This window comes from Homo sapiens, chromosome 10, assembly GCF_000001405.40.
Source record: "Homo sapiens chromosome 10, GRCh38.p14 Primary Assembly".
NCBI classification, from domain to species: domain Eukaryota; kingdom Metazoa; phylum Chordata; class Mammalia; order Primates; family Hominidae; genus Homo; species Homo sapiens.
In genome coordinates, this window is record NC_000010.11 from 78,627,450 (window position 1) to 78,771,628 (window position 144,179).

The 144,179-nt window shown below is 46.3% G+C and overlaps 1 long non-coding RNA gene across 1 annotated transcript, besides 7 other annotated features; it reads right to left on the reverse strand.

Annotated features, from left to right (window-relative positions):
- Positions 1–5,070: 5,070 nt before the first annotated feature.
- LOC105378379 (uncharacterized) lies at positions 5,071–117,094 on the reverse strand. Its single transcript, XR_946100.2, has 5 exons — positions 116,649–117,094; positions 38,326–38,503; positions 32,499–32,583; positions 17,730–18,041; positions 5,071–5,677 (listed from the first exon to the last, which is right to left on the reverse strand). It is a non-coding gene; the product is annotated as an uncharacterized LOC105378379 (long non-coding RNA).
- Positions 104,613–105,114: an enhancer, noted in NCBI's record as "H3K4me1 hESC enhancer chr10:80491819-80492320 (GRCh37/hg19 assembly coordinates)". NCBI's record gives its function as "activates a minimal SCP1, AML or CMV promoter by ChIP-STARR-seq in primed H9 embryonic stem cells {active_cell/tissue: H9 hESC(primed)}" and the evidence as "EXISTENCE:reporter gene assay evidence [ECO:0000049][PMID:30033119]".
- Positions 105,115–105,614: an enhancer, noted in NCBI's record as "H3K4me1 hESC enhancer chr10:80492321-80492820 (GRCh37/hg19 assembly coordinates)". NCBI's record gives its function as "activates a minimal SCP1, AML or CMV promoter by ChIP-STARR-seq in primed H9 embryonic stem cells {active_cell/tissue: H9 hESC(primed)}" and the evidence as "EXISTENCE:reporter gene assay evidence [ECO:0000049][PMID:30033119]".
- Positions 128,868–129,506: an enhancer, noted in NCBI's record as "H3K4me1 hESC enhancer chr10:80516074-80516712 (GRCh37/hg19 assembly coordinates)". NCBI's record gives its function as "activates a minimal SCP1, AML or CMV promoter by ChIP-STARR-seq in primed H9 embryonic stem cells {active_cell/tissue: H9 hESC(primed)}" and the evidence as "EXISTENCE:reporter gene assay evidence [ECO:0000049][PMID:30033119]".
- Positions 130,146–130,784: an enhancer, noted in NCBI's record as "H3K4me1 hESC enhancer chr10:80517352-80517990 (GRCh37/hg19 assembly coordinates)". NCBI's record gives its function as "activates a minimal SCP1, AML or CMV promoter by ChIP-STARR-seq in naive H9 embryonic stem cells {active_cell/tissue: H9 hESC(naive)}" and the evidence as "EXISTENCE:reporter gene assay evidence [ECO:0000049][PMID:30033119]".
- Positions 130,785–131,422: an enhancer, noted in NCBI's record as "H3K4me1 hESC enhancer chr10:80517991-80518628 (GRCh37/hg19 assembly coordinates)". NCBI's record gives its function as "activates a minimal SCP1, AML or CMV promoter by ChIP-STARR-seq in naive H9 embryonic stem cells {active_cell/tissue: H9 hESC(naive)}" and the evidence as "EXISTENCE:reporter gene assay evidence [ECO:0000049][PMID:30033119]".
- Positions 136,509–136,588: an enhancer, noted in NCBI's record as "active region_3618". NCBI's record gives its function as "activates an Ori minimal core promoter by ATAC-STARR-seq in GM12878 lymphoblastoid cells {active_cell/tissue: GM12878}" and the evidence as "EXISTENCE:reporter gene assay evidence [ECO:0000049][PMID:35858748]".
- Positions 140,676–141,275: an enhancer, noted in NCBI's record as "H3K4me1 hESC enhancer chr10:80527882-80528481 (GRCh37/hg19 assembly coordinates)". NCBI's record gives its function as "activates a minimal SCP1, AML or CMV promoter by ChIP-STARR-seq in primed H9 embryonic stem cells {active_cell/tissue: H9 hESC(primed)}" and the evidence as "EXISTENCE:reporter gene assay evidence [ECO:0000049][PMID:30033119]".

A 144,179-nucleotide genomic window follows, 5' to 3' on the forward strand; every position in this document is an offset into this window, starting at 1 on the left:
ATGTGAGATAACACAAATGAATAAGAGGCAAAGGTGGATCAGTGGATGGAGGCTGCAATAAAGCAAATTTTTGCTTGGTGGAAGAAGCTGGGGTTTTGCCCAGCACTGCATAAACTGCCTTCCATGGGGTCGAGCTCTCAGGAACTTGAGGCATCCATGCGGAGGAAAACCATCTGTCAAAGAGAGGCCCGAAAAGACAGAATTGGCTGGGGATTGAAGTTGCAGGGCTGGGGGCTCTAGCCTCAGCCCTATCACTGACTCACTATGTGAATTCAGGTAGACCTTAGCAAGAGCATATCCTCTCTTTGAGCCTCAGCTTCCCTGTCTGTAAAATGAAGACATTGGACTATAAGTGGTAGAAGAAAATGGGATACTTCTTCTTGAATGTTGGTGACCTTCAAACAACCTCTTCAACAGCGCACCATAAATAAGGTTCTATATGTCATGTTAGACACAGAGAAAAATTTTAACAGGTATGAGATGATGGAAGAAAAGTTAAGTGCAAGATTTTATAACAGGAGTCTGATAAATGCCAGAGACACTTGTGTGAACTAGTGTAGCCTGGGGAGGTTTCTTGGAGGAGGTACAGCATGATCGATCTAAAGGGTAAATAGGACATAATTATTTGAAAAAAGGAGACATGCATTTCAGGTTGAAGGGAGAGGAAGACAACATCTTAACCAACAAGACAATGTCCCCAGTGCCCCTGTGACACATCCACATGCCATGCCCTCATTGCTAACCTGGGACATTGCTGAGGAGGGGACCCTGTTAGAAGGCTGAGCTTCTTGCGCCAAAGGAGCAGATGTGGGCTCTTCTTTGCAATGGGTTTGTTGTTTCCTGCTTTCAGCAGGCCTGCGTCCTCCAGCCCCATTAGGATGTGGGCTGGCTCCACCTCTGTAGGCTGGATGTGGGATGGGAGGCTGACCTGGCCCTCATGGAGGACCCTGGCTCCAATCCTCATGGCTCTGCAGGCTGTGAGCTCCTCTGCTGAGGAGATGGGGGTGTTGAATTCCCTAATGGTTCCCTAGAAAGGGACTGTTGCATACAGGTGAGCCAAGAACAGGCAGAGGACCCCTTTCCCCAAGTGATCAGCCAGGCTTGAGGTCTCTCAGTGGAAGCCTGGAGCTGGGGCTGCTGGGAATGGCCGTCTTTTCTTGAGTTGCTCACCTGTGAGGGCCGTCTGTCTGCCAGACTGCTCCTCATACTTCTGTCTGACCACTCATCTCTGGCATTCCCAGCTCTGTGAACTCAGGGCTCTGTTGGAACACTGGGTGATGGGACCCACGCAGGGGCCTTCCCTGTTGGCTGCCAAACTCACACTGAGGTCAGAGAAGGAGGCTCTGTGTGGCCATGCGAGTCTCCCCACTTCCCTCTCTTAACTCGCTTTCCCACTCTGACTTCCTTCCTTTCCAGAACTACAGTCTGAGGCAGCAAGAAGGACCCCTAAAGGTCACTAAGAGTACATAGAGATGGAGAAACTGAGGCTGAGAGAAGCGAGGAGACTCTCCCAAGACTCCAGGATGCATCAGCCAAGGAGCAGAGACCAGTGCCCTGATGTCCGACCTGTTTTCTGTCCACTACGGCATGGGGTCCTGGCCTCACTATCTGTCCATGGGCTCTTTCTCTCCATTAGAGGTGAAGCCCTGGGGACAGGATCTGCACTTTCTACAGAACCCACAGAAGCCATGCAGAAGCCAGGCCTTTCTCCCCCGCTTCCCCTTCCTCTGCCTCCGCCTCTGCTCTCCCTGGCTCTGAGTGCCGCGGACCCTCCTGCCCCTCCTGCCTTCTGCTTGCTGGCCTGGCCTGGCTCTGCCAGGCCCTCTTTCAGCACCTGCACCCCTGCAGCTTTCAACTGTTGGCCAAGTGTTGTGCTGTCACCAAGTTCGAAACGTGGCTACACTATTTTCTCTGGTTCTTTCTCTTTGGGCTGAGCCAAAAATAAAAAGCAGTCACACCCAAGGTTCAAGTTAAACGCATGTACTTACTTCCCAGTTTCCTTCTCCTTGACATACATGGTATGAGGAAGAGGGCCAGAGTGCACCCCAATCTCACCCACCCTGCAGGAGACCACACAAGCCAACTGAGGGGGCCTGCCACCCAGGTAGAATTGCAGGACAGCTTCTTCTGGCCCAGGGAGAGCCACCTGCTCTGTCATCGGGCCCAGGAGCAGGAGTAGTACAGCTGACTGACTTCCCACATGTCCAGGATAGGAGACATGCACTCCCTTTTCTTATGAGCTAACCAGACTCAGTGTAGCTGCAGTTTCTGTTGGTGCCACCAGATATACTCGGCTACTTTTTCTCCACTTCTTCCCAAGAAATCACACTTACTCAAGTTTTAGCCAAGAGAGCCATTATCATAACACAAATATTTTAGAATGATAAGCCTAGAAAGTTCTACTAAAAGTTTTGACGATGGGTGCCCATCTGAAAGGATTGTCATTATGTGACACATTGAGTCTGGAATCCCTGGCCCAATAAGGTGAGACCTGGGCCGTTCCCCAGCTGACCACTATCCAAAGTCCAACTTCCACAGCTTGGCGTGGCTCCGATGGACAGTAGCGTGAAGAGGGTGGATTGAAAATTTCGTGCGGAGCAACTGACTGGAAAACGTACTTAGTGTCTCTTTTTTCGTGGTGATGGCTACAGATGTGCCGGAAAGTGCTGGAAACATTCTTCCCTTTCTCTGCCTTCACCAAGGAGGAAACGGTGCAGTGTTTCTTAAAACTGAAGAACTTCTCCCCAGGGGATTTAATTTTTTTTTTTTTTTATGTTTCTGAGAAAGATAGTATAATTTTCTAGCCCCTAAAGAAGGCTTTTTAGTTTACAGGAGGAGGACTATCAGGAAGGTGAGTGCAGGTGATGTGGGGGAACATGCAGGTGGAGACTTTGAGGCAGAAGAGAGGAGGAGCAGGGACCCTAGGCTGAGCTGGGCAAATGCCACCAGCACTAGAGGCTGGGGTGGGGTGAACGGCTCCCCGGTATCTGAGGCTGTCGACAAGCCTTGCATTCTAAAGACGTTAGCAACAGGGCATGCCCCACCAGCAAGGAGCATCTTCCCTGTATCTGAGGCTGTCGACACACCTTGCACCCCAAAGAGGTTAGCGATGGGGAAATGCCAGCGGCAAAGATGTCTCTCCAGTATCTGAGGCTGTTGGCACATCTTGCACCCCAAACACATTAGCAGAGTGGGCTACATGCACATGGGCCTTGTGAGAGGGGGTGTTTGTTTAAAGGCCAAGGAAAGACCAGTGTTTGGAAACTAGAAGTACACAGATGGAAAAAGAGTAGTAGCCGTAGGCTGGGTGGATGGATGGTGGGGGAACTGAACCACTTTCACAGAAGCCAAAGACCAAGCCCACAGGGACCCTGTGAGCCTTCCCAGGCTTCTAGTTGCCCCAGTGATGCTAGCACAAAGCCAGCTGGGCTATACTGGGAGTGCCCGACATTCTATTCCAGTATTTCAGTTGGGACTCTTTCTCTTTTATTTTAAAAAAATTACCTATTTTTAAAAAAATCAACAATTACTGAATTCACTCAGTTTTAGGCCACATGTTTAACACCCAGAGTAGGGAAATGAATCAGACACAGGCCCGTGGGCCCTAGTGGGGTTTGAGCTCTATCAGGGGCGGTAGTTCAGAAAGAAAAGCTGGCAGCAGACTGTGACACAGATGGCAGGAGTGAGGGAGGACGTGGGGAGCACAAACAGGGGCGGCCCATTCTTGGTGGGGTGGAGTCAGGCATGGGTTTGGGAAAAGGTGTCTCCCAGACCAAGGGCCTCTCTGACTAGAGGCTGGGGTGGGGTGAGCGGCTTCAACACACCCCGCATTCTCAGCATTTGGCTTTTTAAAGAGACTTTCTCATCTATTTCCCCAAGTGATTCTCACAATAACTGTGGTTTCTGATCTTATTCGCCAACACTCTCATCCTCCCCAGCTGTATAAACATTTGGGCGAAGTGACTGGGTATAAGCAATTATTCTGGAAGCCCAGTGCATGGCCCGCAGAGGGGCAAGTGTGTGCATTTGAATGATGTGTGCCCCCTCATGTGAGAGTTGGGCCCCGAGCAAGCAGCTCAGGGAAGCACCCAGGCTCCTGGAGGACCCATTGCTCAGTAACAGTATCAGCCTCACAAACAAACAACATCACCCTAAGTGATCCCTCCAGATGTGCTCAAAGCAATCTCCCAGTAAATAACTGTGTCCAGCCCAACAGGGTGGGGACGGATTTAGCAGGAAAAGGCTGCTCAGAAGAGAGAGGTTTCCTCCCTTTGAGAAGTTTCTCTCATCTCCTGCTAGCTAACCCTTTGGCATGAGATGGAAGGTGGGCCGGCTAGGCCTGGAACAGTAGGCTAGGGGATACTGAGGATGGTGCAGGGCTCTGTGAGCCTGGGTCCCGCTCAGGAATCCAGGTGTGGGGCTGGGGCTATCAGGAACCTCTTGTTACTAATCAGTGCGGATAAAGACTTCAAGAAAAGGGAAACCAACATTCTTTGAGCATTTTCATTAGGCTCTTTGGCACCTGTGCACTGAGTGTGACGTGGGTGTTATGATTCCTCACTTACCTGAGAGAAAACTGAGGCTCAGAGAAGACTGAGGCTTACAGCACCACACAGCTGTGAGGAATCAGAGTTGATAATTGAACCTGGATGTGTTTGAGCCCTAGGCCAGCCCCTTCTGCACTTGATCATACTTCCTGTCATGAGTGGGTTCTGTCCAAGGACTTGGATGGTGCAAGGGAGGTCCCATCTGAGGGTGCAAACATTAAATCAACATTCACTCTGGGGGTCATGCAAGTGCAGGACCTGCGTCTCAGGGAGGGGGCCTTCTTCCATGAAGTCCCTGGGCCTCTTCTTGCCTCAGCTTGGGAGGCAGCTCTGGGCCTCCCTCTGCCCAGGCTTCACCTCCATGGGTTCTCCTTCTATCCTTTGGCTGTTGCAGCCTCTTTTCCAGAGACCATGAAAAGGGATTGTGAAAGCGACCATGACACTGAGAACACAAGATGATTCATCTGTATCTTTTTCTACATCAGATGAAGTCCAGTTGACATCCCTGCCCACCTGGACTCATGAGAAGTTAGTGTCTGTCCCCTTGGAGCTCCCCCTGCAATTCTCTGATTCATCTGATTCATGGGAGACCCCCATGCTTATGCAATGAAATAAATTAAATGCGGTCCCATTTCCTCCTCTTTATTAATTTATTATTGCATCTGCTAGGACTCTTTCCCATGCCTGCACAGTTCTTTCAGAAAAGGCCAAATCTGCTGGTACCCGCCACCTCACTTCCACTCGTATGTCTCCTGACTCCCTGGATGAAGCGAATATTGAAGGGCCTCTCTTCAGCTCCATTTATATGTTTCTATACCAAACTGAGCTTGTTTGAGAAGAAGTGATGGAGCTGTGGTCTTCACGCAGGTGTCCATGACTCCCTCCTCAAGTCACTAAAGACTTCAGCTCCCTGATGGTGGCCAGGGATAACAACTTCCACCTGCTGAGTGCACACCATGTCTGGGCCTGGCGCAGACACTGTTCCAGCCTGAAGAGGCTGCACAAAAGCTCAGGCATGGCCAGACAGTGCTTGGTTGGAGGGCCTTCTCCTTCCTGGAAACCACCCTGTGTGTAATGTTTGCGTGACATTTCTTGGTTCTTCATAGCTTCACAGGACAGGGTGTAGCATCCTGGTGAATGAAAAAAGCAAGTTGCAGAATGATACATAAAATAAAATGCAATCGTGTTAAGCACACTTGCAATAGGTCTGTATTTTTTTTTCTGGATACATATTTATATATGTAAATACTAGGAAAATGTCTAGAAGGACACACCCCAATCAATACTTCTAGTTGTCTCCCAGGTGACCATTGGATGGGAGGAGCAGTGGTCAAATAATACTTTAGTCTTATCTATAATATTTTGTAAGGAGCAGTTATCTTGATTTTATTTATGCAATTAAAATTAATTTTACAATGAAAGGAAATGGCAAAAAATGGCATACATGCTGTGACAATCTTAGTGACTGCAAGTCTGAGAGTAAAGCCTCTTTCTACCATTTTGTGAGCTAGCTTTGTTACAAAGAAAGTGCTGGGGGAATTAAATGCTAGTTGTGATAGGTAATTTCTCTGGAAGCCTAAGGTCCCACAGCACGGAGGCTAGAGGAATTTTTTTTAAACATATATTTGTTTTATACTGGCAAAAGTGACATATATTCACAGTAGATGATTTTCAAGCTATTGAAAAGTTTTTTTTTTTTTTTTTGAGACTAAGTCTTGCTCTGTCACCCAGGCTGGAGTTGCAATGGTGTGATCTCTGCTCACCGCAACCTCTGCCTCCTAGGTTCAAGCGATTCGCCTGCCTCAGCCTCTCAAGTAGCTGGGATTACAGGTGCGCACCACCATGCCCGGATAATTTTTTCTATTTTTAGTAGAGACGGGGTTTCACCACGTTGGCCAGGCTGGCCTGGAACTCCTGACCGCATGATCTGCCTGCCTCGGCCTCCCAAAGAGCTGGGATTACAGGCGTGAGCCACCGCGCCTGGCTGAAAAGTTTTAAATGGAAAATGGAAACCTCTTGTAATCCACCCATAGAGTCGTAATCATGGTTAACATTTCAGCACAGGGGCTACCGTGGATTTGGACACACCTGGAGTCACACCCCACCTCTGCCATTCACCTGTACCATATAAAACTTAGTCCTGGAGCTGTGAATAGGGAAGATAATACTCAGTCATAGGGCGAGAACTAATTAACTGAGGGTGCTCTGCAGTGAGCGCCAGGAGTGTTCAGTAAATACAAGTACTCACTGTGCACTGGTTGGCAGCGTCACGCCTTCATGTATGTTTTTCCACCAAATTGGGATCATGCAATATACGTTGTATTTATCCCTTTTATCTGATATTTTAACATGCACACTTTTAATGTGGGCACTCTTGAGTCCTTGGGGACACAAGTTGAGCTGTGCCAGGCCAACTTGCAGAGCTGGTGGTGAGAGCTGTGTCCTGCACCTGCTCTGAAGCCATTCATGGCTCCCTGCTGCTGCCAGAGTAAATCTAATTTACTTGGAGTCTGTCTGGGTTCTTCAGACTCTGGCCCTATGCTGGCTGCCCTGCCTTTTCCCCATCTGCTTAGCCTGCTCCCTTTGCATCCAGATTCCCCTGAGTGAGTCATCCTGACACCTCCCAGCCTCCAGCCCCATGCCCGGAACTCTACCTTTCTCCTTGTGTCCATTCAAACCCAGTCTCTCCACTGGGGCTCTTGTCTTCACTGTTCAGGTACAATAATCCCCTCTATTTCTCAGTTCCACATTTTCCAGAGCACTGGTGTGACCCAAACACTTTCGACCTCAATCAGTCAATTTCATTCACTGTTTGGTATTCATTTTTCTCTCCTCAGCTACATTGCATGTCCCTAAAGACTGGGGTGTTGCAATTTGCCACTTTTCTTTTTTTAATTCTAAAAGTTACCTAGGACTGTGCTGAACACATAGGAAACACCCAGATACATGTTGGCTGGTGTTTTTGCACCAGATAATGAGTGACTGGGTGTTTTTTGTTTGTTGCTTTTCCTAGCCTCAGGAATGTCTCCTGGCTGGGTCAGCTGTCAGCTAAGAAACACAGACCTTGTCTCGTGGCATGGATATCTGCAGTTGTTATCTTTCCAGCAGCCATGCCCTTGTTTTTTCATAACCCTTTTCCCATTCTCTGTCCACGTGTTTAGCAATGAAATGGGTCAACCCTGGCTTAGGGATTGAGTCTCATTCCTGGTCACAGTGATTGGTTTAGGATGGACAGAGGACCTACACAATCCAACAAAATACCACCCTGGAACTTTTACTACACAAAAAGGGAGAAATATAAAGGTCTCTCCCTCCTGGTCTTTGTTTTAGAAGATAAGGAGTTCTGGACCTGCCAGCAGCCACCATATGGAGGAATTTTACCTGAGAGCAGAGCCACTACTTGGGAAAACAGTCAAGATATGAAGGGAGTGTTGGATGTGTTACTATTAAGTGGTGGTGTCTGAACCCTGGATCCAGCCAAACCTGCAGCCAAATCCTATCCTTGTTATTTTTAGCTATATGAACCAAAATGTTTTTGGTTTTATTAAATCAGTTTGGCTTAGCTTTTCTGTCACTCATAACTCAAAGACTCTAGGCTTGCCTCAGCCCCTAATTCTAAGACTTCTACTATCTGAACTTCTTTTCCACAGAAACTGAACATTTTGGAGCAGCCATAACAGACCCCAGAGCCCATGTCCATCCTCCTGGCTCTTACCTCCCAAGACCACACAAGGAGCTGCAGATCTGGAGCTGGGACTGAGTGTCTCCAGGACAGGGCTGTGCTGCTCTCCTGAGCCTTTGAGAGGACTGTGGGTGCTCACACAACCCATCACAGCTGTAGGTCTCAGGGAAACAGAGTGGTAATCATATTACAAGGGCTTCCATGGGAAGCTGCAAGGGACTTGAAGTGAGCAATGCACACAGCCTGCTTCCCAGGTACCTTCTGAGAAGTCCAAGGAAACCACATTTTTCTTGCTTTCGTGATTACTGTAAGATAGCAGAGAATCTGCTCCTGGGTGTCAGGTGTGCTGAAACTGGGCAGAAAGCTCTCAGTGCCAGGAACAGCCAAGGGTATCTGCCTCAGCTACACAGGGATAGCTGTTAAACAGGCAACCCACAAGCATGACAGTCACATACACTGCACGCACCTGTCCCGGTGGACAGCAGTTACCTCAGGGGGCCAAATCACAGGGCCCCCACTCCCTAACCCCTGGGGCCATCAACCACGCCACTCGTTCTTGCCAAGCTTGGACACAGACTTGGTCTCTTTCTCAAGGCAGCTCTGGATGACCACAACCAATGTTTGAGAGTTTGAAAGTGAGGTTAAACATTTTTATCAGCTATAGGAAAGGAATTCTGATGTGAAACACTGTAATACCTAATATAGTCACTCAATAAACTCGAGCTTCTAATATCTGAACTGGGGAGGCAGTTAAACCAGGAGGCATTTAGTGTGACTGCCATGTTTCATAGGTTATGGAACGGAGGCCCAGAGAGGGAAAGTTATCAGCCAAAGGTCACTTAGAGTATTCATGGCAGGTCTGAGTCTGCAACTTGGGTCTCCTGATTCCCAGTACAGTGTTCTTTCTACTCCCCTTCGGCTTCTCAAACCTCACCCCTAACTCTGGTCCACAGCTGAATGGATTCTTCCCATGGATCCAGGAGTTCTTGAGTCATCACAGACCACCATCACTATGGGAGAATGCACCATGTTGGTGGAGGCAGCCACACTCTCTTAATACAAAGGACAGGATGCATTAGTCAGTAATGGCCACAACAGTGCTATGTAACAAACCACCCTGGAACTCAGGGGCTTACAATAGCAAGGATATAACCTCATGTTCATGGGTCTGCAGATTAACAGAGAATTGGGTGACCCAGGCTGGACTTGGCTGGACAGGCCTCCTTTGGAATGCTGGTTGGCTGAGGTTGGCTCCAGGATGAGGATTGGAATGCAAGTGGCTTAACATGTGTTCAATCTGTAACTCAAGCTAGAGCCTAGAAGTCTCTTATTGCAAATCAAGGAAGCACACAATAATGAGTGGAAATTTGAAGCCTTTTGAAGCCTTGGCTCAGAACTAGCATGTTATCACTTCTACCTACACTCTGTTGGTCAAATAAAGTCATCCCAATGATATGGATCAGAGGAATAGACTCCATCTCTAGTAGGAACTGCAGAAGTCTCATGACAAAGAGCATGGATATGTGTTCTTATACACAGAAGCGAGGAAGACTTGAGAGCAAACATCTAATCTACCATGTGAAGTTTCAATCTCCCCACATTGTCCCATCTCCATTCTTGAGTCAATGTGCTGCCATCATCCTACATCTTTGCCTCCACCTCCCTTCATTAGAGATGCACAAAGTTGCTTCTTGTGAGTGAGTCTCAGTTAAACTCCTGCATGTGCCATTTAATGCTCCTTCTAGAACACAGCCAATGAAAGGGCTCCTCCCTGCTTTCAGTTTTTCTCAGCTCCAGCCCATCATGGCTAAAGAGCCAGATGAATCTTTCTGAGGTCTAGATTTTTATCAGTCCATACCAGTGTGAAAGGCTTTAATGGCTTCCACCACCCACGACATTGAGCTTTAACCCCCCAGCCTGGCATTCTAATCCTAAAGCATTACACTGCTCTGTCCAACTATTACCTACTGTTAGGTACTGACTGTCCTGGCCTAACTGGACAGAGTGTCCTTCATTTGTCTGCATTTTTTGGTCTCTGTGACCCACTCCATAATATCTCATGCCTTTCTCCCCAGCACCTTACACTGGCTGAGCTCCATGTATTCTGTATCAGTAGGGTTCAACCAGAGAAAGAAAATCAGTAGGAGAGACATATTAAAACATTTATTGCAAAGAAATGGCTAATCCAATTCTGGAGGTTGGCTAGACAACTCTAAAATCTGTAGGACAGGCTATCCAGGAATTCTGTCTCTGGACTACAGATTTTAGAGTTGTCTAGCCAACCTCCAGAATTGGATTAGCCAGAGACATAATTTCTTCTTCTTCTGGGAAGACTTAGCTCTCTTCTTAAGGTCTTTAAACTGATTGAACCAGGCCCACCCAGACTGCCTAGCATAATCTCCCTTACTTAAAGTCAACTGACTATGGACTTTAATCACATCTACGAAGGCTTTCATAGCAGCACCTAGATTAGTATTTGATTGAATAACTGAGGACAGTAACCTAGCCAAGCTGGCACACAAAACTGACCATCACATAAAACAATATACTCCTTGTCAACTTGGAATCTAAACGCATATCCTGAACCCAGGCTTAATCTCCCAGTAAAGATAATAACAAAGTCATACTCCCATCCAACATAACACAACTGTCCTGCATACAACTGAAAACGTGCTAACCCTTCTGCAGAAGAGAATGTGATGTACTTGGGTGATGCCCACTCTTCTCTCGTGATATCCTGTAACTTAAATACTATGACATAAACCTAACTACTATTAATATATACGTGTAATGATAAGAGGATAAGAGAGAAGAAAACAAAATCATTTAATTAATACATGTATATAAACACACAAAGATATATTTATGACAAAATAAGGAAGAATACTCATAATTATAGTCCCCACTTCTGCAACCGGTTACATGATCTTAGCTGCTCTTTATAACTTCTTCCATCACCCATTTCCTTTGTCCTCAGCAAGCACCCCAGCTAGTCATGGTTCTTTGCCTGGTGAAGTGACCCAAATATTTATTCCTGAAGGATCTGGGCTGTTAGCAGTCCTGTCTGAATTGAGTGTCGTAGTTTTCCATTGACTTTGATTCCAGGACATGGTAATACTAAGAGACGTCCCAAGGGATCTCCTGTGTTCCAGACATACTCTTCCTAACCCCTACTGTGTGGTAGCAACCCAGTTGCCCCTTGGCAGTCAGGGCCCATCACCCAGCCAGCCCTGTAACTCCCCTTCTGCCTGTTGATTCAGAGGCATGAGGAGCCCAAGGTAGCTGAGAGACCATCTTAACTTCCAGTTCAATGGGATCATTGTTATGACTCCTGATGGAAGCATTTCTCCCTCTGGAACTAAGACTTCTAGGTCAACAGAGTATAAAGGGGCAGAGATAGAAAGCAAAGACTATGCTAGAGAATCACTAAGGATCAAGGAGAATCTCTTAGAGGATCTGGAGATCAAGGAGTTGGGGTAGCACCCCTTACTCCCATTATAGTCCCATTTCCTAGTACTCCCATTTCTACTCCTTGATCCCTGGACCCATGAATCTCGGCAATGGAAGAAACAGCACCATGTATTGGATGCTGATTTAGAGTAATTTTGCCATTACTTTTAATGGCAAAAACCTCAATTACTTTTTGGCAATAACCGCAATTACTTTTGCACCAACCTAATATCAAGCCAGCTGCTTCAAAATGGCAGAAACATGGCAAGACCAGTGAATTCTGCAAGTGAGTGCTCATGTCTGTACTTCACTCGCTGTGAGATGAGTTCCTTGACCAGAAGCAACTGTGTGGAATACCACGATAAAGAATAAGGTTGTCTCTAAGTCCATGCATGGTAGTTTTGGCAGAAGCACTGAGTGCAGGGAAAGCATGTATATATCCAAAGTAATTGACCATTGAGGAGTTCAGTCTCATCCATTACAGCCCGGGTCACGTTTCGTCTCCTCCATAAAGACTTTAGTAACCTCTCAGACCAATCCAATGCCCATTCATTTGACCAACATTTATAGAGAGCTTTTGTGTGCTGGACACCCTGCTAGGTGCTGGGGAAAAAAACATGATCTCTGCTTTGAAAGAACTTAGGAAATTGTGAAATTGAACAAACAAATTGCTTTTCTGTGTCCTTGCAACCCAGGAGCCATGGGTTTGACCTCAGGACTGGGCAGTTTTCTGTGCCCTGGCAGACTGTGGGTGTCCTGAGGGCACGCTCCACAGTCTCACCCCAACTTGCATAACACTCAGGACATGAGATGTGCTGGAGAATCACTGGCAAGGCCTAGAAAACATGTAACTAATAGTTTCACAGAAGCCACTTCTTGGGATGTGGCCGGTGGGGATTCTGCCCTCTCTAGGGAGGTAGCAAATGTGAGTGGTGCTGTGGGCAAGGCCCTTCCTACCGCCTGCTTGTTGGGTCAGGCTGCACTGGCACTCAGCTCATCAGTCCTTCCACTCAGACAAAATCTACCTCATCTTGTTTAGGACCACATTGTTTCCAGCCAATGCACACAATCAGAGCCAGTCTCAAAGAGGGCAGAGAAAGCCACGTGACCCCACAGGCCACCTACAAACCATACCCTCCTGTCCTGGCTCCTGGAGAAAGTCTTCCCAAAGCCAGTGTTAGTTCCTGCTCCCCCTACCATGCCACCTTTCCTGCCTCTGACCAGCCACTGTACTTTATTGATTAATATTGGCACTATCCATCGGGCATTGCATAGCTACTATATGCCAGGTATTACAAATTTGTCATCTTCTCAAATTCTCATAACAACCAAATATGTAGTCATCCTAAGCTTCATTTACATTTGATTTCCATTCACCTTTAGTTCCTGTACTTTGTCTCAGAGGTGTAGCAAGCCCAGCTGACCTCTGGCACTGCAGGGGAAGAGAAGGAACATTGAGTTGAGAGCTGGATCTAGGCAGGGTAAGCTTGGGCAAGCCATTTCTCCTTTCTGGGCCCTGGATTTTCAGACTGTGAAATAAGACAATATTTGGGCTGAATGATGCCTCAGTCATTTCCCAGGTAAGTTATAAATTTTTAGGTACAGCATAAAAGCCAAAGTGCTGATGCTGTGCCCAGCAAAGATTAACACAACCAAAACTTATGCATTCTACAGAGAGCACTGGTTTCTTTATGAGCCTGCTTTTGAAACAATGTTGTTTGCTTGGAAGCTTCCCACTTACTCCTGTCTTTGCAAACCTATTTTGTGGATGTGTGTGCAACAAAACTGACATAATAGCCATGTGGTAGACCACAGTATTGGACCTAATTTTTTTGCCCTTCCCTGTGTCCATGAGTGGGTCAGGCTTCCTTGTCTCTTTGCGTTCAGCCATGGGACTTGCTTTGGGCAGTGGGCAGAGGCGATGGTGTCACCAGAGGCCGTGCACTCTTCTGCTTGCATTCTTGCTCCTCTGCCATCACAATGAGACAAATAAACCCAGGCTTATTGACTGGTCCCAGGAGGAGGATGAGGATCATATGATACAGAGCTACTCTTAGCCAATCCAGCCTGGACCAGCTGCCCCAGCCAACCTGCAGACACATGAACCAAATCAGTTCTTTGTCATACATGGCTGAGAATATCTGATGGTTTGTTACTCAGCCTTTTTGTGGCAGTAGCTCACTGAAATGGACACCTAGAAAGGTATTTATAATCCAGCCCCTCACATCCAGATGAGCTTTAGTGTTGATCTTGGCAATACCTCCCCCACATCACCAATCTAACATGTAATTCTGTCTGTTGGCCACACTTCGCATGCCTGCAAGTGTGAGGAGCTCACTGTTTCCTGAGGCAGCTGCACATTTGGAAATATAACTGCTGAACTTCTTCATAAGAAGTCAACTCACTCTCTCTTAACTTCTGCTTTTTGGCCCCCAGGGCCACACAGAATTGAATACTCCTCTTTTCTTCCTGACAGCTGTTCAGAGGTGTGAAAAGTGCTCTCACATTCTCCCATATATTTACTGTTAGTGCTAAACATCCCCTTGTCGCTGGCCATCTCTCACCCCTGTTACAAAGCTCAGCCCTGGGCCATTCCTGCAGCTCCACCAAACTGGGTCGGCTCCATCTTTCTCCTGCTTCACAAGCCCGGAGAAAAACAAAATAGCACAGGTGCATCCATCAGAGCAGAACAGCAAAGGGCTGTCCCTGCCCTCTCCCTGGACACTGCTGATGTCCCGTGCAGTGAGAGCTCTTTGGACTGCCACAGAACATCAATCACATCGATCCTGAGCTGGCCCCAGACAACAAACCGAAGGCATTCTCACACATGCTGTCACTACACCAGTCCTCTGCCCTCCTGAAATTTCAGATTCCCAGGTGTCCAAGGCATTTGGAAGAAAGAAAAGTCTACACTTTCTAACCACTCTTATCTACCAGTGTTCCTAGGAGTGGGAAACAGTTGGAAATCATCTCCAAAGCAGGCAGCAGGGATTGAGCCATTTATGTAGGAGCCCTCCAGTCCCTGGGAAGTGGGAGCCAGGCTGGGCCCTCTCAGGTCAATTGTATACCTTGTCTCAGAGCCTCTCGCCCCTGAACTGATGGAGAAGGATCCTCTTAGGACCTGCTGGCGCTTGAGAGTTAAGCTGCAATGAGCTCAAACCAGTTTCAGGGAGAAGTTTTCTCAGTTTAATTCCTGACATTCAGGGCCTTGTCATCAATTACTTGGCCACTTGGCTGGAGCATGGCAGCACTGTAAATGTGTGCATACTCTGGGTGCCTGGAGGCCCACGGATCATAAGGCACAGGCCATTTGGCCCACAAGCCAAGCGGAGCCTTGTTTACAGAAGCACCTGTGGGCAAGTGGGCATCCCGTGTCCCAGTGGCCTAGAACCAGGAACCCGGTGACTGCCTGGCCCAAGATGGCCCTCTTGCCTTAGCAACAGCTTGGGTAATTGCATTCCTTTCCATAGTGGCTGTTTAATTATTCATTATCCAACTTGGTCAGGGAGGGGTAGCTTCTTCTGTACCCAGGCTATATCTGTGAAGTCACAGAATCCAGGGCTGGAAAGGAAGTGAAAGATAATCTTGTCTAATTCAGGCTGGATTTTTTTTCTGCAAACTGTCTCTCTTACATTCCTCCTATCAAAGGAAGCTCATGACCTGCCCAAAACAGCTTATCATGATGTGAAATCTCCTTCCTATGGCTTCTACCCACTGCGCCCATATCTGCCTCCTGCAACCCATAAACCAAATCCCAATCCTGTAAAGAGCCTATTGGTGAAAACATTACCCACTGTTCTATACCTGTCTTCTTTAAGCCAAATAGCTCCAGTCCCTTCAACTATCTGCACTGTCCTCTGTGGCAAGGTTTCTGGCCCACCATACCCAGGACTCCCCTCTGTGGATGTTTCAGGAGACAATAGCATCACCCAAATGCATCATGGTGGCTGGTGTGGCATGTAGATCATCAGACAGGGAGCAGGACAAGGCAGCTTTGTTGCCCACAATCTTTCTTATGCCATTTGTTTCTTAAGCCTGTCCCTCCACCTGGAAAATGAATGGTCCACTCACTGTCAGTGACATAATTTAAGTGAGATGACCAGCGTGGGGGTAAGTCTCAGCACACACCAGTGACTTTGTTGACACCAGGATCCCATGACTACCGTTGAGCAAGAAAACCATCCTTTTGTGAACAGTGCCATGAATATGGGGCTGGCCAGCCTTGCAGACCTGCTCTTCCTAAGAGCCACAGCCCAATAAAGGGAGCCAAGACAAAGAGGAGGGGTCTTTACCCAGTGCATTAGTCAGAGCACTTCAGAAAAAGAGAAGCAATAGCACGTGTGGGTATATAGAACCAGATTTATTTTAGGGAATTGGCTAATGTGATTCTGAGTCCAAAATCTGATCGGGGAGGTCAGTAGGCAGGAGACTCAGGAAAGGTTGACAGTTTGAGTCCACAGGCAGTCTGCTGGGGAGGAAGGAAGAGGCAATGTTGTAGAGGAAGAACCAAGGCCTCTGCTGGTATAGTTCTCCCTGGAGATCAGTCTTCCATTCTACCCAGGCCTTCAACTGATTGGATAAGGCCCACCCACATTATGGAGGGTGGTCTGTTTTACTCAAAATCCACCAGTTTAAATGTAAATATGATCCGAAACACCCTCACAGGAACATCCAGAATAATATGTGACCACATATCTCGATCCAACTAAGTTGACACATAAAATTAACCATCACACCCAGGAAGACTCTTATCCAGTGACAGGGCACACAGAATGCAGGACGGACTTGGGATGTTCTTGCCAAGAACAACAATAAAAATGCCACCAAAAGCCTTTCTCAAATGGCAGTCTGTCTGTCAAGTTTACATTATCTAAAGACAACACCTGATGTTCACCACACCATTGACTACAATAAAAATGGTTACAAAGTATAGCACTGCCATTCAGCCATCAAAACTGATGTGGTGTTGTATATGAATACTTAGGTGGGAAGATGTTTATATATGTATATATACATATATGTATATATTGAAGCATCACAAGATATATGTGTAATTGATAGCCATGTATAATAAAGGTATTGATTTTATTCATCAAGATGGTAGCAGCATTTCTCTCCAGATATGTAAATGATGGGTTTCTTCCTTTTTTTCTCTTGCATGTATTATGCAGCATCCCCATTAATATCCTGCATTACTTGCCAGAGAACACAATAAATACAAGTTTTTGAAGTAAACAAAATGATTTTATGCAGTCATTTCTGTCACCTAACAATGCAGAAAACTGCAATATATTTATATAACATTTGTCTGAGTTATTTTCCAGCAAAATTTAACTAAACTTTTACATGCCACAGCCTGTGGGTTTTGTTGTTGATGTTGCTATTTTGGTTAAAAAGTGTTTTCAATGTTTTTGATCAGATGTAACAAAGCACTCCATAAAAGCTATTAAGTACTGTGCACATATCAGTTATTTCTAGAAGACATTCTGTTCTTAAACAGTGGCTGTCTTGTTCCACTCCTGCTGCTATAACAAAACACCTTAGACTGAGTAATTTACAAAGAACGGAAGTGTATTGCTCACAGTTCTAGAGGCTGGGAAGTCCAAAATCAAGGCACTAGCAGATTCAGTGTCTGGCGAAGGCTGCTCTCTGCTTCCAAGAGGGTGTCTTATGGCTGCACCCTCTGAAGAGGATGCAGCTGTGTTCTCACATGGCAGAAGGGATGGAAGGACAAAGGGACAGATAGCTCCCTAGACCTCTTTTATGAGGTCATTAATCCCATTCATGAAGGATCTGCCCTCATGACTTAATCATTTCCTAAAGGCCCTACCTCTTAATACCATCACACTGGTGATCAAGTTTCAACATATGAATTTAAGGGTAACACATTCAGACCACAGCACTGGCCATAGTTAACTCCTTCGCAGTCGTATTAACAAATAATCATCCCACATTTTCTGCTCTTAGCTGTCATTTCTGGTGAATCTTCAGGGCTCTTATCTGTAATATTTTTCACAACAACTGTGTGTCCATGGGAAGAAACATCTCACCTCTTATCTGGAGTCACATGCATGGTCTTTATAACTGCTGTTTCTCAACTTCTGGTCAATAAGGCCTTACTGTGTATGGGTTTCTCAACCTTGGCACTGTTGACATATTGGGTTGAAAAATTCTTGTGAGGGCCGTCCTGTGCACTGTAGGATCTTCAACAGCATCTCTGGCCTCTACGCACTAGACTCCAGTAGCAAACTTCAAGTTGTGACATCTAAAAATGTCTCTAGACATTGATAAATATCCCCTGGGGGAGCAAAATCACCCCTGGTTGAGAATTGCTGCTGTATTTTGTTAATGATCCACATACCCTAGAGCAACAGAGGAGGAAAGAATGATCAGATAAGCGTCCGGAAGGACATAGAAATTCCTTTGCCCATGTAGCACCCCCACTCCTCCCTATGCCCGTCTGATTGGATCTGACTGACCTGTGCTCTCTGGAGTCCAGCTCAAAGCTCTTTTAGAGAGACCCACACTGCTGTAACCAGGGCCACCTAGGCCATCTACCTGCTAGCAGCATTGGTCTGAGGCCATATCAACACAGAAGCCAGTGGAGAGAGGGTGCTGGGAAGAAGAAACCATGAGTGCATGGGGAAGTGGGAAGATGCAGACACATTTACAAGGCATTCAAACAGCCAAAGGAAGCTCAAAGTAGACAAGAAGGCCATGGGGATGGGGATGTCTCTCTTGCTGGGCCTGGATCTCAGAGGGTCTGGTCCCCTAAGTTAGCCAGATCACAGGTCCTCCTTCCCCCTGTTCCCTAAGAGCTGGGCCTGCAGGCGGGGATGCCATTTTAACCATACAGGGATTGGGGGAAAAGGAAAGGAAAATGCCATTCCAGATCTCCTTCACGCCTGCCTCTGTAACTTTTGTGCTATTTTCAGTTTTGGCATGAAAAAAAAAAACACACCCTGATCAGAGCCTAGGGAGCAGATGAAGGGGATCATGCTTGACATGTAATCAGTACGGCTTCATGGCTCTGAGAGGTACCCTTGATCTGGCCTCCAGCTTTTCTTGGCTCATTCAGAGCCTGGGAGCAGTCCATTCCACATACAATCTCAGAACACAACTCCCTCAGCTTGGAGCTCAAACACCTTCAATGGCTCCCTGCTTTCTGCAAGATAAATCTCAACTGCACGGCATGGTCTTCGTGTGAGATTCCTGCAGCTGCTGTAATGAATGACCAACAGCAGTGTGGCTTAAAACAACAGAAGTGTATTCTCGTACACTTCTGGGGGCCATAAGTCTAAAATCAAGGTGTTAGCAGGGCTGGCTCCTTCAGGAGGCTCTGTGAGAGAAGGCTCCAGGCCTCTCTCCTGGCTTCTGAGGTTGCTGGCCATCCTTGGCATCCTTAGCTTGCAGCTGCATCACCTGACCTCTGCCTCCATCCTCACATGACCTTCTCTCCATTGTTTTGTCTTCTCTCCTCTTTTTCTTAAGAGAACATTGGATTGTCATTGCATTTGGAGCCCACCTGGATAATCCAGGATGATCTCATCCTTACCTTAGTTATATCTACAAAAACCTTTATTCCAAATAAGGTTACATTCACACAGTCTAGCTGGGCATTGTTTTTGTGGGGGGGGCATTATTCAACTCAGTAAAGTCTTCAAGGGCCTCCAAAGGAGGCTTCATTCATTTGTTCACTCACTGATCCATTGATTCAGTTGATGACCCATGCTTGGCACATACCCTTCTGGGCCAACCTCCTGCCTGCTTTTCATGGATCCTGTTCCATTTCCCTTTTCCCCTATTCTCCACCCCTTCTCAGGGCCCAGCTATATTCCCATCCCCTCCAGGAAGTCTTCCTTGACTTTTAGCCCACACTGATGTGCCCTTTAGCAACATAACTCCATTCAGATCCCTGTCTGGCTTACTGCAATCTGATGACTGGCTGGGGCTGTCTTTGCAAGGCCTCCTGCAAGTCACTCACCAGACATGTATCGACCTCAGCTTAGGTAGAATCAGAAATAATCCACTCTGAAGTACAAACTGTGCCTGCCCAGGTGTGTTCAGGGGTAAGGGACAGAGTGGGGAGGAAAGTCCCTACCACCAGTAACTTACAAATTATAGCCACTGTGAGTCTCTCTTTTCTCCTCACTACCCTACAATTCCCACTTCACCTATGAGAAGGCAGGATCTGCAGTTCCTTGGCTTATTCAAATTCATGAAACGAGTCAGCAGCAGCCCTAGGACTGGAGACATGTTTACATGTAATCCCATCACCAGACCTCAGAGAGGATGGCTGGGACAGAAGTCCCTGCAAACAGACTTCAGTTATTGGCACTTGTCACACTGTTTCATTTACAAACACTCCTCCTTCCACATAGATTTCCTTCCATCTTCTGAGTCTGCTGTCACTGTTTGTTGGCAAAGGCCCCCCCGGTCAAATGCCAGTGACTAGAGAAGCAGCCTCCAGGTAGCCTTGAGTGGTCCTCGCAGTGTGGTTCATGGGCAGGGCTTCACATGGGACAGGCTCCTCCCACTTACCAGCGGAGGGACCTCCCACCCCCAGAGGCTGCACAGAGGCATAGGAAGACCTTCCCACTCCTGAACCCCTTCCCTCTCCAGCCACCTTGCCTTGCTCGCCAGGGTTCATCATTGCACCGTTCATTGCTGCCATGCTATTCCTTCTGCCCAGAAAGCAACCCCTCCCTATCAACCCTACTCACTGTCAACACTCATAGCAGATGCCATCTTCACTGCCATCCCTGCCTGTCCCAGGTTCCCTCCACTCTGTGTTCATGCTCCCACTGTAAGCACTCAGCCCGTTGTGTTACAAAAGGAGAGTCCCTTCTCGATCTCCTTCACACGTGCCTCTGCAATTCTGTGTTAGAGCTGACCCCTCGGCCACACCCAGCACCCAGAGAGTTGGATGATGGTCATTCATCTTTGTTACCTGGCCCCAAGATGGGGCCAAGAAGTCATAGAGGTGGCTCTCCTTGTTTTCAGCAATTTACTTGTTCTAGGCTATGACTTCATAGCGATCTCTGTTTATCAGAATCATTCGTGCATTTATTACAAGCACCTAGGCTCTCAAAATAAGCCTTGGGGCTCCCTCCCTTCCACCTTCCTGTTCCTAACTGTGGCTAAAACAGGACAGTTGAGGAAAACATGAGGGATACATGTCCACAATAATACGTCTTCCCAGACACATTCTTTAATAGCAAAGTCAAGAAACCCTTCCACTAGTTTCACAAAAGACTGAATCTGCCCCTTGACTCTAGCTCTGTGAGTAGTACCTTTATTTTATGGATAAAAATGTGGATAGACTAGAGAAGATTCCAAGAAAAACAAATGAAATTTCAAGAATGCATGACAGTAACCAAAAGCATTTACTTATTTACTTACCTTTTTTTTTATTTAAACAGTTTTTTTGGGGGTAAAATTGCCACACAGTAAGCTACACAGATTTAGAGTAAATAATTTGATAAATTTTGACAAACGTACACACTGTAAAGCCATCAAGATAGTGAATATTTCCACTGCTCTCCCGCCAAAGTTTCCTCTGGCTCTTCCATAGCCCTCCTAACCCCGCCCCCTCAACCACTGAAGCACTGTGACTACAGATTAGTTTGCATATCCTAGAATTGTATACAAATGGATCATTGAGTGAATATACACTTTTGTCTAGCTTATTTTAATCCTCATAATTATTTTAAGATTCATCCAGGTCATGGTGTGTATCAATTATTCATTCCTTTTTATTACTGAGTAGTATGCCATTATGAAGATATATCATTGTAAAGATATACCATTCATCTGTTGATTGACATTTGGATTTTTCCCAGTTTGGGGCTATAGTTAATAAAGCTGCTATGAACATTAGTTTACAAGTTTTGTAAAAACATGTGTTTTAATTTCTCTTGGGTGAATACCGAAGACTGAATGGCTGGGTCATATGGTGTGTGTATGATTGGCTTTCCAAGAAATTTACAAACTGTTTTCCAATGTGATTGTGCCATTTTATATACCCACCACTGTGTGTGAGGGCTCTGGTTCTTTCCCATAGTCACCGACAGTGTTTTAGTTTTACCCACTCTAATAAACAGTAGTATCTTATTATGGTTTTAATTTGCATTTCCCTAGTTACTAATGATGATGAGCATCTTTTCATGTATTTGTTTTCCGTCCATACATCTTCTTTGGTAAAGCCTCTATTCAAATAGTTTGCTCAGTTTTTTTTATTGGGTTGTTTTCTTATTATTGATTTTTGGAAGTTCTTCAAATATTTGGACACAAGTTCTATATTTCCTCCAAGTGAGTGCCTTGTTTTCCTTTTTTTCATTTTCTTAAGAAAAAGAGCAGAAGTTTTTAATTTTGCTGAAGTTCCATTTATCAGCTTATTACTTCGTAACTGTAAGATTATTGATTTAAAACAAAGAAAGCTGAGTGGCTTACAGTATCTAATAATTCAAAGTTTATGCCAAGCCTACTATGTGCCAGGAACTGTTTGGCCCCAAGGAGAAAAAAGTACAAGACATGATGCCTGTTTACACAGAGCTCAATGCACAGTAGGGGAGGTGAAGGGAGAACCTGATTAAATTCGATCCACATTATTGGCACCAGGAGAGAGGGACAAAGAGGGTCATGGAGTTCATGGGAGGCAATGGAAGGAAAAAGGTATGAGAAAGTAAGGTGGGCATTTTCAGCTGGGTCTCACCCTGAGCTCAGGCTTTAGGAAGAAAATTTTCCTTGGCTTTTGGTTTGTTTCTGGGAAGGCCATCCTGATCATTTGCTTTGTTCATTTCCAAGGAGGATGAAATGTTGAGCAACGGACCTCAATGAAAGCAAGAGAGGTTTGGATCAAATATGGAGCAGAGCTTGATAAAGAGGATGTCAAGACAAGGGGAAAAAAAAGACCAAGAAAGAAGGGGGAAGGAAGATTAGTGGCAAAGAAATATCAAGGGAAGTCTCGACTCATAAAATAGAAATTAATGGATTACAGAGCAAGGACATTAAGAAAGATCTTTAAGAGGTTGCAGGAAATGGGGGAATTAGGGCAAAGCTGAGCTGTCATGTGGAACATTTTACATAACAAACTACTGGTTAAAGCTAATATAAGCTTTATATTATAAAGGGTAAGAGACAGCATGTGCCCAAGAGAGGAGAAATGAGAGACAGGATAATAGTCAGGATCCAAGCCCTGACTCAGAGGCAGCTCACTTGGCTGTGTACTCAATACTCCTAGAGGCCAGGCTATTGTCATCTGGAACTTGGGTCACTTACATGGGCTTGGAACAGAATCCACCAGTCCAGGATGATTTGGTGGATGGAGGGCAGATTTTTTTTTTACTGCAGCATCTTCAGAAGGCCTTTTCAGGTAGTATTTACCTTGGAAGTTGCTTCTTTCCCAAGGGGAAACATTAAAAAATCAGGAGCTACAAACATCTTATCTTCTGCTGTAATGTAGCTTGGAAGTGCAGCAGAGTGCCAGTGGAGAATGGAGAGGGGCTCAGCCAGAGAAATTGCTCCTCGCATATACACTCAGTGAACTGTGTCGCAAAGGGTAAGTCTTCTCAGTTCCAGCATCTGATGGTCATGACGCATGCTGACTGGTAGGAATGGGGATAGCCAGGGTTAGAGACAAGGAGTTGGTGGAGAATTTCCACCTAACATGTAAACTGTGTGATAACAGCTGAAGACGCCATCTGCAGTTGGAATAAAAACCCAGACATGGCCATTCCAACACAAGGCATTGGGGAACATGGGACAGCGAGGGGTACAGGGCATGAGAAGATGACACCAAACCAAAGATGGGAAGCAGACAATCTCATGGCTATCCCGAGGTCTTTTGTTTTTCTGTCTCTACAACTTTAACCCCGGAGCTGTCAATGCCTCTGTTTCCTCTGTGCAATTGAACACAAGGGAACACATACTCCATCTCACGCAGCATCCTCCATCATTCTCAACTATTTTAGTGGAGATTAAAACTGCAGCTAACTGGAAGGTAAAATAAGACTGTGGCTTAAATAAGAGAAAAGCTTGTGTATTTTTTATATAAAAGTCTGGGCAGGCAAATCAAGGGCCAATATTGGGTCCCATTGGGTCAGGGACCCAGGAACTTTCTAGATCTCTATCTCGCCATCTCTGCAGTGTGGCCCTTGCTCTCATAGTCCAAGGCATTTATGTTCCAGGAGAGAGAAAATGGTGAAGAAAGAGGTAAAGGGTGCACTCCAGGTCTCTCAAGGAAAGGACGTGGAAGTTATCACAGGACAGGCACTTCTGCTAACCTCCCACTGACCGGGACTTAGTCACATGGCCATGCAATGTGACTGGGAAGCACAGTCCTGATTCAGAGCAGCCACGCACCCTAATAAACATTCTAATCCAGTGGGAGAAGGGGAAATGGATCTTGGACAACTAGTAGTCTGACATGTTGACTAATCAGTCACAAAGTCCTAAATAAGGGAAAACACAAAGACATCATCATGTATTGACCTGCACGCTACTTGGCAATTGCCATGAAGTTTCTGGCACCCAGAGTGGGCACACCAAATAAATAATTCCCCATTAGAGGAGTCTGGGAGGGCAAAGCAGAAGCTAGGACTTGAAAGGGAGTTTATAGGACAGAGTTAAAAAGGAAAGGGGCAAAGCGAGGGTGGAATCATGCTCTGGGGGCTATGTTCTCCAGTGTAGCTGAGAAGCTGGGGAACCTGGGGGAATAATGAGGAGAAAAGCAGCAATTTGAGTGTGCACATTGGGAGAAAAGTCGAGAGAGAGAAAGAACAGAAATGGAGTATGGCACATGAGCCGAGTGATGGGTTGGGGTTTTTGTCTTTTGATGGTAGGGAAAGAACTTCACATTGAATAAGTTCTTCTTAAACACTTGCTCTATGCACGGTCTCATATTGGGACCATGAAATAAAGGAGGAGAAACAAGACAGAGTCCCTGCCCTCAGGGAACTTCCAGTCTCAGCATGTAAACTTGTATACCTTACAATGCTATATAGTACTTTTGAACCGACCTCTTCAAAAATTTCATCTTAGTTTATAAACATGGTAGCTGAAATATTTACCAAACAGATATTCAATAGATCAAGATCTGACATCAGACACTGGCTTTTAACTCATCCTCTGTCACCTACATGGTGACTTTTTAGCACCAAAAGTTCCATATCCTGGACAAACTGAGATGGTTGGTCACCCTTGCTATGTATAAGCTTCATGTTCTTGGGCAAGTTACTTGACCTCTTCCGATCTCAGTTTCTTCAACTGGAAAATGGGAATAATAATCATTTTGGCCTTTCATGATAGTCATGGACATTAAATGGGAATATGTTAATCGGGCTTAGCAGAGTGCCTAGCACAAGTGTTAATATTATCCTTTATGGTTACTCTTAATAGAACTGTTATGGAGCTGATGGAGTCACATATATTTTACCCACAATCTTCTGGATGAAAACTACATGCTGCACTGGAATAAGTGAACTTGAGTATTTATGATGGTTTTGTAACATATTTCTCAGGAATGGCAAGGAGCTACTGTTACTGGAAAATTTTCTTTTCAAATTCAATATACATCTCCAATTTCCCTTCTTTCATCTTCTCTGTATACTAATCATTTTTCCCATTGTCATGGGATCTGAAATAAGAATATCTTGTGAACATCCATGTAAAGTAATTGTCTGAAATGTTATAATAAATTTGCTTTTAAAAGGCAATTTCAAGTAGGTTATAGGAATGATAGGAAAATCTTTTTTAAACTTCCTGTTTTTATTCACTCCTTCTTTCAATGAGTATTTAATTGTGCTATTATTCGCTGTCAAGCAACATGCCAGGCGCTGGGTACACAAGAATAAAAAGCCCCAATCTCTGCTCTTAAGGAACTCCCCTGAAGAGATGGATCATATATTGCATATGAGCAATAAATACAGAGATGCAGGTGCTCACCAGGCTGATGAGAATCCCTCAATGTACTTGACAGAATCAGATAGAGTTTCTAAAAGAAGTATTGGATGAGCTAACTCCTGCATTCCAGGTGAACAGAGAAGGTGCATAATGGGAAAGGCACTGAAGTAAAAAGCCCCAGCGCCGTTCAGGTGACTATTGGGGTTCAGATGATGCAGAAGAGGGTGGTGGAGACTTTGTTGGCAAATTCATCCAACAAATATTTGCTGAGTACCTATTATATGAATGGTATCATTGAATATACAAGACACAGATGCTGTCCTTGGAAAGCTTAGGACTTAGAAGGGGAAATAAGATGCACACACAAACAACTAATGCAAGATACCTGTTATGGATTGAATGTTTATGCTTCCCTCAAATTCATATGTTGAAGCCCTAACCCCCAGTGTGGCTGTATTTGGAGACGGAGGCTCTAAGGAAGTAAATAAAATTAATTGAGGCCATAAAGTTGGGGCTCTGATCCCATAGGATTAGTGTCCTTGTAAGAAGAGGCACCAGAGAGTGCTCCCTACCCCACACCCCAAACTGAGCATGCACTGAGGAAAGTGAGAAGGTGACTCTCTGCAAGTCAGGAAGAGAGCCTCACCAGACACCGAACTGGCTGGAACCTTGTTCTTGGACTACCAGCTTCCAGATGTGAGAAAATTAACCCCCGTTGTTTAACTCATCCAGTCTGTGGTATTTTGTTATAGCAGCCTGAGCTGACTAATACCAATAGCCATGATGTGACACAGGGGGAAGGAACAAAGTAGCACTGAACTCAGAGGAGTGGAGATATCTGCTGCCTCAGGGAGCCAGAACCAACTTGCAGGTGTTTAGGTGAACTTGATAGTAGGAGAACATTCCAGCTATTGGAAGTGTCCTGGGCTAGCTGGTAGCATGAAAACTCACAGCTTTCACTTGTCTGGAGGATCTGGCATGTGTGATGCAGAAGCATGCAGGACACACTGAGGTCATGTTGTGAAGGGCTTTGAAAGTCAAGATGAAGACTCTGGGCTTCCTTGAGGAGGCATGAGGGCACATTGGTGGTTTTAAACAAGCAGAGTTTCATTTAGCACTATTCCTTGGGCTGAGTAACCTGGAGGTCCCTGGAAAGGCTCAACCCTAGAAGTGATTGCAGCAACGCAGGTGAGGATGCAGTGTAGGGCAACAGAGGTGGCATGTGGCAAGAGAGATCCAGGAGGTCAGATCAACTACATTTGGCAACTTTTGGATTTGGACCAGAGAAAGGTGGAAAATAAATGTTAATAATAAGAGAGTTGAAAACAAGGTAAGCTCATAAAATCAACTTGCTGACTTGTCAATTTGTAGATCACTTACTCCTAGAGTAGTCCACGTGAAACTTAGGCTGAATGGTCGGCACCAGGCAAAGACTTCACTTCCTTCTGTTATGCCTGGCTGTTGTCCAGTCTGGAACCTGAGTGATGAGGCTACTAAAAGTGAGCATGCAACCAGGAGTAGAATGAGCTCTAGGGCAAGGGTGATGTTTTCCTTCTTGATTATTTCAGCCTGAAGTGGGACCAAGCAGTTGAAAAGTACCACTGCCTCTCAGAGAGATGGAAGCCAAGAGAGTGGATCTGGAAGTCCAAGTGCTTAGAGGAACACTCTTGTGATGGAGACAGAAAAAGACAGCAGAAGATCTGGGAACAGCCTGCATTTAGAATGTTAGAGAAGGAAGGAGAAACATAAGAGGAGACTAAAGTCTTTAGAATAATTGGGCTACAAACCAGGATAATGTTCAGGGACCATTGGAGGAAGGACCCAATGGAGGAGGGAATTTCAGGAAAGAATCATGGTCAGTTGTGCCAATGACTGCAAATTATAGGAAATGAGGAAAGGAAAAATATTACATTTATGATGAGACTCAGCAGCCCCATTCCTGGAGAAGAGAATAAACAGCTCTCTGTACTGGACAGCTGAATTCTCCCCTTGCTGAGGAAGAGGTTCGAACAGACAAGCCCCCAGGGCCCCTTGGCTGAGCCCACACACTTTGGTCTCTCATACTCTGATGGGACTTTTTTCTTACCTGGATTGCAATGAAAGGTGTGCACAGGAGGTACAGTGAGCAAATCCGTACTCAGAGAAAATGCTAGAGTTGTCGCAGCCCATTTCAAAGACCTTGAGTGTTCACTGCATTGCCTCCCAAACTTTAACATGCATAGGGAGAATCCAGTTTATGATTTAGGGGATCTGGGGCAAGGTCTGAGAATCCTCATGCCTCGCAAGCTTCCAGCAGCTGCTGCTATACCTGCTCACTCAACTGCACTTGAAATCACAAAAGTCTAGAGCACAGCAACTAACTGGTGGTCCTGGCACCACTTGCTTCATCCAAATGTGTTTCTTTGACCAGCATAATCTTCTAAAAAATTAGATTTACTTGAAAACATCTAAAAATGTGCAGATTTCACGTTTTAATAATTCCAAATTCTGTCTTCTCTTGAAACCCTCAGGAGATGTGGCCATCCTGCCCTTACATGCTGGAACACAGCAAGTGCTGGAGCTGACCTGTGGCTGCCCATTTTAGACAGTTTCAATGCCCTCCAGCCTGCCCAAGTCCTCATGCCCAGGCCCACTGCACACCCCCATTGACACTGTCTCCTGGCCCATGCAACCCCAGAGTTTTCCACTTCTCATCTAGAGCCAGCCCCTCACTCAACAGAGGAGAAATGAACCCTAGAGAGGGCATGGGATGAGCGGGTGCTGCCACTGTTAAAAGCAGCACTGTGTTTCTGCACCCCAGGGTTTGTGCTCAGTAACTGTTTACTGAATGACCAAATACCCTTTTCCATTATTGTGCTAGGGTCAACAGCTGATGCTGGTGTCCACCCACGGTGCCCCCCTACCCTGGCCACAGCACACCCCCCTTTATCGATCTCCTTGATTAATAAACAGTCCATGTCAGAGAACAGGAGCCTAAATCACACATCTCTTTGTGCCTTTCTCCAGATTTCTTCTTTTGTTTCTTGGGGAGAGGCTGAGGCAAGTCAACTCACAAAAATGTGCTTCCACTGAATGGGATCCTGGAGTTTATCTAATAGGCAGGTTGGGAAAAATGAAAACGCTAATTACTTCAGGGAAAGATGGAAAATGAGTCAGCTGATTGGGCCACCAGGCAGCCAGTAGGAGCTGATTTTTTTTTTTTTTAAAGAGGATAATGACTTATTCTAGGGGATTTCAGTTGTGCACACACAACAAAAATAATTCCAAGTGTCTGCTAGCAAAATCCCACGCTGCCGAACATCGCGTTTGAAAATTAATGTGACAAGCTGGAGGCCTATTTGCCCCAAGATCAGAAGACAATGAAAGCTTCCTCCCCAGGAAGTTTCTCAGGGTAGAACCAGAAATCCGGAACTGGAGAACCCAGAGGGCAACGCCCCACCGGAGCCAGTGGACGGGAATCAGCTGGGACGCCATGCTGCCCTCCTTTGTCTGGGTGATCAGGCCCAGCCTCCCGAGTTACTGATGATCCATATGGAAGCTGGTGGGGCTGCACATTAATTGCCTTGTTCAACCCATCATTAAAATGATACGTCTCGCCTTCGGGAGCTGTGCTGGCTGGCGGCGAGTTGGGCACACCTCCTGGGTAGAGAGGTCTCCCAACAGGGCCCTACACACGCTTCTTTCTGAAGAGTTGCACGGTGATTTGGGGTTCATGCTGGTGCCATTGGACTCTAGGAACCAAGGACCCCAGGGCCCTTGCTCCCACTCTCCTTTCTAGCGGGCAATGGAATTAATGAACCCCGGGCAGCCCTGGATGCAGGGCACACTCGGTCCTTTACAGCTCTTTGTCTGCAGCCAGGCTCTTGTCTTTCAGAGCTGGCTGCCGCCCCGTCTCTGGAGCTGATGCAGCAGCCAGATAATGAACAGTATATCAGCGGAGGCGGCGGAGGGGGGCGACGGGGAGAGAGGCGAGCGCCCGAGCGAGTTGGACTGACTTATTATTCCTTCACTCTCAAACAAAACAAAATCATTGGCCTGCCAGGGTCATTAAGGACCCCGGGGTTGTCATAGAAACGACCTTTGGGGCCTGGTGGTTGTTAATGCATGAGTGACTGCCTGCATTGTGTGTGTGGGGAGAGGTCAGAGTTTTGTTGGTGGCTTAAGAAAGAAAGAAAGAGAGTGAGGAAGAAAGAGAGCCAGCACAAAGCCCAGGATTGGGCGGCTGACATTCAGAAGGAAGGTTGTCCGCCGTGGCATTGATTAGCTGTCTGGGATGGTGAAAGTCCTGTGCCCGGCACATAGTAGGTGCTCAGTAAATGTCTGCAAAGGTGAATGGACACGTTTCTCTGGTTAAAAATGCCCTCCTATGCCCACTCTGAATTCCACCTCCCCGTAACCCGGAAGCCACTCTGCCAATGCTCTCCCTGAGAGTGCTTAGACAGGTAATGCTCCATCATTGTTCCAGCCGAGAGTAACAAACTCACAAGTTTCAGGAGGCACTTCTATGCCTTCAACTTGGACAGGACAATTTTCATGGTTCCCAGGGACCCAGGAGGAACTCGTTGGGGTGGGTGGGCAGGGGCTTTTACAGAGGAGAAATATAGGACAACAGGGCCTCCTCTGTCAGCCTTGGATTTACAGATGCGCCTTCAACCCACTTTCTAACCAGGGCACTCTGTCCCCTGCCAGGAGACACTGAGCACCACCCGTGAGACGGAGCTCCCCCTACTGGCTGGTGTTCAGAGAGCTCAATCTCCAGGGGTTGACTCTCTCCAGCTTGTCGGGTTTCAGAACCAGCCCTGCTACTAACTCTCTGTGTGTCCTCTTGCAAGTCCTCCTTCCTCAGTTTCCTCACCTGGAACATTAGACATGGTCCAGATGACATCTACAGCCCATCCCAAGCCTTCTGTTCTGATGCCTCTGGGTGGGGGTGGGGGGTGGGGGGGGTGTCTTTTCTGAATTTAGGATTTTACTTTCCAGGTTGGAAGAAAACATTCTAGCCACCTTTTGGGGGTGATTATAGAACCATTTGATCTCTGAGATGTCTAAACCTGGTTGCCTTCTCTGGTGTCACCATAGAAGTGAGGAGGCCCGGGCCTTTCAAGATCCTCTAACACTGTACTGCTTATGTTAACTGTAACACCATGTCCCCTGATAGCCTCTTGAAGTCTCCTTGTCACATTTGGAGGCCAATCCCAGGACCTGCCCACTGGAGACACACTCACTTAGCATTTACTACTAGAGTAGCTTCTTCTTAAAAATAGTTTCAGGAATCTGTCTGAAACCTTACCTGGCAGATTCTCAGATCTTTGCTCAAGCAAACCAGACTATCACTCACAGAATCCCTTCTTCAGCTCATGGACCCCAGAACACAATGGCTGCAAAACCCAGGTCTCTGATGTGGGCCCAGAACGAACAAACACCTCATCTCAGTGAATCGCAAATGCCTGCATTGCACATCTGTGCTCTTTTGCAAGGACTTTGCTGGGATTCGTGATGAGCACACCTATTACAGAATCTGGAGTGAGAGTGCCCAGTACAGCGGGGGTGGGGGGGTCCCTTGTGGGCAAAGGACCATCACATTCATCTACAGCACTGAGCCTGGTTCCTGCCCTGGAGTAGCAATAAGATATTGGAGTGAATGTTTGGTTCCAGTCTTTCATTTAATTCTTATAAAAAGGCAAGCAGCTACATCCCCCACAGAGCAGATGAGGTATCAGACAGGAGGAAGTGTGACTTGTCCAAGGTCACAGGAGGAGCAACTTTAGAAGCCGGACCCACAAGCTCCAGTCTGTTATGGCTCCGCCCACAGTGCTGCCGAAGCTGTCACCTGCGTGAGTACCAGAGAGTAAGAAGCGAAGAATCTTGTTATTTATGCTCATGTTGCATAAAATGTTATGCTCAGATAGAGTCAGTTTACCTTTGTTTTTGTTTTTAAAATCTGCACAACTGATTTGCATAACTGTCAGGGCCATGGCCTGGCACCTGTTCCCCTGTGTGTACAACAGAAAGGAGACTTTTGCCTACAGTCGAGCATGTTTTACTTCCTTTCTCATTAGTTGCAGAAAGAGAGAGGACTGTGCCCAGCTTGGACTCCAGTTCAAATCCCACTAAAACATGCTGAATCCTCTGTTTGGCATAAAACACGCTGAATCCTCTGTTTGGCATAAAACACCCAACTCAGATTGTTGACATATATTCTCTTTTCAACAAACTGCATCTTCTCAAATAAGTGAGAAGACAAAAATCCATCGAGTTTCCTGGTTTCCAGAGGTAAGAGAATTCAAGAGCAAACACTTCAGCATGCTGGAGCTTAAGTTTCCAAGAAAAGAAATGAGGAGTTGCTGATTTGGAGAAAAGGCCCCAGGCTAGACATGACTAGCTTACCTGGGGTTGCAATTGCTTCTAGCTCATGTGGTAACCTTTCACAAGTCACTTCCCCTTGTAGAGTCTATTTCTACTTTTCTAAAACATAAGGGAGCCCAAACTTTGAAATGTTGTAATTCTGAAGCTTAGGTTCCTATAAAGGATGATAAACTCCAGAGTATTTGTATTTAATGAAGTTTAACACCAGGTTATAAAATAGAGCTTCCTGGGAGAATGAGCCATCATCTAAACCAGCAGAATTGAACAGAGTGTTTTACTTTGCATTAATATGTTCCCTTAGGGACAAGGACAAAACCCAACATTGTAAAAAATGTCTTGAATATTTGCATATTGCATATAGAATATTTGCATGCAGTATTTATGTAAAGCATGATGCTTATTTTTCAGGGTGGGAAGGGGGAAATCTAGTAACTTGCTCAGTATCAGGTGCTTTTCATACAGCATTGAATCTTCAGCAACCCAAAGATGCATGGTATTCATTGAACCTCTAGAGAAACTGAAGGCCAGAGTAGGGACTTACCCATAGTTACCTGGTAAAATGCAGGGATATCCTTATTCCTTTACAGCACTTTTCTCTCCTACAACTTAACAACATTCACAGTGTAAGAGATATGCCTGGAATAATGTAAAAGAAATGAATTTAGCTCAGTGGGTTTTTATTCATATTCCTCTCTAGGTGGAAGTTTAGACAAGGTGGCCTCTAAGATCCATTTCACCTTTTTCTTTTTTTTTTTCTTTTTTTGAGATGGAGTCTCGTTCTGTCACCCAGGCTGGAATGCAGTGGCACGATCTTGGCTCACTGCAACCTCCGCCTCCCGGGTTCAAGCGATTATCCTGCCTCAGCCTCCCTGAGTAGCTGGGATTGCAGGTGTGTACCTCCATGCCCAGCCAATTTTTGTATTTTTAGTGGAGATGGGGTTTCAGCCTGTTGGCCAGGCTGGTCTCGAACTCCTGACCTCGTGATCCACCTGCCTCAGCCTCCCAAAGTGCTGGGATTACAGGCGTGAGCCACCATGCCTGGCCCAATCCATTTGACTTTTAAACCCTAACTTTCAGTTACTCATTTAAACAGTATTTACCAAGATGAATTCTGAAACATAACACACCCAAGAAATATTCCAGGGAAAGCATGTTTTGTGGTCAAATATGTTTGGAAAATATTGCAAGTTGTATCCTCAATTAGAGACTTACAGTGCACATTACAAAATATCAAAGGCTCTGATAAGGCCTACAACAAAAGCTTGCATAACTGTTTGATCCATTTGCCAAAATTATTGCATTCTGAACCCACATAACACTTATGAACATTTAATGAAATGACTTTGCTATTTAACACACTTGGAAAGCATTAGAATAATTGTAAAGTTTATGAATCTGCATCTCCCTCGTGTCTTGCCTTCTATCCTCTCTGCGAGCAGAGAAACAGTGGCCCTCAGGAAGGGTCATGGGCAGGGAGAGAGGATGAGGGGAGAGAGTCCATTTAAGGTTAACCAGGGCTCGTGTCCAGCTTCTGCTTGGAAGACCGACTCACCCGCTGCTCTTAAAATGCTGGGAGAGTCCACTCATGAAAAGCAAGAACCTGGATCAACTCTGATTTCCTCCATGAGAAATAGTCATTGCTCCAGCAGTCTCGGAAACTTTGATACGATAAATATTTTGATGCTTTCTGTATATTTATATAAGCCCATTTATTGATGAAAACAAAATGTGTCACATTTCTGTTTTGATCAGCCCTTTTAAGGAATTTCCCCACTCCTTTCCATTCTAAGCTGGAAACACCCAAATCTATACACAATAGAGTCTCACTGGACATGTCATTTATGGAAGTTGTTCCCTTGACTTGACTTAGTTAATTCCAGTGCATCCTTTATATCACAGCTTATATGTCACTTCCTCCTGGACTGGTTCCCTGCCTGCAGACTAGATTTAGTCTGCTTTTTCTGCTTCTAGGACAGCCTGGGATAGTCTGTGAGAGCAGTCATTAGGGCTGATAATTATATAGCCCTAAGAGTTTCTTTATAAATGTCTGATTCTCTCACTAGACTGTCAATCTCATGAGGACAAGGGCCATGCCTATTTGTTCATACTGCTTCCCAAATACTTAGCATGGACTGGCTAAATAGGCACTAACTAAATATTTGTTGGATGAGTGAATGAATGAACAAATTTCCATGTGAAGAAACAGGCTTCATCTGCCTGGACCCTACATCAATCTTTTGTACTCCTGTGCTACCAACTGTGATTTTGCTCTTCTATTTAAACTCTATTTCACCCGTCAAGTTTGATACATGATCTTATGTCTCTCAATGCCTGGCCTTGCCTCCCTCTCTTGCCACCTCTTTGGATACATCACTCACAAGCCGCTAGGCAACGCCCACCCATCATAACCCTTCTTCTACCCCACTGGGCTGACCCCAATCAGATTTCCTGCCCATAGGAAGACCACCAGAGGGGTTTGTGATTTGTTACCTACAAATAAAATCATTGACCTTCCAATATCAAAGCTACCTTAAAGGTCACTTGTTCAATTTCACCTTTTGTCTGATGAAGAGAGCGGGAATCAGACAAGATAGGTGAATTGTCCTTGGACAGAGAGCAGGAGGAAAAAGGAGTCCCTGGGATCCATTCCATGTCAGCATTCATTTCAAAACGGTGTCTGCTTGTTCATTTTTTAAAGTAAAAATTTAAATTGGTACATGCATGACATTCAAGAAGCATAAAAGGATTCTAAAATGCTATACAAAGAGTGCTCATTACACTGTATGTTTATACTGTCACTTACTCCCATTTTACTGATGAGGAAACTGAGCCTTATAATTACTAAATAGTGCCTCTAGGACTTGAACTCAAGCCTGCCTCTTCAGAGTCCTTTACTTTACTGAACCCTAAACACATGTAATTGGTTCAAGCTAAAGTGGCCTTCTATAAGCTCTAGACCCTGAGCTACTTAGAAACAAGATCACAGCCTGGCGCGGTGGCTCACGTCTGTAATCCCAGCACTTTGGGAGGCCAAGGCAAGTGGATCACCTGAGGTCAGGAGTTCAAGACCAGCCTAGCCAACTTCGTGAAGCCTTGTCTCTACTAAATATACAAAATTTAGCCAGGCATGGTGGCAGGTGCTGTAATCCCAGCTGCTCAGGAGGGTGAGGCAGGAGAATCACTTAAACCCAGGAGGCAGAGGTTGCAGTGAGCCGAGATTGTGCCACTGTACTTCAGCCTGGGTGACAGGAGTGAAGCTCCATCAAAGAAATAAAGAAACAAACAAACAAACAAACAAACAAACAAGACCACATACACCTTATTTATCTTTGGCAACACCAGTTCCTAGTTCAATATATTGTCACATAATAGGTCCTAAATAAACATTTAAAGGATGAATAAATTAATGAGGAAATTCACAATAATTAAAAGTTTGAAGCAACAGTTAGCATAGCATGATTTTCATGAACGATGGGCAGGGCAAAGAAGACAAGGCTATACATTTATCTCAAAAACTCATAGTGGCTAGAGAGAAACATTTGCCTCCTTAAGCTGAATGAACTTGTAGAGAATAATTTTTTTTGCTGCAAATGCTTAGGATATAAAAATCTGTATATATCTTGTTGAAACAGCCTAGATATGAGCATAATTGCAGTGATGTGTTACTCTCCAAATTAGAAACTAGAAATGGTGGTGGAAGGAAGGTAGGAATCATGGAGGGACACATGTCCTCTTCTTACCATTAAAGTTGATATAACCATTAAACTCTATATAATCATTACACACACGTGTATGTATGGTGTGTATGTACAGTATTAACCAACTGCTTTGAGAAAATTGTATGAAAGGTTAGACTGTTGAGAATCTGCATGCATGAATTTGAATATATGGGAGGAAGTGTGATTTTAATGCTTTTGGATATATATCTTAACCCTGCCTTGGAGGTTTTCAAGAAGTAGTTTCAATAAATGTAATTTGCCTTGTAATTAACACATTGAATGCTTCTAAAGTGCCCTCTTTGTCTTTTTTTTAATAGTTTTAAGCCATCCTTTGTCTTGACATTTGTCACTTGCTGAAATAATCCCTCTTTTCCATTTATACCACAAAGGTGAACCTCACCCAAGCCCCAGCATGGTGAAACTCAGAAATTCCAGGAGGAGAGGGTATTTAAAGTGAAGTCATGTGATATGTAGAATTGTGGCCCCTGCCCCACAGGACTTTGAAGACTATAAATGTTAAAGTATGATATACGTCAGTTAGCACCTTGTTTGGCATGCAGTCCTTGCTCAAAACCCAGCAACTATGTATTGAAGCTGAGTGGGGTGGGGGGTGAACCAGGCTGAAAGTGGGGAAGACAAGGCAGAAGAATGGGCTGTAGACCAGATAATGTTCATTTTCCCCAGGGCTCCTAGGATTGTTTTGGTAATTACTCCAGCTTCTTCAACAGCTTGTGATTTGTCCAGTGCCAGGGAACCTGAATTTGCATTGCACAATGCATAATTCATACGGCATGGAGAGCAATTATGAGCTAATTGAGGGTTGTAATGTTTAAAGACAGGACTCATTATCAGGAACATAAGGGATGTTGGGAGGGGAGAAGCTCTGGAGTCCATGGAGGCTCGTTCCCTCTAATTCCGCTTTCCTTAAGATGACTGTAATTGTCTCTTGAAGGGCACTGAAGTTCTCTCCTAGAAGAGGTTCTGGAAGCTGGGCAGCGGTAGCTGCTCCTCCTACTAGAAGAGGGCTGAAAGTGGGCTAGGATGGGCTCCTCCTTCTAGTGCTTTTGTTTGCCTAGTCGTCCACCTTGCCATGTTGACACAGTTATCTGGATTAATATGATTAGAGGGATGTGATGTTCCCATAACTACAATTTCCACTTCCTGGGGGTAGGGACAGTCTGGGAAATATAATTTGGTGCAGAACTTATGGAATTTCCAATAGAAAATCATCTCTTCCAGAAATTATAGGACAGTCCATTTAAATAGAAACTTCATTGGAAAATCCAGGAGCTGGGCTATGAAATTATAAGGAACCCTGGGCTGGTAGCAATAAGCTTTGAATCTACTAATGACTAGGTTAACCTCTCACTGAAAGGCTCTTGGAACATTACCACCCCTCTCTGGCCCTCAGTTTCTCCATCTGTACAATGAGGAAATTGAGTGAGACGGCCTTCTAAGGTCCTCCCAACTCTGATATGTTGTTTCTGTGCATCACACCTCATCCTTCTGACTCAAGGTTTTAAAGTATCTTGACAGGTCAGCCTTTTTTCTTTGGAAACCAGCTGTGTGCTCTTTAAAACTCAGAAGACATAGTGTGATTGTTACATGCAACAGAAACATTTTTAAGTTGGTTGTATAAGAATATAGCCAAATAAATCACTTTTCCATTGGCTTTCATTACAAAATCAGATATGGTGCATATCTCAAAATACTGAATCAAAGATATTTTAAGTGTTTGTATCAGCATTTACTCTCTCTGGTGTGTGGGAAGTTGTGATAAGTTGAGTCATGGTGTGCTGTTTATGTTTTGCCACCTTTTCAGAACTCCACAGACCTTAGCATATCTCTCATTTAAGGATTGTTTCAGCATAGACTTTTTGGCGTTTACTTTTTATTCTCAACCAAATATTTTGATATCATATGAAGTACTCCCCTTTACAAGCTAGCTGTAATTACCACGACTACTTGAGCTGGGCTGCAATATCATACCTCACCAGTAGAGGCCACTTTCTGATACATGATACACATAGCCTGAAGTCCAAACAATCATGGGCTAATACTAAGGGTAGAAGAGGTCTTTAAGATCATTTTGTCCCAATAAGCCTTATAAATAGTTCCATGCCTTATCACATCTGAAAATTACACATTTTGTAAAACTAACGTGCTTAAACTGAAGAGTGCCTGTCATTGACTCTCATGTAGCTTGCACAGTGTCTCTTCATTTAAACAGGGCACCTGGCCAGTTTGCATGCCTTTTGAATAATGAGGACATTTGGCATATTCAAGGTGGAGATTGTGTTATTCTCTGCCTGTGGTGCTAATGCAGCTATTTATACTAGGAGCCAAAGCAGATCTTTCACCGGAAAGTTGGGCTGTCATGTCTGTTTAAGCATTCAAACCAGCTCCACAGCTTATTTGAGAAGACTTTCAAATGGGTTTTCGTCCAGGGTAATTGATCACCTGCAGGCTAAGGATTTCTTTCTTTTCTTTCCTTTTTTTCTTCAAATAGCTTTTCCAACAATTTAAGAAACTCTTCCTTAAACCTCAAGAAAGACAGAAAGACAACCTTAAGAAAGTGAGTGTCTACTTACAAGGTCTAGTTTTGGGAGCTTCAGGGTCAACAGTCAGGATACACCAGACAAAGGAAACTCTTATTTACCTTGGAGAATGGGCAGCAATAAATTCACGGCTGACTTTTCAGATCATCTTTCTCCACTGCAATCATAGGCAGCAGCTCCAGAAAACAAACTCATTCCCTTAGCAAGCAGCAGAGATGTTCTGGTTGGCCCCAGTTGGCTTCTTTGGGCAGGAGGATTGATGGCCTCTGCTGTTACATCCTGGTGAGAATAACCACTCATGAACACCCCATATTTAATCTTTATTTTGGAGTCTTCTTAAGCGAGAAATTGCAGTAAAACAAAATAGCCATGTTGCTCCAAGGGTTAATTAGACATAGCCCAGAAAAAGCGATTTCCCTCTTTCTGCCTTAAATTTTAGGGTTTTCATGCTGAGTGACTGTTGGCTTCTGCCCAATGGAATAAGATAAATGGGAGTTCCTGATTCGGATTCCCCTCTGTTCCCAGCTGTTATTTCTCAGTTTTCTAAAAAGGGGGAAACTCTTTGAACCTGCTGCTGTTCACAAACCTGGGACTTGACTCTCTCCCCTTTTGGTTTGGGTCCCGGTATCTTTAGGAGGAGATGATCAGAGTCCCTCTCTCAATGGACTTGTCATGCTGATGTTAAAATAATTTCCATCTCCTTTCTCCCTTCCTCAATCAGGCTGAACATTTTAATTATGAAATTGGCCACTGTGTTCTGGCTTTTTCATTGAGTTGTGAGTTGTCCAAAGTGACATCAAGATCTTTTCTCTTTTTTTCCCTCAAAGGTTATAACTAATTCAAAATCCATCAGTTCTTGCAAACACTTTGAATTGTTCCCTTAAACTTAAAACAAAATTTACAAGAAATAAACAACCCCATAAAAAAGTGGGCAAATGACATGAACAGACACTTCTCAAAAGAAGACATTCATACAGCCAACAAACATGAAAAAAGCTCATCACTGATCATTACAGAAATGCAAATCAAAACCACAATGAGATACTATCTCACACCAGTTAGAATGGTGATTACTAAAAAGTCAAGAAACAACAGATGCTGGCAAGGTTGCAGAGAAAAAAGAAAGCTTTTACACTACTGGTGGGACTGTAAATTAGTTCAACCATCATGGAAGACAGTGTGGCAATTCCAGAAAGATCTAGTAGCAGAAATACCATTTGACCCAGCATTCCTATCACTGGGCATATACCCAAAGAAATATAACTCATTCTATTATAAAGATACATGCGTGTGTATGTTGATTGCAGCACTGTTCACAATAGCAAAGACATGAAATCAACCCAAATGCCCATCAATGGTAGGTTGGAAAAAGAAAATGTGGTACATATAGGTGGCTGGCAAGATGACTGAGTAGGAACAGTTCTGGTCTCCAGCTCCCAGTGAGATCAACACAGAAGGCAGGTGATTTCTGCATTTCCAACTGAGCCTCCACTGGTGATACCCAGGCAAACAGGGCCTCATGTGGACCTCCAGCTAACTCCAGCAGACCTGCAGCAGAGGGGCTTGACTGTTAGAAGGAAAACTAACAAACAGAAAGGAATAGCAGCAACATCAACCAAAAAGACATCCACACAGAAACCCCATCCGAAGGTTACCAACACCAAAAACCAAAGGTAGATAAATCCACGAAGATGAGGAAAAACCAGCATAAAAGGCTGAAACTTCCAAAAACCGGAATGCTTTTCTCCTCCAAAGAATCACAACTCCTCGCCAGCAAGGTAACGAAACTGGGTGGAGGATGAGTTTGACGAATTGACAGAAGTAGGCTTCAGAAGGTGGGTAATAACAAACTCCTCCGAGCTAAAGGAGCATGTTCTAACCCAATGCAAGGAAGTTAAGAACCTTGAAAAAAGGTTAGAGGAATTTCTAACTAGAATAACCATTTTAGAGAAGAACATAAACGACCCGAAGGAGCTGAAAAACACAGTATGAGAACTCCGTGAAGCATACACAAGTATGAATATCTGAATCAATCAAGCGGAAGAAAATATACCAGAGATTGCAGATCAACTTAATGAAATAAAGTGTGAAGACAAGATTAGAGAAAAAAGAATGAAAAGGAACAAACAAAGCCTCCAAGAAATATGGGACTATGTGCAAAGACCAAACCTACATTTTATTGGTGTACCTGAAAGTGACAGGGAGAGTGGAACCAAGTTGGAAAACACTCTTCAGGATATCATCCAGGAGAACTTCCCCAATCTAGCAAGACAGGGCAACATTCAAATTCAAGAAATATAGGGAACAGCACAAAGATATTCCTCAAGAAGAGCAACCCCAAGACACATAATCATCAGATTCACTGAGGTTGAAATAACGGAAAAAATGTTAAGCACAGCCAGAGAGAAAGGTCGGGTTACTCACAAAGGGAAGCCCATCAGACTAACAGCAGATCTCTTGGCAGAAACCCCACAAGCCAGAAGAGAGTGGGGGCCAATATTCAACATTCTCAAAGAAAAGAATTTTCAACCCAGAATTTTATATCCAGCCAGGGTAAGGCTTCATAAGCAAAGGAGAAATAAAATCCTTTACAGACAAGCAAATGCTGAGAGATTTTGTCACCACCAGGCCTGCCTTACAAGAGCTCCTGAAAGAAGCACTAATTATAGAAAGGAAAAACTGGTACCAGCCACTGCAAAAACATACCAAAGTGTAAAGACCATCGACACTATGAAGAAACAGCATCAACTAATGGGCAACAAAACCAGCTAGCATCATAATGATAGGATCAAATCTCACATAACAATATTAACCTTAAATGTAAATAGGCTAAATGCCCCAATTAAAAGACACAGACCAGCAAATTGGATAAAGAGTCAAGACCCATCGGTGTGCTGTATTCAAGAGCACAATAGCCATCTCACATGCAAAGACACACATGGCTCAAAATAAAGGGATGGAGGAATATTTACCAAGCAAATGGAAAGCAAAAAAAAAAAAAAAAAAGCAGGGGTTGCAATCCTAGTCTCTGATAAAACAGACTTTAAACCAACAAAGATCAAAAGAGACAAAGAAGAGCATTACATAGTGGTAAAGGGATCAAAAGAGACAAAGAAGAGCATTACACAGTGGTAAAGGGATCAACGCAACAAAAAGAGCTAACTATCCTAAATATATATGCACCCAATACGAGAGCACCCAGATTCATAAAGAAAGTTCTTAGTGACCTACAAAGAGACTTAGACTTTCACACAATAATAGTGGAAGACTTTAACACCCCACTGTCAATACTAGACAGATCAACGAGACAGAAAATTAACAAAGATATTTAGGATTTGAACTCAGCTCTGGACCAAGTGGACCTAATAGACATCTACAGAACTCTCCACCCCAAGTCAACAGAATATACATTCTTCTCAGCACCACATTGCACTTAATTGACCACATAATTGGAAGTAAAGTACTCCTCAGCAAATGCAAAAGAACGGAAATCATAACAAATAGTCTCTCAGACCACAGTACAATCAAATTAGAACTCAGGATTAAGAAACTCACTCAAAACTGCACAACTGCATGGAAACTGAACAACCTGCTCCTGAATGACTACTGGATAAATAACAAAATTAAGGCAGAAATGAGTAAGTTCTTTGAAATCAATAAGAACAAAGACACAACATACCAGAATCTCTGGGACACAGCTAAAGCAGTGTGTAGATGGAAATTTATAGCACTAAATGCCCACAGAAGAAAGCAGGAGAGATCTAAAGTCAACACCCTAACATCACAATTAAAAGAACTAGAGAAGCAGGAGCAAACAAATTCAAAAGCTAACCGATGACAAGAAATAACTAAGATCAGAGCAGAACTGAAGGAGATAGAGACATGAAAAACCCTTCAAAAAAAATTAGTGAATCCAAGAACTGGTTTTTTGAAAAGATTAACAAAATAGATAGACCACTAGCCAGATTAATAAAGAAGAAGAGAGAAGAATCAAATAGACACAGTAAAAAAATGATAAAAGGGATATCACCACTGATCCCACAGAAATAAAAACTACCATCAGAGAATACTATAAACACCTCTATGCAAATAAACTAGAAAATCTAGAAGAAATGGATAAATTCCTGGACACATACACCCTCCTAAGACTAAACCAGGAAGAAGTCGAATCCCTGACCAGACCAATAAGAAGTTCTGAAATTGAGGCAGTAATTAATAGCCTACCAAACAAAAACAAAGCCCAGGACCAGATGGATTCACAGCCAAATTCTACCAGAGGTACAGAGAGGAGCTGGTACCATTCCTTCTGAAATTATTCCAAATAATAGAAAAAGAGGGACTCCTCCCTAACTCATTTTATGAGGCCAGCATCATCCTAACACCGAAACCTGGCACAGACATGACAAAAAAAGAAAATTTCAGGCCAACATCCCTGATGAACATCGATACGAAAATCCTCAATAAAATACTGGCAAACTGAAATCCAGCAGCACAAAAAGTGTATCCACCATGATCAAGTCAGCTTCATTCCTGGGATGCAAGTCTGGCTCAACATACGCAAATCAATAAACATAATCCAACACATAAACAGAACCAATGACAAAAACCACATGATTATCTCAATAGATACAGAAAAGGCCTTTGATAAAATTCAACACCCCTTGATGCTAAAAACTCTCAATAAACTAGGTATTGATGGAATGTATTTCAAAGTAATAAGAGCTATTTATGACAAACCCACAGCCAATATCATACTGAATGGGCAAAAACTGGAAGCATTCCCTTTGAAAACCGGCACAAGACAAGGATGCCCTCTCTCACCACTCCTATTCAACATAGTATTGGAAGTTCTGGCCAGAGCAATCAGGCAAGAAGGAAGAAATAAAGGATATTCAAATAGGAAGAGAGGAAGTCAAATTGTCTCTGTTTGCAGATGACATGATTGTATAATTAGAAAACTCCATCATCTCAGCCCTAAATCTCCTTAAGCTGATAGGCAACTTCAGCAAAGTTTCAGCATACAAAATCAGTGTGCAAAAACCACAAGCATTCCTATACGCCAATAATAGACAAACAGAGAGCCAAATTGTGAGTGAACTCCCATTCACAATTGCTACAAAGAGAATAAAATACCTAGGAATACACCTTACAAGGGATGTGAAGGACCTCTTCAAGGAGAACTACAAACCACTGCTCAAGGAAATAAGAGAGGGCAACAAATGGAAAAACATTCTATATTCATGGATAGGAAGAATCAGTATCATGAAAATAGCCATACTGCCCAAAGTAATTTATAGATTCAATGCTATCCACATCAAGCTACCATTGACTTCCTTCACAGAATTAGAAAAAACTACTTTAAATTTCATATGGAACCAAAAAGGAGCCTGTATAGCCAAGACAGTCCTAAGCAAAAAGAACAAAGCTGGAGGCATCACACTACCTGACTTCAAACTATACTACAAGGCTACAGTAACCAAAACAGCATGGTACTGATACCAAAACAGATATATAGACCAATGGAACAGAACAGAGGCCTTAGAAATAACACCACACATCTACAACCATCTGATCTTTGACAAACCTGACAAAAACAAGCAATGGGGAAAGGATTCCCTATTTAATAAATGGTGTTGGGAAAACTGGCTAGCCATATGTAGAAAGAAAACTGAAACTGGACCCCTTCCTTAAACCTTATACAAAAATTAATTCAAGATAGATTAAAGACTTAAATGTAAGACCTAAAACCATAAAAACCCTAGAAGGAAACCTAGGCAATACCATTCAGGACACAGGCATGGGCAAGGACTTCATGACTAAAACACCAAAAGCAATGGCAACAAAAGCCAAAGTTGAAGTTGACAAATGGGATCTAATTTAACTAAAGAGCTTCTGCACAGCAAAATAAACTGTCTTCAGAGTGTACCTACAGGATGGGAGAAAATTTTTGGAATCTATCCGTCTGACAAAGTGCTAATATTCAGAATCTACAAGGAACTTAAACAAATTTACAAGAAAAAAAACAAACAACCCCATCAAAAAGTTGGTGAAGGATATGAACAGACACTTCTCAAAAGAAGACACTTAGGCCACCAACAAACTTATGAAACAAAGCTTATCATCACTGGTCATTAGAGAAATGCAAATCAAAACCACAATAAGATACCACCTCATGCCAGTCAGAATGGTGATCATTAAAAAGTCAGGAAACAACAGATGCTGGAGAGGATGTGGAGAAATAGGAATGCTTTTACACTGTTGGTGGAGTGTAAATTAGTTCAACCATTGTGGAAGACAGTGTGGCGATTCCTCAAGGAGCTAGAGTCAGAAATATCATTTGACCTAGCAATCCCATTGCTGGGTATATACCCAAAGGATTGTAAATCATTCTACTATAAAGACACATGCACACGTATGTTTATTACAGCACTGTTCACAATAGCAAAGACTTGGAACCAACCCAAATGCCCATCAATGATAGATTGGATTAAAAAAATGTGGCAAATATACACCATGGAATACTATGCAGCCATAAAAAAAGGATGAGTTCATGTCCTTTGCAGGGACATGGATGAAGCTGGAAACCATCATTCTCAGCAAACTAACACAGGAACAGAAAACCAAACACCACATATTCTCACTCATAAGTGGGAGTTGAATAGTGGGAACACATGGACACAGGGAGGGGAACATCACACACCAGGGCCTGTCAGGGAGTGGGGGATTAGGGGAGGGATAGCATTAGGAGAAATGCCTAGTGTAGATGATGGGGCGATGGGTGCAGCAAAGCACCATGGCACATGTATACCTACGTAACAAACTTGCATGTTCTGCACATATATCCCAGAACTTAAAGTATAATAAAAATAAGTAAGTAAATACATAAATAAATAAAATATGGAAAAAAGAAAATGTGGTACATATATACCATGGAATACTATGCAGCCATACAAAAGGACAAGATCATGTCCTTTGCAGGGACATGGATGGAACTAGAAGCCGTGATCCTCAGCAAACTAATGTAGAAACAGAAAACCAAACACCATGTGTTCTCACTTATAAGTGGGAGCTGAACAATGAGACCACATGGACACATGGTGGGGGAACAACACACACTGGGGCCTGGCAGGGGGCATGGCAGGAGAGAGAGCATCAGGAAGAATAGCTAATGGATGCTGAGTTTAATATCTAGGCGATGGGTTGATCTGTGCAGCAAACCACCACGACACATATTTACCTATGTAACAAACCTGCACATCCTGCACTTTACCCCTGGAACTTAGTTGAAGAAAGGTAAATAATAAATTGTTCCCTTAGACCAAAATTCAAATGCTGCCATGTTACTCAGTTTTCCAAGCCTCCTCTTGGTTTCCTCATACATAAAATGCCATCCCCTTTGCTGTCTTACTAATGCTGAATCATCAGCAAAATTGTGAGCTGTGAGTTAACTTGCCGGGATGTCTTTACAATTTTGTATTGGTTTCATCCATTCAAGCGTTCACTCAACTTGTAATGAGCATCAGTTACAAATCAAGCACAAAGCAAAGAGCTGGGCCATGAGTGGGTGAGGCACAAAGCTGCCTTCAAAGAGTTTGTGGTGTTGGGACAGCAAAGCTGTTACCGTTGTTATGATCCTGACTGACGGCTGGGACGAAGATGGACAGGGACTACAAGTGGGCAGAGAAGCGAGGGGCCAAGATCTCTGTCCTTTGAGGGTGGTCTCCTTCCAGTAACCCTCTCCTTGCCTACCTTCTACTTTTCCTTATTTTAAAAATTCTTGTTTTGCCCTGACACCATGTAAGCCAACTAGAAGTTGTGTTTCCTCTGAAAGCTAGATAGTGAAGAGGAGCTCATTCCAACAGCTTCCTTTGAGAGTAAATGCTGGGAGATTAAATAGGCTCCCTTCTTTGGGTCACCTACTGGCACCCATCTTTGGGATTCATATCATTTTCCAGCTTTGCAAACACAGGGGGCTTCTCAGCAAACTGCTTGTTAGGTCCTCCTTTAGGGAAACCCACCCTAAAGGTGGAGAGAAGAGATGGATAAGTGTGGACAGTTCCTTTCTAGCCAGGTTCACAGGTTTCTCTAACTACCTCTGAAATATATCTTAATTTATAAAATAAGCCATTTAGTGCTTTGCAGTTTAAAAAGTGCTTTCATATATATATATGCCTCATAACAAGTCTGCCAGCTGTTATTAGCCATTTTTTCATCTTTACCATGCTAATAAGCACAGTGGCCAAAGCCACACAGTCAGCAAGCAGTGGAGCTGGAACCAAAACCCCAGCCTTCTCCCTGACCTACCAATGTCTGACTTTCAATTGCACCTTACTGCGTTTTCTAAGCTTATCTGTGAGATGGATGTTATACCCATCTCACTACATCAAAGACTGTGGCTCAAAGAGTGGTAAATGGTTTGCCAGAGACCACATAGTTAAATATAAGTAGAGGAGGGATTTGAGTCCTTCCAGGGTCACTACATGGACACTTTTATGCTGGGGTTCTCAGATGCATTCTCTGGAATCCATGAGTTCATAATGCGAAGGCTTTAATTTCTATGATAATCTGTAGCAAGTGAATATAAGCTTATTCCGATCATTTATGTTGATGGTTCTCAAAATGTGGTCATCTGACCAGCAGCATCAGCATCACCTGGGAGCCTGTGAGAAATGCCAATTGTTCATGCTCCCCCACCCCCAAAACTACACAATCAGAAATTCTGGGGCTGGGGCCCAGCCCTCTGGGTTTAAACACATTCTCCATGGGTTCTGAGACATGCTTAAGCTTGAGAAATGGATCTAGATCATTCCCTCTCAACTTGGCTGCCCCTCAGAATTACCCAGGGAGTGTTTTAAAAGATTCCAACTTACTTGGTCGGAGTATGGCTGAGCACGGGCATTTTTAAAGTCTCTCCAAGTGATTCCACTGTACTACGGAGTCTGAGAGCCACTCATCTAAAGGACACCTTGCCCCCAAAGTGTCCCCTTACACATTCATGTCCTGTTTGTGTTACAGTCATGCTGGCACCAGATGAGCTGCTGCAGACTCATGAGGAAAGAGTCAAGACAGGCTCTTTGAAACCTCCCTCTCCAGGCATGCCACGTGAACAGAAGTTCCAGGAGACAGAAGAGAGGGGTGACAAGAAATTGCCCTGATCAAACTGCCACAGTGACACACCATGAAAAACACACAGAGATTGGCTCTGTGGCAATGGCATCATACCCAGGTCACAGGTGCAAATTTGGTGCAGCAAAGCAGCATTAAATATTTTGCATTAAATTGATGTTAATTTGCTTTTGCTGGTTTTATGGCTTATTTTTATATCTGGAATGATGTTTTTGTTTCCCATTATATATAAACTATAAGCAAAGGAAGTTTATTCCTACCTTTGGTTTGTAAAAATTTAAGTAGTGTTCAAATACAATCTTTAAGTCAATATTGGGGTCTGCAGGAATCTGTTTCTTTTAAGGGTCCTAAGCTGTTCTAACTTTGGGGAATTATAGCCTAATGCCTTCTGCGCATGTTGGTTTCCTGTGCCCAGACTCAAGTCCATAGATCCCCTCTTGATATGTGGGAGTTTAAGGGCTCCCTGTTTGGGAGTGCTGACAGGCCCAAGGCACCTCACCCCTCTTTAGGTCACCTGGGGACTCGGGCCTGGTCTCCATTCCCTGGACGGAAGTAGAAGTTATCTTTGAAGATTTCCAGGCAATAATTAACTGTAGTTTCAGGAGAAGGAAATTTGGTCAGTTTCTATGCAGTGCAAATTGGCCTCCCCTGTCTATCTTAGAGGGAGCTTTGTGTTCGGCTCTGTTATTGGGCTCTTTCCTGGAAGCATTGTTTCCTGTTTCAATATAACCGCTTCAAAATAATGTGAAGAGATCAATTGCCACTTGTCAGCTGTAATTTTCTGCCACTGAAAAAAAAGAATGTGGGGAGGAAAGTAAACTATGGGCTGGCTTATTAGCCAAGATGGAGGGAGGCAGGACGCCTGCTGCTGCCTCAGAGGGAGGGTCTACCTGGGCAGAGGTGCCTGGCTCCTGCTGCCCTCCCTGCCTTGAACCCTTCCTTGCACCTTCTCTTGCTAGCCAAATTCCACCCATCCTGCCAGAGCCAGCTCTAGTTCCAGACCCAAATGAGAAGACTTCTTGGTCACTCCAGCCCAGAGAGACTGCTCCTTCCTCTCATCTCATTGGTTTATCAAATCCTTGATGCATTTATTCAGCAAATATTGATTGAGCACCTAAGTAAATGTAGGAAAGCTTTGGGCTGCAAGGAATCCAAAACCTCATTTGCAGGGGTTCAAACAAATAGGTGTTTATTTTCCTCCTATAGCAAGAAGGTGACTTCTGGCTGGGTTAGAGTCAACATCTCAGGAACTCTCTTGAACTTGCCTATGTATTTGTTACTCTTGGTTATCAGGGAGCCACCAGACTTCAGGCATTCTTTGAAGCTTTCTTTGATTAGGAAAACCAGTCTTCCCCAGAGACTGGGCAGGGTTTTTTAAAACAGCATCATTGAGATATAATTGACATACAACCAACTGCACATATTTAAAGTATACAGTTTGATCAGTTTTGATACACATATGCACACATGAAGCCATCACCACAATCAAAATGGTGAGTGAATTCTTTACCTCCACAAAATCTTTTCCAGAATCCCACCCCCAACCCTGCAGATTTTTAAAAAATTTTTTATTTATATTTCATTGGTCAATACTTGATCCTGCGGCCACTCGTGGCTGCAAGGGCAGCTAGGAAAGGCAGGGCTTTGATTTCTTTTTTTTTATTTTTTTATTTTTTTATCTTTATTTTTATTTATTTTTTATTATTATTACACTTTAAGTTTTAGGGTACATGTGCACAACGTGCAGGCTTGTTACATATGTATACATGTGCCGTGTTGGTGTGCTGCACCCATTAACTCATCATTTAGCGTTACGTATATCTCTTAATGCTATCCCTCCCCCCTCCTGCCACCCCACAACAGTCCCCAGTGTGTGATGTTCCCCTTCCTGTGTCCATGTGTTCTCATTGTTCAATTCTCACCTATGAGTGAGAACATGCGGTGTTTGGTTTTTTGTCCTTGTGATAGTGTGCTGAGAATAATGGTTTCCAGCTTCATCCATGTCCCTACAAAGGACATGAACTCATCATTTTTAATGGCTGCATAGTATTCCATCGTGTATATGTGCCACATTTTCTTAATCCAGTCTATCATTGTTGGACATTTGTGTTGGTTCCAAGTCTTTGCTATTGTGAATAGTGCCACAATAAACATACGTGTGCATGTGTCTTTATAGCAGCATGATTTCTAATCCTTTGGGTATATACCCAGTAATGGGATGGCTGGGTCAAACGGTATTTCTAGTTCTAGATCCCTGAGGAATCGCCACACTGACTTCCACAATGGTTGAACTAGTTTATAGTCCCACCAACAGTGTAAAAGTGTTCCTATTTCTCCACATCCTCTCCAGCACCTGTTGTTTCCTGACTTTTTAATGATCGCCATTCTAACTGGTGTGAGATGGTATCTCATTGTGGTTTTGATTTGCATTTCTCTGATGGCCAGTGATGATGAGCATTTTTTCATGTGTTTTTTGGCTGCATAAATGTCTTCTTTTGAGAAGTGTCTGTTCATATCCTTTGCCCACTTGTTGATGGGGTTGTTTGTTTTTTTCTTGTAAATTTGTTGGAGTTCATTGTAGATTCTGGATATTAGCCCTTTATCAGATGAGTAGGTTGCAAAATTTTTCTCCCATTCTGTAGGTTGCCTGTTCACTCTGATGGTGGTTTCTTTTGCTGTGCAGAAGCTCTTTAGTTTAATTAGATCCCATTTGTCAGTTTTGGCTTTTGTTGCCATTGCTTTTGGTGTTTTAGACATGAAGTCCTTGCCCATGCCTATGTCCTGAATGGTATTGCCTAGGTTTTCTTCTAGGGTTTTTATGGTTTTAGGTCTAACATTTAAGTCTTTAATCCATCTCGAATTAATTTTCGTATAAGGTGTAAGGAAGGGATCCAGTTTCAGCTTTCTACATATGGCTAGCCAGTTTTCCCAGCACCGTTTATTAAATAGGGAATCCTTTCCCCATTGCTTGTTTTTGTCAGGTTTGTCAAAGATCAGATAGTTGTAGATATGCGGCATTATTTCTGAGGGCTCTGTTCTGTTCCATTGGTCTATATCTCTGTTTTGGTACCAGTACCATGCTGTTTTGGTTACTGTAGCCTTGTAGTATAGTTTGAAGTCAGGTAGCGTGATGCCTCTAGCTTTGTTCTTTTGGCTTAGGATTGACTTGGCAATGTGGGCTCTTGTTTGGTTCCATATGAACTTTAAAGTAGTTTTTTCCAATTCTGTGAAGAAACTCATCGGTAGCTTGATGGGGATGGCATTGAATCTACAAATTACCTTGGGCAGTATGGCCATTTTCACGATATTGATTCTTCCTACCCATGAGCATGGAATGTTCTTCCATTTGTTTGTATCCTCTTTTATTTCATTGAGCAGTGGTTTGTAGTTCTCCATGAAGAGGTCCTTCACATCCCTTGTAAGTTGGATTTCTAGGTGTTTTATTCTCTTTGAAGAAATTGTGAATGGGAGTTCACTCTTGATTTGGCTCTCTGTTTGTCTGTTATTGGTGTATAAGAATGCTTGTGATTTTTGCACATTGATTTTGTATCCTGAGACTTTGCTGAAGTTGCTTATCAGCTTAAGGAGATTTTGGGCTGAGACAGTGGGGTTTTCTAGATATACAATCATGTCATCTGCAAACAGGGACAATTTGACTTCCTCTTTTCCTAATTGAATGCCTTTTATTTCCTTCTCCTGCCTGATTGCCCTGGCCAGAACTTCCAACACTATGTTGAATAGGAGTGGTGAGAGAGGGCATCCCTGTCTTGTGTCAGTTTTCAAAGGGAATGCTTCCAGTTTTTGTCCATTCAGTATGATATTGGCTGTGGGTTTGTCATAGATAGCTCTTATTATTTTGAGGTACGTCCCATCAATACCTAATTTATTGAGAGTTTTTAGCATGAAGGTTGTTGAATTTTGTCAAAGGCCTTTTCTGCATCTATTGTGATAATCATGTGGTTTTTGTCTTTGGTTCTGTTTATATGCTGGATTACGTTTATTGATTTGCGTATGTTGAACCAGCCTTGCATCCCAGGGATGAAGCACACTTGATCATGGTGGATAAGCTTTTTGATGTGTTGCTGGATTCAGTTTGCTAGTATTTTATTGAGGATTTTTGCATCAATGTTCATCAAGGATATTGGTCTAAAATTCTCTTTTTTTGTTGTGTCTCTGCCAGGCTTTGGTATCAGGATGATGCTGGCCTCATAAAATGAGTTAGGGAGGAGTCCCTCTTTTTCTATTGATTGGAATCATTTCAGAAGGAATGGTACCAGCTCCTCCTTGTACCTCTGGTAGAATTCGGCTGTGAATCCTTCTGGTCCTGGACTCTTTTTGGTTGGTAAGCTATTAATTATTGCCTAAATTTCAGAGCTTGTTATTGGTCTATTCAGAGATTCAACTTCTTCCTGGTTAAGTCTTGGGAGGGTGTATGTGTCAAGGAATTTATCCATTTCTTCTAGATTTTCTAGTTTATTTGCATAGAGGTGTTTATAGTATTCTCTGATGGTAGTTTGTATTTCTGTGGGATCAGTGGTGATATCCCCTTTGTCATTTTTTATTGAGTCTATTTGATTCTTCTCTATTTTCTTCTTTATTAGTCTGGCTAGTGGTCTATCAATTTTGTTGATTTTTTCAAAAAACCAGCTCCTGGATTCATTGATTTTTTGAAGGGTTTTTTGTGTCTCTATCTCCTTCAGTTCTGCTCTGATCTTAGTTATTTCTTGCCTTCTGCTAGCTTTTGAATGTGTTTGCTCTTGCTTCTCTAGTTCTTTTAATTGTGATGTTAGGGTGTCAATTTTAGGTCTTTCCTGCTTTCTCTTGTGGGCATTTAGTGCTATAAATTTCCCTCTACACACTGCTTTGAATGTGTCCCAGAGATTCTGGTATGTTATGTCTTTGTTCTTGTTGGTTTCAAAGAACATCTTTATTTCTGCCTTCATTTCGTTATGTACCCAGTAGTCATTCAGGAGCAGGTTGTTCAGTTTCCGTGTAGTTGAGTGGTTTTCAGTGAGTTTCTTAACCCTGAGTTCTAGTTTGATTGCACTGTGGTCTGAGAGACAGTTTGTTATCATTTCTGTTCTTTTACATTTGCTGAGGAGTGCTTTACTTCCAACTATGTGGTCAATTTTGGAATAGGTGTGGTGTGGTGCTGAAAAGAATGTATATTCTGTTGATTTGGGGTGGAGAGTTCTGTAGATGTCTATTAGGTCCGCTTGGTGCAGAGCTGAGTTCAATTCCTGGATATCCTTGTTAACTTTCTGTCTTGTTGATCTGTCTAATGTTGACAGTGGGGTGTTAAATTCTCCCATTATTATTGTGTGGGAGTCTAAGTCACTTTGTAGGTCATTAAGGACTTGCTTTATGAATCTGGGTGCTCCTGTATTGGGTGCATATATATTTAGGATAGTTAGTTCTTCTTGTTGAATTGATCCCTTTACCATTATGTAATGCCTTCTTTGTCTCTTTTGATCTTTGTTGGTTTAAAGTCTGTTTTATCCGAGACTAGGATTGCAACCCCGCCTTTTTTTGTTTTCCATTTGCTTTGTAAATATTCCTCCATCCCTTTATTTTGAGCCTATGTGTGTCTCTGCATGTGAGATGGGTTTCCTGAATACAGCACACTGATGGGTCTTGACTCTTTATCCAATTTGCCAGTCTGTGCCTTTTAATTGGAGCATTTAGCCCGTTTACATTTAAGGTTAGTATTGTTATGTGTGAATTTGATCCTATCATTATGATGTTAGCTGGTTATTTTGCTCGTTAGTTGATGCAGTGTCTTCCTAGCCTTGATGGTCTTTACAATTTGGCATGTTTTTGCAGTGGCTGGTACCGGTTGTTCCTTTCCATGTTTAGTGCTTCCTTAAGGAGCTCATTTAGGGCAGGCCTGATGGTGACAAAATCTCTCAGCATTTGCTTGTCTGTGGAGGATTTTATTTCTCCTTCACTTATGAAGCTTAGTTTGACTGGATATGAAATTCTGGGTTGAAAATTCTTTTCTTTAAGAATGTTGAATATTGGCCCCCACTCTCTTCTGGCTTATAGAGTTTCTGCCGAGAGATCCACTGTTAGTCTGATGGGCTTCCCTTTGTGGGTAACCCGACCTTTTTCTCTGGCTGCCCTTAACATTTTTTCCTTCATTTCAACTTTAGTGAATCTGACAATTATGTGTCTTGGAGTTGCTCTTCTCGAGGAGTATCTTTGTGGCATTCTCTGCATTTCCTGAATTTGAATGTTGGCCTGCCTTGCTAGATTGGGGAAGTTCTCCTGGATAATATCCTGCAGAGTGTTTTCCAACTCGGTTCCATTCTCCCCATCACTTTCAGGTACACCAATTAGACGTAGATTTGGTCTTTTCACATAGTCCCATATTTCTTGGAGGCTTTGTTCATTTCTTTTTATTCTTTTTTCTCTTAACTTCTCTTCATGCTTCATTTCATTCATTTCGTCTTCCATCACTGATACCCTTTCTTCCAGTTGATCGCATCAGTTACTGAGGCTTGAGCGTTGGTCACGTAATTCTCATGCTGTGGTTTTCAGCTCCATCAGGTCCTTTAAGGACTTCTCTGCATTTGTTATTCTAGTTACCCATTCGTCTAATTTTTTTTCAAAGTTTTTAACTTCTTTGCCATTGGTTTGAACTTCCTCCTTTAGCTCGGAGTAGCTTGATCTTCTGAAGCCTTCTTCTTTCAACTCGTCAAAGTCATTCTCCATCCAGCTTTGTTCAGTTGCTAGTGAGGAGCTGCGTTCCTTTGGAGGAGGAGAGGCGCTCTGATTTTTAGAGTTTCTGGTTTTTCTGCTCTGTTTTTTCCCCATCTTTGTGGTTTTATCTACCTTTGGTCTTTGATGATGGTGACGTACAGATGGGTTTTTGGTGTGGATATCCTTTCTGTTTGTTAGTTTTCCTTCTAACAGTCAGGACCCTCAAATGCAGGTCTGTTGGAGTTTGCTGGAGGTCCACTCCAGACTCTGTTTTCCTGGGTATCAGCAGCGGTGGCTGCAGAACAGTGGATATTGGTGAACCGCAAATGCTGCTGGCTGATTGTTCCTCTGGAAGTTTTGTCTCAGAGGAGTACCTGGCCGTGTGAGGTGTCAGTCCGCCCCTACTGGGGGGTGCCTCCCAGTTAGGCTATTTGGGGGTCAGGAACCCACTTGAGGAGGCAGTCTGCCCGTTCTCAGATCTCAAGCTGTGTGCTGAGAGAACCACTACTCTCTTCAAAGCTGTCAGACAGGGACATTTAAGTCTGCAGAGGTTATTGCTGTCTTTTGTCTGTCTGTGCCCTGCCCCCAGAGGTGGAGCCTACAGAGGCAGGCAGTCCTCCTTGAGCTCTGGTGGGCTCCACCCCATTCGTTTACCTACTCCCAGGCTTTGTTTACACCCAGGCTTTGTTTGCCTACTCAAGCCTGAGCAATGGCGGGCGCCCCTCCCCCAGCCTCGTTGCCGCCTTGCAGTTTGATCTCAGACTGCTGTGCTAGCAATGAGCGAGGCTCCGTGGGCGTAGGACCCTCTGAGCCAGGTGCAGGATATAATCTCCTGGTGTGCCGTTTGATAAGCCTGTTGGAAAAGCTCAGTATTCGGGTGGGAGTGACCCGATTTTCCAGGTGCCGTCTGTCACCCCTTTCTTTGACTAGGAAAGGGAATTCCCTGACCCCTTGCGCTTCCCAGGGGAGGCGATGCCTCACCCTGCTTCGGCTCATGCACGGTGCGCTGCACCCACTGTCCTGCACCCACTGTCCGGCACTCCCCAGTGAGATGAACCCAGTACCTCAGTTGGAAATGCAGAAATCACCCATCTTCTGCATCGCTCACGCTGGGAGCTGTAGACTGGAGCTGTTCCTATTCGGCCATCTTCAGGGGTTTGATTTCTAACACATACGGGAAAAGGGGACTGACAGTGAATTTGAGCAGCTATTGAATAGTGTCTCCCAGCCCACAGCTCCAGGATTGGGGAAAGAAGTGTAAGCAGACAGTCTGGCTTCTCTCATTGTGCAGTTAGCAGTCAGTACTCTCAGCCACTTAGCTGGCATGACCTGGTTACATCTGGGTTTTGATGCTGTCAGTAAATGGATAGGCTGCCCTCCTCTCTCCCTAAACTTAAAAGAACTGACTCCCTCCCCTGCCCCAGCTGCCCAAAAACTAAGATGAAGAAAGGGAACTAACTTGTTGCATTTATTGTGCCCCTACTGTTTGCTGGGTGTCTCCTGTGTGCCTCCTCCTCACATAGATGCTGTGTGGTATGTGAAGTGTGCATTCTCTCAGCCTTTCTCCACATGTGGGAAATAAGACCCAGAGAGAAGTGGCCTGCCTGAAACAGCACAGCTTGTAAGTCACCAAGCCAGGACTCAAGGCCAGCCTGAGGCCATCCCCTGTGCTTTCTTTTAAAAGAGAGCACAGCACCAGGTTTGGGATAATGTAGGAAAAATGGATTCAAGCTCTGACTCCAACAGGCTCAGAGTGGTGCAGCCAGAAATCCACAAATCTTAGGCCAGTATCCTCTCCTGCTGGTCTCCTGATCCTTGTTCATTCCACCACATCCAGGACAGGTCATTCTTGGGAATGTGATATGGGAGGAATGGAAGGGAAGGGGCAGGAAGTAGAAAATCCTGGGGAAAGAGGACTCTACCATTTAGTATAATTTGGAGGTATGAACTAGCTGCAGGACTTTGAGGGCCCTTCAGCACTCTGACCCCACACAGCACCCTTCACTCTCCAACATAGGAATCCCTCAGAGGCTCCTGGAGGCCGTTTGTGCCAAGGTGGTTCCTGAAACTGCTTCTGGAGAGACAAGAGTGCAGAGAGTTGGAATCAGAGTGGATTCCCTGAGCTGGAATCCTGACTAGCTGTGTGACCTTGGGCAAGCCATGCAACTTCTCTGTGCCTACTTTGTCCATCCGTGAAATGAAGAAGAAGTCCTATTGCCTCATAGGTCTGCTGTCCCATGGGAGGTAATGCATTCGTGGCATGTCTGCTTTCTCAGTACAGGTGAGCCATTGCAGTGAACCCTGGTGAGTAAGAACTCCCCCGGTGAATTGGGGAACAGTTCATTCACTGCTGGCTCTTGCTGGAGGTTAAGACACCACTGGTCTCCACAGGTGGCCAGGTCCACATATCCAGGCACCCTCAAGTGACCATCCTAGGGCTCTTACTACTCTGCTGCCCACAAAACCCTATGGCCATTACTTGCCTAGGGAGTCCCACCCCACCTGGGTTTTCTGGTCATGACCAACCAGCACCCTACTACCCACTTGCTTTAGCCTGAGTCTAAGGACAGTGGCCTAGGCCCTGAGGCCTTTGGGCACAAAAATCAGAAGAGTATAGACATCCCGTGAGCTTCAGGACATGTGTATATTGCCAGCAACTGTGCCTGCCCATCCACTGGGGTCTTTTTAGGAAATCCAGGAATCTCAAAGAAGATAAGCCCTTAATAAAGGAAGACAGGTGGAATCTCAATCTCTGAACAGCCTGTGGAAGCAAGAAATTGCCCATGATGGGAATAGTCAAGATACATCAAATGGGGGAAACTTTCCAGGTTGGTAAATCCCACACTTTGCACAAACTAAAATACAGAATGTTGATTCTTTGAAACAGACCAGGTGTTGAGACGGAGAGAGAGAGAGAGAGAGAGGAGATCCAAGGTCAAAACAAGTTTGAACAGATTCCCTGCTTTCTCAGGGTCTTTACTATGCTAACATGCCATGACTGTTCAATGCTGTGGAGCTAGGGGGTGGGAGGGGGTGTGTCAGTGCAGCAACCCCTTTAGGGGGCCATCTCTCCACACTAGAGTTTGGGGGACACTGATGTCTCATCAGCCTCCAGTCATCAGCCGGCTGGTTGCTGAGTGAGACTAATGAAGGCATGCTCGTTCTCTGCCTTCGTTTGCCTCTCTGGATAATGGGGGTGGTCTTCATGGTGGCCAAATTGAGCCCAGGAGCCTGAAGCAGAGCCCTTAATGAGTACTGCTTGGTGATGAAAGGCCCCCTTAAGCTCCAGCCACCATTATTGCATGATGGAATAAATGTGACCAGCCTAGGAGACGCGTACGAATAAATTTGAATAGCAAGACACAAATGCCACCCTTAACTCCAACGAGCAAATAGAGTTTAATAAAGAGGTAAACTGAGACCGCTTTTATTTATTGCTGTGTAAATGTATTTAAAAAGGTATTGGCTTTCTGCAGCTGCAGAGGCCAGTTCCTCTGCAGCCTGGTGCTTTAATGCCTGCCGCTGTTATTAGAGCCGTAATAAATGAGCTGCTGTGAGTGCGCTCTTCAGAAGGACTGCAGAGGTACAAGATTAATGAGATGAGAGCATTGAAAGGTACAGACGGCCCCTATTTCCCAGTCGCCGTGTGATGTCTGCAGCAGCACCTCTGGCTTTGTTTGCGCTACAGTGGCTGGGAGGCTGCTGCATGGAAACGTCCAGGGAACCTGGCACAGGGCTGGGAAGGCATACACCTCCCGCCAGCTTTCATCCCTGAGCCCTCTACCTTCTCCCTGTTGGAGGGGGCCCCTTTGCCTGCCCCCCAGGGCAAGCTTTCCCTGCAGCTGCCTTCCCATTCTGGCTTGGATTTGGTCCTGGAGCCCCCTACTTCTGTTGGGGTTTTATTTCAACCCCATTACCACCCCACACAGCCTTCTTTGGGGATGTTGTGGAATCCTCTGATTGGATCCCCAAACCCAGCAGCCACTTCCAGGATGGGAAATCAACTGTGCTATAGGACAGCTTCTAGGGAAAAGGCATGGCACTTTTCTTTGCCTGCTAAATACCCGTGGGGCTGTAGCGCAGGGTGACTGCCTAGTAAAGCAAAACGAATCCTGGAGGGTGATAAAGTGTCAATTGGTGAGTTGGAGTTCCCTGAGTCAGGAATTTATAAATTATTTACAGAAAGATTATTTGTAAGCAGGAACAAATCAACTGTGCTGTTTCACAACTACCTTGGAGGTAGATATTAACCCCATTTTATAGATATGGATACAGAGGCTCAAAGGGTAAAACAATATGCCCCATGTCACATGGTCAGGAAGTGCCAGATGAGAGATCCTCCTGTGAAAATCCACTCTTCAGTGGGATTGAAGTCTCTCCTCGGGTGTCAAATGTGATGATGCTCTCTTGGCCGACAAGCAGGGCCTTTGTGCTTATGACTCACACTTCAGACATGGCCTAGGTTGGTTGCAAAAAACTGGGTGCTTGCTAAGAAACAGAGATCACCACCCACTAGGGAGAGAGGGTATAAATAGTGCAGGTGGTGGGGTCTAGCAGAAAGGGCGCAGGAAGGTAGAGGCTGTGTGACCCGGGTGAGTCATTTTACCTCTCTGAGCTTCAGTTTGCTCTTCTATCAAATAAGGATAAAAATAGTACCTATTTTTACCTCTAGAAGGCCTCGTAGACCCCCCACACACACACCAAATCCAGGGGTCACAGAGGCATAAGTGGAAGCTGACCCAGCTGATGCCTAGGTTGGAGCCCACTCCCAGCCCTCCCGGCCCCACATGAGGGCTAATTAGCACATCTAACTTCATTGCATTTTTTTGTGAGCAGCAAATCAGATAATGCATGTAAAATACTTTAAGAGTACATGAGAAGTTCAATATGCTCAATAAAAAAGAAATCTGGGTTTGTTCTCTGGGTCAACATGCAGCAAGAACCTTCAACACATGTTTGGAGTACAAAGGAAAAAGCGTTCAGCTCCTTTTGCCAGCCTAAGATGGACTTGAGAATAGGCTGTTTTGGAGATGGGCTGGGAAGTGGAGTAGCTTCTAAGTCCCTGGTTTCTGTCGGGTTCAGGAGATACAGCAGTGCCTGAAACAGCCCCAGCATTTGCCTTCCTGAAGCTCACTCTCTAGTAGCACGCACAGTGGGTGTGGGTCAGGGTCAGGGTCAGGTGGTGACAAGGGCTGCAGAGTAAGAGGATGTGGAAGGGCAGGAACCGGGGGCAGGGTGCCACTTTAAACGATGTGGTCAAGCACGGCCTCACGGAGGTGACATTTCAGGGATGACCTAGCAAGTTGGGAAGTGAAGCATGTGGACAGCCGGGTGGAGAACTTTCCAGGCATTAAGAAGAGCAAGTGCAAAGGCCCTGCTCTGGGGGTGTGCCTGGAGCATTTGAGGGCAGCCAGTGTGGCTGGAGCAAGTGGACAAACAGGGACACCACCAGAGGCAACTCGGAGCAGCCAGGAAGCCAAAGCCATTAGGCCTTGCAGAGCCCCATCCTGCAGGTACACGGACCCCTCTTCCCTGCAGTGGGAGCTAATGGAGAGTGTGGAAACTTCTCGGATCCACTGGTGGGTAGGCCAAGGTGCGGGACCAGGGCAAGCTCAGGAAACAATGACCAGTGCTGTTGGATCAGCAAAGAGGGCACAGCAGAGAACTAGTGGAAGTTGATGCTAGACAGGCTGGCCACAGAGAAGAAGCCTTAGCACCAGGCTGAGAAATTCCTGCTGAATCCTGTAGGCCATATGTTGTCTCAAATGCTTCTGCCCATGGAAGGTTTGGGTGTTGTCAGAGGAAAGGACAGAAGTTCGGGGTCAACATAGACTCTCTGGAGAGAGACAGGAGGGTCTGGACTGGAGCGAGGCGGCAGTGCCTGGGGAGAAGAGCATGCCAGGGTTGTGGAATTGTGCCAGTTTGGTTGTCAGAGACTGGAGATGGAGGAAGGGAAAGGAGGATCCAGGGGTCACAGAGGCAAAAGTGGAAGCTGACCCAGCTGATGCCTAGACTGGAGTCCACCCCCAGCCCTCTCGGCCCCACATTAGGGCTCATTAGCACTTCTTCTAACTTACCAAGAAATTCAATGTCCTACAAAATAACCAGCCGAGCCCCAAGGGAGCCAGAAGGCCTATTCATCACAGCTGGGGTTTCCAAGGACCTCACTGTCTGTCCCATGGATTTCATCCTGTGAAGAAGCTGGCCCACCATGGGAAGAGAGACTAATTGGTATCTCCATAGCTTGGACTATTTTTTCCACTGGATCTGCAGTTTCTGGGTAAACAGTCATCAAATCAGCATTCAGCATGAGCTGAAGGAAAGTTTGCACACTTGCCATGTGGCCTAAATTAAGTGAGTGGTGCAGTCAGTAAAGCATGTGTGCTAAAAAATAAACATTTAAGATGTCAGGGTTGAAGATACTCTTGTAGCCTTTTAAGGAAGGAGATGTCAATTTCTTCTTTTAAAATTCCAAATAAAAATGTCACTAACAATATTTCTGATATCACTTCACAAGTGTCAGCCCATGCAAGCAATAGTGTGTGTGCATACATACAAGGGTGTGTGTGTGAGAGAGAGAGAATGAAAAGGCATGTACATACACATGCACAATAGATATGTGGATTTCTGTACGTTTGTGATTGTGACAGTGAGTTAGTGGGTATGTGAGTGCATGTGCATGTGTGTGTGTATGAATGTGAATGTGAGCATTTGAGTGTGTGCCTGTTTATGTATTGTGTGTGAAGGTGTGAGTGTGTGCATGTGCACATGGGTGTGTGTATGAGTGGGTGTAAGTGTGGACGTGCACGCGTGGGTATATTGTGTGTGTGAAGGTGTGTGTACACATGCACATGTGCATTGTGTAGATGTGTGAGGGTGTGTGTGTGAGGGCAGGGGTGCACACCTGTGTCCCTGAGAGTGTGTGCACGCCCATGTGTGCATGTGTGCCACTCAGGACAGCATGCACACATGGCTGCTCTGTCTCCTAGCAGCCTGCCTATCAGCTCCTCCCTGCATTCTTCCACGGCAGGCCCCAAGGCTGTGGCCAAGAAAGCAATCAGGCATCCCATTTGTATCTTGCCTGTCATCCACCCAAACAGCGGGCAGGCAGGGGCAAAGGGAAGGTGCCAGCCCTGCTCCTCAGATGCCCAGGCCTCCCCTACAATGGAGGAGGACTTGGCCAGACTGGGGGGCTGGCCCCACACTTCTACTGCACTCCCAATTACTGGCACCTTCTGAGTGGCTTATGGAAAAGGCACTGGTTGCCATGAGGAAGATATTCCACTGGAGCATTCCCATTCTCCACAAAAAGAACCTTCAGCATATTATACACATTTCTCAATGTGATTATCCCCAGCCCACACACACAGCTTGGAGGATTAAAACATAAAATACAGTCTGCTCCCCACACATGAGACCAACACTACAACTGGCATCATAATAAATAAATGAAGTGGCCTCTCCTCCTCCTTTCCCTCTCCTCTCCTTCCTCCTCCTCCCCCATTCCCTCCTCCTCTCCTCTCCTCTCCCTCCTCCCTGGTTCTCCCTCCTCCCCTCTCCCCTCCACCTCTGCCTGGTGCTGGGCTTGTTTTGCTTCTTGTCTTCTGGATCCCATCAATCCCCTCCTGCCCCTCCCCACACAGCCCACGGCGGGCAGCATCACCGCAAGGAACGTCACCCCATGCTGCTGCTGCCACCATGGAATGAGGGCTTTGTTCAACAAGCCACCCAGGGTTCTGTTTGCTGCCTCTGCCGCAGAGGGTTCACTACACTAAATGCTGGCAGAAGGGCGGAGTGAGGGCGGGAGGAGGGAGGAAGGAAGATTTTATAAGCAAATGGCTTCATGGATCATTGAAGGGACATTAGGAAGCATCCCGGAGCACCTAAAACCAAACGCCTCAGTGCAAATGGATGGAAGGGCGTCAGCTGTGGAAACTGGAGCTATTGCGAGCAGCTTGGGTTGCTAGGGAACAGCCCTGAGAACGTTTTGTCTTCAGGCTGCAGATCCTGGATCCTCCTGGGATTTCCAGTTCTAGAGCCACTGCCAGCCAGTGGTGCCAGCATCAGCAGGCGATGGGGCTAGGAAATCTGTGCAGTCCCAGGAGGCTGTGGGCCAGGCAGAGGGGCCCCAGGCTGCCTCTGAGATTGAGTGTGCATTAGGGGATAGGTTTGGGGAGCAGCCCATGCTGGTGATTTTCTTTAAACAAAAATGCTGGTGCCCAGCTTGGTACAGAAAGCCTGGGAGACAGGGGTTTCAACTTCCTGATAACAGTGCTCCAATTCGGAGCCCAGATCTGGTTAGTTCTGAGCTCAGCAACCCTGCCTGTGCACACTGTCCCCTCACATTCCTTCCTCTGGGCTTTCTCTCCACCAGCCCAGCCCCAGGACCATTCTCTTAAGAGCTCTTGTCAGCCCAACCGACTTGACCTCAGCTCTTTGGGGAGCAGGGGACTTTTTTTTTTTTTTTGAGACCAAGTTTCGCTCTTGTCACCCAGCCTGGAGTGCAGCGGTGCAATCTCGTCTCACTGCAACCTCCGCCTCCCAGGTTCAAGTGATTCTCCTGCCTCAGGCTCCCAAATATCTGGGACTACAGGCACTGGCCACCACACCCAGCTAATTTTTGTATTTTTAGTAGAGATGGTGTTTCACCATGTTGGCCAGGCTGGTCTCGAACTCCTGACCCCAGGTGATCCTCCCACCTCGGCCTCCCAAGGTGCTCAGATTACAGATGTGAGCCACCACGCATGACTATGGCACCTTTGATGGTACTTATACGCCAGTTAAATAATAAGTGATGTGCAGTGGTTCTTGTCTGTACACATTAATTAGGCTGTGTGGGGAGGGACAAGGGCTGGTTCTGTTCTCATTGTTTCACTAGCTATGGATAGTTCTAGGTTTTGGCTCACAGTCCAGTTTTTGTTAAGGTGCTGATGGAACACTTGCCAATGGCCCGGTTCAGTGCTGAATAGGAAGAAGAGCTGGCCAACTTGAGTTATTACATCTCTGCCACTCAAGGTGATGTCAGGTAAGCTGTTGACTCCAGCTGATCCTCAGTTTTTCTATCTGTAAAATGGGCTCATGATTAGCTAAAATAGCGTGCAGAAAGTACAGAGCACAGTAGATATTCCCACCCTTTGCAGCCTGGGCCCCAGGGCTGTTTAGAAACCCCATGAGTGACGCTGATATGTTTCATTCACCACTACCCTGCTCACCTATCTTCTGCCCCACCAGGCCCCACCCTCAAGCCTTCAAGCCCAGGAACCTGCCTAGACTGTCCATTCTGAACTTGGGCCAGATCTTAACCTGCTGGTAAAGCACTGGCTGAGGGTTTAGACTTTCAAGGAATTTGAGGTTGTTTTCCCTGCCTTATTGCAACCCAGTGTCTGGCTGCTGAGACCAGAGGCTTGGGCCACCCAAGGGATGCCTTGCCTAACAGTGCTGGCCTGAGATTTTGTTATGTACACTTGCTTTTGTGGCAGTGGCACCAAAGCTATGCTGGACACAATTTCCCCTCCAGCACTGTCCAGAAGACCAGAATGCAGAGTCATTTTTTCAGCTCCTTTTTGCAATCTCTGTAGTCTTTTTTGTATGAGAGGAAGGGACATAGGAAAGCAAATTATCAGCTAGGTACCTACTGTGCTCCTGGCTCAGGGCCTGGCACGTAGAGCTGCCCCAAAATATTGATTAAGAAAAGAGTAGACACCTTTAGGCCATAATTTCATCTAAGACTCTTGGTAAACCAAAGAGGTGAATTAGCAGCCCCACTTTGCAGATGGGAAAACTAAGATTCAGGGAGGTAAGGTGTCTTGCTCACAGTGTACAGTCAGCTCCTGGGGCTGAAATCTAAGCCACGGTGACCCTTGGGTTCTGATCACTCCTATGGGTGTCCTCATCACACTGGGCTGTTTCCCTGGCACCAAGGTGACACAGGGGTCAGGAAATGTAGTTTTGGGACATCTGCCAAATGGCCCAGCCTAAGGGCCTGATCAGGACTGAGATTGCCAGGATTGGAGCTTTTCTCAGCCATGTTTGATATTGTCAACAAATCCAGGGAGGACCGGCAGGGTAGAGTGGGTAGATGGAAGATGGAGTGGGAAGTAAGAGGTAGGGAGGAAAGGTACAGCCTCAGGTCAGCTGGCCTGATTCAAAGGGTCAGTCAGAGAGGGCAAGACCACTCCAGCCATTCTGAGACTACAGGGAGGTTTGAAAGCCAGGCCAGCTGGACAACAGCATAGAGTGCCAATCTATGAGGAGCCCTAAGCCATCCCTGGGAATGCAAGAAGATACAGGAAATACTGTTCCATGGACTTCTCCCTGGGGCTAGTGCCTGTGGTTTGGGAAGATAACTTTGAGCACCTGTGAGCAGTGGGGAGTTGGAGCAGAGAGAGCCCCCAGGGTAGGCCTGTGTAGTCACATATCCTCACTCCCCTGCCTTCTAAGGAGGGCCAGCACAGCATTAGCAGCAGAACTTATGACTGCTAAGGGGAGTGTGCACGTTTGGACCAGAGCTGAAAACGAGGCAAGAGAGTTCCAAAAACTAATGCAACCTCTGTCTTCTTCCTCTGCATTCTCTGCCCTACAGAGTTCTGCCTTGCCTCCAAATTCCCATTAGGTCAATATTTGAAAAGCACTGGTGTGAAATTACACTACTTATGATCTGCCTGGATTTCTCAATTGGCTCAGAGAGGTGTTTGGGGAATCAGGCTTCCATAAGATCAGTCACCCCCAGACTCCCTCGCATATTCAACCTCTGCCTATGAGACACTTATGGTTATAGTAAATAGATGTCACAAAGGTCTGTGGCCAACCCAAAATATCTGGGGCGGCAACACACAAGGGAACAGAGGGATAGACCTCAAACCAGGGCCCAGCTTCTGCTGCTGGTAATATAGGTGACAGCCCAGCCAGGTGGTAAAATTTATACAACGAGCTGTCCCAGAAAAACAAAAAGGCTGGATTCGTAGCATTTGCCAATTTCTGTGGTGTAAACACTTTCACTATTGGGCTTTATGTTGTTGACTATGGAGCTGAAAGAAGTGCTCTCACAAATCTGTATGAGCCAGCCCCATCACACATCTGCAACAGGACTGGGTCCTGTCCCCACTACCTGGAGGGAAACCAGAGAGAAAGAGGGAGACACAGACATGGAGAGAAAGAAGGAGAGAAAAACAGACAAGTACACTCTGCTGGGAGGATGTATATCTGAAAATGAGTTGTTAAAACGGTATAAAAATTTTTTAAACCCAACTTCATTAGGAGATAGAGGTGAGTTGGTGATAAAGCATTTTAGCCTTCAATTCCAACTTCAATTTCAAGCTTTATTTGCTTAAGGAAGCTTGGAGAAGAAACACTGTGCAAGGTGCGTGTGCATATTTGTGTCTGTGCACACTTGCACACATAGGTGTGGGGCGCTGTGTTCTGCAGGAAAACTTGGTATTTGACTTCTACAGAGAGGGCTTGCTTTTATTGACCTGCACGAAGCCTCCCTGCTCAGGGGTGAGAGGCATATCAGAATGGGTCCAGGCAGCAAGCTCTCTACCAAGCACCTAGAACCCTATACTACCTTTTGGCATAGGCAATTTATACAAGCGTCTTCTGCACGACCTGTGAGGAGGGCTGCATAGTCCATGGGTGTGTCCTCTTTGAGGAGCAGAGGTCAGCTCCCCCACCTGAACCAGACTTCTCCCCTGCCCCACTGGGTCCCCACTTGGGGACTTTGAATCAGGAAGAGAGTCCCAAGCCCTAACTGCCACACTGGGGACCAGCTCAGAATTTTCTAGTGACCTGTAGCAAGACCCTCTGACGCATCCTTCACAGCTGAGGGGATAGGAGAGTTTTCAAGGCCTAGGTCCAGTGCAACCTTCCAGGATTCTACCTCCTCAACTCTCAGATCTCTTATCTGTGCCCCTCCCTTTCTCCTCGTCAAAGATGGAGCCTATATCTGAGTCTTCTCCACATCCATCACACTCACCAATGAAGAATGAACAATGTGTCAGCAGGGAGATCAGCTGATTCAAACATCCCACGTGCAGATGGGAAAATTGAGGGCCATGGCTGCTCCCTTCCTCACACCCTATTTTAGACCCTACAGTTTCCCCAAGTGTTTTAACTCCTTCTGGGTCCTGGATGCTTGTCTACCTGGAATGCCCTTCTTCCTCTTGTCTATCTGGCAGGTTCCTGTACACCCATAAAAACCAATCCCAACAATCCCCTCCTCTGTGAAGTCTTCACTGATCTACACCTCTCCCTGACATCCTGCCAGTAGAGTGATTTCTCATCCTCTGGGTCCCAAGTCACTTAGCACCCACCTTTGCAGATGACCCTGAGACATGAACTGCAATACTGCATCTCTGTCCACTCTGAGGTATCCCTCTGGGAGGACTGTGCCTGAGCCTGGAAAGAATGGTCCTGGAGCCCTGGGATGGGGGAGTCAGGGGAGAAGGAGGCTGGACTTCTGAATCCCAGATTTTATGTGCTGCCTGGAGTTGTTCCTCTCTCCACCAGTCTTCCCTAAGCACCTCACTCCACGATACCACACACATACCTGGCAGGGCCTGAGGAGGAAGGAGGGTGAGCTAGTTTAACTTGGGACCTCCTGGGTAGGACCTTCTAGCTGGAACCTAGAATTGGAATCTTCCTGATTTTAGCCTTCACCTTCACAGTCTTTTCAGTTTAATTCTTTAAGAGAATAAAGGTTGGAATATGAGTTTATGAAAAAAAATGGAAATGTGGACCTCATAAAAATGAAACCTTCTCCTTATCAAGAGACACTACGAAAAGCCTGAAAAGCCAAGCCATGGAGCAGGAGAAAGCATTCACAATAAGCATATCTGACAAAGGCCTTCTATCTAGAATATATAAAGGACTCTTCCAAATCAATGAGAAATGATAGCCCACAGAAAAAAATGGGCAAAGGATTAGAATAAACACTTCAGAAAACAGTGTATTTAAATGGCCAATAAACATAAGGGGCTCACTTTCAATAGTCGTTAGAGAAATGTGATATAACCCCACAATAAGATACACCTGTTTGAATGACTAAAATTCAAATGGCTGACAATATCAAGTGTTGACAAGGATGTGCAGCAACCAGAATGCTTATACACCACTGGTGGAAGTATAAAGTGTCCAAGAAACTTGACAAATTGTCAGTATCTACTAAAGTGGAACACATGTATACTATATAAATCAACAGTTCCACTCGTATGAATCAACACAGCGTAAATGTATACCTTGTTCACCAAAAATGTGCAAGAATGTTCACAGCTACATCATTCATAATAGCTAAAAAGAGAAAACAACCAAAATGCACACCAATGGGAGAACGGATACAGAAAAAATGGAATTCTGTATACCAGTGGAAATGAACAAATCCCTTCTCTACACAGAAACACAGATGAGTCTCAGAACTGTAATGCTGAGCCAAGAAATCAGATATAGGCTGGGCATGTTGGCTCACACCTGTAATCCCAGCTCTTTGGAAGGCTGAGGCAGGAGGATCACTTGAGGTCAGGAGTTTGAGACTAGCCTGGCCAACATGGTGAAACCCTATCTCTACTAAAAAATACAAAAATTAGCCAGGCATGGTGGTGCACACTTGTAATCCCAGCTACTCGGGAAGCTGAGGCAGGAGAATCACTTGAACCCGGGAGGCAGAGGCTGTAGTGAGCCAAGATCGTGCCACTCCACTCCAGCCTGGGCAACAGATGGAGATTCTGCCAAAAAAAAAAAAAAAAAAAAGAAGAAAGAAAGAAAGAAAGAAAGAAAGAAAGAAAGAAAGAAAGAAAGAAAGAAAGAAAGAAAGAAAAGATACGAAGAATACATCCAGTGTGATCTCATGTAAATAAAGTCCAAAAACAAGCAAAACTGAAAAAGCTCAAAGAAAGAAGATAACCTTAAGAAAATAATAGCTGGGATGAAATAGACTCTCTCTTTCTCTATATGTGTATGTGTGTGTGGGGTGTGTGTGTGTGTGTATAAGTATATACAATTTTCTGAACTATTTGAGAATTTGAGAACTCCTGACCCTTTACACCTAAATATTTCAGTATATATCTAAATATTTTAATGTTTATTTTCTAAGACGACTGTGTCTTATATAACCACAGTTCAGTGATCAAAATCAGAAAATGTAACATTAATATAATAATACGATCTAACCCACAGCCCACATTCTAATTTCATCAATTATCCCAATAATGTTGGTGATACCCATTTTTTTCCCAGTTGTGGATCCAGTCCAAGTTCAGTCCAGGTTTATGCATTGCATTCCATTGTCACATCTTTTAATCTCTTTTGATCTGGAACAGTTCCTTAGTCTTCCTTTTTGTTTCTTGACCTTGACATTTCTGGGGACAGGTCAGCTGCTTTGTAAGAGGTGCCTCAGTTGAGTTCCTCTGGTCGTTTCTCAAGGTGGGGTTCGAGCTCCACGTCGGTGGCAGGAGGGAATCCCACTGCAGTTCTGCTGTGTCCTTCTAAGTTATCTCATTGCAGGGCACGTCATGCAGGTCTGTCCTGATGTTGGCCCTGTTTGCTTTGACCCCTTGGTTAGGGTGGTGTCTGCTTGGCCTCTCCACTGTGAAATCACTATTTCTCCCTTTGTGCTGAGTAAGTTACTGGTAAGGAGAGACTCGTAGACTAACAACGTGTCCTCCTGAGCACCTGCTGTGTGCCTGGCTCTGTGTGGCAAACAGAGGCCAATGGTTTGCCAGGCAGGCACAGCCACATCTCTCACAGGCTTAGCCCACAGAAGGGACCCATAGAAAACAGTGATTGCAGAACCAACTCGGTGCCAGGAACTGTACTCAATGATCCCAGTGCATAAGCTCATTTAAACCTGACCGCAACCCTGATAGGAGAAAACTGAATGAATACGTTACTTGCCTACAGTCAGATGTTTCAGAAATAGCAATAATAATAACAACAATAATAATAATGGCTAACATCCTTTTAGCACTTATTTCCTATTGCCAGGCTCTGTTTTCAGTGCTTTACATGAACTTCTATTTTATAAAAATTATTTCTACCTGGACCTGCCAGAGGAGAAATCCAAGGCACAGAAGTCAGTCATTTGCCATGCCACACAGCTGGTAATTAGGATTTGCATCCAGGCAGTCTGTCCCCAAGGCCACCTTCTTAGCCACTCCTTCATATAATCTTTCTAAGGTGATGCCAATGGGGCGGGGGGTGGGAAGGGGGTGGGGTGGGGGGAGGGGTGGGGGTACACTCACCTGAGTTAGTGTTTCTGGCCTGTTTTTTCCTTTGTTTCAAGAACATGTTCCTTGGACCCATTCAAGCCTGCTGTGGCACACTGAGAAGAGTTTGTGCCTGGACCAGAGGAAAACACAGAGGAGAGGTACATGGGGGACAGGTAGGAGGTGGCATCGGCAGGGACCAGTGAGGGTGCCCCAGGAGGGAGCAGCAAGACTGTCCCTACCACCTACAGCCCTTCCCCATAGCACACTTCCCCTGCACTGGACTCCAGGACCTCATCCCTGACCAGTGCAGGAAACAGCCTTGTGTCTAGAAGGAACTCCTTGCCCTTCATCTGGGACTCTTCCAATGAGCTCTTGGGTTCTACTGAAAGCCCCTGGGTCACAGTGCCAATTCTGCGACACTCACTACTGGCCTGTTTGCACCACCCACGCCTGCAACCATCAACACCATCACCCTAATTTCTCCTGGTCACTGGCCTTTTAGCATCATTAGGCTGAACAGAGGGAAGGCTGTGTTTACAGCTTGGCATGAAGGGAGAACATGCCGATCTCTGTTGCCAGGCTACAAATGACTCTTTCCCCCCACCTATAAGAGAGAAATAATGATTAAAAAATACTCCGTTGCTTGGCAGGCATCTTGGTGGCTTAGCTGTGAATATTCTGGGGCCAGGAGGGACTCTGCCTTTTACAGAACCTGCTGCTTCTCTGGGCTCCTTTGGTTTTGGACCTGTGCTTCATCCATCTTATGAAAGAAAAGGTGCTGACCTGTGATCAATGCAGAAAGCAACATGCTTTTTTTTTTCTTTTCAGGGACACACAACCCCTTGATTATTTGATTCCTCTCCTTGAATGGAGGAGACAGAGTTCTCAAAGGACCAGAGGCAGCAGTATTCCAAAGGGCAGAGCTAAGGTCAAGTACAGAGAAGGAAGGGGACATTCAAGGCAAGAAGGCAGAGGGTCACAAATGGAAGAAAGCAGCAACTGGCTGAGAAGTGGGGACTAGGAAGCAAGAGGAAAAAGACTTCAACCTGGAGGCTGGCGAGCCCTGCCAAAGAGCCTGAACCTGTTCTGACTGCTGCCTCTTCCCTGAAGCTAGGCAAGATTTTCAGGTGTAAATGCCCAGGGCCTGGTTGCACCCCAGTTTGGCTCTGCTAAAGGTGAAGGCTGGCTCACTTATGTCTGAGACATTGGTCTGAGCCCACATGGCCACAGCATGAGAAGAGTGGTCCATGTGGGCTGGGAAGCCCTATGTGTCCTGGATCTCTGAATGTTTTGTAAAACTCTGTTATTTTTGATAAAAATAACATGTTCAATGTGTGTTCATCTGTGTACCTCTATAAGACTTTTCCTACAAATGTATTTAGAACCATTTTCTAAAATAGTCTTTGTCAGACTACATATGCCTTTTGTTACTGCTGTTTGGGTTTGCCTGATGGGTGAAGACTTTAACATTCATTCAAACCCCAAAAGGAGGAGGCATAGGCATCTTGGCACAGGATCCCATCCTATAAAAACCCTAAGAGTTGGGGTAGTTATTATTTTCCCCCTTTAACAAATGAGGAAACAGAAGCTCAGAGCATTTACAGCTCTCTGTAAGGTCACACAGCTAATAGGTGGTAGAAATAGCGTCAAGCCTGGGCCTAGGAGAGCCCAACAATTATGTATTTGCCCTGACATAAAATCGCCTCGACGAGAAACCTACAGAGCATTTCCACAGGCTTCCCCAACCCCTGAGCACAGGAAGTAGAATTCCTTTAGCTTTTCTTTTTCTTGCTTTCTTGTCTTTGTTCTGCAGCCATTTTCTTCTCACAAAGTGTGTTTCCCAGCACAAAAAAGCCTGGCTTTCCAGGAGCGGCACCCACTTTCTGAAGAGTTTACTTGCATTGGGCGTCGGAGTTTAGGATAACTCCATTCAAGGCAGATTTCTCTCCCAGAGAAAGCAACCTGATGAATCAGAAGGGATGTTGTGGCAAATGCTATCAGATGCCCCGCCACCCCGCTTCAGCAGAGGAGGAAGCTTCTGCTCTAGTCCGCACCATCCTGCAATCAATCAGGACAACCTGTGCGAACGCAAAGGCGAGGTGAGTAATCAGCACCATTGCTTTGCCCCAGACAAAGTCCCTCCATCAGGTTTTCCAGCTTGATGTGGACCTCACTACACAAACTGTGATGCCTTCTGGGTCAGCAGAAACCTATGTTTAGCACACCCATGTGTGTTGTTCAGAAAACTGTGCAAATCTCTCACACTATTCCCCCATGAGTTGATAGATGTGGTCACTGACGGTTAATTCACTCTTAGACATGGGGAATGCATGTAAATCAATGGTCTTAGCTGTTATTTTAAAATGTGTATTATTGCATTCCCATGGCACTGGGTCTTATGAACAGAAGGTTTAGCCAGACAGGTAGAAAAATTGTTGGGCACATTCCCCCACACTGGACTCCAGGACCTCACCCCCGATTCTTTGTTGAAATGCGTTTTCAAAGAGATAAGTTGGCTTTGATATTGAAGTTAAGTTTCCCCTGAGTCAAGGGTTTATTCACTCATCCTTTGAACAAATATTTAGTGAGAACCATGTACTATACCAGAGCATTGCTAGACATTGGGGAGGCAGCGATGAAGAAGACATAGCTTTCCCTCCTGTGGAGCTGGCATTCGAGACCCATTCTAAGGTAGAGAGTCTGTTGACATCACTCTCAGGAGAAAATCAAATGCTTGAAAGCTGGTTGATTTTTCCCATGGATGAACAGATCCCAGCACCCACGATATGAGTTTATCACTTCCCAGAAATCAGCCTTGTAACTTGTTGTCAGTCAGGGGAAAATGTCACTGTGGAAAGAAACAGATGACCATAAGAGGGGTACCCAGTGTGTGTTGTTGGGACGGCCCCAGAGAGGGAGGTGGCTGGAGGGTACAGGTGCAGCTAACTTGATGAGAGGTCCAGGTGGGTCAACTTGAATTCCAGGCCTTCCACTTCCTGGTGGTGTGAACTGGGACCTTGCTCTGCTCAATGTTATCTTCCGAGCCTCAGTTTCGTCAGCCATAAATATGGGGCAATAATGTCATTCCCATAGGATCGTTGTTAGAACACAATAAGAGACCTTATCCCAATCACCTGGCATGAAGCACAGCCTCTGCACACACTGATCTCCTTGGACCTTCTCCTTTTAAGGTTTTTCCTTGGCTGGGGCAGTTTCACTCATGTTGCCCATGACAACAGCTTACATGCCTCCAACTTCCTTCTCCCCAAAGAGCCTGGGACACTCTGGAGAGCAGCTGCTTCCATTAACCCCAATGACAATATATTTTTTCCTCCAATCTGGTTCAGTTATGAGAATGAAAGGGGGTACTGTTGATAATCACACCCAAAAACCAGGCGTAAACCAGGACTATGTAAGCCAGCAGGGACATATGGTCACCCTTCCGCTGCTGGTCTTGTCAGCTGTGAGGGTGGGTAGAGAACAGACAGCAAAACCCTCCTTCATGGAATTCTAGCCTCACAGCACAGCCAGAAAAAACAGCTTGATAACCCTCTGGTGCACAGAATTACAAGAGGGCTGCTTCCCCCTACCTCCCACCCCCCCAGTACACAAGACCTGTATGATCTCCTTTCTTTCTAAAAGAGAACCTGCGAATATGTTGGGCTCTTACTTCTACAATTAGGCCATATTTGGCTAAGGTGAATGGATTTTTTTGTGTAATTAAAGTCCCAAACCAGTTGACTTTGTGTTATTCAAAAGGGAGATAATCCTAGATGGGCCTAGCTAAAGGAAGTGTAGGTGCTTGCTAGAAGGACTTGGCCCTTCCTGAAAGAGGATGTGAGTAAGAAGGAAGGAAGAGGTTGGCTGCTCTGTTGGGAGACAGACATGAGACTAGAATCTGATGGCAGCTTCTAGGAGGTGAGAGAGATCCCTGGCCAGCTGCCAGCAAGGAAATGGAAACCTCACTTCCAGAGTTGCAAGCAGATTTTTTCCAACAGCCTAAGGGAAGCAAATCTCTCCCAAGTTGAGCCTCCAGGGGAGAATGCAGCCTGGCTGACACCTTGATTTCAGCCTTATAAGACCCTTACTGGGAAGCCCAGCTGAGCCCTGTACAGACTTCTGACCTGTAAGTATGAGATTTTGCAAACAAATGTTGTTTTTAGCCACTCAGTTTCTGGGAGTTTGTTAAGCAGCAACAGCAAATGAATAGAATACAACCCCCAACTCACATGGCCATTTTCTTCCATCCTGTACCCACTCCGACTCACCCCACAGAGCCCCCCCTGCTTTGCCATAGCCCCATTCCCTGAGCCCAGCTCCAGACTCCCACCTCTAGGGCACACTCATTGCCCACTGCCCAAGGTCCTGGGACCTCCTGCACACACACCACCTCTGCTGTCGGCACCCATGGCCTTGTGAGTATTCTTCTGCTTAACCAAGTTTCACTGGATGTCACAGGGTGCCATGCCCTTTGCATAGGCTGTTTCTTATGCCAACATGAAAAGTATAAATAGCTCTTTCCTACAGTTGTACAAATGAAGGCTGAGAGTGAGTTAACTCATCCAGGGTCAATCAGATGCTGAGTAATGGAGCCAGAATTTGAAACAGGACCTTCTGACTCCAAAGTCAGCTCTCTCTGTACCATGCCTGTTGCCTGCTATCCTGTTCAACTGTTTGGTGTCCCTGATCCCAAGAGAGCTGCATTGCTGTGTTGCTTGACATTTTAAAACATGCTTTCATATAATTCATCTCATGTGATCCTCCAATGAACCATGTGAAATATTGTTCCTGCAATTTATAGGTGAGAACACTGAGATATGAAGAATATTCATTCATTTACTCCTTCCACATACATGAATTGAATATCTAAGAGGTGTCTTATAGTACTAGACTCCAGGAGACAGAGAAGAACCAACCACTAGCCCCTTCCTAGGGAGCTCACAGTCCAGGGTGGGAAGCTGATGTGTAGAGAGTCATGTGCTACCCAGGGTAGAATCTGCTGAAGACAGTAGATTTCAGTGCTGATACAGATGGACACTCAGAGAAAGGATTTCAACCCAGGTATGGGGAGAGAGTCAGAATGAGAGGGCTTCCAGGAGGAGGTAGAGAATGACATGAGTTGAACCTTTAAGAATGAGTGAGTGAACTTGTGGGATCAGGGGTGAGGGTACAGAAGGCCTTGGCGGGACACATGACTGGTATGAGGCAGAATAAGACTCAGAGTAGGTGGCTTCCCGGGCACCCACTGCTTTTCAAGGGAGGTTGAGGTAACTGGTTGAGTGGGGCATCTCGATGGGCATTCCTGGGACCCACATCTGGCATTTAGTGGAAACAGAAACAAATGCACATGCACACACACGCACATCAACACATTTAGGTAACACACATGTATACTCACACATACTTGTGCTTCCAACACAGACACACCTACACACTGACACATACAAACACATACATGCACACTCACACACACAGGCACATGCGTATCCATACACACACATGCCCACAAACACATACTTACCCATACCCACACATGTACATACATATACAGGCACATACATGTCTCCCCACACACACAACCCCTTTTCAGGAAACCCAGCAGCAGCCCCAGCTCAGCAGAGCCACTGAGACGCCCCGAGAACTGGTTCTTATTATGCAGAACAGAAAGGCAGGTGAGAAACTGTCAAACGCAGTCCCCAACCGCCCATTGAGAACCAAACAGACAGCACTGTGGTTTCCAGGCAAATTCCAGCTGCTTCCCTGGCGCCCAGGGTACATAAACCCAAGAATCCAAATGATGATTTTCCCCTTCAGAAGAATAACTTTGTCCGGCCCTCCCTCCTCAGGCCAGACAGGTTCCATAGCCCTCGCCCTCACCCCCGCAGGCCAGGAAATCCCACCAGGATGAAGTGCCAGCCAAGGGACCAGCCAGCTCCATCAATTTCTCCTGAAAAGCTCAGAAGAAATTTGGTCATAGAAAATCCCTTCTCTCTTTGCTAATAAAACTTACCAGTGCAGGGCAGGAGGCGGGGAGGAGAGGGACCGCAGACACTCGCCTTGCTAAATTACTTAGAGAAATGGCCCTGATCAGCCATCCAGAAGCAAGAAAGGAAGAAAGCGATATAACGTTTAACCAGCCCGATTTTTTTTTACCTAGATTTTCTCAGTCCTCTAAGCAGCTCTGTGATATTGCATCAGCTCCATTTCATAGTTGAAGAAACGGAGGCACAGCTATGCACCAGAAATAATGTAGATTTCGGAGAAAAATCAATGTGGGTCTGAGCCCCTGGCCTGCTCCCTTGCTTGCTGTACGGCTCAGGCTGGTGGCTTCATCTCTCTGCATCACAGTTCTTCCTTAGGACCCCCAGACCAGATGGGCTGATGCGAGATCGAGTGGATAATATAGGAAAGACACAGCACCGATCTTGGACACAGGAGGCACTCAGACATGCTCATTCCTCACCTTGTCCTGTCTGGCTCCTCTCTCTTCTGAGGTTCCTTCTAATTCTCCCTTGTCTTCCCTCTACAGTGATAAGGGAAGCCCCTGCAGCCCTGGGGGCTGGCTTTCCTGTGAGCTTACCAAGCAGGCACTTGGCTGGCACCTGTACCTTGCCCTTCTTGCTGGAGCCTGGGAGAACTAGAACCCCAGCTTTCACACAACAAAAGTTGGGGCACATCATTCTTCCCTAATCTGCAGAGAGGGCTCTTCCAGTTTTTGGCCAGGAGGGCCTTGGCTCCTGGGTTTCTCTGGATTGGCCACATTTGCTCTTGGCTTCATGAGCCTAAGGGAGCCCCATGTCAGCCTTCACCAGAGACCTCCTCTTCAAGCCCACGTCTATGAAACTCAGAGTTTACCCAACAACCTGGAAATAATATGACCTCTGGGGCGATGAAATATGGGAATCCCAAGTAGGCAGATCAGTCTGGAATGGCATGGTCCTGAGGAAGCAATGGACTTAAACTTAAAAGGAAATGTGGGCTAAGTAACAGGGAAATTCCCTTAGGAAGAGCTATTAGACTGTGAAATAGTATTCCACAGGAAATGGCAGAGGGGGTGCCCTGAGGTATTTAAAGCCTTGCTGGACTAAGTAATAGAAAACGTGTGGTGTATGGAGTGGCCAAGAACTGGCCTCAGGGGAGCAGCTGCTGTGCCCTAATAGGTCTTCACCATAGAGATGTCATTTCCAAGCCCGCCTTAACGTTATGGAGCTGCACTGCTCTTTCCAGGCAAAGAAGGCGTTCACTTACAGCACAGAATAAGCCGCAGGATTTAAAGTAGGCACCGCCATCATATCCTTCACAGGATGGCGATCCCTAACAAACAGATCTGCAGATTCAGTGCAATCCTTATCAAAATTCTAGCTGCATTTTTGTGAAAATTGAGAAGCCAATCCTAAAATTCACATGGAATTGCAAGGAACTCAAAATAGCCAAAAAGACCTTTAAAAAGAAGAAACAAGTTGGAGAACTCTCACTTCCTGATTTCAAAAATTACTACAAAGCTACAGTATTCAAGACAGTGTGGTATTGGCACAAGGATAGATATATAGATCAGTGGAATAAAGTTCAGCATCCATAAATAAAACCCTTACATTTATGGTCAATCGATTTTTGACAAATATGTCAAGACAATTCAATTGGGAAATAACAGTTAAATCAACTAACAGCGCCAGGATAACTGAATATCCACACGCCAAAGAATGAAGTTGGACTCCCACCTCACGTTATATGCAAATGAATTATGGATGAAAATGTAAAACCTGAAACCATAAAACTCTTAGAGGAAATTATATGAATAAATCTTCAAGACTTTGGGTTAGGCAATTGTTTCTTATATATGACATCAAAAACACAAGCAACAAAATGAAAAATAAATAAATTGAGCTTCCTCAAAATTAAAAACTTAAGTGCTGTCAGCAATATTATCAAGAAAGTGAGAACAAAACCTATAGAATGGAAGAAAATGTTTGCAAATAATATATTTGATAAGACATTAGTATCCAGAATACATAAAGAACTCATAGAACGCAATAACAAAAAGACAAATAACCCTATTTAAAAATGAGAAAAGAATTTCAATAGACATTTATCCAAACAAAATACACAAATTTTCAATAAACACATGAAAAGATGCTCAACATGGCTAGTGGTAAGGTATTAGGAAGTGCAAATCAAAACCATAATGACATACCACTTCATATCCACTAGTATGGTTAAAAAGAAAAAGAAAAATAATAACAAGTTTTGGCAAGGGCATAGACAACTTGTAACCCCATTTTTTACTGGTGAGAATGTAGAATAGTGCAGCCACTTTGGAAAACAGTTTGACATTTCCTCAAAATATTAAACATAGAGTTACTAGTAATTTCTCTTCTCAGCATATGCCCAAGAGAATTAGAAAACATTGTACATCAATATTCATATCAACAATATTCATAATAGCCAAAAAGTGGAAACAACCCAAATATCTATCAACTTATGCATGAATAACCACAACGTGTTATATCCATACAATGGAATATTACTCAGCCTTAAAAATGAATGAAGTACTGATACACACTTCAACATGGATGAACCTTGAAAACATCGTGCTAAGTGAAAAAAGCCCATCACAAAGGGACACATATTGTATGATTCCGTTTATGTGAAATGTCCAAAACAGGCAGATTTATAGAGACAGAAAATACATAAGTATTCACCAGGGGCTGAGTGTGGGAAGAATGAGAACAACTGTGAATAGGTACAGGATTCTGGGATCTTCCTAAAACTAGAGAATGGTGATGATTTTACAGTTCTGTGAATATACTAAAACTCAAAAATATTACACATTAAAAGGGTGGATTTTTTGGGTATGTGAATTATATCTCAATTAAGCTGTTATTTTAAAAATACGATACCCATGAAGCTATCATATACTATTTTGGTCTACATCTCTCTTTCCATAAATATTAGTTTACATAAATGAGTTCTAACTTACACAGACGTTTGTATCTTGCCTTACTCTCCGTTAGGTTTTAAGGCTCTTCAGTGTTATTACAAACACTTCATTGATATTATTGTTCACAGTTGCCTAATATTCCATCATATAGTTATAACTATAACTTAATTCTCTACTACTGTGTTACTGGGTGTTTGAATTCTTTTCCCAGGTTTTGTTGTTATAAATAGCATCTTTGTTGAACATCTCTTCATATAAACTCTTATCTGCAGTGTTTCTTTTTTTTTTTTTTTTTTGGATTGCCTTTTTTTTTTAGGATAGATTCCTAAAGTTGAGATTTCTGGGACAAAACAGTCAGCTTTAAGATCCTGCTATCTATGAGCTCGCTTATTTGCTCCAAATTACTCTTTTTGAGATACTTGATGAAGATACACTTAGTTTGCTGGAATAAGGAGTCACACCCACCAGGTGTGAGGGAGAGAGATTGCTGCTATTGAAGTCAGAATTACTCAGTGTCATAGTTCAGCTCCGCCACTTAACACTTTGAGAGATCCTGACCAAGTGACCCCACTGAAGCTCGATTTCCTCTCCTGTAAATATAGGAGGTAATATAGGCACAATAATGCTTAGCTATTGTCAAGAAGATAATATGCATTAAATGTCCAGTGTCCCTCCGTCAAAACTAGGCACTTGTCTCATGTCCATTATTCTTCTTCCTTCTCTTCACAGCCTTCAACTCCATCATAAATATGCACCTTTGGCTTCTGAGTCCTGTATATGTCTGACTCCTAGGATGTGAGTCACCGATCTGGCAGCATGACTAGGTGACATTATGATGCTGTGGACAGCAATGGGCCTGCAACCTGAAGCTCAGGATCCAGGCCCACCCCTCATTAGCCTGTGATCTCAGGAAACCCCTCAACACATTTTGAGTCTGGCCCTCATTAAAAATGGAGGCAAGGAGGCTATTTTACATCAGCCCAGGGGTAGGGGTCAGGCAAGAGGCTGGATGTAGCAACGCGCAATGTACTGCCATGGTCTCTATAAACATCAGTTAGTTTTATTGTCAGCAACTTGCTTTAAATATACTGGGGCTTGCTTCTGTGAACTAACTCATTTCATTTTCTCCTACTAGATTATAGGCCCATAGACTGACTGGGTAAGCCTCGAATCACTACATACTATAGTAATTACTAATTACATGTTTCTGCCTTCTGTGGCTTATTAGTAAATTGCATGTAGATGGATCTAAAAGTAATTGCCCTTCTTTCATAACTTCAGCAGCCTGCAGAAATCACAAAGAATTACCTTATTTACTTCCTAAGTGATTCCCAGTGGTCATTTATCAAATATACAGAAGAAAAAAATCATACAATCATCAAATATTCTTCTGCTTACTAATGATAGAGAGGGTCACAAGAAATCTTGAATGGAAAAGGCTGTTAAACAGCTGCCGACTAACTGTATGTAAATATCCCCCTGTGGGTAATAGCTTAATTTTGATCATTGTTCAAAAGACCAAGCACTTTAAATTATTAATAGGTGTCAGCTACAAAAGAATGTTTAACTGGAAACTTACAAGAAGAGAGCTTGATCCGTACAAATGACGTGGTGTCTTTCACCCCCCTGGTGTGTGGGAAAGAAAGAGGGGTGGAAAGAAAAGGATAAAAAGCACGATAGGCCAAAAGTCTGCCTCATTTTTTCCCAGAGTGGGGTTTTGTGGCTTGTGGGTGTATTGCTTTACCACCTTGGAAACTGGGCTGGGCTACTTTCATTTATTAGGTTGGCTATACATAGTTTTCCTCTCTTTAAGCAAAGTTGACTCCAACTAAGCCAAAAACTGGAAGCCACTGAGATTACCAGGTTGTAATACAAGCCTTTATACTTTTGCTGTGATAAAAACTTCTTCACATCCAAACACATGGCATAGACACTTTTCATTGTGAACAGCGCTGATGTGATTCTGCTCAAATAAACTGAAGATCCCATTTCAAATGATTCATTTGATAGAAACATCAGGATCACTGATACGTGGATTGACCTCTGTGATCCTTTCCCTAAAAACACATACAGTGGATCATGGGATTGTTGAGTTAATAAGAAAGAAGAAATGGCTTGTTTTTCTGTTTCCTTTTCTTGGTTTTTATGGCAGTATGGACTTCTGGCATTTTGGGTAAGCCATGAGTATTAGAAATGAAAACGAAGGAAGAGGTAGGGCATGAAGGATTAAGGAAAAGGTTCAGGTGTGTATATTATGATCTGCCATGATAAGAAACTCCTTCCTGGTTCTCCTTCCTCCTTCTGTATGCACACCCTCCCTGTCCAGACCTGTAGGATGAAGAGTTAACATGCCCAAGCAGCAACACCACTGAGCACTGAGGAAGCTTTCAGACACGGGAAGGGGCGGGGGGCCACCTCCATCCTTGCCACATTGCCGTTACATTTCTGATGTAGGACAGAAATCATAAGAATGTTGCTAATCAGAGATGCAAACTGCTGATGACAGAACCAGAGCTGGAGCCCAGTAAACAAAGTCCATGGGGATTTTTAACTAGGATTTGTGCTCTGGCCATGTGGGATGGGGTTGGGGGATGTTGCAGGAATAGGTGCCTTGATTGTCCTGAGGCTGTGATAAGAGTCTGGGACAGCCTCACTGGGGCACAAGGCCAAGGCTGTCACCATTCTGGGGGTCCCTTCCCTGCCCTCTCTTGGGCTGTCCTCTCCTCCTGGCTGTGCCGACTCCTATCCCACCATAAATGCATTCATCCTTTGGCTGCCCAACTCCTCTGACCACCCAGGTTGTGAGCCCCATCATCCACAGGGTACTGCTGACAGGATCGAGGTCCCTTGAGCCCAGGCTGAGGTCATAAGTACCATACTGAAAGCTTGCTGTGGTTGTTTTGTAGGTCAATTGAGGCTCCTCCAAAGAGACATAACACTCCTTAGAGAAGGAGAAAGACCACCAACTTTGCACCCTCCTCTGTGCCAGGCCTTGGGCTAGGCCCAGGGAGCTCATAGTCTACTGCTGAAGACAGATGGGTCAGCAACCATGGCACACAGTGCAATGAGGCTAAAGCAAGTGTCAGAACCAGGGTCAGAGGAGACATTGAAGCTGAGTGACCACTCAGGACACAGGGACAGCTTCTGGAGAGAGAGAATGTCTGGATTACATTTTGAGGGATGAAGAAGAGCTTGTCAAGCAGGCAGAAGGGGTCTCCATAGAGCAGGTGTCTTTGTTCCTTGGTGGCTTTTTCCTTCTCTTCCTTAACACACACACACAAGGAGATTGCCTAGAACAACTTTGGGCAGCACATTGCAATTTCTTATTTGGGTCCAACTGGCTACATCAGGCAGCTTCAGAAGCCTCTAGCCACATTATGTGAGCCCCCTTATCATCTTCTGCTGATTGCCTCCTAGAAATGAGGCAACTGAAACCAGAACTGACCAAGTCGCCGCACCTGTTTGCTTGTAATACTTGAACGGTTGTCAGAAACCAATAATAATAAGAGCCAGCATTTTTAGAGCCTTACTATATGGCAAGCATGGTGCCAGTATTAGTCTGTTTTCACACTGCTGATAAAGACATACCCGAGACTGGGAAATTTACAAAAGAGAGAGGTTTAATGGACTTACAGTTCCATGTGGCTGGGGAGGCCTCACAATCATGGTGGAAGGTGAAATGCATGTCTCACATGGCAGGAGACAAGAGAAGAGAGCTTGCACAAGGAAACTCGCCTTTATAAAACCATCAGATCTCATGAGACTTATTCACTATCACGAGAATAGCATGGGAAAGACCTGCTCCCATGATTCAGTCACCTCCCACCTGGCCCCTCCCACAACACAAGGGAATTCAAGGTGAGATTTGGGTGGGGACACAGCCAAACCATATCAGCGCCTCAACTCACATTATCATAAGACTGATTTGGATGCTATTAATATTCCCAACTTACAGATGAGAATAGCAATACTTAGCAAAATTAGACAATTGGCCCAAGGTTGCACAGCTAGTAACCAAGCAGAGCCAGGATCAAATACTGTTTTTTCTGATGTTCACAATTAAGCTCTTGGCCTTGGAATTCCTGACATAAGTTTAGGTGTTTGGTGGCCATTCGGATGCCTTATTTATGAGCCACTGTTTGTATAGGGCTTTTTATTCTCAGGAGGGTGAACGGTACACAGATGAAAGACATTATTTCTAGGGGAACTTCATTCATTCAAGTAACCTCCAGTATGGGCTAGCTTAGTGCTGGGCACTGCCCTAGGAGCTGGGTTATGAGGAGAAGAGCAGGTGTTTCTGCCCCCAGAAGCTGAGTCCCAGACAGAGAGACATATCACGATGATGCAGTATGTGGTTTGGCCATTTAAGCGTTTCACAGGAGAGGGGAAGATCCCTGGTTCCTGTTGCAGGGAGTCAGGGTGGAGTTCTCAGGAAAGATTCACCTTGAAGGATAAGTGGATGAACAGGATGGGCCAGAACTCTAGCAAAGGCATAAATCCATGAAATCAAGGTTCTACACAGCCAGGGAAAAAGAGATGCCAGGGATATGGGGGAGGCTGGAGCTAAAAGATAGGCTATGGCCAAGAAAGCCTCGTGAAGAAAAGTGGGGTTTTATTTTGTGACTGCATAAGGGCTATTGCTGAGCTTTTCTTAGCCGAGACATATTAGCACCAACCAATTCAGGCTTTTTTGTTTGTTGGCTTGTTTGACTTTTCCAGGGCAGAGGTTCCCAAACTTTAGCCTGCACCAGAATCAGCTAGAAACCCCCAACCCCAGCAACTCTGATTCAGTGTGTCTGGGGTGGGGCCAGAGAATTCTCATTCCTACAGAGTCCCCAGGTGCTGCTGGTACCACTGGTCTGTGGCCACTCTTGGAGAATACTACATGGAATTCCCACTCCGCTTACCAGTGATGAGATTAGGATGGGCACATGCAATGAGGGAAGTCTGCTGCAGGCTTCTGGAAAGGATCTCTCAGTATTAAAGAAGAGAACCCAGGAGGAGATGGTGCTTTCTCCCCGCTGGAGATTTTCATGTCTGATATGATACCTGGAACTGCTAAAGCCATCTTGCAGCTGTGAGGGGAACAAGCAGGACTAAGTCAGCTCACTGAGCAAAAAATCTGGAAAGCACCTGGATCCTTGATGGTGGCATAGAGACATGAAATCAGCCAACCCTGCAAACCCCAGCCCACGGACTTAGCATGGGAGGCAATGACTGTGCCTTATTGTTCAAGCCCATTCAGAACTTGTTTTCTGCTGCTTGTAGCTGAAGCCATCCTCATAGGCACAATATACACTCTACGGTTTGCTTTATTGCTGCTTAACCACTGCTGCTTTGTTCTGTGTCCTCTTCTTTCTTTTCACCCCTTTCTTGGTCTTTCAAACATCTCTGCCTCCCAGTGGCTATTTACAGGCTGCTGGCACTACATCTATCTATCTGACCTGGGCCTCTCTCCTTGATATGGTGTGGCTGTGTCCCCATCCAAATCTCACCTTGAAGTTTAATAATCCCCACATGTCAAGGAGGGAGCCAGGTGGAGATAATTGAATCATGGGGATGGTTTCCCCCATACTGTTCTCATGATAGTGAACAAGTCTCATGAGATCTGATGTTTTATAAATGGGAGTTCCCCTGCACAAGCTCTCTCTTGCCTGCTGCCATGTAAGATGTGTCTTGCTTCCCCTTCACCTTCTGCCATGATTGAGAGGCCTCCCCAGTCATGTGGAACTGTGAGTCAATTAAACCTCTTTCCTTTATAAATTACCCAGTCCTGGGCATGTCTTTATTAGCAGCATCAGAACAAACTAATACTCTCCTCCACTTATCCAAGTGTCCACTGGACAACTCCACTGATGTAGCTGCCAGCACCACTCATACTATATATACAGAGTTGAGCTCACCTCTATGGAAAGTTCTCTTCCCTCTCTGCTCCCTATTTCTGTGAACTTCTCCATTCCCCTTTACCCAAGGTGGACATTTGGGGGTCATCTTTGTTTCCTTTCTCAGTTTCCATAGCTAATCCTTTGACAAGTCTAACTGCCCCTGTCTCTAACACAGGGATCTTCCACATGGTGCTCAGTTCATGCCATGGCCAGTATTCCGGTTTGCTTCTCTTTTCCCTCACTTTGAACCTTGTGATGATGGCCTCTTATCTGGTTTTCCCACTTAAGACCCTCTCCACCTTCTAGCTGTCCTCCATCCTTGCACAAGAGTGGTCTCTCTAGAACATGATTTGCAAAACATGACCCCTGTGCTGGGAAGCAATTTGTGTTATAATGAGCCCTCGAGGTGTGTCTGAGATCACTGAAGTTTGAGAACCATGAGTTCAGATTGCTCTGGTTTTCCCCCAGGCATCCTCTTCCCTGATGTGCAGAGCCCTTAATATCTCATCTAAATCAGGTTTTATTTATAAGAGAGAAAGGGAAAATGGCTCTTCTGTAGACAACCACAAGCATCAACTTTGGCACCATTGGTAAAAACATTAGCGAAAGATGGGCATGGAAGAAGCATATCGTGGATGCCAGTAGTTTTTAAATCATTCACCAGAGATTTATGGAATAACTACTCTATGTCAGATACCTTACAAGCACTGAGGTGCTCTTCTATGTTTTTTTGTTTTTTGTTTTTGTTTTTGCAACTCAGCATTTATTGTCTTTCTTTCAGCAGCAGTCCCCAAATGATCCTCTGGAAACCTGCCATACTCAGTTCAAGTGGAGCTGGCCCTTACCCCAGCTCCAGGAGTGGACATGTGACTCTTCCTGGCCAATCAGAGCTTAGCGCTGCCTTGCAAGAGTGCTTGGTTTAGGAGCAGGCATGTGACCCAAGCCAAGGCTCCAATCAGTGCTAACCCTGGAACTTTCACTTACAGGCTCTGGAAGGAGGTTTTTCTTTCGTGCTCTACAGCAGTGAAGAATATAAGCCTAGGGCTTCTTAGAGGCCAAAGATGCTCTCTAAGAATAAAGCCAAGGAGAACAGATAAATAGGATGAATGATCGGTTGCTGATGCTGATGTGTGCATCCCTGAACAAGACAATTTCTGAAGATTGGTCTGTCCTCAGACTTTTCAGTTATGAGAGCCAATTAATTACCTGTTTTGCTTTAGCTAGTTTGCGTTTGGTTCTCTATCACTGCAAATAAAAGAATCCAAATACACTAGCCAGAAGGGCCGCAGCCCAGAGTAGAATGAGATCTGGAGAAAATGAATTTTATTTTATTTTATCTTATTTATTTATTTGTCTTTTATTTTATTTTTTTTTGTGGGGGGTACAGAATCTTGCTCTGCCACCAAGGCTGGAGGTGCAGTGGTGCAATCTTGGCTCACTGCAAGCTCCACCTCCTGGGTTCACACCATTCTCCTGCCTCAGCCTGCCCAGTAGCTGGGACTGCAGGTGCCCACCACCACGCCCAGCTAATTTTTTTTGTATTTTTTAGCAGAGACAGGGTTTCACCATGTTAGCCAGGATGGTCTCGATCTCCTGACCTCGTGATCTGCCAGCCTCAGCCTCCCAAAGTGCTGGGATTACAGCTGTGAGCCACCGTGCCTGGCATATTTTATTTATTTTTGAGACAGTGTCTTGCTTTGTTGCCCAGGCTAGAGTGCAGTGGCACAATCATGGCTCACTGCAGCCTGACCTCCTGGGCTCAAGCAATCGTCTCACCTCAGCCTCCCCAGTAGCTGGGACTACCAGCGCACACCACCACACTGAGCCAATCTTTTGTACTTTTTGTAGAGATGGGGTCTCACTATGTTGGCCAAGCTGGTCTTGAACTACTGGGCTCAAATGATCCACCAGCATCGGCCCCTCAAAATGCTGGCATTACAGGCATGACCACTGCTCCCAGCCAGAAATAATGTTTAAATTTATACTCAGAGCAAGAAGGATGAAGAAGAAATTAACCTGCTTTTCTAGATCAATAAGATAATGCAATCGCGATGATGGAAATGACCTTTGTCTTTCCAGTCCAGATGATACCGTTTGAACTGAAAGGAGAGCTCAGGATTCTGGAGAGGTAAGAGGCACCCAACTGACAGCCTGATGTTAATTCGAGACCTCCATCCACTGGGCAAAAGGAGAGCTTGAACATGGAGTCACTCATCCTTGGCTGGAGATGTTGAAGGAGTTGTGAAATGAGAGAGAAAGGAAGACACTGAGTATCACGATGCAGGCCCATGAATTCTCTTTCCTCCGAACCCTGGCTGCTGGCCCAGTGCCAGGTAGAGAGCAGGTCCCTGAAAAATTTTGAGGGATGAATGGAGATGAGCCAACCTATTCTAGATTTCTAAAATGACATGAGGGCAACACTTAAACAGCTATGTCAGATGTTGTTCCTGAGCAATCACACAGCAATTAAAGGAATGGTTTTGCATTGTCCATGACCTTCTATTGGTTTCTAGCAATCACAGTCTCCATGTAAAGACTAATCCTGGTGCAGAAATCTGATTTTCTCTTCCTTCCTTATTCCTTTTGTTCTTTCTTCCTTTCTTCCTTTTTTTGCACATGCACGAGTGTGTGTGTGTGTGTGGTGTAACTATCACATAAAGCAGGAAAATGAAATTGGGCACAGACAATTTGGATTTCAAGAAGGTATATAGTAAAGTTTTTATGATATCCTTTTGGGTAACATGAAAAATTCTAGCTAAGGTAATAATACATTCAGGAAGGTGGACTTATAACCACTTCAAGAATCGTACTCAGGGCTTGCTGATTAATTCATTCCTGTTCAGCTTGTCAGTTCAGGAGCTCTCCAGGGGCCTGAGAAAAGGCTTTGTCCTTGACTCTCTCCTGTTAAAACAAATTTTACAAATACTTGAATGAAGGCATAGAAAGCTCCTTATCAAATCTGTGAATGCCACTGAACTAGGAGAGGACAACAAACCAGGCGGATGGGAGAATTCCAATCCCAAAGCCCTCAGTGGGCTGTGGTGATGCAACAAAACTTATAAGGAAAAAAAAAAAAGACATAATGGGGAAAAGTGTCTGCAATTGTGTCCAATAACCTTTATTATACAAGCACAGGGTGAGAGAGCTATGTCTTGGGAGCAGCCTGAGCAGGAGAAGAGAGTTTTGGTCATCAGCTGTTCAGTACCTGCAAACATTGTTCTCTACCTTTTCCTGGGGTGGAAGCAACTTGAGGTTGCATTAACAGAAGTAGAGAGTGTGGAACAAAGAAGGTCAAAGTTCCATTAAAGGACTTCCTAGTCAGGCCTCACCTGAGTCTTGTATTCAGTTCTCAGTTCTAAGATTGAGAAGGAAAACTGACAATCTCAAACATACTCAGATATAATTACAAGAGTAGAAGGGAGCTTTGCTGCTCTGCTTGAACAAAATTCAGAAGGTTCACGATTCCTATTTTCAACTCTTTAAAGGACTGTCAAGTGAAAGGGAGTAAACACAGTGTCTTCTACCCAAGAGTTAAAATTAGCATTAAATCCTCCTTATTTTGTGTCTTTCCATATTTTGAGCCAAAGAACAACAGTATAGCTGCCCAGAGTTGGAACAACTGCATTGGAAGGAAATGCAGAAGTGAGTTCCCCACAAGCAGAGGTATCCCAGCCGATGTTGGACACCAGCTTATAAGAGGTTTTCTCAAGGAGGCTTGAGCATTGGCTGAGTGATGAGAAGTCATGACTATACCAAGATCCCATTTGCCTCCACACATCTAAGTCTCCATGACAAGCGCATTCCCAGAAGACCCAAGGTGGGAGGAGGAGAGATGACAGTAGGAGGAGGAGACTGTCACAGTGTCCTGTGCAGCATGGAAGTGGAGGAGGAAGTAGAATGAGACTGGTCCACTGGTCTGGCATCTCAGGGGTCGCTGGTGACCTTTGAGAGAGCAGCAGGGCACTTTTCATTTCAAGGGATGCCACTCCCACTATCTCTCAAGTCTTCACCATGATACAGAAAACCATTTCCAAAATTAAATCTCCCTTGAGAGCACACATTAATAACACACCAAAGGATGCATAAATTACACCTACAAGTCATATTCCATTGCAGATGAATACATTGAATAATGTCACATTCCAGCCACATCAAAAGGCATACCATAATTAAGCTACCACAGGTGGCTTGAAGAGCAATGTTGGAAACGCTATGGACACACACAGCAATCTAGATTAACAAAGCCTGAAAAGTCTCCCAATTTGGAGCTGCACCATTGTAGTGTAGGATTAAAATTGTGGGTACTGGAGTCCTGGATTTTAACCCTGATCCCACCATATACCTGTTTTTAAACCTTGAGCAAGTTACTCAACCTCACTGAGCCTCAGTTTCCTGATCTGTAAAATGGGAAGCTAACATGGGGTTCTCAGTAGTGTTCATTCAAATAATGTATGCAAAATGCTTTGCACAAAATAAACACCTAACACAAGTCCACTATATTCTAGCTCTCACAGGCATGAGTCCGTGTGTTTGACTACAGCTTTATGTCAAAAATCACCCAACTGCTACTACCTGTTAGCTTCACACTTGTCATATGTTTACTTCAAGTGGGCATTCCTAGTTATTTTTAAGCTGAAATGTGATTGCTGCATTGACATCATGATTATAGTGCTCGTGGTTGATTGGGTGAAACTCTCCCACCTAAAGTGAGGGGATTGTCATCTGTTTTGATTCACGCTCTTAGCCTGAGAGGATGACTAATAATCAATGTCCCTTGTTCAACAAGTCAATCACTGAGCTATGTCTGGTTCATGATTATTTAGCAAGGCAGTGGCAGCGTGAAGGAAAAACATCAACTTGGATGTTGGCAGACTAGAATTTAAGTCTTTCATGTCCTCTCACGATGTGACTTTGGACAGTTCTCTCATCCTGACATATGATGACATCATCTGACCCTCATGACAACCCTGTAAGACAGGCATTATTAGCAGCCTACTTAGGAGAGTCACATTTTATCAAGCATTCTTTCATCCATCTCTCTGTGCATATATGCATGCAAATTCTGTAACAAACACGCTGTTTTGCTTATGGACACCTTAATTCACTTTTCCCCTTTTACTTATTTCTGTCTCCCACATCTCTCCTTTCCTCCTACTTTCTGACTTTGCCTTGCAATACATCTCTCCAAAGCCCAGGCTACCAGTACTAATAACCTGAAGTCTGTCCTCCACATGCCATCCTCAAGGGTCATATATCGTCATATATAAATGTACCTCTACTCTTGTTTTTGTGAAATGGGATCATATTTTACACCCTTCTCTGCATTAGAAACCCCTCTCTCCAGGTCAACTGGTGCATATTTTTTGAATGGTAGCACAGCCTTCCACACTATAGAATAGAGGTTCAGCTGGGATTACACCCACTCCCCTTCTGCTGGGCACTCACCTTGCTATCTCAGCTCCTACCCCATGACAGACAATGGTGTAATAAGCATCCCTGAACACACACACACACTATTCCTTTTGGGTGCTTTGATTCCACAAGCTAGATTTTAATATCTCTATTATTCAGAGAGGAAAACCAAGAGATATAGATGTTAGGGGTTTTGTCTAGAATCACACAGCCAGTAAGTGTCAGAAACTGTTCAAATGACTGGGCACTGTATTGCATGCAATTTATTCCATCTCACACTCTTCCTCTCCCTCCAACTGTTTACTGATAGAAATAAGTTTCTTTCCACCAAACTGAGTCAAGTCTTCCTCTGAATCCGCTCATCTCCTGGGCAGAGATGGCCAAGCATGTAGGAGTCAAAGAGTATCCCAGTGACTCTGGATGGAGAGAATTCAACGCGGACAAGCAGGAATTCAGTGCAGCTGCCAGTGCTGGCATGTGGCAAGGACTTAGGGAAGTCATGCTAAAAATATTTCATTTGCTCAATAAATAAGTATCGAACACCAACAGTGCTCCAGGCTAGCGGGGAGCCAACTTTGTTTCAGCCCTCTCTGAAGGTGGCATGAGCAGCCTAGGGCCTAATTCATTTCCATGTAGGGGACCTCAACATCAGGCTTGGGGTTTCTGAGTGTGCTGTCAAGGGACTTCAAGTTCCCTGTGATTGGTTGGACCAGACTGGCCCCAAAATTCTGTGACCCTGTTCCTGAGCCAACTGTCTTCATCGGTGGACTGGGGAAAGGAGAAGTTTACAGGATTGGGCCTAAGGGGTCTTGTATGTCAATCTACCGTCTTACTAATGAGAAAACGAAGGCAACAAAGGGACTCCTGCATAGTGTTCCAGGGAACTGGTGAGAGGGTGGGGACATGAATCTAGGGCTCCAGGCTTTATTGTTCTTTGTTCTTGATTGTCGTTATTGCAGTTAATGTGGACCTGCATTCTTTTCCTCTCTACAAATCCTGATGATCTCTATGTTCTGAATGTTTGTCTCCCTCCAAAATTCATATGTTGTGACTGAATTCCCAGTGTAATCATATTAAGAGGTGGGAACTTTGGGAGGTGATTAGGAGAATGGGATTAGAACCCTTACAAGGAGGCCAGAGGCAGCCTGCTCCCCACTTCTGCCAGGTGAGGACACATAGAAAGCACCACCTTTGGGGAGGAAAGTGAACCCTCACCACACATCAAATCTGCTGGCGGCTTGACTTCAGACTTCCCAGTTCCAGAACTGTGAGCAATGCATTTCCATTGTTTATAAATTCCCCAGTCTGAAGGATTTTGTATAGCAGCCTAAACAGACTCAGACATGAGCTGCACACAGATTAAAATTACGAGCTACAAGGCCCACTCAGGCCTGAGTTTGATTTTCAGCTCTCCTACCTATTGGGTGGCCTCAGGAGACTTATTTACCCTCTGTGGGTTAGGAAGAGTAGCCAGTCCCCTAGGCTCCTGAGGCTTCAATGAAGCAGTGACTTAAAAGAGCTTAGCAGGAAGCCTACCACATAGTATGCACTCAATTAACATTGGCTGCATGCTTTCTTTCCTATGTCCTGCTTTAAATTCTTGCAAAACCTCTCTGTGTTTCCCAAAGCCTCTGATACAACTTTTTTCCCCAAAAAATACTTCTTTTGTTGTATGTGTAGACATGGGCCCTGTCTATGAAGCGATTCCAAACCCTATTTTGCAGCCTTTCATCCACTGAACCCCTGAGGAGTTGCTAGCCTGCACTTAACTTCTCCAGAAGCAACATTCTGCTGACCACTTTCTGGTGAGCACAGCAATGAACTTGTCAAGGAGCCAGCCAGGAGGAGTGGGAGCCAGGGAGGCAGGTGTGCACAGGCCAGGCAGGAATGGGGCCATCCATCTCCATCCTTTTCTCCATGTCCAAGTGTAAAGGGATTGTGTCTACAAGCCTGTCTCCGCCAACCTCGGGGAAGAAGCCAAGTCATTTCATCTGAAATTTTTACTTCCACCACAAGGGAAGGTTCCAGGGCAATTAGAACTATTGTAATTTCTTATTAAGGTCAAAAACAAATTGTAGGTATAGCCCATGAGTCACCTTCCTACACAGAAACAAATGAAATCTTCTAAGCGAATTGGTGAGCCTGTGTGTCCCACCCTTAATAATTGGGGAAAAGGGAGGGTACTGCCATCTCCTTCCTGCCTCTGAAATGCTCACTTTTTTTGGAAACCCAATAAAATTAATTCAAAGCATGGATTAATAATTCATCTTGATATGTAAATAATTCATCATGAAAGTAGCCATATCACATTTTCACATTTTGAAGCCTATGCACTCCTTTATCGTGGGAGAGATGGATTTCCCCAGTTGACCTGCCGGAGTGGGTAAGGGACTGGGCACTCAGCCGCCCACACCTCAAGGATGCCAGAGCCCAGATCCAAGCCCGATGCCTACTTCGAATCCAGCAGCAAAGATGTTTGTGGCTGCAGTGACCTAAGGTGGCCTGCTGAAGTCAGGATGCTTCTTAATGACCAGAGGGACTTGCTTGCCAGGTCTTTGGCCTCACCAGGATGTAAAAGGAATTCCTGTCGTGATCAAGCTCGCCACTGCTGATTACATTTTGGTCCTCCAGGAGGGCCTCCGAACGATGGCCTATCAATTATGCATTCCCCAACACACCTCACAGCCTGGCTTTCATGAAGGTCCTGTCTGAGCAGGTATCCCCCGCATCATTTCTGGGGAAGAGAAAAGAAATGGGGCACTGTCACCTGACAACCTCCTAAGAGCTGGGTGCAAAGGCCTAAGTGAGATGAGGGAGAAGTTGAGCTGGTCTGGAGGCTTCTCTCTCAAACCCCATGGGGACCAATAAGGGGTCTGGACCACCCTCTGTTGCACGTATGTGGCTCTGGGGTGCAGCAGCCTCTCAATGTGTGCTCTAAGCTGGAGTCTGAGCTTATAAAGGACCCTAGAGTGCAGGTAACGCCAGCAGAGCTGCCCTCGTTTGAAAGATGAGCAATCTGAGGCTCGGAGAGGCACAAGCCTGGGGAATGTTGGCCTGGTAGGCTCTGGCTGGGCTTGAAATAGTCTGTAATCTGGTTGGAAAATCATTCCTGTATCTACTATTTCCCCATGATGGTGGATCCCCACTGATGCTGTGCATTCATTCATGGAGGTCTAGTTCAGAGCCAGACCCAGGCTCAGGGCTGGGGGCTGGGGGATGATGCAGAACCCCTTTTTGTGCCAAAGGAGCTTCCACTCTCAAGTTGGGGGAGGACTCCTAACAAAATCTGGGTGGTGACAGGGTTGTGCCATAGGATGGACAAGACCAACAGCCACACTACAAGCTGGCCTCGGCATCCCTCTCTGTTCACCCCCATTACCCTCCCTCACTCACTGCACGTCGGCCACAGGGGCCTGTGGTCAGTCACTCCCCAAAGCCCCTCCCACGTGGCATGGCTCCTACGGCGCTTCAGGTGGCTGGGTCACTTCACCTTTCAGGTCCTCCTAGCTCAGCTCATCTGACAGAGCTCCCACCCAACTGCTTTTCCTCAGAGCACCTATCACAATTTGTCATCTAGCTCATGTTCCCTCTGCCACTGGACTGCAAGTTCCCTGAGGGCAGGCACTGTGCCCAATTTGTACACTGTTGTAGCCCATCCCATAGCACAGTTGAAGCTCAATGAATGTTGAACAAAAGAATGAACGAACGAATGCAAGGCAGACCCTGAAGCATGTCAACAGAAAGTTAAAACTAAACAGCCCCAAGAGGGCTGAGATGAGATCCTCCACCTGGGAGATCTGAGACAGCTTCATGGAGGAGGCTGCATTGGAGCTTTGGGGATTCTCTGGCTCTTTTAGAAGTCCAAGGACTATGTATTCATTCTCAGTGGGGAGCAGAATTCCACAACTGTTCATGTACATTATTCAAATGTCAAAAAACTTGGGAAACACAGAAGTAATTGGTAGGTTTCTAGTTGAGCTTGGAATGGGAGTATGTGATTGCTGGGAGGGGGTCTTGGGTGTAGACAGGTGCAGGCTAGGGCAGAGTTTGGTGGTATAGCCCCTCTCTCTCCCTACCAGAGCATATCTCTCAGAGATCATGATATTTGTCAAGGATGAGGTCAATGTCTTTTCTCTGGGCAGTCCTGATGGGGACCAACACAGGCTTTCTACCTTCCTTTTATATACACAGGCTTACACGTGCCCACACCATGCCCACATCACATCCTTCACAGCAAGAGAAAAGAGGGCAGCCTGATACTTCTTGGCCTCAATATGCAAATTTATAGCTTGGGGACTTAGTAGTCCTGGCTCTGCAGCTTCAGGGAGAAAGTCTGGGATAATCATCAGAGACCATACATAGGGAAGGCAGATGTGGGATTTCTCGTGCCCCTCTGGGATGAGGGTACTTGTCCTAACACAGTTTTTTATGAATATCCTAGTGTGTTTGTGGTGTATTTCACCCCCCAAGCAACCTCATCATTCCTCAGAGGTGAGCCATGATCTGGAAGAAGAAGTACTGGCTTTGAATCCAATCCCAGCTCATGTAAGTGTTACCAATTCCCTTGCTTTGTGACATCTCTGAACTTCAGTATCTTCATCTGCAAAATGACAACTCCCTGAAAGTACTGCTGTGCCTTCCAGAAATTAGCATTAAAAAATTTTGTCAACTGCCCCATCTTAGAAACCAAAGGAGATGATCAAAACTGGCGTGGGGGAGAAGGGAGTGGAGAAAATGGAAACCAACAAAATAGAAAAATAAGTACCCAGTTAGCCCAATTAAGAAAAATAATAAAGACAAAACAGTACTCAAAATTAGGATTGGGAAAGGGAATATGACCATTGGTATCATATGGAAGATGTTATAAGACTAATATAAAACTATATATACCAACAATGTAAAAAATTTGAAGTCAAAATCAAATGCACAATTTTCTATGAAAATATAAGTTGTTAAAATTAACTTTAAAAAATAAAAATTTTATCAGACAAAAGTCTGGAATAATTTGGGGGGAAAATTCATGAATCACAGCTCTAAACAATTTTCATCTTTTTAAAAAAGCAAAAGGCTCAAATAGTTTTATATAGAGTATTTCTTCCTTCAAAATTTCAGAGAATAAGTAATTTTCAAGCTATATAAACTATTACAGGATATTTAAAAAAAGATGAAACCCAATTCTTTTTTCAAATTAGAGTATGATTAATAACCATTGGTATAGTTTGGACCTGTGTCCCCACCCAAATCTCATGTTGAAATGTAATCCTCAATGTTGGAAGTGAGGCTGGGTAGAAGGTGATTGAATCACAGGGGCAGATTTCTCATGAATGATTTAGTACCATCCCCTTGTACTGTCCTCAAGATACTGAGTTAGTTCTGAGGAGATCTGGTCGTTTAAAGGTGTGTAGCACCTCCCTTCCACCCACAGCCTTGCTCCTGCTTTCACTATGGAAAGTGCCTGCTCCTGCTTTGCCATTGCCATGAGCAAAACCTCCCTGAGGCCTCCCCAGAAGCACAGGCTGCCATGTTTTCTGTACAGCCTGTGGAGCCGTGAACCAATTAAATCTCTTTTCTTGTAAATTACACAGTCTCTGCTACTTTGTTAGAGCAATGCAAGAATGGCCTAACCCAACCATGTTTGAAAAAATCATAAATAAAAGATAAATCGGCCGGGCACAGTGGCTCACTCCTGTAATCCCAGCACTTTGGGAGGCTAAGGCGGGCAGATCACTTGAGGTCAGGAGTTCGAGACCAGCCTGGCCAACATGGTGAAACCCCTTCTCAACTAAAAATATTTTAAAAATTAACTGGGCATGGTGGTGGGTGCCTGTAATCCCAGCTACTCAGGAGGCTGAGGCAGGAGAATCACTTGAACCCGGGAGGCAGAGGTTGCAGTGAGCCGAGATCATGCCACTGCACTACAGTCTGGGCAACAAGAGTGAAACTCTGTCTCAAAAAAAAAAAAAAAAAAAGATAAATCTGTAGGATAATATCATCAGTGAATTTACATTTAAAAATGCTAAATAAATATGTATGTATTTCAGATTTCAGAAATATATTAAAAATCATGGAGTATGATTAAGTAGGGTGTAATCTGGTAATGCTAGGTTTGAAATCTATTAACATAATTTATCGAGTTAAAAATAATAAGAGAAAACATGATTGTACATTTGCAGTCCTATTAAAATATATTTACATAAGACATTCCAAAAAGAAAAATTGTTAAACTGGACTTCACGATAAAAAACTTTTGCCCTTCTAAATACCATTGAGAAAATAATATGATCCACAGACTAGGAGAAAATATTTGCAAGTCACATATCTGATAAAGGACATGTATACAGAGTATAAGAAAAATTCTTACAACTTAATAAGAAGGTAAACAGCATAGTTTTTAAAAAGGCAAAATATTTTAACAGACCCCTGACCAATGTAGATATATGAACTGTCAATAATCATATGAAAATAGGCTCCCATCATTAGTATTAAGAATATATAAATTTAAATTAAAAGATATCACTACACGCCTGGCTCTAATCAAAAGGACTGACAATGCCAAATGTTGGAAAGAATGTGGAGAAACTGGAACCCTCATCCATCGCTGTGGGAATATAAAATAGTACAGCCACTTGGGAAAACAGTTTGACAGTTTCCTAAACATGCATCTGACATGCAAACCAACAATTCTGTGCTTAGCCATCTACCTAACTGGGATGAAAACATATGTTCACATAAAGACTTGTCCAAGAATGTTCACCACAGTATTATTCATAATAGCTCAAAACTGGAAACAACCCAAACGTCCATCAACTAGTGAATGGATAAACGGGTACACTCATTCAGCGGAATACTTTTCAACAATGAAAAAGGAATGGATTACTGATACATGCAACAACATGGTGACCCTCAGAAACTTCAGATGCCAGATACAAAAGTCTCTATGTCTTATGATTCCACTTATCTGTAATTTCTAGAAAAGGGACCAAAAGAGACAGAAAGCAGGTCCGTGTTTGCCTGGGGCTGGGTGTGGGAGCTGAGACTGACTACAGAGGGACAAACAGAGAAAGTTCAGAGGTGATAGAAGTGTTCTAAAACTTGACTGTGGTGAGAAGTTACCAGCTGTGTAAGTTTACTAAAACTATCCAACTGTACCCTTAAAATGGGTGGATTTTATAGTATGTAAATTATACCTCCAAATGCTATTTTTAAGTGTTTCTGAAAGGTTACTGTAGTAGTCTGTTTTGTGCTTCTATCAAGGCATACCTGAACTTGGCTAATGTGTTAGGTTGGTTCAAAAGTAATTGCATGGCCCTGGCGTCTGCTTCTGGGCAGGATCTCAGGAAGCTTTCACTCTTGGTGGAAGATGAAGTGGAAGCAGGCGTGCCACATGACGAGAGACGGACAAGAGAGGGAAGGGAGGAGGTGCCAGGCTCCTTTTAACAATCAGATCTCGATATCATATGAACAAACAGAGTGAGAACTCACACATTACCATGGGAGGGCACTGAGCCACTCATGAGGGATCCACCACCGTGGATCCCTCCAGGGAAACACCCCCCGCCAGATCCCACCTCCAACACTGGAGATCACATTTCAACGTGAGATCTGCAGGGCACAAATATCCAAACTATAGCAGATCTATAGCATGCAGATAAGTTGTTTTCTTTAATCCTAAAATGATTTGTTTATTTTGTTGTTGGGTTGTTCATACTTTTTCCTCTCAGTGAGCATATACAATTGTAACATTTTTTTTTAAGTTCGCCCAAAGAGAACACCATGAGAATGACAGGAGATACAGTTCCTCAAACAATTTCTGCCATGGGGTAGAGTGGATGCTTGATAAAGAGAATGTTCCCTGTTTATACAAAAATCCCCTTCATTCCAGGCACCACTATAGCTTTCTGATCCACCCTAGACACGCCAGGGCAGCATTAGAGGCTGTAGCCCACCTGAGTGACTGACAGATGCTTATGCCTTCAGAGGGATGCTCTTTCCTCACCACCCACCATCTCATCTGCAGGATCCTTTATGACTGCTCTTAACAGGCTAGCCTGCCAAAGATGCTCCCTTCCCCAGTGATTCCTGGGCTCCTACCACCCATTCCCCGGCCGCAGTCGTAACAAGCTACTGTGATAGCAGAATTGTTTGCCTCAGAAAAAAAAAACAAAACAAAACTATAATGTCACAACAAACAGAAGCTCATGGGTTTGGCAGGTAGAGTGCAGGCTGTGCAGCAGCAAACTAGATGGAGGAGAGGTTGCTGGGATCTTCTGTCACAAACACCCCTGGGGATGGGGTAGAGGATCAGAACCAGGGACACTTAAGTTTTGCTGGTAGCAAATCCTAAAGTACGGGCTCTGGGATTGATCAGTCAACCTTGCCACTTACTTGAGCAGGAGCTGAGCCTTTCTGAGCCTCTGTTTCTCAGTTGCCTTCCAAACCTTTTGTGAAAACCATTTTAGAAGACAAGAAAGTCTGTTGTAGCATGCTGCTCAGATTTTTAGTGACAATACTTGCTCTAACTCTTCCTGGGAGTGTGGTGAACTCTGGGAATCAGATTATAGCTCAGGTTGGGCATAACCCTCCAACGATGGGAATTGTCCCAAACGATGGGGTCTCCAATGATGTAGTGTATTTGAAGTCACTGGGGGGAATGATTGGGGGTCAGGGTAGGTAAAGTCCAACAAGAGCGTTCTAGCCAAAGGGAATATTACCAAAACCCTGTCATTGTGGGAGGGTGGAATATTAGGGACTAGACTTAATCTTCTGCTGTAAACAACTAGGAAAATGGAACAAATATATGAAACAACACTTTCTAGGATGAGACAAGGGCACTGATTCCTGAGAGTAGGGCAGGGGAGAAGTGAATCCCACAATTATCCAGGCCTTCTGGCTGTGAGCCCCTCGCTTTCTGCCTAGAGATGAGTTCCAGATCAGAGGCACAGGAGGAAGTCAGACTTCATAGCCTCACTGAATTGAAGAGACAGAAATGGAAGTTCAGGAAGGCTGAAATGGCTGGAAGTTGCAGGACATATTTCCAGAAGAGAAGAACTAACTCAAAAAAAGCTCCAGAAATCTGCAGAGCTATCCCCTTGATGTGTACTAGGCCTGCTTGCATAGAATGAAATGCCACAAAACCAGGCAAACAACCAATGGGGAGTCGTAAACCACACAACTCCCAGAGTTCACACAGGGCAGAGAGACATTGGAAGTCTGGCAAGGAGAATGGAGAGTCCTCAGTGATCACCTGGGGCATTCAGTGGGGCCTCAGAGGAATTGCACCTAAACATTCAGCCTAAACCATCCCAACAGTGAGGGTGACTCCAGACCTGCCCTGGCAACTCCCAGAAACAGGCTGGAAGCAATCTAATAATCCACAAGCAGCTCAACTGCTTTCCGGAACAAAATCCAGACACTCAGCAGCACACAAGTCACCATGTCCATCATCCACTACCAATTACCAGACATACCAAGAAGCAGGAAAGTGCGGACTATAACCAGAAGGAAAATCTGTCAAAAGAAAGAGATGAGAAATAGCAGAGATGATGGAGCCAGCAGACGAGGACTCTGAAACAGCTATTGTGTTCAACCATCTAAAGGAAAACAGGGACACAAGAAAGACAAAAGTAGGAGAAATCAAGAAGAAGACTCCAAAGATAAAAATTGCTCTATCTGAAATGAGTATTTCACTAGATTAAATTAACAATGGATTAGATCCTACCAGGAAAAGGCTCAGTAAACTTAAAGACTTAGAGAATAAATTTATCCTAAGGGAAGTGCAGATACTGAAAAACCAGCAGAGCCTCAGTAAGCTATGGGACAATACCAAACAGCCAAACATAAGCATGAAAGGGAGAGAGGCAAAAAAAAAAATGCATAAAATAATGGCTGAACATTTCCAAATTTGATGAAATGTATAAGCTCACATACCCAAAAAGGTCAATGAACCCCAGGAAGGATAAACACAAAGGAAACCAAGCCACAACGCATTACAAACAAATTGCTGAAACCAATGATAAAGAAAAAAATGATAAAGCAGTCAAAGGGGGTAAAAAGATAATTTATAGAGAGAGGGACAAAAGCTTGAAATCATTCTGAAAGGCCTGGGAAGCAGTTTCCAGAGAAAAGATTGAGGGTTGGGCAAAACCCAATCATACTGGCCAGATGGAGGGGCTTGGACTTGATTCAAAGGGTGGTAGGGGGCAGGAGGGCTTTAGATGGGGGCTGGGGAGTGCTGTCTTCAGATCTGTGTGGAGGGAGGTGCACTCCAGCCTCAGTGTGAAAAACTGTCGGAAAGCCCAGGCAAGGCACCCATGGAATGGGGCAGTGACAGAGAGGACAGCACAAGTGCACCAACCAAGAGGTATTTAGGAAGTGGGGTCCTCTGGACTTGGGGTGGACAACAGACAGCAGGAGGAAGCATTGCCTCTGGCTGGGCCGTAAGCAATGGGTGGACATGGCACCATGGAGACAGGAACACAGGGATGATAGAGTTGGGGAGAGAATGAGTTCAGTGCCGGACAGCTCCCATTGAATGTGCTGTGGTGCAGGTCCTGCAGAAGTGTCTGGTGGGCTCATAGATGTGCACTTGGCAAAGATGGCAGAGACCAGGGCTTCTCCAATGGAAGTGCATTCAACTCACCCTGCCACCTGGAGACCTTGTTAGGAAACAGACTCCAATTTAGTCTGTCTCTTGTAGGACAGGATCTGCATTTCTCTAAGGGGCTCCCATGATGTTGATGGTTGATATACCACAGTTACAGGAGCAAAGGTAGAGCACACACCACACAGAAGAGGTATTTTGTTGTTAATATTTCTCTTGTTCTCACCCCCACTCTGTATTTCCAGAGGCAGAGATGTTCTCTCTCTCTAAAGAAAGCAAAAAACAAAAACAAAATCTCTATCCTCTCTATCAGCCACCACCCACCCTCCCCCTCCAAACAGACAAGTGTCAGGCAACTGGCTGCTTTCCAAATTTCCCTGCCTGGCTCACCCGCTCTTAAAATACCCTCAGTCATAGATGCTTCTAGAATGTGAGCTGACCTGGAACACTGCGTCAAGGGCAGCAAAGCTTTCAAGCAGTTTCCTGGAACAAAAAAAAGAGAGAGAGAGGAGTGTCTCTGAAAATTAGACTTAGCATATCGCACAAGGGGCAAAGAATAGAGAGACTGGATTTGTTGGAAAGAATGCCAGCTGCCTGCCTAATGCACCTCGCTGCATCTCAGTCTTTTCGCCCATAAAACAGAGGCCATGGCACCCACCTTGCAAAGTGCTTGTGAGGAGGAAGCAAGATTTCACATGTGAACTGGTGTCTCTTCAGAATGGCCTGGCCTCAGGGTCAGCTGCACCTGGGCTCCAACCCTGGTCCCATCGCCTATTATAGAAGCAGTTCTTAAACATCTGTATAAACTTCTCTGGGCCACTTATCAAATAAGGATAGCAAAAGTCACCACACAGGGGTGTGACAATGACAAAATGAGTCCAGTCCACAAGGTACCTAGCACAACATCTACACATAACAGGAGCACAATTTGTGCTAGTTGCTTCCTCCACCTTCCTCTGCTGGAGACAATTTGTTAAGAATTCACAAAGACCCCTGTTTATCCCTCCCGTTATTTTTAACATTGCATAAATTGCTTGCCATTCTCTCTTCTCTCTCTCCCATTCCCCCTTTGACAGGCTTCCCACAATCCCACCTACATGAGGCTGAGAAATTCAAAAGGAAAAATAACCTTTGGTGTAGATTAGCAGATGATAACACAATGCCAAGTCATTTTCTCATCAGGCATTCCTGATGGCATCGGTGCTGTGGCTGGCTGCCCCTGCCTATCACCCTTCTCTGTGTCAAGGCACATCTCCCACCCTGGTGCCCAATTAAACTATCCAGTTTCCAGAGTCCACTCACTGGGACCCCTCAGAGCCCAAGGCAAAAAATGTGCCCAGTTTGTGAAAAAGGAAATCAAAGCACAACTACAAAATGCTAGACGGTCTCCAGAACCAAAGGTGACTTAAGAGCTCTGAGCTTCCAGCCAAATTAGCCACTGGATCCACAGGCAGGAAGATCCTTAAAAGACTTCAAATGGGCATGTCCCAAGCTAGATACTGCCTGCCTCAGTGGCTGCATCACTGCAGAACGGGTTTCTAGTTCCCCCACTGGCCCTAGTTTAGATAGTAAGAGATCTTCCTTGGACACAGCCCTCGGGTTGATTCAGATGGGTGGAAGGCAGGGAGGGCCAGGAGAAAGCCAGGTCCAGAGACCAAGATGTGGGCTGCTGAGCCCGTGCCCGCAATATTGGCTGCTGCCCCACTATGGAGGATGGGAGGGGGGATGAGAGGTCTTGGAGATAGGGATCCCATGGATGACAAAGGTGCTTCAAACACCCCTGCAGGAATAAGTCACCTGGGTTTAGATGCAAAGGAGGCCAGGCATGAAGGGTGGCTTTAGACAAGGCATTGAGCTGCTCTGCACCTTGGATTCCCTTCTGAGAAAGTGGCCAGTCACCATTATGAGCACTACTGATCTGAACTGCAGAGAGAGAGAGAGAGGTCCCTGGGCTAGTGAGCAGTGACCGGGTTATGCTTATGTGCTTGAGTGAGCAGGAACACAAAACAGGGCACTGCCTCCCAGCGGCAACCTCCACTGACATGTTGGACAAGACGTTCAACCCCTTCCCCGAGGCCAAAATGACACTTGTCCTCCAAAACCAGCCCCTTCTCAGTATGGAAACCTCCCCATGGGGTCACAAGATGGGTAAATGGCACATGATTGAAACGCTTGGGTTCTTCGTCCCGGGAGGCAGTCATGTCCTCCTCCTGATTTTTGGCACTTTGCGACCTCAGCCCATAAGGACTCTTTGGTGACTCTTCAGTGAGTCCATATGGGCTGAAGCTTTACTAAAGAGCTTAGCCTCGAGTCCTTCTCCTTCATCCAGCATTAACAGGTAGAAATATCTAGAACTGTATAAATTGTACAAATTACCAGGAAAGAGAGAAGTGGCATTTGTGGTCTTTGAGTGTCTAGCAGTCCCTCCCCTTCCCTAGCCATGCCCTGATATCTTTTTATTTTTAGTGTAACTGCCATAGAGAAAAGTGAGCAAAGTCACGAATGAGCACAAAGTGTCCCTCCTATGTAAACACCACCCAGGTCTCAACTTAAAAAAAAACAGCTTTATTGAAATACAATTCACAAGCCATATAATTCACCCATTTAAAGTGTAGAATTCAATGCTTTTCAGTAAATTCAGACTACTGCAATCACCACTACAATCAATTTTGGAATATTTTCATCACCCTAAAAAGAAACTCCAAACCATTTAGCTCTTACTTCCTCAATCACCTTCATCCATTCTGGCCTAGAAAACCACTAATCCACTTTCTGTCTCATGGATTTGCCTATTCTGGATATTTTATAGAAATGGAATCACACCATATATGGTCTTCTGTGTCTGACTTCTTCCATTTAGTAGAATGTGTTCTGTGTTCATCCATGTTGTTCATCCATGTTGTAGCATATATCAGTCCTTCATTCCTTTTTAAGGCTAAGTAGTATTCCATCATGTGGATGCACATTTTATTTGTCCGTTTGTCAGTTAAGGGACTTCTGGGTTGCTTGCACTTTAGGGCTCTTGTGGATTATCCTGCTAGGAACATTTGTGTACAAGTTTCTACCTGGACATATGTCTTCATTTATCTTGGGTATGTACCTAAGAATGGAGTTGCTGAGACAGATGGTCACTTTGTGTTTAAGTTTTTGCCAAGTCAGATGGTAACTTTGTGTTTAAGATTTTGCCAATTTCCTTTTGAGGAACTAGTTCTTTTCTACCAGATAGAGTCTCACAGGGCGGGTACAGATCCAAATCAAGCCCACCTTTCTTGGTTCTGGCCAATTTCCCAGTCTGCATCCCTAGCTTTTCTATTGATCCTGAGAGTCCTAAATATCCTTCCACAAATTCCTCGTCGGCGAGGTTAACCGGGGCTGCTTTCTGGGGCTTGCGTTCAAAGCAACCTGTCTGATGAAGCTTCTCACTCAGAGCCTGTGGACTGTCGGTGGGCAGCTCTGATTAGAGGGTGCTGCGGCACAGCAGGCAGGCCTGACATCACACAGGGCAGGGTGGCTGTGGTACTGGATTGCCAAGGTTTAGAGAAGGAATCCAGAACAATCTGCCAGATCCAACAGGGGACACCTTAGTAAAAAGCCTTGTGGGGGCTGCAAAGTTCTGTATCTGACCCCGGGGGTCCTCTATCACATCCCCTTGGCACACCTTCGATTTCAGCTTCTTGGACAGTTCTGCGCATGCTCAGACTCACCCTGCGCTGTAAGCATCTCCCCTCCAGCACAGCCAAGCAACTCTCCCTAGCCTGTCCCTTAACCTCCCCAAGCACTGTAAGGGATCACTCATCGAGGTATAGGGAGTTTGGGGCCCAGAGTTAGTGCATAAATGTCCCAGGCTCTCAGACAATTCAGAGGAGTCTCCTGTGCTTCCAAGAAGTCCTAGTGAAACTGAGCTCTACTGTCTATGGCAGTGGCCTCATTTGAGTGCCCTGATATTGGCTTTCTCCTTTCGTAATGTACTTCCCTGCTTCTCAAGATCACTTCCTAAATAAACCACTGACACTCAAATCTTTGTGCCAGCATCCACCATTTGAAGAATCCAAACTAAAACAATATGCAAGAGCTCTTTAAGAAACAGTATGGCTCCACAGTACACACAGGAGACAAGAATGCTGGGCTAGGAGTCAGGATCCTGGGGCCCAAACTCTGGCTCCATGGGGCTCAAGCAGACCCTAAGATCCCTGTAAAACATTCTCCTTGGAGAAGTAGTCAGTGACGGCTTCTGCTCCCCATAAAGTTCTGAGTCTTAAGAGACGGTGTCCCTGACCCTGCCTTGGGCATTGCAGTGTCTTCTTGGGTCTTAGGTCTCAGCTATCACTCTGCAGCCAGACACCTCTGCATCTTGCCAAGGACTCCAGCTGCTTAACCCATTTCCAGAACCTGTGGCTCTGCAGGAAGACAGGGCTAAAGCTGTGGTGGCTTGCTGTAACCATTTCGAGTCCTCACTGAGGTCATTCTTTGCAAAGGCCATTTGCAGCCCTGAGCAGTGGCCATACTCCACAAACCAGCCCCCTAGATATTCATATCATTCCACTCAGTAAACCCCACCTCCAGACCTGGCTCATTTTCAGATAATGGGACAGGGTTCCTGCATATGATAAACTGGCCTTATCATAGTCCAAAAGTTTTGAAAGCACTAGATTCCAAGCCTACCTCTGCCTCATTCATTCATTCATTTGTTCATTCAATTATGGCATTTATTTAAACCTAGCCGCTTTCAGCCCCTGCATGGGGCCAGGGTACATAGCAAAGAATAACAGATTCTGCTCAAAAGGAGTTAGTCTTGGGGCAAGGCTAACTTGGGAATTGCAGTACAGGGTGGCGAGTGAAGGGAGGGGTAGGGAGGAGTGGGCAACAGAGGGGACTGAAGAGGTGCAATGTAGCAAACATTTCCATGCCTCACTCCGCATCTCCCTAGCCCATGGTGTGCTCCAGTCATTGCTGCAATCATCAGTTGCCCATGGATGTGGCCTGACAGCACCGAAGCCCAGCTGCACCATGTTCTGCTCCCTGTCCCAGAGCCTCTCTGCCACCACCGGGTGGATGGAGCCCCCAAAGGAGCCCACTCAGCCATGCTGGCACATCTGAAAGGTCAACATCCCCGGGCAGCCAGTTGCAGTGGCTCACGCCTGTAATCCCAACATTTTGGGAGGCTGGGGTGGGTGGAACACCTGAGGTCAGGAGTTCGAGACCAGCCTGACCAACATGGTGAAACGCCGTCTCTACTAAAAATACAAAAATTAGCTGGGAGTGGGGGAGGGCACCTGTAATCCCAGCTACTTGGGAGGCTGAGGCAGGAGAATCGCTTGAACCCGGGAGGCAGAGGTTGCAGTGAGCCGAGATCACACCACTGCACTCCAGCCTGGGCAACAAAGCAAGACTCTTATCTAACAAAAAAAAAAAAAAAAAGCCATCCCCTTGGCAGCCATGGGCCAATGAAGGGGCCTGAAGGAACAGCTGGAGAAATGTTCCCATGTTTGTTATCTAGGATGTAAAAATTCTCAGGCACATTCCAGAAGGTTCTTCAGAGCGTCCCCAGTTGCTCGCAGCTGTAACTGGTTGGACAATACATTCTTGGACTGGCTTCTTCTCCTCTTCTTTCTGTTTCACTTTTTTCAGTCTGCCCACCGTGGGATCACTTCCCAAAATAAAATACCTGCATGAAAGCCATTGACCTAGGATCTAGTTGTGGGGCTGGGGTGGGAAGGGGAAAGTGGAACAAGCTAAGACAGGCAATTAACCCCATCTTAAGGTTGTCAGGAAGAATTCCTGGAGGAAGTGACTCCTGAAGCCTGTGTAGGGGTGGGCTAAGTGAAGAAGGAGGATGCCCAGGGCTTCCCAATCCCAGCCAAGGGTCAGACACCAAGAGCAAAGCCATAGCTGTGACAGACAACACTGTGTCTCCTGTGACCTGTGCACGGTTCACCCAGGTGTGGGGGGCCGTGGTGAGAGGTAACACTGGAGAAAAGGGCATGACTAGGTCTTGAGGACCTTGAGTGCACGCCGTGGATATTATTGTGGAAGCAAAGGGGAACCATGGAAATAATCATAAAAAGTCACAGCCTCCCCATACAAGACATGCATCTGTGTCTGCCTTATACAGCACTAACTAAGCGCCATGCACCATTTAAAGTACTACAATCCTCATGGAAGCTAGCTAAGGGGCTACTAGTGTCTTCCTCATATCTAGATGAGGAAACTGAGGCACAGGTAGATGAGATCACCTGCTTGTAGACACGCTGCTAATAAGTGGTGGAGATAGGCTGCTCTCAGCCCTGCAACTGCACTGTCTCACTCAGCCACAGAGGGACAGAGAGTTTTGTGCCTCTCTCCTCTCACTCTGTGCTCCTTTCCTGGGTAAGAGCTCCTCCACTCAGGGCAATTTTGCCTTCAGGGAATGGTTAACAAACTCTGGAGACATTTTTGGTCACAACTAGGGGAGGAGAGTGCTGCTGGCATCTAGTGGGTAGAGGCCAGGGATGCTGCTCAACATCTTACCATGCACAGGACAGCCCCCATGGCCAAGAATTATCCAGCCCCCAATGCCAATCATGCTGAGGCTGACAAACCCTGCTCTGGGGAATGCATTGGCACCCAAGCTCCCCTTCCTGTCTATCTCCTCTTCCACTGGCTGAGAACTGGGTGATGATGAAAGCTACAGACCAGGGGAAAGAGAAGAGGAGGAGGCAGGAGGTAGCTTACTGGCCAGAGGAGATGGCACCCCACATTGTGGGACTTGATGCTTTCACAATACTGGTGGTGGTCACGGCAGGGTACGTCCTCTGTTAATGAGTTAACCTCTCTTAATGAACCAACACGAGGGGTGGGTTAATGAACGCAAGATTTCTATGCTGGTACTGTGTAGGTGGCAGGTGGGAGAGAGGTCTGGGACACCAAAACATTGAGTGGAACAGGACATTTTGAATTTTTGGAAACAGAACTTGAGTGGAAATTCCACCATGGGGCCTTCAGAAATAGAAAACCCAGAGCCAGAAGGCTAGATCCCAGTGCAGACTTCCAGCTCGAGGAACAAAAAAACCTCCAATTGACTTTTTGTGAAGCTGACATTTTTGACATTTACAGCAAGGCAAAGACAACCAACCAGAGCCTGGGGTGGGTACTGTAGAGTATTAGACCAGGCAAAGTGAAAAGGGGTCAGTGGGGTTAAGGTCATGCCCTCAGCTGACAAGGAAGCTGCATGAGCCCTGCCATTTCTCCTGCAAGTGCCCTGAAATTTTTCTTCTGCTAATTCTTATTACATAGGGGGGAAAATATGATGGGTTCCTGGAGAACCCATCTTGGGAGTGAGTACCTGCACCCCACTCTGTGGCTGTTCCTGGTGTGACCGGACTCTGAGATGAGCCTGCAAACCCCTGCCCCAGCCACCTGCACCACTCACCTCCACGGCAGCAGGGTGGGGGGGTGGTCCTGGCAGCCACGGGGCCAGCACTCGCTGGCCCTCATATTCACAGTCCCAGAGCCCCAGTTCTTATCAACAAATCCATGATCCTATGGCCTGTCTTCATTGCCCATAAGCCACCCAAATATCCTGAACATCCCACCATAGCGACATCATCTCTCAGACTTCCATGCATTCCCAGAAATGGCTCCAAGTCAGACCACACAGGCTACTTTTTGTTACTACATTGACACTGGTTCCTGTAATCCCTGTGGTCCAGTGGTCTAGCCATAGGGCTCCCCAGGCCTCGAGGTTCATGCTAACGGAAAGCTTGTCTACTCAGGAACCTCTGTGAGACCTGTTGGGAGTCAGCCTAGAGTTAAGCTCCTCTTATACTGGCTCTGCTCCTTTCCATGCTAAGCCCATCTTTGCCCTTCTCCCACAACTTGCTCAGGGTGGACCTGCAAATAAGACTGGTGCACATCCAAGATGCTGACTTGGGTGTGGTCCAGGTGAGCAGGCTCACCATGATAAAAAAAGCCACATCTCTACCTGGCCTCTCTCTTGTACCTCTTGCTGCAGGCTGAAAGAGGCTGTGGCCCCTTGGGATTGGTCACTTCTTTCTCAAGCATCCTGTTTTCTGCATCCTCGGGTCTGGCCTGAACTTGCGTGTGCCTCTCCTGTGGCCATCTCTCCTCCTGTAGCGATGGCAGTGTGCTGATTAGCCAAGTATCAGACATGTAACTAATGGCCCCTTCATAGATAGTTTATTTCTTTCTTGTATTACAGCTGGAATATAGGAAGTCTGGAGATCTTACAGGGGGTTTCCTTCCATCAAGGCTCTTTCAATCTTTTCATTTCACCATGCATGGCCGCTACTCCTAAGACAACCTCAAGGTCCCACGGTCCCATATGGCTGCTACAGCACCAGCCATCATGCCTGAATACCAGGTTGCAGGAGGGAAGGAGAGCTGAAGAGGGAGCAAAGGGTATGAGTCCAGTGTCTTTTAAAGAAGGTACTAGAGGTGGTCACTTCCATTTGCATGTCGTTGACAAGAACTTAGTCAAGCATCAAAGGAAGCTGTGAAATGTGATCTTTCATTTGGGCGGGCAGATAACAATTAGGGTTGTATTAGCAAGGAAACAAAGGAGAAACAGTATTAGGAGACAAATAACAGCCTCTGATATAGTGGGCAGCTTGAGCCAGGGTCTGCCCCCACGGAGCCTGCCAACTTTCTCCCTATGCACAGCTGAGTACATATTAGCACCAAAATTTGACTTCCAAGGTGAGGGAAGTAGGAGGTCTCACTGAGGTCTCCTTGCCTAAGCTCTTTGTTCCCAACAGCCTTTCCTTTTCTGAGGTTCCAGATGCTGCTCCATCACCAACCAGGAGAAATGGCTCAACCACTCCCAGCCCTAGCTTGCACACCTGAAGTGGAAGAGTAAGCTACTGTGTTCACCTGGTCATTGGGAGAGGCTTGGAGGTCAGCGTTTGTAACACTAGGATATGGTGGCATTTTCGCATTTTTTCCCTCCTCCTCAATGCCGCTGAGACCAGCCTTCATCCCCTTCATGATGAAGTTTCATGACTGTTTATCTAAAGGTAAAGGCCCTGCATGTGCCAGAACTATTGCTTAGACTCTCAAGCAGGGACACTGGGACCCCCTTCTCCTCCTCACCTCATGGAAGGAGGCTTTAACATGCAAGATCTATGAAAGTATCCAGCTCTTGGTGTAAGTAAAACAAAACAGATCATCCCACTCATGGTAGGACGCTTTGCAGGTAATTGCCAACCCTGGAAATTCACACCCACCCATCAACATTCAGCACAAATGTCCTCTCCCTCCCCTTCTCCCTTGCTTGAACTAGTTAGAACTCCCACTTCCTCTGATGGCATTTTGTACATTCATTTATTCCAGCACTTGCCTCACTGTTTGTGGACAGCTCTTCAATTTATCTAACCACCCATTTATCCATCCATCCATCCATCCAATCAGCAAGTATTTACTAAGCACCAGATACTACTGGGGAGACAGAGTCAAACAAGGGCACTGTCTTGACTTCCATGGACCCCCACCCCAGCCCATAGAAAGCAACATCCATGAGGTGGAGGCATTTCAAGGAAGAAGAATGGGCTTGCCAAGAGGGGCACTGACCTCAGTCTTCTGAGTGCACTGGGAAGATCCTCCAGGGCAGCTGGGCTTCCGGCTCCAAGAGCCTAGCCATGAGGCAAGCAGGGGAGATGGGCCTGCCCAGGGAGAGAGTGGCAGGAGTGGACATATGGGAGGACATATGGTGTGGCACAAGGCAGCTGCTTCATACACAGTCATCATCACTGAGTGGAACGGTGAGTTCAATAGGGTGATAACAGTAATATCACGTATTATTGAGAAAAAGTATTGATTACATGCCAGGCACTGTAATACATGCCATGAACCATTGTTTCACTGAATCCTCTGAACAGTCTTGTGAGAAGAGAACTGTTATCTCTGCTTTACAGATGAGGAAACAGTTTAGCACTTTTGAGGAATGTGTCAGGGCCACACAGCTAGTGAAAGGCAGATCTCAGCCCAGAAGCTACTGACTCTGCAGCCCTTGCTGTCACTCCTGGGCTGCACCCCCAACCACCAAGGAGTCCATCATGGAGAGGAGGGAGAGTGGGGGAAAAGGGGCAGTCAGCCTTACGTTGCACCAAGCCCAAGGCAAAGGGGAGCCTCTGAAGGCCACTGAGCAGAAGGATCACATCTCACTCTTAACCTGGACTGGGAGCTCTTAGGTGGCGCAGTCTGAGTGTCATTCGTCGTTAGGCCCTCGACACCCAGCACACTGCCTAGTACACAGAGTGTTTGCTGCAGCATGGCTGAAAAAAAAACCAGTCCTTCAATGAATGAACAAACCAACATGGTGTTGCCAAACTTCAGAATCAAAGAATATCTGCTAGGATTCGATTTAGCAGTATATGACAGAAAACCCATAATCGTGGCTTAAATAAGATGGCAGTTTATTTGCTCTTTTGCAAAGAGGTCCATAGACATGCAGCCCAGGATTGGCATAGTGTTTCCATAGGCTCTGGGACTAATTCTATAATTTCACTGCCCAATCATTTCAGCACATGGCTCCTATTATGTAGGTCACCTCAAGACCTAAAACAGGTGCTGGAGCTCCAGTCATCACATCTCCATTCCAGGTAGTAAAAAGTAGAAAAGTTAGAAAAGTAAGGAGTAAGGTCTTCACCATCCATTTTAAAAAGACTTCCCAAAGTTATCACTCAACTTCTGCTTATATCTCATTGGCCAGAACCTAGTCACTTATTCCCCTTCTGGTCCCCAAAGAAGCTGAGAGTAATAGTCCTTTTATCGTGGCCATTGCTGCCCTACATACATGTTGTTATTAAGGAGGAGAAGGAGGATGCATGTTGTGGAAGGCAATCTGCAACCTTTGCCTCTAGAAGTGAATGACTTTGTGCAAACCTGCGCACACATGGAATCTCTTCCTGGTGAAGGAAATGCCCCTTCACCTCCTGGGGAAACAGTTATCTTAGGGAACTCCAGGAAGAGGAGGACTTGGCAGCTATTTGAGAAGATTACATCTGCCTGATAAAAGGTGCTGAACTCCCATGATTGCCTATGAGAACAGAAGATAGGAGCCCTTGGCTGTCTCCGGGCTGCTGTCCCCAGCTGTGGGGGCCCCCTTATCATTGCCAGAGGAGAGTCAGCTTGACAAGACCCATTAAAGGGACCCAGCTGGGATTCCACTGGCATTCTGGAGCTGGATGTTCAGAACCACCTGCCTTCAGACAGAGAAGTCCTGGGCCAGAGCATTCCTCCCTGGGCAACCACGTGCCCACTGGAGAGTTTTAAAGCTGATAGAAAGGGTGAGTCGATGGGCCATGCACACCAGCCAAGTTCAAAGGCACCTCCACAGTGGAATAAAGACATTGTGAAAAAGTCACAAAGAGACGCTAATTCTCTCTTACCTCATACCTAAAGCTGATGCAGCCTATGGAGCCGTGGCAGGAAGCCCCACAAGCCACTGAGCCAAGGCCTGTAGCTGGAGAAGGCATGCAGAGAACATGAAGTGGTGGCTGCAATGCTCTCAAAGGAATGGGGAGATGGGACCAGGGTCTGGACCTGGCTCGTTGATGGCACTGACTCTGCGTTTCCCTGGGGTAATGCCAAGAGAGCCATCGCAGGGCAGTCTCACTGCTGCTTTCTTCTTCTCCCTTGGCCACTGGTCCCCTACCATTTTGGCCAGTGGCCATGTTCTCTTTGTCTGGCAGGAAAACCACTGTACACTTAGAGTTTTGAACAGTCTTTCATTTGTTACCAATAGGGAGGCCAAGTAGGGCTTATTCTTGTGCCCATTTTGCAGATGATTGAGGTGAGAGAGTTAAGATATCTATCCAAACTCACCAGGCATGAAGCTGAAACTAGGCTCTGTCTGTCTAACATTTAAGGAGGAGGCTGTCAGTAAGACAAGTGGACTTGGGAGGAAGAACCCCTCTCCCAGCAAGGCCCACACTCATTGACCGCCATCTCCTAAATTTGAAACTCAGCTGACATGAATAATGAGATATAGTCAGCACCTGCTCCTCCCTGGTCTCAGGTGTTTCCCCAGCTTTCCTGCCTGGGGCTCGGGACTGGTGATACCCAGAGATGGACACCTGTGGAATCATGTGCATGGCCAGCTTTGTGGTCAGCTGGTGTGAGCCAGCACCAGCCTCTGTCCCTAGCCTCTCTGCCAGTAGCCAGGGGAATGATGGGATGACATCCATCTCTGTCCTGACAGGGCAGGTGAGGAGCAGAGGCAGATGGCAATAAAGGTCAGTGCTAATTCCCACATGCCTGCAACTGGATTGAGGAGGATGGGACCTTGCAGATCCCCACAGCCCACTGTACCAGCAGCAGCACAAACACAGCAGCCAAATCTCCACTATCAGCAACCTTGGGTTCTCAAGAGCCCTTTCAAATGCAAATATTTCTGTAAGAGGGAATCACCTGGAGTGCCAGAATCTTCAGTTTCCGCCTCTGTAAAATAGGTATGAAAACCTCTCCGACTCAGGGCAAGGAGGCTGAGAGGCTGCAGGAGAAATTGCCAGCACAGAGGCTGGACAGTCTGTAACCCTGAAATGTTTGGGTTCATGAATCTGTGAAATGAGCATGGCAGTTTTGGGGTCAGGGCAAGGAAGGGCACAGGACGCCTGAGGTAGGTGAGCTGCCAGTCCTCTGTGCAGGGCCATCCTGTCCCCATGCCCACCCCCAGTGCCCACCTGATACCCCCCAGCCAGTCTGTCCATGCAGGGTTCTAGACCAGGGGTCTCTTCTTTGGGGCTGTAGTTGTTGGGGTCAGGGGCTGGTGAGGAGATGGGGGAGGGACTAGCCAAAGAGCTGGGAATGGATGTGTGGGAGCAAGAAGGATGCTGCCCTGGAAAGGAGTCAGAGAGTGAGATCCAACTGGCCTGAGGCAGAAACCAACAAACCAGCCCCCTACCCAAGCACCAGCCTCCACCATCATCAATGTGGAAAAATGTGCTTTGGATTTTATAAAGCATTTCCACATATTTGATCTAATTTGATTTACTCTAAGGTATACATTATAATCCATTTTGCAGATGAGGAAAGTGAGGCTCAGAGAAGACCCCACAGCTGGTGAGGGATAAAGCAAAGCCAGGTCTCCTTCCACCCTGTGCTCTCTACTTGCAAACTACAATCTCTGGTTCCAGGAAACAACAGACCACACCTGTAAAGGGATTGTGGAGAAGAAAGGAGAAAAAGTCTACCAAAGGAGCTGGATACCACGTGTGTGTGTGTGTGTGTGTGTGTATTTGTGTGTGTGTGTGTATTTGTGTGTGTGAATGTGTGCATGTGTGTGAATGCATGTGTGCATTTTATGAGGTGGGGCAGGGAGTGCAAGAAGCAGTGATTAGCTTCAGCTAGAGATTTTATTACAAATGTATTTTGTGCTTCTGTGTCTTTCACATTCTGACAATGCTAATTTTGTAATTATATATATATTTATATATGTATATTTATATATATTTATCTATGTATTTTGTATATATATTTATATATGTATATTTATATATGTGTGTGTGTATATATATATATATATTTATATATATGTAATTTTAAATGAGGGAAAGCCACTGGGCTATGGAGAAATCCAGCATGGATTTGGAGTCTGGCAGCTTGGCTCCTAGCCCTGAATCTTTCCCTGCCCAGCTATGTGACCTTGGCCCTGTGGCCTCCCCGACTCTGGGCTTCCATTCTCTCATCTACAGCTTGAGCTTTGGGATGGAAGCACCTGCAGATCCTTTCTCCCCTGACCTAAGTGGTTTGTGAAAAGTCACTTCTAAGGAGAAAGCAGCTCAGGGATTCCCAGTCTGAAGCCCTAGATTCCAGATGTTCAAACCCACTCCCTTTCCCTTGAGGATCTAGAGTCAGGGCATGGTCACATTCATCCCTTCCCCACCACAGGAAAAGAGTGAGAAGAAGCAGGTCCCTGTGATTCTGACACATTGTTTCCATCTGCTGCTAACCTGTTATTAGCAGGATTTTCCTAAACCTCACCTCTATTTTCCAAAGTCACACACCCTGGGCATAGTGGTTTTCTTGTCCTCTTCCTTAGCTCTCCAGAACTCAGAACCTGGAGAGGAGAGAATACCACTCCAGTTTCTGATCAGAGCACTGCCTCTCCTAGCTGGTTCCTCATAGGTTACAGTTTGGAAGCCTCCCAGAGACGTCTGGAAGCGCTGATCCCTGCATTCGCTTTGGGGCTGTGTCTCTACTACTTCCAGATGTTTACACAGCTGGCTGGATTACTTAACTGCATTGACATCATACACCTTGATATTTCCTCTTTACAAAAACAGTTCAGATGGGAAAGAAACTGGCTATTGAGAATCTGTATACCGCAGAACTAACCAAAATAACATTCCACCTCTCCAGGAAGGCTATGGATGCATTCACTCACATGCGCTGCTCTTGCACAATTGCACAGGCCTCGGTTTCCCTCTCTATAAACTGAAAAGGTGGGTTTGGACAGTCCGAGAGTTCCTTTGGGTGCAGAGAATGTATCTGAAGTTGCCTTGGAGAGGCCATTTCCTTCCTTTTTACAGATTTGGAGACTGAATCCTAGAATGGGGAACTTACTTGATTCAACTGATAACTAATTATAGAGCACCTACCATGGTTAGGTAGTGGGGTAAGACTAGATAGACACAAAGGTGGAAATAAGACCATGCTGGTACATGGCTCCCTGTGTGCCAAGCACTGTGCTGAGCCCTTTCTGGCTAGCGTCAATTTTACACCTCATAACAGTTCCAGGAGTCTGTATATTTCTCTCAGCTTTATAGATAAAGAGACTGAAGCTTAGAGTTGATGATGAGTTCACCAAAGCTCACAAAATCTGCTGTATCCAGGAATTCCAACCTACATGTGACTGACTCCAGAACCTTCATCCTTAAACAGCACCCTATACTACTCCCCAAACATTTACTGCCCTCACGAACCTTCTAGTCCAAAATGAGACACAGTCAAGGAGAGAACTGACATTTACACCACCAGAATTAGGCAAATGCCACCACCAAGACCTGCACCAAGAGCTAAGAGGGCCCTGGCCATGTGGGATAAGCTCCCCAGAGAAAGGGGCATTTGGGCTGGGCCTTGAAGGCTGAGCAAGAGTCTGTTGGGCAGAGGGGACTTGCAGGAAGACACACAGTGTCTCTAGCTGACGACGGCGCTAGGTCCTGACGTTGTTCAGTGCTCCTCCTTGCCATCCCTGCTTTCACAGCCTTCTCATCTTAGGAAAGGCCCAGAGCGTTCTGGGTCTAGATGTCACTCTGCAGCCAAGGTGGCTTCCTGGCACAACCACTCCTTGACTATCAGCTCCGTAAGGCCAGGGTCAGGGCCTGTCTGTGTTTGTGCCCTTGCACCTGGCACAGAGCAGGGCACAGTCTGTATTTGCTGAACAAATAAACATTTAGTCTTTCAGGAATTGTTTCCCAAGCAGCAGCAGCAAAATAAACAAGGAACATTTGTTGAGTGTTATGCGCCAGGCAGTGTGCTAAGTCCTTTTCATGCATCATCTTATTTAATCCACCCAAAGCCACACTCTGAGCGAAGAACTATTATGTTCCCTCCTTGACACATGAGGTTAAATAACTTGTCCAAGGTCACACAGCTAGCAAGTGGTAGAGCCCGGATTCATGCCCAGGCCTGTGGAACTTCAAAGCCCATGCTCTTAACCCCTCTGCCACCAGCGTCTCTTTGTTGTGGCCTCAGCACCCCTCTTTGTTCCCCAGGGGGAAGGGCTGTTTTGCAAGCAGGCCTGAGATGCCACAAACCTTCCAGCACATCCTGCCCCTTGGCCTCTGACATCTGTTTGCCATTTCCCCTACTCCAGAGCGGCCAGGCCCTGCCTCCTGCCTTGCCGTAATTCAGATGTCAGGGAGGATGGAAGCCAGTGCCTGGTGTCTGAGCATCTGAACTGGCAGAGACTAAGGACAGCCTGGTGCACACTCACATTTGTTTTGTCAGCCTGCGGCATGGCATTTGTCAGAGGCAGGGACACACAGATGCCACCCATGCCTCCCCAGGCTTCTCACTGCACCCCACCAAACAGTCCCGTACCGCCTTCCCCTGGCACCCTGCAAGGTCACGGCTCTAAGGAAGGTGAGAGGAAGGGACACCCTAGCTCCCCCTCCTTCCCCCACCTCCTGCACTCCCCAGTATCCTCTTAATATCCGCTGCACACCTCCACCAGGATAGAATTCCTTTCTTTTTTGAGCAAGAACAGGGAAAGCTCTGAGAATTTTTGAAAACAGCATTTTTGTTTCAAAATATAATTTCCAAAACGTTGGCCCTGAGAGATGTCCTGCAAAAAAAAAAAAAAAAAGTGTTCCATGGTGCAGCAATTTTGGGAGATGTTGCATACTCTGCCCGGGTCTCACAGGTTCCCAGCGTACACTTCAATGATGCAGGCACTGAGAAGTCCTGCAGCATTTTCCAAATGTATCCTTCATCCTCAGAGCATGTGTTCCAGATGTAGAAACACTTTGCAAGGCTGGAGAGGAAACAGGTTCAAGTGGGAAACACATCCACCGAAAGGAACCCTCCATTCTCTGCAGATTTGTGTAGCAGGGAGCTGCCTCCTTACCTTACTGAATGCGCTCTGGGCTTCTCTCAGTGAGTGAGCCTCCGCACCCTGCCAGGAATTCCCTGACTCCAGAATGGACTTTTCCTGCGAGTCCATTCTGAGAATGATGCCAGTGTGGGACAGCTCCAGGAAGACCAGAATGGACTTTGCGTATGCAGAGTTACTTGGGACCACGTGAGCTCTGTGGCACTGAAGGTCCCAAGGCCAGATGGGCTGACTACTTGGGGAGTTGAGCCTCAGAAAAAGGGCTGGCCACTCCCCATTTTCCATTTCTAAGACACTGGGATTGCACTCAGGGAGAGCAGGCACACCCTGGTCAGGCCCTCCAGGAGCAAATCCCTGTGCCAGTACCCACCACCTTTCGGCATCAGGCTCCCCAACCAGAGGAAAGCACAAGAAACACAGCTCATCCGGATGTCTGTTCCCAGCACCCTGCACATATCTGGCCCAAAAGGAAACTAGAGGCAGATTTATTGAATGAGCATGAGTTTGAGGTCAGCCACTGTTGCAGGGTGGATTCCCTGGCAAGTTGACTCTGAGCCGGAGATCAGTGTGTAGAACATTAATGAGGGGTGTTCCCGGGACCCACACCCATGGGAAAGGGAAGAAAGCAGGGAGAAGCTGAAGGAGAAATCCAGCTACAATGTAGTCACAGCGAGACCGCAGCTGACCCTGTGGGGAGCGCTGAAGCAGGATGGCCCTTCAGAGTGGCCCTGAGTTCAGGCAAAGGGGTTGGGCCTTTCTACCTCCCAGTTGGCCAGTCACTGGATGTGGGCTTTCCCAGGGAGGGGTGTGACCTTGGCAGTGTAGCTTTCTTTAGTCCATTCCTGAAGAGGGCTGACAGCTGACGTGGAGGACTCTCCACTCACAACTCCCAGCAGCTGGGGGAGAGCGTCCTCCAGTCCTGCAGGGGAGACCTGGGTGCCTAGCCCACCTGGTGGCTGTCCCACACTGCTCCCTGTGGCGTCGCCACCCACTGTTCTGGGCCTTCCTTTTCTCCTGGTCCCCCTGTCCGGGCCAGCTCTTCTTTCCCTTCTTCCAGTCTCCCTCAGTGTCAGAGACTGCTCTAAGGAACGACACTTGCAAGGGGGTTGGAGCAGAAACTGGTCACCCTCCATGCTCAACTCTGGCCCTCCAGGGACCTCTCTGGGAGCTGAGAGCAGGCCCCTGGCTGCCCCTGCAGAAGGGTGTCCTCTGAGCTTGAGGCTTCTATATGCAGGAAGGCACATTTGAGTCTGTCCCTCAACCAGGTCCTGACTCTCTGGGCTGTGGACTCTGTCTCTCAATGCATTTTCTCCTTTGCCCTCCTCCCAAGTGGACCTCCAGCCCTGCCCTGACTCTCCTGCCTCAGATTCTAGATATAGCCCAGAAGCCCTGGTAGGAATTAGGTGGGTACTGCACTCTTCACAGAGAAGCAACTGGGCTGTGTGGGACCTCTGGCTCACATTTCCTGGTAGTAAATGATTGTCCGCCTTCATATGGGAGCTTGTGTCCCGGAATATCAGGTCCTTTATCTGTAAAACAAGATTAGTGAGAGGCACAGCAGAGGCACTGGGTAAATGTTTGTGGGGCAAAGGAGTAAGTGCATGGCCTGGGGAATGCAGCTGAGGGACATCGGCCAGCCAGTGTCAGACCAGGTCTGGGCTTGGAGCATGTCCACAGTGTGGTGGTTTAAAACCAGGGCAGAGTGGGGCAGGCCCTCTATCCATCACATACCAGCGTGTGCCTTTGGCAAATTGATGCACCTTCCGTTGTTAGTTTCCTCTTTGTGAAGCAGAGATAATAGTACTCACCTCCAGCGGTGGTTTGAGGGTTGAATTAGACCAAGCATACAGTGGTGTGCTGGGCACACAGTCAGCCCCCAGTACAGGTGTGTTTTCATTCTCACCGTTATGTCAGTTCTGCCTGACTCTGTGTCCACAGAACTTTCCATCACCTCGCACCCGCCTCGATCCCCTCTGGGATGAATATTCTCCAAGTCATCTTGCAAATAAACTCCCTGGCCCAGACCTAACAATGCAGCCTGCCTGCTTTAACTTGGAGTCTGAGCTCGTCCCTCCTGTATCAAACCCTTTAGAGAGCCTGTGAGGCTCCCAAGAGGAAGAAATGAATTGCTCAGCCTGCAGCAGCCCCCTGCTGTTCTTCTAGCTGGCTGGGGTCCCCATTAGTGAAACAGCCCAGCTTTCCCCCAGCAGGAGAGGACACTAGCTTCACAGGGCAGCGTGGAGCTGCGGGATTGGCAGTTCCTAATGGAGGGGGATGGCAATCCCAAACACTGCCCATTAGCAGCGGCTTCTGTGACCCCAGCCGCTCCCGCAGAGCAAACCTTCATCTCCACGTGTCCTCTCTGTGTGCCTGGTGGATGCTTTCCCCTCCCAGGATTGGTCATTAGCACTGAAGGGCGTGGCTGCCAGGCTCCAGGGGGCTTTCTTAGCAGGCTGGGGAGACGGCAAGGAAGGGACATGGAGTGAACAGTGGTCTGGTCCCCCAGAGGTTCGCTGTTGGCCAATATGCTGTGACCCATGGGCTTCCTTGGCCCAGGCCACAAGGTATCTTGCACGCAACTGCAAGGTAGACACGCAGTATCAAGAGTCTTTAGTTAATGGAGCTGTGTGGAGTTAGGGGGATCACAGCTCCATGGTTGGGGGTGGGTAGACACTAGGAGGAGTCTGTTGAATTCCACACTGAGTCCAGCAGTCAAGACCTAGTGATAAAGAACAAAGGCCAGGTCCCGGATAGGGGGTATGTGTAGGGCATGAGGATTTCTGGCAGGAGGGGCTGCAGGCTCAGAGCAGGAGTGAGGTAGTGGTTGGGGGCTATTGTTCCAACCAGATCCAAAGAAGGGCCCAGTAGTGGTGCCTGGGCAGACCCACAGGGTGAAGAAGGAAAGAAGTCACACCCCCAGTAGAAGGCTTAGAAAACCCGCAGTAAGTTCTTTCAGAATCACTCATCAGGTGGCATCATTTCCCTGCTTCCCATCTTCCAGTGGCTGCCCCCAGCCCAGGCTGCCCTGGCAAGTTTTTCACCCGACCTCACCCTCCTTGCTTTTGAGTCTTTGAAAATGTTCCCCAGCCTTTCCCCACCCCAGGGCCTTTGCTCATGCCACTCTACCTGGCAGGAAACCTCTACCTGCCTCAGACTCCAATACCAGCTCCCATCTTGCCCTTCTCAAAGCCTGGACTTCAGTATTTTCTCCAGGGAAGGACCAGTCCTGCCCACCTTACCTAAACTTATGCCCACCATCCTGTTATCCTCTACTTCAGCATCCTATTATGTTTCTTTTAGGCCTCTTATCATAATTTATTCTTACAGGGCTTCTTTGGTAGTTTATTTGTTTATTGTCTGTCTCTCCCTCCAGTTGAAAGACTCTAGGAGGGCAGAAACCACCTCTCTCTCTCTCTTACCATTATCTCCAGCCCTAAACATTCCAGAAGCCCTCAGTAAGTGTCAGCTGTTATTTCTACCAGTTTATTGCTGCTGTGATGGTAGTTACTGTAGGCTAGCAATAAATATCGCTTGAACACTGAGTGAGTATCAAGACTCACTCCAGCTCCCACTCACTTGAGGGGCTGCGATAGCAGATGTGCCAGGCCCCGGGCAGGCAGAAAACTCCTGGCTGTTCACTCTGCCCCCTGGTCCTCACAGGAGGTCAACTCAGCCCCAGAGGTGAGGCGAGCAAGCCCCAACACCATGATCCCTCTGCGTCCAACCTGCCCCTTCCAGGCCTGCCTAGCTCCTGGAGTCACCCCAGAAACTCCCCCCAGCACACATACTGTCATCTCTTCACCGTGAACTGTATTTAAAATGTAAATAAAAAAAGGCTTTTAGGAGATTTAACTGTTTCCCTTGGTATTTAAATTATTCAATTATAACTAAAGCTATTAAAATACAGTTAATTAAAATTGTTAGATTGTTTTCCTTTGCACTGATCGCAGCATTGCCAACTTCTCCCTCTAGCTGTTTAATTCCTATTAAAAATGATAATGCCTCGCTTTATTCATAAATGCAGCAACCTTCCCGCACATTCTTCAAGTGATCTCCTCAACACGAACCGCGCCGTGTTCTTTTCTTCTAGCAGTGAAGCGGAAATTCTGCTGTAGTCTTTAGAGGTTTAATCAGCAGTAAAAGGCCTCAAAATTTAAACATTAGCATTACCAAGTCACAACAAATAATGCAGCCCCCTGTTAAAAAAAAAAGTCTAATTCTAATGCAACGTAATGTCATTAGAGACCAAAGAAGAACCCTGAAGTTTAATAAACGGTGGGACCCAAATAAAGATTTCATAACTTACAACATAAAATCACCCGATCCACATGTTAAATATTTTATTTGAAAGGTTTCACAGCATTTCCAGTGGGAATAGCTCTGCAGTGGAAGTACAGATGGGTAAGTGCTGCCGGAACAGAAAGCAAGAAAAAAAAAAAAGGAAGAAAAGAAGGCTTCGAGGACCAGCTCTTAGCTTGTTGAGTTTGGCATGTATAAGATGGCGCACCCTGAGAAACTAATTGGTTCTAGTGTTTAAACTCCTGAGCCATGTGTTCCCACAAGGATAATGGCTCTTGCAGGTAATGATGGGCAAGGTGGCAACGTATTTAACTTTCTCGAATGTAGCAGGTGCCACCTCTAGAATTTGGAGTGATTTGTGAGCCACATGTGGTGGAGGGGGTGAGCCTTCCAGTCCCCAGATGGAGAAACGGAGGGTATAGTGATGAAATCAGCCCAAGCCATCAAGGGTGACCAGTTGATGAGGAGCCTTCTATGCTCCAAACCAGGCATGAGTAATAATTATCCCGCCCTCGAGGAACTCGGAGTCCAGCAGGGCCCTTGTAAACCACATATGGGGTACAAGTTCAGACTGCATTTGCTCCAATGAATTATTCCTGTGGGGAGGTGGAAGACTTCAAGAGAGAAGGAAAGATTGGTGCTTTGGCTGGCTGAGAAGATCTCTAGTGGCCCAGAGAAGAAGCATAGGAGAAGATCAAGACAAAGAGGCGGGAAAGAGATGGTGAGTTGGGGCCAATGAGTCATTTTTTAGGGCTGGAGCACGGGCTAGTGGGAAGGTTGTGGTGGGAAAATCTAAAGTCTTAGGAACCCCTTCAGGAAAGGTCTTGAACCTCATGCTTAGGAGTTTTGACTGTACTCTGAAGGTTGCCTACAATTTAGAGACCAACCAAAGCCCATTAACTACTTATGTCTGTCACAGAACTGGGTCCTTGGGAGGTAGTTGGTGGTGTTGAGTGTATTAGTCTGTTCTCATCCTGCTAATAAAGACATACCTGAGAGACTGGGTAACTTATAAAGGAAAGGTTTAATTGACTCATAGTTTCACAATGCTGGGGAGGTCTCATGATCATGGTGGAAGACAAAGGAGGAGCAAAGTCAAGTCTTACATGGTGACAGGCAAGAGAGCTTGTGTAGGGGAGCTCCACCTTATAAAAGCATCAGATCTCATAAGACTTATTCCCTATCATGAGAACAGCATGGGAAAGGCCCGCCCCCATGATTCAATTACCTCCCACTGGGTCCCTCCCACAACAAATGGGAATTATGGGAGCTACAATTCAAGATGAGATTTGGGTGGGGACACAGCCAAAAAATATCATTGAGTAAACCAATGAAAGACCTAATGCCTTTCGTGCACTAATTGTCTCTGGGAAAGCCATAGGTTTCACCAATAAGCTGGTGGGTACCCTATCCAAAGGATGGTCTCTGCCAACCTGAGCTCTTGGACCTTGGTCTGCCAGTGTCCTGGGCTCTCACACTGGGGCTATGGTCTTCCATATGGACCCATCCACTTTCATATTCTCTGTTGGGGATATGGGCTTTCTCCTTTGTGCAGCTACAGAACCATAATTGCTGAGCTGCTTAGGTTCACCACATGTGCCTCTTGGCCCAGAGAGGTGCAATGCCCAGGGAAGTATAGAGAGGGGATGGCTTGATGTTCACATCAATAGTGTTCTTCATTAGAAAAATGCAAGTGAAAACCACAATGACACCCACTGTGCAGCCACTACAGTGACTGTAAGCAAAAAGGCAGCAATGCCAAGTCTTGTGGTGAAGATGTGAAGAAACTGGAACCCTCATGCACTGCTTGTGGTGTGACCACCTTGGAAGACAGTTGAGAAGTATCTTAATGAGTTAACACATACCTCCTGTATAATCCAACTGTTCCATATCCGGGAAGAGAAATAAAAGCCTATGTCCATAAAAGACCTGAATAATTGTAGCAGCTTTATTCATAATTGCCAAAGAATGGAAACAGCTTTAGTATCCATCAACAGAGGAATGGATAAATTAACTCTTCTATATCCATTCAATGGAATATCACTCAGCGATAAAAAGGAATGCGCTATCAATACATACTACAGCATGAATGGATCTCAGAAGAATGATCCTGGGTGAAAGAAGCCAAGCAAACAAGAGTGCTTACTGTATGATGTCATTTCTATTAGGTTGGTGCAAAAATAATTGCGGTTTCTGCCATTACTTTTCATGGCAGCTTTGTTGTCATTTATATAATGGTTGGTGCAAAAGTAATTGCGGTTTTTGCCATTACTTTTAATGGCAAAAACCGCAATTACTTTTGCACCAAACTGTATAAAATTTTAGGTAATGCAAACTAATCTGTAGTAACAGAAAGCAGTTGTCTGGGGGATGGAGGTGGTTAGGAAGGAGCCATAGGAAGGAGTTATGAAGGAGCAGGAGACTCAGGCATGACAGTTGTGTTCATTCTTTTGACAGTGGTAATGGCCTCGTGGGTATATACATGTGTCAAACTTACAAAAGTATACACTTTAAATACTTGCAGACTGTTGTATGGCAACTGTGCCTCAACAAAGCTGCTTTTTAAAAAGTTAAAAGAGCTAGGACTTCAGAGTTTTCTTTTTCATAATTTTAATTTTGGTATGGTTTCACATGTACAGAGAGGCAAGAATAGTTCAGGACCCCCACATGCCCCCCACCTTGATCCACCCACCACTCACATGTTATCTCATGTGCTGTATTGTTCTCTTTCTATTTTGCTTCTCTGAACTATTTGAGAATTAAATTGGAGTTGTTGTTTGCCATTCATCTTAAATGCTGTAGTGTGTCTTTCTTTCTTTTCTTTCTCTTTCTTTCTTTCTTTTTCTTTCTTTCTTTTTTTCTTTCTTTCTTCTTTCTTTCTTCCATCTTTCTATCTCTCTTTCTTTTTTTTGACAGAGTTTTGCTCTTTCACCCAGGCTGGAGTGAAATGGCACGATCTTGGCTCACTGCAACCTTCTCCCCTGGGTTCAAGCAATTCTCTTGCCTCAACCTCCCAAGTAGCTGGGATTTACAGGCGTGCACCACCATGCCTGGCTGATTTTTTTATTTTTAGTAGAGACGGGGTTTTGCCATGTTGGCCAGGCTGGTCTCAAACTCCTGCCCTCAGGTGATCCACCTGCTTTGGCCTCCCAAACTGCTGGGATTACAGGCACGAGCCACCATGCCCTACCTAGTGTGTATTTCTTAAGAACAAGCCACTCTCCTACCCTCCAAAGTATTGTTATCAAAATTAGAAATTTTAACATTGATGCGATACTAGTATTATCCGATCGGGACTCCATATTCAAATGTCCCCAGTTGTCCCCCACAGTGCCCTTTATAGCTGTCTTCTCCACACTCTGGGATCCACTCCTTAAGCCCACAACTCCTTCCACTCTTGCGTCCTAGTGTCCTCTGACCTGAGTTCAAGTCCTGGCTCCATCACTTATCCCATGACCGCACGGACACTCGCCCCCTGCAGCCTGAGGGAAGGCTGAAGGAGAGGACATCTGTGCAGCGTCTCCAGCATGGTGCAGTGCCGAGGGAGCTTTTGGGGAGTGGGCAGCAGCATGCACAGCCCAGTGCACCCAGAGCCATTGCCCCAGACATTCTTCAAACACCTGCAGTGTGCAGGCTGGCCTCATCTCAAACAGAGCCCTGTGGTCCGGTTTCTCCTGCCCAGCCTCTCCCTGCCCTCCTCTCGCATCCTCAATATTGTCACGCTGACCCAGAGCAATAAGCATTTCCCAGCAGCTCATCAAAGGCAGCCGTCCTCTGGCAAAAGAGACAAGTGGGCTGCAATTGTGACTTTTCAAAAGCTTCAATTGGTGAAATAATTCCCTCTGGAGTTTTTTTGGAATATAACATTTTTCTTCTTGTTTAAAAAAATGTGTCATTCTTTTTCCTTCTCCCCTTCCTACCACGTATTACTCAATGCTGCAGGAAGTTCAGCCTCAACAGTGAAGATGCCCTCATCCGGGCAGGAGGTGTCCCTGGTCATCAGCTCCATCTCTCAGGGCCTCCTTCCCACACTGGAACACATGACCTGTACCTCCCTGGACTGAGCTGACCCATGAGGGTGGACCATGACCAGGAGGAGCCGGGCCAGGGGCTGCTGCCTGGAAGGTAGCCTGGAGTGAAAGCTTTGCCCATTTGGGATAATGATAACTAAATCTTCAGATCATCTCTCTTGGGTAGTTTAAATGCAGTGGGAACTCAGCTGCTTGGCTTGGCATATGTAATATAAGTGAAAAGATCACCAACAGAAGGGTGCAGGGGAGCTCAACCTGCAGAGTCACAAGCAAATGGAGGCTGCGTGTGGACCTGAGACTGAGACATGCAGAGAAGATGGAGCGGTGGGCTGGAGGGAGCTCGAGGTCAGTGCAGTGACCGAGGTGCCAGTCTGGGAAGCAGAGTGCCACATGTGACAAGAGGGAGTGACATCACATCCTGGTATGCTAACCTCCCCCCAGTCCTGCAGACACCTCCCCCAGATTCTTACACTGCCTGGCTGTATCTGCTTCCTAGGGTTGTCAAGGAAACAAATGACCCTAAACTGATGGGGGCGAGAAGCCTGAAATCAGGGTGTCAGCCAAGTGGGCTCCCTCTGGAGGCCCTTAGGGAGAATCTATCCACATCTCTTTCCTGGCTCCTGGTGGCTCCAGCCATGCTCAGCACTCCTTGGCTGGCAGGCACATTCTCCAGCCTCTGCCTCTGCCTTCACTTCTATCATCACAGGACTTCTCCCTTGTGTCTCTGTGCCTTTTCCTTTTCTGTCTCTTGAAAAGACACCTGCCATTGTTTTTAGGCCCACCAAGGTCTAAATTCAGAATGAGCTCATCTCAAGATTCTTACATTATCTCTGCAAAGACCCTAATTTCAAATGCCCCATTCTGTGGTTCCAGGTAGACATGATTGAGGGTAAGGGGCACTGTTCAACCCAGTACACTGGTTGTGAGGGTGAAGGTTCCAGTCCTCACTATGGCTCCCTCAGTCCTTGCTACAAGACTCCAAAGCATGGGCTTGCTTGGACAAGTGGCTATTCCTTGAAACCTTGAGAACCTTGTTGTTTAAAAGAATAAGTCTCATGGGAGGAGTGTGGGCTTTTCTATGGGCTGAAGTGTCTCAGGTGGTCTCTGAGCCTCATTCTTCAGATCTCAACTTTCTACCAGCCCCAGCTGGTCCAAGATTATTAGGCAACTGGTGGAGATAATGTAGGGAAGGAAGGGTTTGTTAGAGAGAAGACCTGTGTAGTGCTGGAAACAGACACAATTTGTGAGTTGTGGATGGCACAGAGATCCCAGAGCAAGCAGGGATGCTGGGAGGGTGAGTGACAGCAGAGAAACCCTACCTGAGCTTCTTACCAGGCAGTAGCATTGGACTCATACTTACCGCTCTGAGCCTCAGTGTCCTCACCACTTACTCGATTTCACAAATGCCAGTTGGACACCTGTTAGGTTCCAGAACCAGGCTGGGTGGTGGAAACATGGCAGTGGGGAAGGCATGTCCCCACCGGGGCTTGACGAGCTCCCCATATGATGGAGGAGAAAGGCTCATGAAGGACCAAGGGGTCATCAGGCACTAAGGGCTGCAACAGCATTCGGTACAGCACCCTGGGAACACTGGTGGTGAGGTAGGCAGGGAAACACCCCTAAAAGAGGTGATGCCAAGCTGGGTCTTAAAGGAAGCTTAAGAGTCGTTCAGGAAGACAGCAGAGACTACGGTCCCAAGCTAAGCTCATGGCAGGAGCTTGCCCTTGGAAGTGCAGTATGGCCCTTGGAAGTGCTCTGTGTATTCCGAAAGGACATCATCACCTCTACGGGGTTGGAGGGTAGGGACTGTGGTGGAGACTGCTAGAGACAAGCTTGTAGAGAGAAGCAGAAACACTTGAATGCAAAGGAGTTGGGACTTTATTCTGTACCTGCTGGGGGCCGTTGGAGGCTGTTAAGCCTACTGTGTAGGGTGAACAAATTTGCAGTGCAGAAAGATCACTCAGGCAGCAAGAGGGGACAGAGGGCGCAGGCTGGGAGCAGGGAAACAAGCAGGAAGCTATTGCAACAGCCCCGTGAGAGATGACAAGGGCAGTGGCATGCGACGGAGAAGAAGGAGTGGATGCAAGAGGTATGTGAGGAGCAACCTGCACGGGGCTTGGTGACCTCACACCAGCCAGCTTTGCTGACCTGTCTGTGGGTCACAGAAGATAATGGATGTGATGCACTTTGAAAGCTGCAGAGCACCTTGTCTGGGTGCCATGGCTGGTTTTGACCAGATCATGAAATGCAGCCTCTCTCCTCCTCCCTGGCTCATCTCTGCTGCTTGCTTTTGCCTGTAAGCAAGGGAGAGAGGGGAGGTGAAAAACAGAGACATTAAGTGCCAAAGCTTATGTTAATACAGCATTAAGGTTGAAAATGTAATCTCCTAGGAGTCAGGAAATTCCGAACAAGGGGTTTCCATGGCAACCCAGCCACACTGCTCCTCTGTCCATTCGGGCCCTGTTTTCCTTGTTAAATATGATCCCATCGTATATTATATGTTATCGAGTTAAATGTGCTACCCACAGCATGCAGAGCTCCAGCCAGCAGCCCTCAGAGCTGCAGGAAATGAGTGTGTGTGTGTGTGTGTGTGTGTGTGTGTCCAGGGGTGGGAGCCTTCAGAATTCGCCTAATATAACACAGCCACATCTTAGGTCCTCGTATCTAATAAATGAGGTGTAATTCCATTAAGAGCAGCTCCTGTGTACACCAATGAGCAAGGAGGCTGCAAGCCCTGTGTTCAGAAGGGGTCGTTCAGGGTGCCTGCCCCTGCTTGGGGTGGGTAGGTGAGGGACGTGGCAGATTCCATCACATCCCCCACAGGAGTGCCCAGCAGCTCCGGCAGGACCATCCCTGCCACCCGGGGCTGCCTCCTGGATGCAGTTCTGAAGAGGTGAACTGGAATTACCTGACCCAGTGGTTCTTCTCACATGCCAGCCGATTGAAGATCAGCTGTCACTGTTAGTTAGCATCCCAGGGTACACTGGGCACCAGCAAACAGATGCGGAAAGGAAATTTGATGCTTCTCCAAACCCTGTCTCCCCACTAACACACCACAGTGGACAAAAGACTTCCAAAGACTTCCTCGGTGGCAGTGGGAGTTAGAAAGAAGGGGGAAATGACTGTCAGGGAGGGCAGCTAAGTAGTGCAGTGTGTGACGGAGAAACATCTGTAGGATAATACAGCGGAAAAAGCATGGAATGTTAGAATCAGGCTGCCTGACCTCAGCCGTCTCCCAGCCATGCGGTCTTCAGCAAGTCCCTTAATTTCCCTTTGTCTTAGTTTTTTCATCTGCAAAATTGGGATAAAATTACCATTAACCTCACACAGGCTTGTTGGAGGATTAAATGGGATAATTGATGCAAAAGCTCACTGTAAACTTCTAAATCCCTATACAAATGTCACTCTTCCAGGGAGCTCTAGAAAACCATGCTGGATTCTGGACTACTACAGTAGGCTGTAGAAATTTTGTGATTGGTTCTGGAATTCTGCGTTGGGTTCCAGAATTCATGGATGGGTCTAGAACACAGACAGACTTTTTCTGTAAAGACTCAGATCATAAATATTTTGGGATTTGAGGGCCATGCTGTGACTACTCAAGTTTTCTGGAGATAAGAAATGAATGGGCATGGCTGGGTTCCAATAAAACTTTATTTACAAAAACAGAAAGTGAACCAGATTTGACCTGTGAGCTGTACTTTGCCAGCCCGGGTCTACAGTGATCTGTGTAGGAAAGCAGTTTTGTGAGAATGCTACTCCTCTCCTCAGAATTTAACTCTCCCTCTTTGACACCCTCCTATCCTCCCATCTCCCACCCACTCACATCCATACCTCTTTCTTTACCCAGCCAACTCAACCTTCCAAAACCAGTTAGAGTCAGCTGCTCCACGAGCAAATTGCAGTCACTTTTGGCCCTTGCCTGCCTCCCTCACAGACTGTGAGATCCTTCCAGCAACCAGCTATGTTACCCAAGGCCCTAGCCCTTAGTCAATGTTTGGTCAATGTTTGTAGAATAGATGGTATGAAAAAACAACAACAAACAAACAAACAAAACAAAAAACAGAAAACAAAAAAACATCCCAGGGAGCCAGGACATTGTCATTCTCAGGAAATCTGTGAGCTGGGATCGTTTCCAAAATCTCAGGTCTGGGCACCAATCCTCTAGTTATAAGCTACTCCGTCAGGGCTTCTAGAACCATCAGTAGGCAGCATCTTTATAGATGCAGGCCAACTTGTGTGTCCACAACCCAAGCCTGGGGCCAACCTGTTGTCTACATAGGCGTGGTGGTGCCCTGTGGCAGCAGGCCAGATGGGCAGGAGCAGGTCAGCGGAAGGCTATAACCTTAGCGAGAAGGTGACAGCCACAGCACCCCTCCCTCTGAGGGAAGGCGCCCCATGTGATCAAGCACATGTGTTCCTGCTCATGACAGCGCAGCAGCCTCCTCATGCCACCCTCGGGGAGCCTCAGCCTCCTCCAGGCTGATGATGTGGAAACTTCCAGAAGTGCAGCAGCCTCTCAGCTTTCCCATTTGCTAGCTTCCCCCATCCTCCTCCTGGGCACAGCAGACAGGCAGAACCAAGTTGTGTAACTCACCTCTGAGTCACACTTCCCCTGTTTCCCCCAGCACGGCATCTGCTTTCTGCCTGACAGAGCCAGGCTTCCTCGGGACAGCCAGACAGGCGGCTATTGTTCAAAAGTCAGGGCCGGTTTGATGGGCTCTCCCGCCCCCAGTAGATGAGCTAGGAAGATGTCACTTTTAATTACAACGGTGAGGGAATAGGTATAGGTGTGTGCGTGTGTGTGTATGGAGCAGGGTTCCACAGGCTTGTGCAATGTGCGTGTGTCTTCACATCGTGACGTGGGTGTGTCGTTAGTGCAGGCTTGTGTATTGCATAGGTGTGTGATGGGTACATGTGTGCTTGCACACGCAGGGCTTTGTGTGTGCACAGGCAGATGCTTTTGGGTACATGGGAGGCTGTTTTTCCTATACGTGCTGTGTGCCTAAGAATGTCTGCTGTGTGGCCATGTGCTTTCATCCGGGTCTGTGCGTGTCTTTAATTTAGGACTCCTTCTCCTGGAGGATTCGATAGCTTCCACCCTCTAGCCTTGGCAAATGAATATTTTATTACTTTTCTTTTGCCATAGCATTAAGCAGTTTTCCTGCGAAGAGCGAGAGCATGACACACTCCAGCAGACAGAGACAAGGCCTCTGATGTCAGAGCCCTGAAAAGCAAATCACCCTACGACGACGTCCCAGGAGGGCTCGCAGATGCTGGGTGTTAGGGCCATTAACAACTGATGAGTCAGCCCTTTACCCGTTCGTCCGACAGCATTCTCTCGAAATATAAAGCCAGCACACCCATTTCACAGGAGGCTGGAGGGAGCTCCCTGCCACTCCTCCCAAAGCCAGCCCAAAGCTGTTTAATTTTTTTTCTCACTTCCTGGTCCTCCTGTTAGGCAAAAGGCTGAATCCTGGGAACAGAAGATCATCGTATAACCCAGAGCCGGCAAGTGAAAGGTCCTGACTTCTCCCCAGGCTCAGGGTGAGGGCCAGGCAGCCAGGCTGAGAAGGAGCCAAGAACACAGGAGGCAGGAGGCCGTGGAGGCACAGTGGGAACACCGATATCAAGACAGTGAACAAAGACAAGCATGTAAAGGATGGATTCGTAAATAGGTCATCTTTATATTTCACTCCCCCTCGGGACAGTCTGCAAGGCTGGGGAGGACATGTCTCAGGCTGACCCGCTGAGGAATGGGTTGTACACCACCAACTCTAACCTAATTGGTAGAGGGTTGGCTGCCCCCATAGGCAAAACTAGCACCCTGTGCTGCAGGCCCAGGAAGCTTTAGACATAAGGCAAACTGCTGAGAAGGCCAACGGGGTAGGCTCTGCCATAGCACCCCTGAAAGGCAAGTGGCCTGTCCCACGTCTCCAGAGCTGCAGAGCCACGCCAGGCCCTTGCACTCCTGTCTCTCCAGCGGCTCTCTCCATCCACAGTGACTCAGATGGTGGTAGAAGCTCCTAGCTTCCCTGTCTCCCATCTCTCTAGAAGATGGCTTGGAGCAAGAAGTGCTTACTCCGGGACCTTGAGGCTGGGCCCGTGTGGGGCAGGGGCTGCTCCCCACTGCTGGCAGTGAGTCTGCCACCCAAGTTCTCTGAACCAGAGCAGCCAGGATGGGGATGAAACAGAGCCACATCTGAAACTCTGGAGCACTGGAGCTGGAGACATCATTCCTTGGTTCGCTCCTTCCACAGATAGTCACTGGGTGCTGACTGCATGTTCTGGAATAAGTGTAAAAGTCCCCAAACAAGAGCATTAGAAAAATAAACAGTGTAAAGGGGCTGGGTGTGGGGCTCACACCTGTAATCCCAGTACTTTGGGAGGTCAAGGTGAGAGAATTGCATGAGCCTAGGAGTTCGACACCACCCTGGGCAACATGGCAAGACCCTGTCTCTACCAAAAATACAAAAATTAGCCAGGTGTGATGGTGCATGCCTATAGTCCCATCTACTGGGGGTGCTGAGGTGGGAAGATCATTTGAGCCTGGGAGGTTGAGGCTGCAGTGAGCTATGATCTCACCACTGCAGTCCAGCCTGGGCAACAGAGCAAGACCCTTAAGACCCTGTGAAAGAGAAAAAAAAGAAAGAAAGAAAGAAAGAAAGAAAGAAAGAAAGAAAGAAAGAAAGAAAGAAAGAAAGAAAGAAAGAAAGAAAGAGAGAGAGGAAGAAAGAGAAAAAGAAAAAAAGAAAGAGGGAAAGAAAAGAAAGGGAGAGAAAAGGAGAAAGAAAGAAAGAAAGAAAGAAAGAAAGAAAGAAAGAAAGAAAGAAAGAAAAGAAAGAAAGAGAGGAAGGAAGGAAGGAGGGAAGGGAGCGAGGGAGGGAGAAAGAGAGAGAGAGACAGAAAGAAAGAAAGAAAAGAAAGAAAGAAAGAAAGAAAGAAAGAAAGAAAGAAAGAAAGAAAGAAAGAAAAGAAAGAAAGGAGGGAGGGAGGGGGAGAAGGGAAAGGGGAAGGGGAAGGGGAAGGGGAAGGGGAAGGGGAAGGGAAGGATGAACAAACAGGAGCCTCCTGAGGCTTTTCCATGCTCCGCCCCTGCCCCCTTCCCACCCATGAATCCTGATAGCATGTTCTTCGTGCTTTCCTTACACCTCTCATTTACCTGCTCTTCCCTGCTGCTGAACTCTGGCTGGAGTGGTAATAAGAGTCATGATTACTATTACTGCCAAGCTCCTTCTTTGTATTGAGCCTTGTGCCTCCCACACATTGCTTTGCAATAATGTGATGAGTTAGGTTCTAGTATCTGCATTTTACAGATAAAGAAATTGAGGTTCTGAGAAGTCCTGGTTCTCACCTCAGGTCACCCTGCAATGGGCATGGCAGAGATTTGACTGGCTCGATGCCTGTGAAGTGGGTCTTAACACTCTTGTCATAGGTTTCTCACTGGTCTGTGAGCTCCTTGGGGACAGGGCAGTGCCTGACCCACTTGCCTTCAAATGCTCCCCAGAGCTTGGCATCTGGGCCTGCACGGGTGGCCGTCTAGTGGAGGCTCCTTTTGTCTTCTGCTCATCTGACCAGGAGTTCCTGAGTGGCATGTGCCTTAGCAATCATTTGAAGGGTCTGTGGCCAGGCCTGCCCTCAGGCCTCAAGCCACCCCAGTGACCTTCTGCAGCAGCCCTCCCAAAGAAAGAAGTGGGGTTCTTCCCCAAGAAACAGGCAAGCATTGAAACAGGCAGAACAGGAATTCAAAATGTATCCTCACAAGACCCAGCTGTGTGGTCTGGAGCAGGTTACCTAGCATCTCTGGGCCTCTGTTTCCTCCAGTGGGGGATCTGGCCCCTCCCAGGAATGTTATGAGGATGGGACTTGAGTGATATATGGCAGGCCCCAGCAGCAGTGACCCTGACCTTCAGGAAGCTCTCAGCAAATACCGATTCCACCCTGACCAGACTGTGAGCTTTCTGAGGCCAGAGAAAGGGTTTTGCTCGTCTCTCTCTCTAGCATGCCCAGCCCAGGGACTAGCACCACGTGGGGTCCTGCTAAGCGATGCTGCTGTGAAACTGTCCTCAGCCTGGTGGCATTTATAAGAGCTGGCCCTAACATGCAGGCTTGTGAGGTCTCCACCAGAAAACGCACAAGTGTGTGCTTCACAGCCAGGATGCAGGCCTGCAGGTGCTGTTCTTAGAAATCGTAGCTGTTCCCTTCTTTCTCTTTGTTTTTCTTTGGCCACTGTCCTTGGTCCCACACCTGCAGTCACAGTCAAAGGCTATGAGAACAAAGTGCCCTGCCTGTGCTGAGTGAATATGCAGGGCAGAGGGCAAACAGAGGGATGAGGCAGGAGGGCCTGCAGACGTAAGATGCACATGGCAGGTAAGGGCTCCCTTTCCTGCCATGGGGCCACCCCCGCCACCCAGCCCTGGCCTCTCTGGCTGGCCTAGCTCTCTTGGGCTGAAGGTGCCACTTGCTACCACCAGAACCCCGTGCCGGGGCTTCTACTGCAGCCCATCCCTGCTCTTCTCCAGCTTTCCTTTATTGCCAACCTGGCTCCCAGGTGGTGCCTGGGGCTGGTCTGTCTGCTTCCCGGCTGGCTCCTCTTGCTCACCAGCACTCCAAGTTCCAAGATGCTCATCCCTGCTCTCAGTTGTTTGGCACCATATTGCTGTCCTCTTGTCCCATTCCCCTCTTGGTAAAATCCTTGTTTTCAGCTTTATTTGGTACCATCTTTACTGCAGACAGCAAGTCTGCTCTCAGGAGTCCTGCTCATCTGTGGGCTACTGAGAAATCCCCACTTAGTACAAACCACCAGTCCATCAGAGCCCACCTTGCCTGGTGATCACTCAGGAGTGCCCACCTTCTCGCTCCTTCTCCTGGGCCATGATGCCTCTTCTGCCTTCACTAAGTCTAGGTGGTGGGGGAGCCACTGAGCCCAGCCCTTCCCTATCCCCCCACTCTTCCCGCAGCTGGGGCCTCCCATGCCAAGCCTGGCACTGACAGCAGGCGCCATGGAGGGCAGACGACTAGCTGGGGGATGAAAACCTCCATTCACGACAATATCAAATCCCTGGCTCCAGAGAGGGAGACAGGTTTGCTCCCAGTTGGAGACATCACGGGTGAGGGAAGCCGATACGAGAGGAGCGTCTGCTTAATGCAGGCTCTGTTTTTTTCACCTGGCAGGCCAAACACAGCAGCTCACTTGTGTCTCTGAAATCCTAACTGGCTTCCGACGGGGAGCTTTGGGGACTGCAGGGGAGACATGAGGCAGAGTGTGCCAGGCATTCCCCCAGCCAAATCCCAGCTAAGCCAGGGCAGAGACTCAGGGGAAGGCCTGGTGACGGCGGGCCACACCCACATCCAGGGAGGACTGTCAGAAGAAGCGAAGCCACGTTATCCAACCACCCACAGCCCTTCAATTGCCTTTTTATTTTCCCTGCTCTGCTTTCCAAGTGTATCCTGTAAAGCGGGTACAAAGGAATCATAGACTATCAGTGGTGAGGGCCTTGAGCAATTTTTTCATTCTGTTTTCAACTTTTGAGGGTAACCCCCGTAAAGGTAAGCCTCCTCATAAATCTGTATGCTAAACGTGTAAACACAAAGCCATAAACTCTCTCTCAAGAAAACTGTATGCCCCAAATTGAGCATATAATTATATGGAATTCACAGACCCTGAGATTCCACTCTGTAAGCCCCGTAAAGTCCATGTTGAGGATATTTTCCAATGTCTCCTTCAATGGCTGGGAAAGCTGTCTCCAAATAGGGACATCTGACTTGCCAGGAAAACACAGCGTGCAGTTGACAGAGAAGGGATCATATTTACATTTATTTGGTAAAAAAGGAAGTGTGACTATTCATGGAATATGTTTTGTAAATGAGAAATATCAAGCTCAGAGTGGCCACTGGGCTTGCACAACCTCCCTAGTTGTCCTCCCATAGCTCCATCCCCCACCATGTTCCACAATGGAAGAATGTTTAGCTGGGCACTTGGCAGCCTACCGTTTCCAGCATCCCTTACAGCTATGTATGGTCTTGCCTCTAAGCTCTACCAATAGGATGTGAGCAGAGATGTGTGGAATTCGAAGTCATATCTTTGAGATGAATGAGTGCGCCCCCCTCCCTCTTTTCTTTCATTCCACTAAGTGGATTGCAGATGTGACAACGGGAGTTGGAACAGCCTTTCTGGGCCGCATGTTCAAGGCTGGGTATGACTAAAAAGGTGGGAGGAATCTGGGGCTCTGATGTTTGTGGAGCTACTAGACCAACCTGGGACCAGGTACCTGGGCTTTTACTTCTTCAGCCCCCATTATTTTAAATTTCTTTGCCATTGCCTTAGAGTCACAGTTTTAACTCACAACCTCAGATTCCATTTGTCCCCTCATCCAGTAGGTCTCCAAGTCCCCTCAGTGATGGGCATTTCTACCTATCCTTTGTCTTATTCTCATCCCCTTTGCCGCTGCTCTACTCCTAGATCCTGGGGTGGTCCAAGGACCTCTAAGGAGACCTCTTTGTTACAGGCAAACTGCCCTCCAGGCTGGAGCAGCTTTTCTGAAATGCACTCCTGAGCTGGACACTCTATTTCGTCAGCCCTCCAATAGCTCCCTACTCAGCATAGAGCGAAGCCCACTCTCCCCTTCACCTGCTACCAGCCTGCCTCACCAACCCCATCTCTTGCTGCTTACTTCAAACTGCCTGTGCTTCCTATACAGGGAATTGTCTGCCCTTTTCCAAGCTCCATGCCACCTCCAAAGCTTCCCCACGTCTCCTGGACAGCCTGGTATGTTCTTCTCCAAGGTCCACCTCCTTGGCCAGCCCACCCAGCACCTCTTCCCGCATGCCCCACATCACCTTGGCCGTATCTCCATTGTAGCAGGGAACTCCAGTAACTGATGTCATCTGTCTCCTGCCAGGACAATCAATGCCAGAGTGCTAGAGTGGCTTCCCTAAATCCCTAGGTGCTCACCGTGTTGCCAGGATCTTCTGCTCAAGACAATTCTGTTGAGTAGAAACGTATTACTGGAGTAGGCAATGGAACTCAGCTTTCTTTACACCTCTGTGGGGCCCATCCTGCTCTGTTGTGCCTTGTCACCCTAGTGAGGAATTTATTCCTTCACTCCTTCAATCTTTTGTTTCTTCTTTCTGCAAGCGTAACTTCAATGCCGGCACAGTGCCTGGTAGAAGCAGAATTTGCTGAATGCATGAACGTATGCATTCACTGAGTGCTTTTTATTCTATTTTATTTTAGTTTAGTTTAGTTTAGTTTCATTTGCCAGACTCTGACAAAAGGAAGCTGAGCTCTGTTTCTGCGCTTGACACTGGGCACACAGAGCTGGAGAAAGCCCAAGCCTGCTCTCCAGGACTTCCCAGCCTGGTGGGTCAGAGGAGGCCAGGGCCGTGGGGGAAGATGGAGCCACTGGCTCCCCAGCACCTCCTGGGTGGGTCTCTGTAACATTTATTTTTGCCTAAATGATGTAACCAGACCCGAGGAACTGGTCTTCCCCGCTCCTGTGGGCGGGCTGGAAGAGGTGAGAGGCAGAGTGATCTGACGCTTCTGGCAACGTGATGAAGTCGTTTTCAGAAAGACAGTTTTGTTCTGACTTGAGTGTTTTTCCACATGACTTCATCCCCCGGCAGGCCTTGCTTGGGTCTTATTTTTTGATGGGCCCCAGCCCCATCTGTGTGGATAAAATGGCCTCTGAACCCTTCCCTGGGGCAGCTGTGACAGGACAAGCAAGGTCTGTTTGCTGCCCCAGGCCAAGCACCTGGCTCTGCCACCCACTGCCCTGCAAATGGCCTGATTGCAGGCAGCCTTGCCCACAGCAGGAAGAGGCCCCACAGGGCCTGGGAGTCAGGCAGGACAGCAGGGCTGGAGCCAACCTGCCTACCGTGTGGCCCAAAGGCTTCCCTCCAACCTGGAAAGACCTAACCCTGTCCTCTCTGACCTCAGTTTCTTCACCTGCAAATGAGGGTGAGCATCAGTCATGGTTCACAAGGCCCCTGGGAAGATTCAGTGATGTAAGGACACATGGAGGACCATTGCTTCTGTTGCCAGTGATGGTTCCTGCATTCACTTCTTTGTCGGCTCCCTCACTCAAACCTCGATGGGCTCCTCCACAGGCCAGAACCTCCCAGTGTGTCTGCAGACAGACCAGGAAAATGGAGAGTTACAAATCAGTGTGGTGGGGGCTACAAAGGACCGTGCACAGTGTGCTGTGCCTATGCAAAGGAGTGGGCGACCAGCCCTGTGGTCAGGGTGGGGTGAGGTGAAGTCAAAGGAAACTTCTTGGAAAGGAACTTTGGGTTAGGCCTTAAAAAAGGAGAAGCAGCTCACAAAGCAAAACCAGGGCACTGGAGTGAGATGCAGGGGCCCAGCTCGGGTACCATCAGGAAGGATTTGGTGCATGCAGCAGAGACCAGAGGGAGTGCTGAGGCAGGAAGCCGTGTGCTCTCCACTTACAGAAACTCCAGTGCAGTAAGGCCCTGGATCCTTCAGAGGCCCAATGACCCCCAGCAGACACCCAGGCTCAGCCCTCATTTCCACTTGGTCTCCCTCCATGTCCTAGCTTTTAGCCCTTTGTTTGCTGCCACATGGTCAAAAGATGGCTGCTGCAGCTCTAAGCATCTCATCCGTATGCAACTCAGGTCCAGGCAGGATGAAGGGCAAAGGCAAGACTCAAGGAAACTCTCTGCCCCCTTCTGTCCCCTAAGGCCTCAAAGAACCTCCCCTGGTTCTCACTGACTCAGTCATTGGACCTGCCACCCCTGGCTGTGAGGAAGGCTAAGGGAGTACCTGGCAAAGGGGTTTAGAATGACCATGATTGACCTACACTAGGGCTGGGCAGGGGCCATGATACAAGAGTCTTCTGCCCACCGCCCAACAACATCAGGATTGTAGCACCAGGGAGGACAGGCGGCTGGAAGGAAAAATAAGGAGCAGGGTGGTCACACGTGGGGTGAGTGTCAAGCAGGAGGCTTGGAGTGGCTTGTGTGGTGAAGCAAGGTGGGAGGAGGCTGGGATTAGACAAGAATTTAACTAGAAATCTTAGAATCTGGGGAGGGCAATCCATCCACAGGGTCTGGACTTGAGGTTGATCTATGTCTCAAAACGACCACTTGGCCAGCAGTGGGAACTACCTGGAGGGGCAGAGGCTCCACTGTCAACTTCCTTCTGTGCGAGGCTGTGGGGTCCCTGAGGGTGAGGGGCTGGATCTTATTCATTTTAACATCCCTAGCTCCTTCCACAATGCTGCTCCTACCAAAAAAGATTGCCGAATGAATGAATAAGCGAATGAATGAGTGAAGGACACAGCCTCCCCCAGCATCAATTCCCTCCTCTGTATCATGGGGTCAAGAGTAACAGTGCCTACCTTGCAGGGCTGCTGTGAAGATCAGATGAGTTGATTGCTGGGGCGATGCCTAATAAAGAAGAAGGCTCCTGCGGGCAGAAAGGAGGAGGCGATGGAATGTGGGTTGACTTGCACCCACTCCGGCGCCAACATAGGCTCCCGCCTGCTGGAACCACTCACGGCCTGACCACACCAAGCAGCCTGGAGGAGCCTGCATGGCCTCCCTGGATTTTCAGAAGAGGAGGCGAGGAAACACCTGGAGCAGCCCAGTGGGTCCTGCCAAAGACAACGATGGGAGAGTGATGAGGATAAACAGCTGTCTGTCTCTGGTAATGCAATTAGGAGCTAAAATATTAAACACTTTACGACAGGACATACATCTCCCACATAACGAGCTGCCTCTTGCAAAGCAGGCATTGTCCGAGCAGGGAGACAGGCAGGCCTAGATCTTAGACCCAGCAGCCTCTGCCGAGGGCAACAAACCCGCATGCCATCATCATTTTGGAAGCTCCCCATTTCATCGTCGTGGTAATGGGGATTGTCAGCTTCACAGTCACCATTTGCTGAGGTGCTGCTAGCAGCAACACTCTCAGGAATTTGCACATATGCTGAGCCACTTTCTTCTCAAGGAAGAAGTGTGGGGTAGAGGATATAGGGGAAACTGAAGCCCACAGTTGTTAAATAACTCACCCATGGCCACTCTTCTCACAAGAGGCAAAACTGCCTGGCAGCTGCTGTCCTCTGCAAGAAGCCAAAGCACCCTCCTGGCTATGTGAAGAGAGAGATGGAATGGGTTAATAGATGGAGCAGATGGGGAGTATGAATTTCAGCGTATCCTGGGATGGCCCACAGAGCCAGTGCACCTCTGTGACTCTGGGGTCCCAGATGCTGGGACACATGACTGTTTACCTGATCTAGATGTGTAAACACCCAGATTTCTGGGCCATTTGTGTCTCAGGAAAAGCTCTAGCTGGCCACCTCTTGACTTTGATGGTGAATCATTGATGCTCTAATGAGTTTGAGTTGACACAGATTTGTGGTACTACAGTGGAATTCCAGGAATCATCAGTTAGGACACTTCATGGCACTTCCAGAAACATACTTCTTAGGCAACCAAGCACTTCTAGACACATGTTTTTGTTTTTTGTTTGTTTGTTTTGTTTGTTTGTTTGTGTTGGAATCTCGCTCTGTCACCCAGGCTGGAGTGCAGTAGCTCAATCTCCGCTCACTGCAGGCTCCGCCTCCCAGGTTCACGCCATTCTCCTGCCTCAGCCTCCCGAGTAGCTGGGACTACAGGTGCCCACCACAACGCCTGGCTAATTTTTTGTATTTTTAGTAGAGACAGAGTTTCACCGTGTTAGCCAGGATGGTCTCGATCTCCTGACGTGATCCGCCTGCCTCGGCCTCCCAAAGTGCTGGGATTACAGGCATAAGCCACGGTGCCCGACCTCTAGGAACATGTTTACAGTGCACTGTCTGTGTCTCAATCTAGGCTGGCCCCTAACCTTATCAAGGATCTAAGAAGACCACACAGCCCTCACATAAGGTGAGAAGATGTTTGCCAAAGCCCTTTCCACATTCATCATCTCATTTTCTTCTCGTAAGAGAAGAGATACAATTTCAACCCATTTCATAGATATGGAAGCTGAAGTCTGGAGAATGTTTAAATGGCACATGTGGCTTTGCTGAGCGCTTGCTACTCGCTAAGCTCTGACTGTCATAAGCAGGTCTCTATCCTCATGGAACTTCTGGTCTAGTTCAGAAGCAAATCAAGAAGTACCTACATACTCTATGAAAAAGAAGAAGAGGCCGGGCGCGGTGGCTCACGCCTGTAATCCCAGCACTTTGGGAGGCTGAGGCGGGCGGATCACGAGGTCAGGAGATCGAGACCATCCTGGCTAACACGGGAAACCCCGTCTCTACTAAAAATACAAAAAATTAGCCGGGCGTGGTAGCGGGCGCCTGTAGTCCCAGCTACTCAGGAGGCTGAGGCAGGAGAATGGCGTGAACCCGGGAGGCGGAGCTTGCAGTGAGCCGAGATCGCGCCACTGCACTCCAGCCTGGGCGACAGAGCGAGACTCCGTCTCAAAAAAAAAAAAAAAAAGAAAGAAAGAAAAAGAAGAAGAAGGTGTTTTAAAAGAAAATAACAAGAGGCCTAGGTGGGTGGGGATGCTTGTCTGAGGTTGAGACAGAGTCAAGGGAAGAGCATTTCAGGGAGATGGAATAGAGGGTGCACAAGCCCTGTGGTGGGAAGGCCCTGAATGCTCCTGCTGCTGACAGGTGGCCCTGTGGGCAGGAGGTGAGCAAGGCCCATTCCCTTGCAAGAATCCTTGCAATGAACCATGCCTTCCTGCCTGGCGCTGCGTTCCAACTCAGGGTTTCTGACCAGTCTCCAGCCCCCTCACTGCTCCCCAGGGCCTGGTCAGCCCCTGCTTTGGGTGGTGTCCCCACCCTGCAACAGGGAGCCCCCTCTCTGCCTGACCCTTCCCATCTGCTGGGATCTCCCCAAAGCAGCCCCCTGCTCCCTGCCCAGTGTGGTCCCTTCAGCTCTCAGGACCACCCCTTTCCTGGAGCCCACAGGCAGCATTCCTAGGAGCCAGGGGTGGGGGCAGCTGAGGGCGGCTGTGTGAGCTTTCATGAGCATTACATCTGGAGAGGGAGACGGGAATGTTTGTGTCTGAAATTTAGCTAATATCCCAGGAATTTCTCCTGGCGTTTTGGAGGGTTCCTAGGGGGACTGCAAAGCCAGGATGTCTGGGTTCTGGGGGCAGACCGGCCACGCTCAAAGCCTCTTTGTCTCCCTGGCTCTGCCTCTGTGTCGACCTGGCAGTGTGTCTGTGTATTTTTGCATGTATGTGTCTGGGTGTCAGAGTGTCTCCCTCTGCGTGTATCTCTTTCTGTCGGAGGTGTGTGTGGGTCTGTCTGTGTGCGTGCTGGGATGTGTGTATGTGTGAGTGTGCGCGCGTGTGGATGTATGTGTCTTTTGAGTCTGGGAGGGGGTGTTGCTATGTGTCTGTGGGTGTGTGTGCTGTACTGTGTGCATGCTGTGTGTGTGTCTGAGTGTGGATCTGTGTGTGTCTATTTGTACCTGAGTATCTTTTCCTGTCTGACTTTCTGTCTGCATCATGGTGTGACTCTGGAATCTCAATTTCTTGCTGTGTCTGGAGCTCAGTCTCTCTGGGTGTCTGTTCCTGAGTGTCAGTGGGTTCCTGCCCACGTGTGTGTGCAGCTCTGCCATCGTCTTTGACACAGAGGTAGGAACCCCACTGGGTGCCTGGACTTCTGCTTTTGTCTCTCCCTCACCACCCCTGGCTAGGACTGGTCCCACCCTCCCTGTTAGTGGGGAATCCAAGTGAACTTGTGCCAGAGGTGACTGTAGCGGGAGGGAGAGAGTGAGTGAAAGGCAGTGGGAGGCGGAGGAGAGGACTGGGGGCATGGACCCTCTGTAAGTCTGTGTGTCGGTGCATGTGCCACTGTGCACATGTGTGCTCCTGTGTGTATTTGCCTCTGTGCCTATCTGTGTGTGTGTGTGTGTGTGTGTCCCTGGGCACTTGGTCTGTGCATTTCTGTGTGTGTGTGTGTGTGTGTGGTTGTGCACGTATACCTGAGTCTCTGTATGTGTGCATGTATGCCTGTGGTATGTGTGGGGTCATCTAGGAATATTTCTGGCCAGGGAAGGGTCCTGGCAGGCTAAGCCTTTCCTTCTTTCCTTCAGCCCCACCACAAAAAAAGATACCCTCCAGCGTCATGGGGGTTCTCCTGGGCTCCGTGCAGGAGCCATGCCCACTCTCCTGTGCTCTCCCCTCCACCCTTTGTGCTTTGGTCACAAAGCATTTTGTGCCACATCTTCCAACTGAGTCTCCCCCTCGTCCTGCTTCCCACGTCCACCATGCCCAGCTGGGCCTTCCTCACCTCCGCATAATGTACTGCTCTGCCCTGGCACCCCACTCCCAGTCCCACCTACACCTACGGCTACAGCACACTGCCCAGAGCGCCTCATTGCTCCCCTGCTCAAGACTCATCCAGGGCTTCCCCTTGCTGACTTAATGGAGCCAAACCCACCTGGCTCTGCCAGAAAGTCCCCCTGGATATCTCAGTCCAGGGGAAGGCTTTGTGCCTCTGCAACCAGCACCCCTTGGGCTGGAGGCATCAGCCCCCCAACTTCTCTCTCCCTGTATACTGGAAGAGATGGTGCAAAACTCAGCTCTGGAAAATCTCTGAAAACATCTGAAGTCAAAGGTAGGTGGCAGGTGGGAAGGAGAAGGCTGAGAAAATAGGCCACACTGTAAACATCTCAAGCACTTGGATAGTCTCTTCAAATGTTTTATTCTGTATGCAGTGTATGAATTTTCTAGGACCGTTGTAACAATCACAAACTTAGTAGCTTAAAACAACAGAAATGTATTCTATCATAGTTCTAGAATCCAGAAGTCCACAATCAAGATTTTAAAATCTAAGCACAGGACTCCAGTCCCTCCAGAGGCTCCAGGGAGAATTCTTACTCCCTCTCCCGCTTCTGACGGTGGCGATCCTTGGCGTCCCTCGGCCGTAGACACATCACTCCAATCTCTCCCTCCATCTTCTCGTGGCTTTCCCATGCCTTTCTGTGTCTCGAAGCTCTCTCTCCTTATAAGGACACCAGGCATTGGGTTTAGGGCCCACCCTCCATCTAGGATGATCTCATCTCAAGATTCTTAACTTAATTACCTCGGCAAAGTCCCTATTTCCAAATAAGGGAGTATTTCACATTTACAGGTACTGGGTGTTAGGACTTAGGCATATCTTTTGGGGGGACATAATTCAGTCCACCCCATGCAATTCTAGTGCTAGATACAGAATAGAAACTCAGAAACAGGTTTTTGGCCTAAACAGCTAATGATGACAAGTACCAGAGCCACAAGAACTGTCTGGGTTAGAGGTCGCCTCCTACCCCTGGTGCTCGGCCATCCCACGTGCTCTCCATGTAGTCTGAAGCACCTGCAGGGGCAGGCATCGCATCACTCCTGTGTATGTGGGCATGTGAGGGAGCTGGGGTGAGGAGCAAGGCTGTTGGGGAAATATGGGAGGATGGTGTATGCACTCCAGGCTGCCTCTGTGCTGTCCTGAATACTTCTGTGGGTTTAGGCATCTCCTGGTGAGATGAAGAAAACTGGGTCGGGAAGCAAAGGGTGAACAAGTACTTCCAGGCCTTCTGAAGCGAAGCTTCCTCCAGAGGACTAACAGTATGGTGGCAAAATCCTGGCCCAGGGTCCCTGTCCTGGTTTCAAATCCTGGAGCTAACCCACACTTACAGCGTAACCTGAAGTGAGACCCTCTGGCTCTCTGGGCATCACCATTCTGTTGTGGAATCTCTGTTTGTTTGTTTGTTTGTTTGTTTGTTTGTTTTGAGACAGAGTCTTGCTTGGTCACCCAGGCGGGAGTGCAGTGGTGTAATTTCAACTCACTGCAACCTCCACTTCCTGGGTTCAAGTGATTCTCCTGCCTTAGCCTCCCGAGTAGCTGGGATTACAGGCATGCGCACCCACACCTGGCTGATTTTTTTATTTTTATTTTTAATAGAGATGACGTTTCACCATATTGGCCAGGCTGATCTTGAACTCCTGACCTCAAGTGATCCACCCAGCTCAGCCTCCCAAAGTGCTCAGATTACAGGCGTGAGCCACTGCGCCTGGCCGTGGTGGAATCTCTTAATGTCTCAAGGTTATGGTGAGGCCTAAATGAACCTATGGGCCTGAGAAATCCTGTGCCTGTGAAGGCCAGGCCTGTTTTCCTGGCAAATAAAACAGCAACGTCTGAGGCACAACAAGAACAGCAGCCAGGCAGTTTGCTTTATATGAATTTTTAACCCCCAGGAAATCCAAAGGCAGGCAAGCGGCATTACT